Below are 144,179 nucleotides of genomic sequence, written 5' to 3' on the forward strand. Positions count from 1 at the left end.
AATCTAATCGCCTTTTATGATGAGATTACTGGTTCTGTGGATGAAGGGAAAGCAGTGGATGTATTGTTTCTTGACTTTAGCAAAGCTTTTGACACGGTCTCCCACAGTATTCTTGTCAGCAAGTTAAGGAAGTATGGGCTGGATGAATGCACTACAAGGTGGGTAGAAAGCTGGCTAGATTGTCGGGCTCAACGGGTAGTGATCAATGGCTCCATATCTAGTTGGCAGCCGGTATCAAGTGGAGTACCCCAAGGGTCGGTCCTGGGGCCGGTTTTGTTCAATATCTTCATAAATGATCTGGAGGATGGTGTGGATTGCACTCTCAACAAATTTGCGGATGATACTAAACTGGGAGGAGTGGTAGATACGCTGGAGGGGAGGGATAGGATACAGAAAGACCTAGACAAATTGGAGGATTGGGCCAAAAGAAATCTGATGAGGTTCAATAAGGATAAGTGCAGGGTCCTGCACTTAGGACGGAAGAACCCAATGCACAGCTACAGACTAGGGACTGAATGGCTAGGCAGCAGTTCTGTGGAAAAGGACCTAGGGGTGACAGTGGACGAGAAGCTGGATATGAGTCAGCAGTGTGCCCTTGTTGCCAAGAAGGCCAATGGCATTTTGGGATGTATAAGTAGGGGCATAGCGAGCAGATTGAGGGACGTGATCGTTCCCCTCTATTCGACATTGGTGAGGCCTCATCTGGAGTACTGTGTCCAGTTTTGGGCCCCACACTTCAAGAAGGATGTGGATAAATTGGAGAGAGTCCAGCGAAGGGCAACAAAAATGATTAGGGGACTGGAACACATGAGTTATGAGGAGAGGCTGAGGGAGCTGGGATTGTTTAGCCTGCAGAAGAGAAGAATGAGGGGGGATTTGATAGCTGCTTTCAACTACCTGAAAGGGGGTTCCAAAGAGGATGGCTCTAGACTGTTCTCAATGGTAGCAGATGACAGAACGAGGAGTAATGGTCTCAAGTTGCAGTGGGGGAGGTTTAGATTGGATATTAGGAAAAACTTTTTCACTAAGAGGGTGGTGAAACACTGGAATGCGTTACCTAGGGAGGTGGTAGAATCTCCTTCCTTAGAGGTTTTTAAGGTCAGGCTTGACAAAGCCCTGGCTGGGATGATTTAACTGGGAATTGGTCCTGCTTTGAGCAGGGGGTTGGACTAGATGACCTTCTGGGGTCCCTTCCAACCCTGATATTCTATGATTCTATGATTCTATGATCCAAGTGTGCAGGTGAAGGATAACGGACAGAGGCTACGACAGTCTGCTACCCACACAAAGTTCTCTGTTACTCGCATACTATAGGGGCACCCACCTTTACCTAGTTCCTAGGGCTCAGGCATAACCCTCCTAATTTAGGCACCCACCCTTGCCCTGTTCCTAGGGCTCAGACATAACCCTGTTAATTTAGGCACCCACCCTTACCCTTCCATGGGCTCAGGGTGTAACCTTGCACTCTGTGGGTTTGCGTGATCTTTTACAGTGAAAGAGCCTTACACAGTAATATCCTTATCCTCTATTTATTAACAATTACCAAGCAGAATACACATGCTAAGCATACAATGCTCTGCTCACCAATCCTGATCAGGCAGGTGGACTTTCCCTGTTGGCCAGGCAAGGTCAGTCTCAACTGGATTCTGGTTGTTGCATGTTGCGGTTGTGCAGAGGATTCGTAGGAGCTCTGATCTTAGGCTGTGTCTTAGAGGTTAGTTCTTCTTCTTCCAGGTCTTTCCTTCTTCTTATTCTCCTGTTCCTTCTGCTGGTCTTCTTCTTGGACCCCAGTTTATATAGTGAAACTTGAGTCCTGCTTAGCTGTACCTTAACCAATCATTTCACTAAAATATTACTAAACAATTCTCTAACCAATCCTAACATATTGTAAAACAATTCTTTAACCACTCATACCCCACCACCTCAATTGATTTACACCGAGCAAAATTAATTATGTAACAGGGAGAAACAATCAAAGAACCAGACAGAGATCATACAGACAAACAATAGAGAAGTGGGGAACATAAAGAGAAAACAATAAAGAAATGCGGATTTCACAACCAGAGCTATTGCTTACCACACAGAATTCTATCAAACTAAACTTTCTTTAAACATCTTAAGATCTGTTTCTTTATTTGGTGATGGTGGGTGCTATTAGGACAGGATCGCCTTCTTAACAGCCCGATATTACATTGTTTTAATGTAATTTAGATGGAATGTGAGGATGTGACTTTCTGCTTCTTGGCTAATGGCTGCTGCTCTCCTAACAAAGCCCTTAGGCCTTACAATATGGCTACAGGAAAAGGCCTTATCCTTATGAGACAATACCGAATGGGAGTCACTGGTGACTAATCTCTTTTGCACCCAGACCTCCCTTGTCCATTAACATCGCTAATTTGGTACAAAGGAAAATAGGGGAATTGGTGCCCATTGCCCAACTAATAGCCAAGCAACAGGCAATTGGAGATAATATTGTTTAGGGAATGGAGACACCCTCGTGGGCTGCACCAGAGGAGGTGAGCTTGCACACCCTGGTTCGTACTTTAAGCCTAATATTACAGCTTGAATATTATAGATTCAAATTATTACAACCACTGTGGTCTTGGGAATGTGCTGCTGGGTAATAAACTTGGCAGGGGGAAAGCACAGATAGACAGGAATATAATGCAAATGCAATGAATACTAATATAAAAAGAAAGAAGGAGAGGAATGTAGCTGTGGCCTGGTCTGCATGAGTAATTAACACATGGAGGGAGGCCTCATTTTTTGGAAGATAGGATTAGGGAAGGAAATAAATTATTAGGTTGAAAACAGAAAATTTGTGTTAAATAAAAATGTAAATAGGTCAGTAGGCTAAGAAGACAGAATGTCTGAGCCAACTCAGATAAGAGGGAGAACACCCAGGGAACTATTTGCTATAAACTCAATAACAAGGGACAAAGAATGAAGAGATGAGGTAAAGAGGAAGTCGAATCATGGTCAGTGTGTGGACAACGCATACTGCACAGGGATTGGTTCCTGCAAAGTAACCAAGCCAAAGCAAAAATGTGTGATGCAATGTATAGCAAATACAGTGAAAGGTGTAATGTATATAAAGGAAGAAGGTTTCTGTGTAACTTTAGAGCTGTGATGTACCCTGCATCCATCCATCCCGCATTTGAATTTGATCAACTCAGCATAGCACTGATGTATGTAACTAGCCATTTATATAGACAGATTTCCTGCTGGTACCACTCAAAATTTGGGGTCAGTGACACTGCATCCTAACTAAGACACATGTTATTCAAAACAATTTTGCTCAGTGTCAGGTTACCAATATTGAATCCTGACAGCAATATTTGACAAATTGGTTACTGTCCTTTCAGTAGGTCATCTGGAAAACAGCATCTACAAAAAACAAATTAATCTACTTCAACTACTGGTATATCACAGAGCAATGCGAACCTAAAGAGCACCACACCCAGCTTGTTATACCAGGAATGTTGTTATCATTGCAACTCCAGTGTGTGGCCACAATAATTGAGGCCAATCCAATGGAACAGAGAAGCTAGCTGCTCCTGTATCCTGCCCAGCAAACCTTCCAAGATGGTAACAACCAGCAGTAAGCGTAATCTGTAACATGGATGGACAGTACTGTGTAGTAACTAATTACAATACATTTATATATGAAGTCCTTTTTTTGATGTCACTATTCCCAATTCCTGTTTTACTTCTCATGTACATAGAACTGTGGAACATGTGTACTAGTGCCTAGCCCAGTTTTTCAAAATGAATTTAAGACTACCTCTCAACCAAAGTCCCGGACCTAACATTCCCAGGCCCACAATATGGGACTAAGATCAAATGACTGAAGGAATCAGTCTGTATGTCATATGAGGGAATGTGCAGACCACTGGACACATGGGGCATGAATGTATGGAGGGGTAAAGCAAAACGGACAAGAAACAGTGTTTAGCCCACTGGGTCATTTTCAGTTCATGCATTATGCTTTTCTGGGATGGAGGGTAAATATCCTGCCCATAAGAAAACAAAAAGCAGGGGAATGTAGTAGAGAGAGAGAGAGAGCCTGGAACAAAGGGCCTGATGCAAGCTTTGAGGCCTGAACCAAAGGCTGTGAACCAGAGTAGGCCTGGCCTTGGCTAAATAATAACACTTGCAAATTTTAAATACATTTCAGAAGGTTTCTGGTACAGATACACCCCAATCTAGTACAAGATAAGATGGTTTGATAGAACAATGTGTAGGGAGGTAGTCTCTGAGATATCAGGAACAATGGGAGGTAACAGATGTCCTGAAACATGTAAGGTGGTATGTAAGTTGTTTATCCCAGTTGTTTATCTCAGTCTATAAATGTTGGGGTACCTCGCCTTGATCCTTTGTGTGGCCTAGGGCAGAGTTTCCTAAACTTTTCTTATTGTGTACCCCCTTCCAGATCTACTAGCTGCCTGCATACTCTTACCCTTCTCATCACTGATACTTTGTGCATTCTTCTTAACGCTACCTGTCTTTAGCCATCTATCCCTATTTCACTGTAACATACAGATATAGTTATAGTGCGACATATACAACTGGAAAAGAAACAACTCTAAATTCTAAGCTTAGTAGACTTGACAGTTGCTGGGAAACTGAACCCACACTGTCCAGTGACTGGAGGTGAGGGCGCTGTACATCAGCATCTCTATGTATCCGTGTTCTCATCGGTACATCTTGAAGTAAATTAACTATCGTATTTTATATAATAAATTCCCACAGAGTTTTAAAGCTTTATCTCAGTAGCCTATTATGAAAATGCAATAAATAAAATAATAAATAAAAACCACCATTACACAATTTCTCCCGCATACCCCCCGAGCTGTCTTGCATATCCCAGAGGTACACATACCACAGTTTGGGAACCCCTAGCCTAGGGGACAGCAGAGACTCCGGCTGTTGACTGAGCCACTCCTTGCCACTGGACACTCATGGGCTAGTGTAGCTGTACCCATGGAGCCAGGGCACTAGGACTGTGCCTTGAAAGCAATAAACCTGGCCGAGTGCCTTTGTCACCGAACCGTGCCTGTGGTCTTTCTTTATGAGTAACATCGAGGTTTGCTGAATTAGCAGGCTGCATTATATTCTGTTAGGACAAAAGCGCTTAGCAGCCTGAACAGCGTTACCAAGGCAACGACATTCCAGCCTTCAGTAACATACCAATACTGGACCTTGCTCTAGGACTTAGGTGGGGGACAGACATCTGGATGTCTGGGGGGGGTGGCAGACATCGGGGGAGGTGGCAGTGCGCATGCTCAGAGGCTGAAATATAGATGCTTAAGGAACTTTTACTGCAAAAACTTGGGCTCTGAGGGACTTTAGGTGCCTACGAAGTTGAACGGCGGCTGAGCAGAAGTTTTGTGGATTGCAGTGATGCCTAAACAGGTGTTTGAAATAGTAGTGTTTTAGTGTAGTGGTTCTCAACCAGGTACATGTACCCCTGGGGGTACTCAGAGGTCTTCCAGGGTGTACATCAACTCATCCAGATATTTGCCTAGTTTAAAAACAGGCACATAGAAAGCACTAGCGAATTTCCTGCAGGCAATGACTTGTTTATATTGCTCTATGTACTTACAGTTCAGTGTATAGTACAATATTTATATTTCAATTGATTTATTTTATTATATGATACAAAATGAGAAAGTCAACAATTTTTCAGTAACAGTGTGCTGTGACACTTTTGTATTGTCTGATTTTCTAAGCAAGTCGTTTTTAAGTGAGGTGAAACTTGGGATACGCAGGACAAATCAGACTCCTGAAAGGGGTACAGTAGTCTGGAAAGGTTGAGAACCACTATGTTAATGCACACTCTGATGCTGGCAGATGAGGTACCAGCTCAAGCCAAGGCCTGAAGCCTCACTGAATACTTACAAATTACATGGCTGGAAACCAGTCTTGTTTACCTCTGGGTAGCATTATCAAAATAGATATTAGATGTTAAGTTGATAAGAATGTGTGTTTAGTGTTTAGATATTATAAAATGATTATAGGATGCTGCACGTTGCTGATCTCACTTATAATCTCAATAGGCCATGGTATAAAGTTATATTTGGTGTTTTCACTGTAAACCTCTGGAATTGTGTAACTCACCAAAAAGGAAAAGCAGCATTGATTAAGGTAAAGTGCTTGTCCTGCATGCAAGATGGACCATTGAAGGCAAAGGACATATTGTGTAGCATCAAAGGACAGAGGCTTTGTGGACTGAATTCCTAACTCCCTCCAGGAAGGAGAGACCTGCACATGAACTCATCCCATCAGCTTGGATTCTGGCGTGAGGGGGGGGGGGGGGGGGATAAATATCCCTGACAAAGAGAAACTGGATCTTTTATGTTGTCTGGAGTCAGTGGGGCAAAGATTTCTAAACATAAGCAAGAGATCCCCATGCTGCTTGGCATGAGTTAGCTCTAAAAGACATTCAGTGTTGACAGATTACAACAACTCTGTCACCATTTGGAACCATAGACTATATCTCATTTGTGTATATATATTTGTCTGCTTTAACCTGTAAATAACTCTCATTTCTTTTTTCCTATTTAATAACTCCTTCGTTAAGTTTACTATAGCACTGGCTACAAGCGTTGTCTCTGGTGTAAAATCTGAGGTACAAATTGACTGGGGACAAGTGACTTTACTTGTGACTGGAAGCAACCTGAATCTTTTGTGATGTTTGGTGTATGGCAACCAACTATCACTAAGTCTAGCTTGCCTGAGTGGCAAGATGGACCGGAGTGCGCAAGGGGACTGGCTGTGACTGTTGTAGTCTTTCAGGAGTTCAAATTTTTTACTGGAATGGTGAAATCTGTTATAGACCATGCCACCAGATTGAGGTGTTGAGACAGACTACACCCCTATATTCACAACCTACACACTATTGTCAACATTTTGTACAAATATGCCTTTTTAAGTATCATTTCAAAACCAGTAATTCACTGGCCAATAATATCATGGTAAAAAAGTATGTAACAACATTGTATGTAAAGTTATGAACATACACTGAACTCATGACTGAAGTGTGTTTACCAGACGGGTCTGGGGTGTGGGTAAACCTGTTTCTCAAAGGCAAAGGACAAGTTCACACCAGGCCAGGTGTCATCAAAGCTGTTGGGCCATCACCTATCACACAGCCATTCTTTGGCAAGGAAAGGGGACAGGAGCAGATCTGCATCTTAGCAAACCTCCCCTCCCAGACCACATGTCTCCTTGCTCTTAGCTGGAAAGAATTTTATCTTGGGATCACTCTCAGGAAGATGCATTTCAAAGGGTAAGGGAACTATAAAAGTGAAGGGCAAAAACACCCCAAGTTCTCTCTCCCTAGCCATCTCTCTCGAAAACAAAAGAATCGAGCTCTTTGACTTTGAGAGAGATCCTGGCCTGATGATCAGTCAGTAATGCTGTTAGAAGCACATCATAAGAATTTTACCTTGAACCAAACCTAGTTTGTAAAGTTTAAGTACTAGGAAGGGTTTCATCTTTATTTTTCTTGAAACCATTTCTGACTTTAATGCCGTTACTCATACTCACTTAAAACCTGTCTCTTTATGGTTAGATAAGCTTTTTGTTCTTTAGTCAAAATTAATCCAGTATTCTGAACTGTGTGAGTAACTCCATTTAAGATGGAAAATTGTATATTGTTCCCTTACAGGGTCAACATACCTTTGTTATCTGAACAGTCCAGAAGAGGGCTGGACAGTGCCTACAGAATACAATTTCTAGGGGGGAAATATGGGACTGGGAGTATGTTGGGGTCACCCTGCAAGTAATAACCAAGGCTGGTGGGAGCCAGAGTTTGGTTGGTGTCTTGCTGACAAGCATCTCTAGTCAGAGTTGCTGAACCAGAACTGTGGCCCTATATAAACACTCAGGGTGTGACCTGCATGTTGGCAGGCTGTTTATGAGTGACCCGCGAGGGAGCTTCAACAGCAAAGAATTGCGAGACATCCAAGCTCACAGGGCAAGGGTGACACAGCCCCTCACTGGTCTGGACTGCACCTCAAAAGGTTGGCACTCACGGTCATGAACCACTCCATACAGCATGACACACAGTAAGGAAATTTTGGGTACACCAGGAGGGTCTACATAGGCCAGTTAGTGTGCAGCACATTGGTGCGTTTTAGAAATCACCCCCCCCAGTGCATATAGCTGCACCGTATAGACAAGCTCTGAGTCAGTTACACCGACAACCTGATCCCTGTTCATTTTGTTAGCCACAGCCAACATGAATGGAATTTCCCAAAATACTATCCATGTACACAGTGAGTCTTTTAGTGATCTCACACAAACAGTCCAATGTTGCCGTGTTATTCTCACACCAACATTTAAAAGTTAGCAAAATGAAGGCTGAGAGGGGATATGACTGCTGTCTATAAATTAATTAGGGAGGTAAACACCAGCAAGGTAGATGAGCTATTTAGACAAAAGGACAATGTTGGCACAAAACCAAATGGGTATAAAAACTGGCCATGGACAAACTGAGGCTGGAAATTTGAAGAAAGTTTCTAACCATCGGAGGAGTTAGGTTCTGGAACAGCCTCCCAATAGGAGTTGTAGAGCAACCAACCAACCTAGTTTTAAGATGAAACTTGATACATTTATGAACAGGATTATATGATGGGGTTGCCTGCTGCAGGAGACTGGACTTGATTACCCAGGAGGTCACTTCCAGTCCTGTACTGGACAGAATAAATGGAATGATCACACAGTTTTCTCTCATGAAAGCTCAGAAGCCACCACGAGCTGAGAATTGCTGAGCCCACTACATAGCCTTCTTTGGCTCAGTGCTACAACCCCATTCATCGTAGCTGCAAGCAGAAAAGGGTGGTTTTTTTAAACTACTCTGGAAAGTAAACACAGGCACCTTCTTACTTAGCAGACTTTGTGTGGATCCAGTCAATTGCAACCCCTCACCCCCCCAAGATTTTACTGCTTTCTACTTCCATTAGTGCTGCACATACTGGATTCTGTCCGGCTACAAGTTTGTGTTGTTTTCCATTATGGAAGTTCTATCAATTTGCCATGTTTGTATCATTAACATTGAAGAGTCACAAAATCTAGGTAAGGAGGTGGGGGATCTAGAATACACTTGTTACTATGACGTGCGTCCATTAGCTGCAGAGACAGAGATATGCTTTTGTAAAGCGACAGTCTGCTGGGACAGTGAAAGGGGTGGCTTGTTTCTATGGCATCCAAGTGCCTCTATGACCCCATCTCCCCTCATTCTTGGGGAAAACCTTCCCTGAGCTGGTATGGAGATTTGACCCGCCAGCCAATTCAGAATTCCTCCATTTCTGGGGCAAACAAAAGTCCAAATAAAGAATCACAACTATCCCAAGTCAATCCTTGTCTTCTTGGGGCAGGAATGTCCTATCTCTACTCCCGGAGGGGCAGCAGACATTTGGGGGAAGCTGTGACCTCCCTGTGCCAGGGGCTGCAGCCCAGATACCCTAACTAATGAAGCAGCTGTTCCCCTCAGTCTCAAACACCTGAGTCAGGTCCCTAATGGCTCTAACTCCCTTCCAGCTGACAGCAGGCTGTCTCTGTAGCTGAGCTGACTCCCAGGCTGAGTAGCCAAAATGGCTCCTGGTCCCAAAGACAGAGAATTTAATAATGAGTGGGCTAAACACAGGATTAGGAGCCACAGGCTCCTGGGTTCAATCCCAGCTCTAATATCAACTCCCTTGGTGACTTTAGTTAAGTCAACACCACTGCCTCTAATGCACATGTGAGAAACCAGGACACAATTCCTCACATACCAGTCCTTGGAGGGGCGGGGTAACAAGCGGTTAATGTTTGTGAAGTAACTCTGTACAACTGCCTAACATTCACCAGAGTGCACACAAAACCCTCTGCTGACTGGAGGCTTACCTCACCAAGACCTCACCTATCCCCATCCTCCACCAACGTTTATTGAAAGTTGGTACCTTGGAAACTTTTCTAAATGTTGGAAGCAGATGGCATGAAGATCATTCCTTTTTACCTGGTAGTTCAGAGAGATTTGGGAGCACCCAAAGAACTGTCACACTGATCTCCTCCAAACCCTCACGTTGTCACTGGACAAGAGTAATTTACATTGGCAGGGGAAGGTGTAAACAGAGTTCCCCAAGCCCACTGTAAGCTCTCCCAGGTGGCTCTGCAATTCAGCCATAACTAAATATCCTGAAAGAACTGACAGAATGAACACTTCACAACACAACACATTGGATTTATTCATCCAATCATATTGGTATCAAAGTGAAAATAATCAGTTTAAGATCATCTCTTGGATAGGTGCCATCAAATAATTTACATCTAAAAATGAGGCCTTGCTTCATAAGGGATTTGCCATACAACATACATAGTATGCCATCTTTAACAATGCTTAAGAGAGATATAATCCTAAGCACTGAAGAGTTTTATAAAAGTTTACATTCTCATCCTATGGGATGTACAGAACTATGTAGTTTACACAGTTTTACTATCATCCAAAACATCACGTTTTAGATGTATTAGGCATAGCAAGAACAAGATACATTTTGTTTCCATAGGAACGTAAACACAGCTTGTCACTATTGACATGCTTTCCCATACATAGTTATTAAGTCAGTTCAACATGTACAGTTTTAAAGCATTCTGTTCAGGTTATTAGTGATTAATACAACAATCAGGAATTCTCTCAACATTACTGGCAGCAAACTCATCGCTGCCCTAGACATACTTGCATAGGCTTTAAAGTACATAACGTTCAGCATCACGTGCAGGTTCAGGGCCAGTATGCTTGACTTGTGAGGGGAGGTTGCACTGCTCTCATAGCACAAAGCGGGCCTAAAGCCAGTGGAGGATTCTCCCTTCTCAGAGAACCTCCATGTGCTGTGTGCAGCCACCACAGAAACTCCTTACATACCCCCCACTTTTTCCCTGGTGTGGGAAGAACAGACACAGTGACCAGTACACCCCCGTGCCCCAGTGATGCATAGCTCCAAGGCCCACAGGTGGCTGGCATGGTTCACATCAATCTAAAGGCTGCCCTAATCTGCCCTGAGAGACTGGCCGAAGGCTGAGCCAGCTGAAGATTGGGTAGGATTGCCAAAGATGGCCCAAAGTCTTCCCAGCCAAACTTAACAGTGCGTGCAGCTCAGTCGTACTGGAGGATCTGCCCCCAAATATTCAATTTTTTTCAATGAAAGAATTTTTCTACTTGTATAAAATTTAAATAGCCCACAGCATGTAAAGTGCATGTACAAAAAACACACAGTGCATGGAAAGTCTCCAGATAACAATATTCCCAACAAGGTGTTCTTTTCTCCTTCGTATTGTTGGTTTGCTATCAAGGAACAGGTTACTGCTTGGGATATATTTACCAGAGTCCACAAATCAGTTAGCTTAATCAGCTGTGCAGTTAAAAGCATTTCACATTTTACAGCTCAAAAAGGCACTATGTTATACACAAAATTAGCTTGAAGAGACAGATTTCCAACTCTGACCAGCAGACACAAGAAATCACTAGAGTCAGTCATATTCTAATGTTGGTGGTCCCCTAACAATGTTAAAGTAGCCAGCTAAAGCACCAAGGTCTATGTACAGTGACCTTTGCCTTTTTAACAACTCCGATTCCTCCGAACTCCCTGTACACGAAGATGAATCTGAAAAGGAAATAGGTGAAATGTATTAATGCCTTAGAATCCAAGAAAAAAACTCATTTAAAACACTGCCAACATTTTTTAATGGCCTAATTTTTATTTTCACTCTTTTTTGGACTTTTTAAAAAAAGCTTAAATTTTTAAACAAACTATTGTTAAGTCATCCGCATCTCCAGACAAATAAAAGGGCCAGATTCACTCAGAGTGGAGGTGGGTGGGCTGGAACTGGTTCCAGCTCCTAGGTTCCCAGAGCCCTGATGATAGAGCAGAATGAAAATTGTATCTGGTCTCTAAAAGCCCTTATACCAGATGGGAATTGCCAGAGGGAAGCAGAGCTCCATCATCCCCTGACATTCCCCGAAGCCAGGATTCCACAGGAGAGACTGGCGTAATAGAGGGAGCTCTGCTGGCATTATGCCAGTTGAGAACTACCCTCCACTGGCCAGATTACATCTCCATTTAGGCAGTGCAAAATGCAGAATTGGGGCTGGGCCTCTGCTTTACTTAGCACATAATTTCAGAAATTGCCATGGTTCTGAAGAAGCTGTTGCAACCTCAGAACTCCCTTGAGCACTTTTATGAGTGTCCTGGGCACTCACACACCAAACTCAAGAGTCCCAGATTAATGGCCAAATGTCCCTTGATCCTCAGTAGAGCACTGCCTCTGGAGTACTGTAGCGGCCAAAGGACTGTGCACCTAACAAAGCAAACAGCAGGACGGCGCCATTATAGAAACACAATTTTATTTTTATTACTTTAAATGCTGCTGGGGTTTTGTTGCACTGTATTACTGATTATGCACGTGCACAGGTGTATTTTTAAATTATTTAAATCAAAGTAAATAAAAGAAAGCATTTCATCAGGGTTGGGGCTTTTGTTTGGTTGTGTTTTGTTTTTCTAAGTGCCTATTGCCAGGATGCATCCAGCAAATTTTACAAGTATTTGTAGATTACAAATATTTTAAAAGAAAGGAAAAGAGACACACAGTCTTAACAGCTTGCTGGCGACAGATCTCCTTTCGGACCTGATATTATATTCTTGAACCCCGTAAGGTTTTAACTGATTCATGCCTCACCCTTCATAAGCATGTATCACACACAGTATGGTAGGTTGGTATGTGGGTAATCATTTGCTTTTTGTTTTTAAACAGCCCCTTTCAGAGGCCTTCTATGTCAGTGCTGTGACACTCCTCAACTTCATGGTCAAGGTATAAAAGAGTTTTTAAAATAAAACAAAGTCATATTAAAAAACTCCCAAACTAAAAGCTAATCATAAAATGGCCTTATTACTGGAGAGAGTTCAAACAATTCACAAAAGTAATATGTACTTTTAAAAAACTGTCCTGGAGGACTGCCAGGGTTTTCTGGCCAGCTGATTCTTCTGGAATTACAGAATTTAAGCCAAATTCTGGTCCTATTGAAGTGAATGGGAGTTTTGCCACATATTTCACTGAGACCTGCATTTGACCTCATCTTGTCAAGATTTTTACTGAGCTCTCATGTCAAGAGGCCCTGAAGCCCTTTAGCTTTGTTTGTTTCAGTGAATACAATGTAGATAGGGAACACAGTATAAAAGCACAAGAGTGGGAAGCTTGCTGTTGTACCCGCAATGTTTTCTGGCAACTCCAGCTCCTTCCTCGTCAGCAGCCTTTTCCTTTCAAACAGGGCTGAGTCCAGACTTTGGCACCGTGGCTGGTCCTCTGGTGGCGGATGCAAGGCCTCATGTTTTAGTAAGTCTGCAGCAGACAGTCTGTGATTAGGGTTCCTTTCCAGAGCAGCTTCCAGCAGCTCTCTCATGCTGGTGCTGCAATCCTCTGCAATGTCCTCTAACGGGGGCGCTTGCTTGTGTATCTAGCAAACAAGAAGGAAAGACTTCTCAGCATTAAGATGATAACTTCCTCATAGCCACTGGCAGTTTCGACAATCGGGAATTCCCCTCTCTCATAACTCACAAGTTATAAAAACTTGCCACTCTGGCACTGTGCTGAACAGTCACAATGGAATAGGTAATCATGCAAACCTCACCTGGTTTCAGGTTTAAATGTAACCTGAAGATTCAGACTGGTTCAGCCAAAGGCCTGTAAATCTTCTAAGCAAACTGGAGCCCATTTAAGGCATTGTGCATGAGAAATTCGCCAGGCTTCAGTGCAAAACTGGGTGAAATTTAGAGGTTTTTAGTTAATTTTGCTCTGGGTTTTTTAGGTTTCTTCAAACCCCATAATGACAACAAATGTGAACCCACGTGCACTTGAAATGACTGAGTTTCACACAACTCTAAGATCATCCTCACAGCACATCCAAGTGCCGTAGAATGGTAGCTGTTTAATCTTAATATTGGCTCTCTCTCAGTCTCTGTGTCTCCTCCTAAGTTATCACAACCTGCTTTTCTGCTCTGTAATATTTTTTTCAGAGCTGGGCCAATGGCATCATTTCTCTGGCAGCGAATACTTTCAGACTCCCCTGGAAGGTTGGGGATTTGCCAACAAGAACCCAGCGGTCTCTCTCCCTTTGGCTGGCTGATCTAAGCTGTTCTATGGATACTTACTATATAGAGGTATGATGGATATGAGGTGCGAGGGTATCGATTCACCCACGGTGGGCTGCCAGTCTGCATGTGAATGATAGTAGCCCCCATGCTGTAGATGTCCGCTTTTGTCGTGTGGCCTCTGCAGAGTATCACTTCGGGGCTCATGTAAATCTGGGAAGGGCATTCAAAGGAAGGTGAGCCTCTGCTTTTGCCTTCCCTCTAGGTTAGGCACCACAATTGGATAGTGATATCCCCCCCCCTCCCCATTTGTTCAAGTGTACACCCTGCATGTCCTCAAAATGCAGCCATCACACTTTCCAGTTCAGCCAGGAGAGAACTTCATTTGGAGCCAGTCAGCTCCATTCAGTAATCAGCTGGCCAGGCTGCCTGAGGCACTCCCTCTTGCTGGTGGATGAGGATGCTGTCTGCACAGCACTCCCACAGCTCATGGGCCTGGAGAGCTAAATTTCAATAGGCCATTGCACTGTCCACCCATTAGGTTTGCAGGCCAGTATATTTGCTTTAGTGTACATTTCACCCTCATCCAACACCCTCTAAAAAACTGGTAAAACAGCACTGGCATTATCCAAAATCATCCTGCAATAAGAACGGCAAAGAATCCTGTGGCACCTTATAGACTAACAGACGTATTGGAACATAAGCTTTCATGGGTGAATACCCACTTTGTCGGATGCATGTAGTGGAAATTTCCAGAGGCAGGTATAAATATGCAAGCAAGAATCAGGCTAGGGATAACGAGGTTAGTTCAGTCAGGGAGGATGAGGCCCTCTTCTAGCAGTTGAGGTGTGAACACCAAAGGAGGAGAAACTGCTTTTGTAGTTGGCGAGCCATTCACAGTCTTTGTTTAATGGCTCGCCAACTACAAAAGCAGTGAATGGCTCGCCAACTACAAAAGCAGTTTCTCCTCCCTTGGTGTTCACACCTCAACTGCTAGAAGAGGGCCTCAACCTCCATGACAGAACTAACCTCGTTATCCCTAGCCTGATTCTTGCTTGCATATTTATACCTGCCTCTGGAAATTTCCACTACATGCATCCGACGAAGCGGGTATTCCCCCACGAAAGCTTTTGCTCCAATACATCTGTTAGTCTATAAGGTGCCACAGGACTCTTTGCCACTTTTACTGATCCAGACTAACACGGCTACCCCTCTGATACCTGCAACAAGAACTTAACCTTGGCATGCTCTGTGTGGCAAGTCACACACAACATTACCAACAGTTACCACTCAGATAACAGAGCTGTGATTGCAGTATAAATACCTGCCGAGACAGAGAGAATAGCAGTAACCATCCCTCTAGGGCTTTCAGAGGGGACACAGGTGGGTCAGTGGCAGCTAAGCCATCCACTGATGGCACAGCAACCTTGCAAGCCAAGCAGGCAGTGCTGAGGGTGAGGTTGGAGGGAGATGAAGGCCAGCAGGAAGCACAGCATGTGTCTTTCCCTCTAGGCCCTAAAATTCATGGGGTAGCCTGTGCGCATTCCCACAAAGCTTTACCTAAAGTTTGAGTCTCCCCATCCCCATTCGCCACAATCCCACCTAGGTCTCTCACGAGGCTGCAGTGCACCAACAGCAGAGCAGCCACAGAGGACTATTGCCCCCCCGTGTCTTTTTTTTATTTTTTCCCTCCAAAGAAGGTGGAAGGTGTGTCTATGCACTAAGGGACTGGATGAATTTGCGTATGCCTTGTGAAGGTACAGGACTGTGAGCACCTAACTGGCTTCACACTACAGAGTCATTTAATCAATCCCACACAAATAAACAAGTGTGTTTTTCTCATTAAGCTGAACTTGGCTCATGCACTCTTGGTCTAATTCCAAGCAAGCCTAACTCCACCTTTCCATGTCACAAACCTAAATATTCCCCATTTACACACATCTTCTCCCTCCCTTGGAAAGTCCCCGTCAGGATTTCACCTCTTTCCTACCACACAGCTCCATAACCAGCATTGTCGTACAGAATGAAAAGGCATTTTGTCAGCTTAACGGCACAGAGCTAGTTATTTTTAGTAAGGTAAAAATGTCTCAGTTCTGAACTCTTCTGACTGGGAAGCCAGAAAAAATGTTCCAGCATCCTTCTCAAACAAAATGTTCTCTGAAATATCAGTTGCGTCTTTGAAACGTACTAGTCTGTGCTGCCCTAGCAAGTAGCACGTCACTCCTCTGGAGAGGGTTATGTAAACGTTTCCTTTAAACACATACTTATTCTTTGCTCGGAAAGGCTATCAAAATGACAAGAATCAGCATTCCAGCGGAAACATTTCCTGTAGCACAGCCTCTTTGGCAATACTAAGCAAGGCCATGCTTTTTTCGTCCATCCAAGCCAACTGCCGCTTCTCGGTCGCTAAGCAAGGCCCCAGTCTTGGAAAGACTTAAGCCTGTGAGGAGCCCCATTGGCTTATCCAAGAGCTTACATCTGTGTGTAATCGGGGCCTAAAATCTATTTTAGACACCTATATGGGGGAATGTCAGGTTTGAGGATCCTGCTGGGGCTTAAGCGAAAGCTAGGCACCAGGTATCAGGATGGAGGTGGATTTGCACGTGCTCACCAGCAGAAACTTAGGCACCTAGGGGATTTAGACGTCTACAGGGTTGGGTGCAGCTGAGCAGGGGGTTTGGGATCCAAATGTTGGATTTAGGCATATATCTCCTTTTGTGGAGCTATCCCTCGGAATAACACACCAGCCCTACTGAGGTCAATGGGAGTTTTACCATTGGCTTTAGTGGGACCAGAATTTCGCCCTTGGATCTGGATTTAACCATAGTTAGTAAATGGACAAGTTTGAGGATAATAAATCAAATTCACAAGATAGAACAGTCACACTTCCCCAGTCACTAATCTAAAAAGTCAACTGTAATTAAGACTATGTCACAAAATGAATTAAGTGTGAGAAAAACTGATTTTTAAAAAACGATAAAACATTAATTTCACTGAAGTCTTCTGGAAAGTCTATTGCATTGTAACGATTCTCAATGATGCAATCACAGGGCTTTTCCTTGTGCACACATTCCTACCTCTGTTCCTCGGAGGTCTTTGGGGTAGTAGGTGTCGTCAGTCATTTGAACACTTAGACCAAAATCCACCAAAACGGCCTTAGTTGACATGAAAACAATGTTGCTGGCTAAAGGTAAACAAACAAAAAAGACAGGGTTTTAGGTTCTAGCAAGCTGGTGCCATTTATTGTGCAACAAACATCGTGTGCAGAACTAGAATGGGAAAAGGGAAGACAGCCCAAGCTCTAGCTCTAAACATATATTTAGCCTATATGTCACTTCACAGATCAACACTATCACCGGCAGCAAGTTATTTAGCTCTAAGTATTACATGGATCTTATAGGTCAGACTATTTTCCAACAGTGAAAGCCAAAGGCATGGCACTGACAATTCCACAAGAGTCATCTCGAGGTGTTTGGGCGTCATGAAGCAGGTAAATGGTATAGCCTCCAACTCCTTAGGGGTCCTAGGATTCAGAGCGGAGAGGGATTTCACATGTAAGGGTTTTTCTCTCTGCAGAGCTCTGAGCCCTCAGCCTCACTGGCAGCTGTCATCATTCAGTTGACATGGTCCCACTGGCTTCCACCACCACCCCTGTGCCTTACTGCCCCTCCTGTACAACTCAGCAGTGCGGAATTGAATTGAATACTGTTCAGACCAATAACTTCTTGATGGTTTTCCTAGTAAAAATGATTGGGAAGGGAGAATGCACGGAGTGGCTATTCCCCTGGCTACAGGCCTGCTCTGAGTCTCTTTCAAGGTTTCCTACATCCAGGCAGGATTGTCTTTTAAATCAGAGTGCGGGTTACATGCTACAATAGTTATCCTAGAACTTGAATGCAAGTACCAAGTAATCTGCAGAATCACATATTTATTATGTAGTTGTACCTTTCAGGGTAGTGAACATCATAGTTTAAGTTGCAAGAAAAATCATTAGTGTTGTTTCCAATTGCTCTTAACTTAAAATAAATAAATAAATAAAACACCCAACTCTTTGGGGGATGAAACTTTCCATGTTTAAGAACAACTTATGGGTTGAGATTGATTGTTTGTGTCTGGAAAGTCTCAGCTAAATTCTTGCAAAGCTATTCTTCTTTTCAAATGAGTAGAGGAAGCTATTTGTATTTTAAAATGGGACTTTCTGCTTGCCCAAAACTCAAAAACCAAAACCGCATCCAACCTTGTGGTCCCTGAGAATCCACCTTTGTTCAAGTTGAAAAATGAAGCGGACTCGTCATTTTGCACCTTACTGGTTCTTTAAGTGAGCTTTTGGCTGTTTTTCTGGTTTTGAGTCTGCTCTCTGGTTTCACAGATTTATTAACATCTATCTGTTAGCACAGTTGTGAAGATACAGATTAATATGGTATGAAAATGAACAAGAGAGTGCAGAACATGACCCTGCTACAAACACAAGTAGTAACTGAGAGAGGTACCTGAAACTGCACTTATTGTTCCCTAGACTACAAAGTTTGAGATAAGTGCTTGAAATCTTATCTGGGTAAGCTCTAGCACAAGACTTCCAGTAACTCCTCATTTTGGCCGGGCTGCAAATACCAAGGGCCTGATCCTAAGCTCACTCAAGTGAATGGGAGGACTCCTATTAACTTTCATGGGCTTTGGATTGGGCCCCAAAAGAGCAGTTTCTTGATATCACAGCATTTTAGCCAGGGGTTAAAAATAAGGAGCTCAGAGAGGTGCAGCTGAAAGCCAAGGGGGAGTTTCTCCTCCTGTCCCTCGCCTGGGGGAGCTCTGCTCCCCTGAATTTCTCCTCCACTGGGGGATGGCGAAGGGAGGATTTGCTGATAGGGGAATCTGAAGTGGATCCTGGAGTTTGAGATTTCCCCAGCAACAGAATCTGGAGGGGAAAGAAATATTGTCCCAGCTGGGAGTCCTTTTTGACCTCTTCTCCCTTAAAGAAAGATTCATCCCTTCCACAAATGTCCCCTCCCTCCTACCTGGAAGGCAAGAGGGAGATACCCGCTGCAACCTGCCCCTCCTCCAAAAGGAGACAGAAGACTTCATTGCCAGCTCCAGAGATTTTACATAATTTCACTTCTGAAACTTCAACTTGTAGAATGGATGAAATATCTAAAAGCTCCAGGAAGCAGAGACAGTCTCCTCCTCCCCATCCATTTACAGTTAGTTTTCCACCAATACACATTCTCCACCATGGTCAAGCTCTTCATTCAGATAGAAACAGGAGGAGGGGAACACCACTGACACCCTCCTGCCCCGCTCAGCACACTGCACACACATGTGGTTTTGTCTGGCTAGCTCCAGGCTGCTTGGCTCCTTTCAGACATAATTCTTCTCTTATCCCCATTCTCCTGACAATGACGCATCTTGTCACCACAAGGTGATGCAATGCATCACCACCACACAGCATTCAAGCTTGTGGTGACAGCCATCGAAACGGGTGCTCTCAAGCCCACGTTTTGATCTACCTAACCAATGCTCCTAACCCAGCCAAAACAGGGAAGTGAAAAGGTGCTGGAAACTTAGGGGGAGTGGGGGAGGGGAAGGGAATTGAAACCTTTCAAACCTCAGATATGTATCATTCATTCATATATAGTGTTTAGAAAGACTTTTAAGTAATTCCATTCTTACGGTCAATGACTGAATTGCTCTGTAAGATATTTACTGGAAAAAAAAGACACACAAAATGCAACTAGGAAAAAAAATGATTTAACTTAATAGTTGTCACTGTTTCAAAGTTTACTTGTAAGATTTTTTTTTTTTTTAAATCATATGCACAGATTAAGCAGCTCTTGACAAACTACTGTGGCCACCATTTTGTGTATTGTTAATCTAACAGTGAGTTCTAATGTTTCAAAGCCTCACGTTTAGCAAGAATCAGCTGCAAAATAAATATTAGAGGCCAAATACTAATTAAGAACCATGCTTCCCTGAGAAAGACAAGCAGGATTTGACCTCTGGTGGTGTTGCTGGGCAGAAGTCATATTTATGGGCTCTAGCACTTACAGGCGCCTTGATAGAAGGTAAACTATAATCCCCAATAAAAAATTAATCATGTGCCTAGTTCAATTACAGAGTGGGAACAAAGTCTCAGAAACAGCAATGCAAAGCCACAACACAAAAACCAACACGGTAAAATGAAAACAGAAGGGCAAACTGTTCACCCTGGGTCAAAACAGACAGAGGGGCAAAGTTTTCGCCCAGTCGATCAGAGTGTATGTTTTAACTCTTCAGGTTCTTTTTTTCATTTTGAATTGGATTACTTAAGGGGCTCTAACATTCCCTCCCAGAACAAACAGTGATGTTTCAGTGCACCAGAATCATTAAAGAAAAGCAGTAAAAAGATATTTTTAAATAGCTTCTATTCTGAGGGCCTGATATTGTGAGATACTGAGTGTCAGTCAGCCAATTCCCCTCTAAGGCCAATAGGATTTGATGGTCCTCAGCACCTCAAAACTGTCCTCTACAGTAGAAGCATTAAAAAAAAAAAGTGTAAGTATTCTGTGTGTAACAAGGAAAAGAAATAGCCTTACAAAGAATGAAAGATACATACGTTTTATATCATGGTGGATGACTCCTTTTGAGTGAAGGAAATCAAGTCCTTTGAGGATATGCTTGGTCACCCAAATGATCTCAAATTCTCTCATAGGCCCACAGCTCTCCAACTTTTCCATGACAGATCCTCCCTCTCCTGCTTCCATAAAGAGATGGATAGTCTCATCCCACAGGATAGCACCATACAACTCAGCAATGTTCTCATGGCGGAAGCGAACCTGGATTTCAACATCTGATGGTTTGAACTGTTCCACTGGGACCTAGCAAGTTGAGACAAAACAGACAGACCAGCTCGAACAAAACTTATTCTGAAGTTAGCCGTTCTATGGCTAGGTTTTCTATATGTAAACTGGTTTCACAAAGGCAAATACAACTATTTAGTCATTAAAATAGGCTTATTTTTGTTCTCTTGAATTGTTCCTCCTTTTGGTTTCAGACACATCCTGTGTAAAACAGACGCAGCTTTTGGACTTATGCCCAAAGAGATTGTACTGTCCCAGACAAAGCGATTTAGCAACGTCCATTCCCATCAAACCCTAAAGGAGTATGCAAAATTCTGACCAGACTTCCTGGCTCAGAAAAAAGAAAAAAGAAAAGAAAAGCTCCATTTTCTGATTAGCCATCTGAAGTCTCATCTATACTCCGAGAATCACCTCCTGCTGCTAACATCTGTCTGAACAGGTGTGGCTGTCCCTACTTACACTTGCAACTAAACAAACAAGTTCAGCAACTTGAGAAACCTGGGTTAAATCCTGATCAAAATCACAAAGCTACCATAGGTACGATGGTAAAGAAAGTCACTGTGAAATGACCACTCGGATTTTGTTTATTCTTTAAGTGGCATTGATAGAAAATACAGAGCTGTGATCTGCAGCTACAAAGGTCAATGGCCATTCTTTTACTCCGCATTCACTGCCCCGAACCAGCTGTTTCAGAGGTTCATTTTTATTTCATTGAGAAGTACTGTTTGCATCGTGCACAGCTACACAATCCTAAGCCTGAGGTGTGTTGTGGTTAAGTGCCAAACTAAAGAAGTCCCAGTTTGGGTGCATGGAGTTGAAAAGGGCATGTGAGTCCCTCCTTCCAGCTCTTCTGCACAGGGGAAAGCCAGGTCCATGTTCCCTGAGCAAAGGCAAGGAGGGCACCCACTCTTGGCACTGTTACATGGCCCATAAGGGGGGATGGGAAGGCATGGAGCATGGCTCCACCTGAGCCTTAGTTTGGCCTGATGTGTTTATTACTAAAGACAATATAGTACTTTGAAGTTAAATGCGGAGTTGTTTCCATACAAGAGATGGGCCTGACACAAAACCCTAGGCTGTGGAAAATCATGGAATTTTTTTCTACTTATCCTTACAGTACACCCAAAGCAAATATGGAAATAGCACATATTTAGTCTCACTTAAGCAGATATAGGAAAGCATTTATACATGAGCTTAAGTCCCAGTGAAATCAATAGCACGTAAGTGTGTTGCTGAACTGGGGCCTTAATGCAAGCCTCTCTCATTCAAAAGAAAGAGTCATGATGAAATCCTGGCTCCTTTTGAGTCAGCCAATGAGAGTTTTGCCATTGACTTCAATGGGGCTAGGTTTTCATCTCCGATGTTGTGTTATACCGATGGCTGTAAGATTTAATGTAAATACTTCTAAAGAATACTAGTTAAGCAACAGGTCTGCTCAGCACTGCAGTTACACAAATCACTGTATGTTTTCAGAATGCTGAAGCTTTTACCTCTTACATCCCCCAAACGACGGTTTTCCTCTAAAGAAATGCACTTTCTTAAAAAATGCAGAATGCAACATTTCAACATTTTGGCTGACAGTGCAGCAGGAAAAAAAGCCATGCTTAGTAATTCAAACACTAAGCACTCTTCAAAAAAATGAATTAGTACAAACGTTAATTGTAGAACGTCTCCCGCTCCCCCCACTAATCCAATAAAACCAAAAGCGATACCCGCAACTAGCACTGAAATTAAATGCAGAAATATCCTCTTTTAACGCGTTAAATATATCACATTGCACAATATTTATTTGGGGAGAAAAGCACCATGCTAACATACCAGCTTGCATGCCATTCGCTTTTTTGTCTCTCTGTCTTGTGCCAAGTACACTTTCCCAAAAGCTCCTCGAGGAATAAAATCAGAGCCAATATTCCTGTAGGTCAGCTTCCATGGAAACAAAAGTACATCGGAGTCAATTTGATAGCGCCCATTTTTTGGAGTGATCTATAAAAGAAAAAAATAGCAAAGAAACAAATGTTATAAAGGTAGGTACTTCAACTTCAGAAAATTCTACACGTGCAGTGAAAGGGTCATCACTTGAGTCTACATAATTCAGCATTTCCTGATCAACACCTTTGCATACATGTGATTCCTATGATATAATTTAGTCATCTTTATTTAGAAACATAGAATGAGAATAGCATGAGGCCTACTCATTACTGGCAGATATATTTACATTTTTATCCAATGATTAATCTTCTATAAGTTGCAATTAATTGCCTGGCAACACCACCACATTTACTGAGACTAACCATGAGGGTTGTGTAAGTTTACCTGAAGGCTTGTTTGTTCTTTACTGGGTTCTGATAAACCTGTTATGCCACATAGCTATTACTCACAGACTATGTCACAGAAGATGAGTAAGACTTTCTGCATTTCCTAACATCACACAGTGCAGGGGAATAAGACTTACAAATCATCAAGAAATGAGATTTTCTGCAGCTTATTAAAAGGCACAAATATGGCTTAAACTTTGCCATGTGTCCTCACATTCTTTGAATTATACCATGAAACAAAGTTATACATGATTTTATAAATCTGTAATGATATATGTAGCACTTCAATCTTTGATGCTATTATACTTCCAGCGAATAAGTTTTCAATTAATTCAGTCTTATTTTACAATAAAGATATTATATTCCAGATATGGATAGTCTGTTTACTGGGATTTAACAAGGTTCTGAATTCACATAAAGAAACAAAAACAGACCAATGCAGTACATTAGTTTCACACCTGCGACACAAGGTGTCTCACATACTGTATTGCAAAGCACCTCAGTTGCACACTACACACAATAGCATGTTGTGGAGATTAATGTTTTTAAAGTGTCATTCATGTAAAAACAAATCTAATCTATCTATGTTTGAAATAACAGCAGATTTTTTCAATAACAAAACGATTTTCTTGATGGTCAAAACTGATAGTTATGTATTGCACCTACCTGCAAGAATAAGATGTTAAAATAATGAAAGCTTTGTTTATATTTTGATGATTATGAGCAGACACAAAAACAAGTTGTTATACTTCAAATTACACTACATACACATTGTGGACAGTGGAGCAAAAGCTGACGCAAAAGGAACATATATTTAATGTCCATCTCTCTGTTCATTCCATATATTACTAGCACAGAGGCTGAAAAATGTAATAAGTTTTCCAGTAGAACAACATTTCGTATTTCTTAGGAATTTTTTTCCATCTTTTAGGAAGTAGCAAATACATTTGTAAGAAACTATTATGGCCTCTGCCACAGATCAACCGTGAGTTTTCCCCTTATAAAATTTCTCATACTTTCCCAGACCACAAGATATCATCAGGAGGTTCTCTCTGCTTCCAAAATTCTGCCAGAGCAAACTTTGAGGACTCTGTGAGAAGGAGCAAAAGCAATTCTGTATTCTGGAAGACACAGGACTTTTTATCTTGGAGCCCTAAAAACATATGAATTGCTCCATGGGAAAACCAAGACCAACGGTGCAACTGGTAATTTCACTTTTGTTAAATCTAGCTATTGGGTTGTTTAGAAAATGGAGATGCTTTGAAGTAACCTTCAAGGTTCAATGGTAATTTTAAAAAACAAGATGAAAACTTTATTAAAACTAAACTAAGACTAGAGGCCTGAATCTGTCAAACAACCCAATTTCTGGTGTGCTATCCCAGCAAATTTTGAGAGGATAATTGATCTCTCACCTCAGTGGAATGAGCAACCGAACATGTAGCAAAATAAACAGTTCCCTACATTATGATCACTGTAGGATCATTTATTTATATCTAATTTAATTTAAAGTGGCTTGAAAAATACACAGGTAACTTGGTTACTAAAACACAGGGTATGGCAGTAACTAAAAAACAGACGCCCTGGAGCCTTTTCACTAAAAGAGCAATTCCTGCATCCCAGAATGAAGTCCTTGAGGCCAAGCTATGTAAGTGAGTGCAAAGGAATGGGATGGAGGGACATCTGTCCCACCAACACCTGCATGGTAGTGGAATCACTCTGCTTCCACTGCAGCAGACCAAAGATGACAATCATTCTGCACCTCCCCGCCACTCCTCCGCTTTTCAGTGGGCAGAGACTGGTGGATCCGCATAGAGGTGACCCGTTGGCAATACCCTGGACTCCACTCCTCAGTTGCCTAACTGGTTGCGTGCACCCACAAACTGCAGGTTCATGCATACACATCTATTATCTGCATAAATGATATGCACACAAAATAACCGTGTACCTAATTGAACGTCTATCCAGGTGCGTCACAAATATGCAGCACAATATTTTCAATAGTTTCTGTGCATAGGCTAAATAAGCAAAGCCACATTTCACAGTGTCATCTAGTTTAAAAAGTGAACATATGTTCACAAAAATACTGCACAGTTTGAAAAACTTATAAACATTTGAGACAATTGGGATTGATTGCGCCAATGCCTTGCCAACATAACGGAGAGAACACATGGAAAAGGACTGTTTTGGTGATGGGGGGGTCATGCTAATATTTAGATTAGGATAGAGAGGGAGAGAGAATTTTGAACTCAAGAAAAGAAATAGGTACAATATACAATAAACAGCGCATTTGAGAGTTTAGACTCAAATGTTTTTCATTCAGCTTTAGAACTAGTCTGTTCTTTATGTACGCTCAATCTTTAACCTGAAGGTCTCCTGACACTGTATTAGCAGATTTAAGGATGACAAGAGCTTTGAGTCAGCAGAAACAAGTTCTTCATACCCCATGACCTAAGGTCAAGAATTAGAGAAACCATCAGCCCTTACTTTTAGATTTCTACCAACTCCCAGTGAGCTTTTAATTTTGAATCTTAGAACGTGTAATAATAGGACTGCTCTGAAAGCCACCACTCATAGTTATCATTACTCACGGCTGTGTATAAAAGATGGGCTCAAGTCCAGAGTTTAAATGTTACCAAAGTTCAGATCCAGGGTTTTCATATATATATATATATATATATATATATATATATATACACACACACACACACACACACACACACACACATACATACATATATATGCCCATGCCCCCAGTCTGAAAACCCTGGATCTGAACTTTGGGAACATTTTAACTCTGGACATGGGCCCATCTTTTATATATATATATATATATATATATATATATATATATATATATGGGTAACAAACATACCTCTCTACCTACCAAGGGCCAAAATGTGGGATGCAAAGTGTGGCAAAGATCGAAAATGAGGGAGACAAAAAAAAAAAAAAATCCATCCTGGAAACTTTAAATGCTCTGGGATTCATTTGTTTTGTGCGTAACTCTTTCTACCACCTCTGTTCCATGACCGTTTATTTATGTATGTAAGTAGTTTTCAACAACAGACTTCTATGGAATGCAAATAACTTTGGGACCAAAATGAACACTTCAAAATGAGGGGCATTTGACAGTTATGGTAACAAAGCGTTTTGTAATTCTTAAACAATCACTGCGTTGCTAACCATTCCTTATTGTAATTTTCTACAGTCTGTAAATGGATTGTGTGTATGTCGATTATCACATTTTGTACCAGTTAGCACTAATAGGGAGAAGTAATTCTAATGAGATACACTGTTCCAATATTGACTTTTGGGGGAGGGAGGGATGCTTTTTGATTAAAATCAGGTGGAATAATCTTATTGATCACTCTTTTCCTTACAATTATGACATACCTCCTATTGTTATTGTTGGGTGTTACTATGTCAATGTATGTTTAAGAATTTGTAGGTTTGTTTTTAGTTTGCAGTAATTACATTCAAAATGTTCTATTCTCTTTTTCTTGCAAAATGACATACCATGTTTAATAGGATTCCAGATTCTTGTCGTCTCTGTCCATTAATTTGCTTTGCAGTGTTGGACACCTGATTTGCAAAAGCGAGCAAGTCTTCCTCAGTCCCGTACCTGACACATGACAGCAAAGACACCTCTCTTCCACGGAATAATAAGGATTCTGTACATCCCCCATTTTGATTAGTTTCTTGGCACATAGTAATCAGACTGTCTTCGTAAACTGCCAGCTCTCCATTTGGGTAAAAGTTCTCCATAATGTCTATCACATCAGACACATTTAAGTGCGTTAGCAACAAGTCAATCTCCTCTTTATTGTCGCTATCAGTGCTCATATACTCCATTACTATCTGGTTTTCTAAACTTCACCTGTAAAAGTCAAACAAAAATAAATGTTAGAAGCATTACTAGCATTTAAACAAATAGTTTTGGCTAAATAGACAAGAACAGGATGAGGAATGTGTATTTATTATACTGTTAGGTTTTAAATTGAAATCTTTTTCCCACATATAATTGGTAAATCTGCACATAATTAGCAGTACACTGAAGTAATGTTAGTGATATACCTTGTTTTTATATCAGAAGCGAACAACAGCTTTACAAAAAGGTGTCATTTCTCCTTCTCTGCTATGACTCCCAAAGAACACTAGATATCCCATAAAGCATTCAATGATCAAGGACACTGATCAGCAAACAATGCGAGAAGCAAAATGCAGGTTGTGTAATACCATGGTACAAATTAAATGGTGCATCACCACTAGTGTCTGCCACAGGATAATCTACACAGTAAAAAAATATGGGGTTTGACTTTAAGATGCAAGTATTGTGATACAGCATGGCCAGAGGACAGCAGGAGAGTGTATTTTTTGAAGCGGAAAGAATTTTATTTGTGTAACACTTACAAAGAATCACCAAAAAGGATAAAGCAAAACTATGCAACAAACCAAAGCAAACACAAGGTATAACACAGCAGCCTTCAGGAGGGAGACGTGTTCAGGCTAGCCTGGGCCCAGAGCCGGGGGGCTTCCTCGACACTCGTGGTCTTCCACCCTCCTGAGTTACCTGGTGGCCTAGAGCAGGGGGGGCTTCCTCGACACTCATGGTCTTCCACCCCCTCGAGTTACCTAGTGCCACGCCCAGTGTCACCGATTATTCCTCTCCTGAGAGTGCCCGACAAGATGGGCACGGCTGCGGGGTGGGCGGTTTGGGGGTGGGGGGGGACGTACACCACATGTGATAGGACCCCTCCTAGGTGACAGTGATGATGGTATCCACAGCGGCAACGGCTGGGGCTGGGGTCTCTCACTCTTCCCCTCAATCAAAGGGTCAGACGGAGGGAACCGGACGGGGTCACCAAGCAGAGAACCTCGGACAGCGCCCACCGCTCCTCGAAGGCGTCAAGGGAGTCGGTGGACGCCGCCCAGAGGAACTCCACCCGGATACGTGAATGTACTGAGGATCAGAAAACGGCCCTACAATCGCAGGACGCTTCATTAGCCAACCTCCCCTCTCTGGTTTTATAAATGGCTGTTTTAGCTAGGGCTAGGAGGAGGATAACCAGGAGATCTCGCAATTTTGTGGGGCCACGGATGGGGAGTGTGTAAATAAAAAGGAGAGGGGAAAAGTGTAGCCAAAAGCATAATAAAATATTCGTGAGGAGCCGGAAAAGGGGCTGCAGCCTGGCACACTCTAAATATACGTGCCCCAGGGTTTCCCTCACGTTGCAAAAAGGGCAAGTATCCAGGATGGGGGTGAACCGTGTCAAAAACACGCCCATGCTCACAGCTCCGTGAAGGAGCCGCCAACTAATGTCCCCGACGGGCCTCGGGACCAAGGTGGAATACAGGCTGGCCCACCGGGGTTGCTCACCCTCCAAAGGTGGCAGGAGGTCCCGCCACTTTGTATCGGGGCGGGACACCAGGGTGTGAAGCGTGAGTGTGTATAGATGTTTCCGTGGCGCGATTTGGAAGCTGACCGGCTGCAGTTCATGCTGCCGGCTCGCCGTGAAAGGGTGAGGGGTTTGTTGGGATCTACGGGGTAGGGGCTCAATTGAAAGGTCTGGCAGGCCTGGGGTAGAGGGTGGGTGGGGTGCGCCCTCGCTCAGGGCTCGGTTGAGATAAGCCCGAGCAGCGGGCGTCAAGGCGGCCTTCACCTCCTGAAGTACGCGCCGGGGGGTACGAGGTCTGGAGAGCCCCATGCGCCGAGCCAGCATCAGGGGATCCAGCCAGTCTCCCCGGTTGTAGTCCAGGAGGTCTCCGACTCTCGTGACTTCCGCCAGGACCAAACTCTGGCGCACCGAGTGGGACTCCGCCGCCTGCACACGGAGCTGGGGGTTGCGTAGCAGGGGCTCCGCGAGGAGGTCTGCTCCCACGGTGGCCGCCACAGACCTGGTCATTGAAAACAGTTTCCAGGTCCGGAGGAGGTCCTTGTAGAAGACCGGCAGCCCGGAGAGGTCTCGCGGAAAATCTCCCGGACAAAAATAAAAGAGCTGCCGGTCATATCGGAGCCCTTGGAAGCGACGCAGGAAGGCATGCGCCAATATGCTCCACGTTGAACTACCTGCACTATAAAGGAGCCTCTGCAGGGCCTGGAGGCAGAAGACACAGACCTGAGTGTGCAGACACTTCAGGCCCTGCCCTCCTTCCTTCAGGGGTAGATGAAGAACAGGGGCCCAGTGCATTCCTGACCAAAAGAACTCTAGAATCGATGTCCGGAGGTTGGTCAGGAAACCCGGGGCCGGGACCAGGGTGTTGAGCCGGTACCAGAGCATGGACAGGACTAGTTGGTTAAGCACCAGTGCTCTCCCTCAGAGGGAGAGACATCAGAGTAGTCTCGTCCATTTCCGGAGCCGCTCTATCACCCCGCCTTCTAAATTTTGCCAGTTCTCCGGCGGAGAAGGGTGCGTGGCAGAAAGGTAAACGCCTAGGTAGAGCAGTGGACCCGCGCTTCACCGGATGGTCTGAAGCGCGGGTGGGAGGGAGCTCACCTGCCACCAGTCCCCCACCGCCAAGCCAGAGCTCTTGACCCAGTTGACTCGGGTGGAGAAGGCTGCCGAATAGATGGCCTGGCAAGCCTCCACCCGCGCCAAGTCGCCCGGGTCCTGGACCACGAGCAGCACATCATCTGCGTACGCTGACAGGACCAGCCGCAGCTCCGACTCCCGCAGCACCAACCCCGTCAACCTCCTGCAGAGGAGACAGAGGAAGGGCTCGATCGCCAGCGCGTACAGCTGGCCCGAGAGGGGGCACCCCTGCCGTACTCCCTCGCCCGAAGCTGACCGGTTCGGTCAGGGTCCAGTTGAGCCTAACCAGACACTCCGCGGAAGCGTACAGCACCTGGAGAAAACTCACAAACTGAGGTCCAAATCCAAACGCCTGCAGAGTGCCCAGGAGGTACCCATGGTCCACTCTATCGAACGCCTTCTCTTGATTAAGAGACAGGACGGCGAATGACAGACCGTCTCTATGCCCGAGTTCCAAAAGATCTCGGACTAGAAATAGGTTGTCAAAAATGCTGCGACCCGGGACAGTATAGGTCTGGTCTGGGTGGATCACGTCCGCCATCATGGACCCTAGCCGCAGCGAGGTTGCTTTCGCTACGATTTTGTAGTCCGTGCTAAGGAGTGAGACGGGACGCCAGTTTTGTAAATCGCGGAGGTCCCCCTTCTTCTGCAACAAGGCGAGCACTGCTCGCCTGCACGAAAGAGGTAGGACCCCACCCTGCAAAGACTCAGCCCAGACAATGGCCAGGTCTGGGCAAAGGATGTCCCAGAACGCGCGGTAGAAGTCCACAGTCAGCCCGTCCATGCCCGTAGATTTATTGGTGGGCATGCAATGGAGGGCTTCCGAGAACTCGGCCAGGGTGAGAGGCAGCTCTAGTCGGTCTCGGTCGCCCACGCTGACCGTGGGGAGTTCCTCCCAGAGCACCCTGCAAGCGCCAGGATCGGTCGGATCCGGGGAGAAAAGGCTTGTGTAGAAGTCACGGGCCCTCCCACACATCTCCACCGGATCCGTGAGGGGGGCGCCGTCTTCTGCTAGAAGGCAGGTGACGTCTGAGGCAGCATGGGGTGGGGAGCGGTTCTCCTTGGGGCGGGCCCTCTCCTATGCCCGGTAATATCTTTGCTGCACCCTCCTCCATAGTCTCTGCTGGACTGTTAACAGCAAGGGCGGGGCTTCCTCGCTCGTCTGGGCGTTGTAGGGGAGGTGTCTCTTGGGCCTGGGCAGGAGCAGCGGTGGATCGAGCAGGAGAAGAGGTGGTTTCAGATGTCGGGCGGCCAGGGGCGTCGGCAATGACGGAGCCGATGTCCTGCCGGGTCTCGGGGGTCTCGGAACTAAAGCAGGGGCAAAAAGCAAGGAAAGCCCAGGCCAGAGGGCAGCAGGAGAGTGTAAGAAGGGAGCCTTCTTCCCTGTAGAGGGAAGAAAGTTTGCTATAGATTAATTAAAGCACCTGAAGCCAATTAGAGCACCTCATAAACCCCCCCCCTGCTTCAATCAGACAAGGAAAGGAGTTGAAGCAGAGTGGATTGGCCTTGGAGCAGAGAGCAGTTTGGAGGGAAGCAGAGGAGAATTTGGAAAAATGCTATGGTGGGCTAAGAAGACTAAGACCTGAGGTAAAGGGATACCTGGTTTGTGCAGAGGGAGGGCAGGAAGCCCCACAAGCTGAAGGGCAGGAGAGGGAAGTCACCTAGGGGAAGGAACTGCTAGTTCAAGTGGTTTACTGCTATCCCTAGGGCCCCTGGGCTAGGACCTAGAGTAGAGGGCGGGCCCGGGTCCCTCCCTTTCCACTCCCCTCCTCTAGGACACTAGTGGGGCAATTAAATACCCCAGTTCAGGGGTGAGAAACGGTGCCCTGAACGCTCCCCAAGAAGAGAAAGCATGAGACCCATTAAAGTAGTGCCAGCAATTTGCCACAGTGTATATATATGCTAGCAAATGCTCAGTATTCAAATCTGTAAGAGGATCCAGAGGAGCCAAGAAAATACTTTTTTTCAGATTGCTGAACTGTAGCATGTCTGTCCTTACCATCCTCATCTTTATTCCACGTTTATTTTTTTCTTCATTTGTTTTTCAGGTTATATAGAGCACTTTTCCACTAACAAAAATTTAATGCTATTTCAACCAAATTACTCCCCAACCCACAAACGCTAAGAATCTTCCTACTCAAACTGCATCCACACGCCAGCCCCCTTAAATGCAGGTTAAATAAGACTAAGGGGGCTCTTTCATATAGATTTCATTAGCCAACGAACTCTTACCTGAAATTAATTCTGGTTGCACTGCACAAAACCATAAAAAAAAAAACCTAATACAATGAGTTCAATCTGATTTTTCTGTATATTCAGTCCCGCTTCACAGTTGACTGCATAAAATTCTGCACCTTTGTTTGTTCTTTTCAAACCACTCTGCAAACCTGTCCAGAAATGACCAACCTCCTAAAACTGAATGACTGCCCCATGCTCATATGATCATCACTTCATTGGTCTCATGGAAAGAAAAGCAGAAGATCACAAGATTCAGATAAGGGGAATTTTTGAAGAGAAAAAGATGACAGTGCACACGAGAATCAAAAAGATCTAGATTTCCAAGTAGGGTAGGAAATCAGTTCCGCAGTGTCGGTTTCCACATTTTAATTTCTATGTTTGCCATTTGGATACACCAGGGAAAGAGGATCCTGCCTTTCCCCTAGAATGGAGTAAAGTGCAGCCCATTCACATATCTTCTGTTTGCTTTTTCCACAATCTAACATAACCACATACACCAGGGTAGCAGAGGAAAACCAGAAAGTGACACCTAAAAAAACCAGGTAAGTACAAGCTACTCATCTTGAGGACAGGTAGCAGACATAATCTGCTAAGGCTGTCAGGAAGTGCAGCATGCCTAGCTGTAGTTTCTGGTCAAGATGTTATCTTTGCTCCCCTCCCTGTGAGGTCATGGAACCCTTCTGGCAAATATGTCACACATAGAGAGCATTTACGTCAGAACCAGCATTGGAGAAAAGTAAAGCAAATGACGTGGTTGACATGGCTGATAACTTCAGACCACATGGTGCAGGTTTGAGTGTAGGTCAGGAAAACTCAGCAGATCTGGACCACGGAAAGGGAAGTGGTAGCTCTGCAACATGCTCCCCCACTTCTCTGCTGTCCCTTCAGGCTCCATGGCTAGAAAGAGAAGGGGGCAGAAAGCAAAAGCATCTCCCCACACCCACGTGCAGCATAAATTAATGTTGCTGCACTAACCTAGACCAATTCAGATCACCCTCTGCCAAGTGAATGCAAGCACATATCCCCTGTCCTTAAGAAGGGGGCTTTAGGGGAGCTGAGCAAAGCATGGCACTAGCAATAATTACTAGCATTATGAGGGTGGGAGGGCCACAAAAAAACAGCAATGAAAATGGCCAGAATATTGTCAATTGTCCTTATCTATGGCTTGGGGAAAATGCAGACTGCATCAGAGACTTGGGAGGTTACTGCAGGTGGGGAAAAGCAATGAACAACACTGTTTTCTTATTTGGAAGATGATTTTCATTACAATAAGATGTAGAAGGTTTTTCTTTTAATAAAAAATAGCTAAAATTCCACAGAAATTAACATCTTAAGCACCACGCAACAAGGATGGCTCCCACTTGCCCCTGGAGAATTTACTATTTCCCCCCAAGCCTACTTAGTACTGCATATATTTGAATATGCAAAATAGGGATCAAGTCACTCCCACTTTAGTTCACTGTCCAAATGTTTGTAGAAGTCAAGTCTGTAAATTGGTTTCACTCATGTTTAAATGGAATTCTGCTTTCACCTACAGAAGCCAAATAATAAAATAAAATGTATGCATTTATGTGAGCTGACTAAAGTTTAAGCATGAGACTTCCTTGATCCTCGGTCATCACTCCATCATCATCATCACATGAGTAATTAGCAAGTCAGACTATTTTTTCAAGAGCAGTTTTTAGCCACAAGCCTCCTCACAAAAAAAAGAAAAATCTGTTGCTTTAACAACTTCTGCATTTTCAGTCTTAAAAAGAAATCAAAAACCCTACACATAACTGGAGGTCTCAGTTCTCTGAGACCCCAGGGCACCTGCATCCATACAGGATTCCTTGCAGGATCAGAGCCTGAAAATGAAAACTAATTGACTCAATGAAAACACATCTCTACTTACCTTTTTCCTCATTAAAAAAAAAAAAAGCCATGGTCTTACTGTAGTGTGACCGGCCATCAGTAATACATAAAAGAGTGAATCCTGTATTTTTACTTTAAGTGCTTTCAAAGAAAGAGTGACATGGCTTGGAAAGTACACTCTCCCACCACCGAAGAAACTTTCCCTGCAGAAAAGCCTATGACATTTATTTCTACAAAATTTAGGCTCTCAACAGGGAAAAAAAACTTCTAGCCCTAATGATTGTAACTGATAACCTTCCAGATATAAACCAACACAACTATATCTCCTTTAGTCTGCAGACAGACAGTTCCCATAAAACTGGAGGAAAGACACCTGCAGCAGTGTAAAAAATATAAATGACCTTAAATTGTCTTTAGGGCTGCTCAGATTGGGGAGAGGAGCCAGGAAATGGACAAGAACCATGTCAATCTACAGTCTAAGGAACTCTAGAGGGGAATCTTCAAACTTGACAGACTGCTGCTAGACACAGGCTAATAAGTTAGACAGAACCCCTGAATATGGACAGTGCTTTGGTAGGAATCCCAGCACCTTCTAAGCAACATTCCTAGGCTTCTTATCACATACTAACAAAGTCCAGGAAGTATCAGGTCATTCCCCCATTTTTACATTTGCCACTAGCTACCGATAGTGGGCCAAATTCTGTGCTGAGTTCCATAGACAGACATTTGGTGTTACTTCATTAAACTCTCTGGAGTTACTAGACTTACATTTGTGTAATTCAAAGCAGAATTTGTCTCTGTGTCTTTATCTCATTAATTGAATATAGTCAGTGTGATGGAATATTTTCTGGACAGTAATCTTCACTAGGAGACAGGGGTCCCTTCAAAAGGGTTTTTAAATGAGAACATGGCTGCACCTCACGGTCACTTATACAATGCCATCAAACAATATGACCTGCTACAACTGTGGTACCTTGAACAGCCATTTGTTCTATCTATATTTAAAGTGGACCCTGTCTACAGTTTATGATGTAGCCTTTAAACAATAATGCTTAACATAGTGCTTAACTAATTCAATGGGAGGTGGAAAAGGTTACTGCCTACCAGGGCTTTATCAGCTAGTTAAAACACAACCCTGGCCAACTCAAGCTTCAAGTGTGTGAACCACAGATCCACTAGGAGCATCCACAGAATTACCTTGGTGCATTACATCAGCTATGTTCCTCTTTAGCACAGACATAACCTAATTTTGGAGAAATATGTTTTCTGACTACATCTTTCCCATACCTGATCTAATACAACTTGCCATAGTAAAATACATGACCAAAGCAGATAATTCATGGTGGGGGCCATGCAAGAACCTAGAACACATACTTCAATGTGGGTCAAAGGAATATCCCTGCTGGAACCCCAGGGAATAGGTTGGGTTACACTAAACATTTCACTTCAATAGAAAACAAAGTCTACACTGCTGCCTGCTACACTGTCTTACTCACCACTTCTTCTATCTTTACACGTGTGTGTCATTAAAACCCACCAAAAGTGTCACAGGGAAAAAGCTAATACTCTAACCACTCTCCTTCCTTAACTTCCCCTCCTCCCCAAAATTCATATGTATATATTTTTACACATTTCCAAGCAACATTTCTTTCTAACAGCAAGGAGCATCCCACTCCAATACAGCGGGCGGCTTGTGCCCAGCTCGTTTCCCCTCCAGTTTTGGCAACAGCTGCCAAAGCATTTTACAAACAATACCGCTTAACTGCAAATGGCGTTTGAGCAAATGAAATCCCACTGGCAGAGATGGCAGCTCCAGCAATTCGCAGAGCCCGGGAAACCCCCGTCTCCTCTCGAGAGCAGTTCCTGGAGCCGGTGTGTTTGGAGGGCGGTATACAGGCCCCCAGCCCAGGAGCAGTGACATCCCCTAACATGGGGGCAGATGCTCTCGCCATGTGGGTCGCGGCGGGGAAATCAGGGCGACCCCTGAAACAAGAGGCTCTACCCCCCCCCCCCAGCTGGGGATCTGCCCGCCCCCCCCCGGCACGCATCGCCCAGCCCCGCTCCCAGCCAGCGTTACCTGCCGCTATGCGCCCCCGCGGGAGGCAGGGCTCCAGTGAGCGGGGCGCCGGCCGGGCGCATCGGCAGCGCTGAGCTCCAGCTAGTAACTCCGTGAGAGGCGGAAGAGCAGGTAGCTCCGGGTGCCTGAGCAGCCGCCCCGGGGGTGGTGACGCACCCGCAGGGAGGGAGACGGGGCGGGCCTGACAGTTTCTATTTCACTTGCCGGAACCCGAAAGAGAAAAGCCAGCGCGTCTGGAAACCGGCGGAAAATCCGCCGCTGCAGCCGCCTCCCACCTGAGCTCTGCTGGGGAAGGGTCTTTCCTAGCCCCGAGGAGGGGTCCGCGGGGCCACAGCGCTACCTTTTCTGGGCAACGCATGGCAGGAGCAAAGTCTCCCGTCCCCTCCCGATGCGTAACGTGCAAGGGAGCTGCAGTGATGGTTTCTCTGTGCAGCCCTAAGAACATCGTCCCGACCCCCACCCCGGTGCAATGCAAGAAGGCTGATGGGAGAGGGAGTGTTCCTGACCCCGGGCCGGTGCAATGCAAGAGGGCTGATGGGGGCGGAAGTGTATTTTCCCGACCCCCACCCCGGTGCAATGCAAGAGGGCTGATGGGAGAGTGGAGGTGTATTTTCCCGACCCCCACCCCGGTGCAATGCAAGAGGGCTGATGGGGGCGGAAGTGTATTTTCCCGACCCCCACCCTGGTGCAATGCAAGAGGGCTGATGGGAGAGTGGAGGTGTATTTTCCCGATCCCCACCACGGTGCAATGCAGGGGAGAAGGAAGGAGGCTAGTCGTGGGATGTGAACGTGAGGCTAGCTACCTCCCCCCCGCCCCCCGCTTTCCACACTGGAAAGTGCAGATTGTTCTTGGCTTTTGCTGACCTAGTTACCAGAAGTCCCCGCCCAGCTGCCCGGCCGCCAGCCTGTTTCGCAATGCCCGTCCCCGTATGATACAAACGAGGAGGAGGCCTTTCGGGGATCCATCATATACCTGGCGACCAAATAGGCCAGGGCTCCAGCCTCGGGGAGCACCTAGGTCTGCAGAGCCTAAACAGCATAACCCGGCAGCTCCTCTCCAGCCCCCTTAGCTCACAGAACTCCACGCAGATTACGAATTAAGTCTCACAACCCCCTATGAGAGGCATCCAGTATGGCCAACCCTAAATGTTTAGGTTTCAGAGTAACAGCCGTGTTAGTCTGTATTTGCAAAAAGAAAAGGAGTACTTGTGGCACCTTAGAGACTAACCAATTTATTTGAGCATGAGCTTTCGTGAGCTACAGCTCACTTCAGATGCATATCGTGGAAACTGCAGCAGACTCTGATGAAGTGAGCTGTAGCTCACAAAAGCTTATGCTCAAATAAATTGGTTAGTCTCTAAGGTGCCACAAGTACTCCTTTTCTTTTTCCTAAATGTTTAAACATCATGAATCAGACACAGCAAAAATCATGAGATTGACTTTAAAACCAGGAGATTATGTAAAAATAATAGATTTGCTCTTGTTTTTATTTGCCTTCTGCTTATTGAGCCTTTAGGGTGCACTGGAGTCACATTTTCTCCACAGCCATGAGGGCTAGAAACTTAGTTTCTCTTTAAGAATGAAGGCTGAAATCATCACATATCCACTGGACTCCAGGAAGCTGGTTCTTTAAGGAAAACAATAATTATCATGAGAGTTGGCAACCATTTCGCTTACCACTGAAATGCAGTCACCTACTGGTGGACCAGAGGTGCCCTTTAATAGCAAGAGGCTGACACACTTAGAGCAGGATCTGACTACCCTCTTTAGCTGGAACTGCTGATTGAGGCAGGCACTGTAAAGAACTTAAAATCTGGTGGAGGCCCTGGGGTGAACAACCCTTACTCTTGGAAAGGGTCACGAGAGTTGGAATCACTACAAATGTTCAGGACTACAGTTTTACATCTCATCCAAACATAGGCAACGCGTAGAGGGGCCATGCAGCATCAAGTGCCCCCCCCCCCCCCAGATTTCTGCTCAGCCTGCAGGAGGAGGTGGGAAGGGCTCTATCCTTCTGCTGCACCCCCACAGGCTTGTTCAGCTCCTGTCCCTGGCAGCCGGGCCTGGGTGGGGAGCACGACCAGCCACTTCTCCGTCTGCCTAAGGGCGGCCGCTGCTTTCTGCAGCGTGGTGACTGCTTGCGAGAACCCAGCGGGGGAGGCGGCTTGGGCCTGGTTGCCGCAGACAGGGGACAAGTGAGCCAGAGCCCTCCTCTCCCCACACGTTTCCGACCTGCTCAGACCCTGTCTCTGGCAGCCGGGCCTGGGCAGTGAGCGAAGGGGGTGGGCCGCTGCCGCCTTCCTAGCCAGGCTCTCTCAGACAGCTGTCATGCTGCACAGGGTCAGCGACCAGGAGCGGCCATCTTCAGACAGCGTAAGAGGTGGCTCCCTCCTGTTCCCCACCCAGGCTCTGTTGCCAGCAAAAGTGGCCAAATATGCCGGAGGGGCAGAGGCACAACGGGAGAAGGACAGAGCCCTCCTTCACAGGTAACTCTGGTGGGGTGGGGAAAGTGCAGCAGGCCTGGGCTGGGCGCAGGGGTTGCTGGGGATGGTACCGGGAGCAGGTTCCTTGGCTTCTGCTCAGCCGGAGGTAAGGGCATTGCCCATGCCTCTCCCTCTGCTGAGGTGTCCAAGATCTCTAGGCAGACCCTGGTGCTGTGAGTCTCCCTGTGCCAGGGCTGGCCCCAGCCGGGTGCAAAGGCACATGCTTCCTGCTCCTGCAGCCCCAGCTCCCCAGGAGCTGGTGGAATTGGCAGCTCTGGCCCACGGAAGTGGGGCTGGAAGTTCCTCCCAGAGGTGACGTGGGGGGGTTACATGTTCCCCCCCTTTACATTGTGCCCCCCCCCAGTTACCAGGAGGCACCAGTTGTCTATGCATCCAAAAGGCAACAGCTCCAGCAGCATAGCTCCATCTAACACTCTGTTCCAGTAAATTAGCACTTGTTTAGTTAGAGGCAAGAGACATCCTCCAGAATTACAGACTGCCACCTAGTGAGCACCTAAATCACTTCCTGCAACACTCAGGTGACCTCTAAGACAGTGGTTCTCAATCATAGGTACATGTACCTCTGGGGCACACAGAGGTCTTCCAGGAGGTACATCAACTCATCTAGATATTGCCTAGTTTTACAAGCTACATAAAAAGCACTAGTGAAGTCAATACAAACTAAAATTTCATACAATAACATGTTTATGTAAGCAGAGTCAGGATGAGCTCCACCCTGACATCTGGTGGTGAGGTGTGGCAAGTTGTGGAAAAGAACTTCAGGGGCTGACCTCATTTGCATAGGCACACCCACCCCACCTAGAATGAAGCCATAGCTGCCTAAATGGTCACTTTGGCTGCTGTGGGATCCCCAGTGTCTCTGTTATTGGGGCAGGAAGAATAAATTGTTCTTACTCTGATTATGGGAATCAAGGACAGTGGAACTGTACTTGGCCTTTTGTTATGATGGAGGGACTCGCCATCAACTAAGTAGCACTCGCTAGGCAAGGGACATGGGTTCCAAAACTCTGTGAATTGAAAGAGGCTGGGAACAGGTATTAATGCTTGGTAGCATGGGCCCTCTAGTGAGGGCCTTATATGCTAATTGCACTGCCTCCTCTCTCCAGTGTGGAATATCAGAGCTAGTTTTGATTCTATTAGGAGTCTAGTTACAGGCTGCTGAGCTGAATTCACTTTGGGCTAATGGTGTACCAGCAGTGAGGCTCCCCTACTACAAACTGAAATCACAAAAGAGCTGAAATCACTGAGTGTTGTGTTAAGTAGTGGGGGAGCCTGAAGCTATACGGTAGAGCAGTTTGCGGGGCGGTGAGTGGAGCGGCTGGCAGAGTAGTTTGCAGGGCCGTGAGCAGAGTGGCTGGCGGAGTGGAGCCCCATGGAGAGGTGGGGCCATCAGTGTTGGACCAGGTAAGATGCCCCTTAACATACCCCACCCCACCCCGCAATCTCCACCCAGGTTGGGAGGTAAAACTCTGCAGATAAACTTTTGAACTCTGGGGCTGCCCTGACCAAGGACAGAGACTTTGGGTCATTGGACTTTTGGGACTTTGGGTGATTTTGGGTTGCTGGACTCAAGAACCAAAGGGAAAGGACGTGCCCCAAATTTGCTTGGAGTGGGTTTTGCTCATGGGTTGTGTTATGAATCCTGTTGCTGGTGTTTCCCCAACATAATGCCACATTGTTTCTCTCTGTTATTAAAAGGCTTTTTGCTACACTCAGACTATGTGCTTGCGAGAGGGGAAGTATTGCCTCTTGGAGGCGCCCAGCGGGGGTGGTATATATTTGTCCCAGGTCACTGGGTGGGGGCTCGAGCCGGTTTTGCATTGTGTTATTGGAATGGAACCCCTAGATGCTGAACCCGGCCCTTGTTGCTGCCAATTCTGATAGGCAGAAGGGTTACATTTATACTGCTCTACTATACACTGCAATGTAAGTACTGTACAATATTTATATTCCAGTTGATTTATTTTATAATTATATGGTTAAAAAAAAAAGAGAAAGTCAGCAATTTTTCAGTAATAGTGTACCATGCCACTTTTGTATTTTTATGTCTGATTTTGTAAGTAAAGAGTTTTTACGTGAGGTGAAAACAAATCAGACTCCTGAAAGGGGTACAGTAGTCTGGAAAAGTTGAAAACTACTGCTCTAAGAAGTGAGAGCTGGGGTATAGAAAAGGGTGGAGTTGCACAGAGGCTAGAAGTTGGGAGGATGAGTTTGAATAACACAGTTTTAGTGGTGGGTTCTGTACCAACTATCATGCAGCTGGACCTTAGCTATTATTCAGGAACCTGGTGTGGTTGTTAGTTTTCTTACACCCACAATTAATTTTAATTAGATCATTTTTCTTTTAGACCAGCCTCACAGGAAGAGAGGAAGAGTTCTGCTCTTAATCACCTCAGTGAATTAATGAGGAATGTGTCATAGTATTCCAGAGGAAAAACACACAGTTACTACGTATAGGTGGAGTAAACTGAAATGTTCCTGTCACATGTAAGGACAATTCTAGAAGTAATCTTTAAAATATCTTCTTTCTTCTGTCCCGTGTCATCCTAAAACCAAGGCTAAGATTACCAAGTAATTCTTTACACTGATATGAATGTTCATCCATAAATTTCAAGGTACTATACAAAACTAGATATCTCCATTTGACGGATGGGGTAACTGAAAATGAGACTGGTGTGACTTGCTCAAGGCCATACAGTCCTATCGCTTATCCCAAGTTTCTGATCCTACATCTACTCATATGCTTAATTGTATATACCTGTGCAGAGCCAAATGAGCCCTCCAAAGAGACCTCTACAAGATGTAACCAAGGGAAATGAATAGCTGTAACGTTTCACTATGGGTACATGTAATGGTACAGTTATACCACTGACAAAGGTAGGCGTGTTGTCATGTCTGTACTGTAATAAAAGTACAGAGTCTGTATATGGGCTTTACTGCAAAAAGAAAAGGAGTACTTGTGGCACTTTAGAGACTAACAAATTTATTTGAGCATAAGCTTTTGTGAGCTACAGCTCACTTCATCGGCTGCATTCAGTGGAAAATACAGTGGGGAGATTTATATACACAGAGAACATGAAATAATGGGTGTTACCATACACACTGTAATGAGAGCGATCAGGTAATGTGAACTATTACCAGCAGGAGAGTGGGGGGAAAAAAACCTTTTGTAGTGATAATCAAGGTGGGCCATTTCCAGCAGTTGACAAGAACATTTGAGGAACAGCGGGGGGGAATAAACATGGGGCACCGCATGGCCCCACAGTATGCCAACATTTTTATGGCTGACTTAGAACAACGCTTCCTCAGCTCTCGTCCCCTAATGCCCCTACTCTACTTGCGCTACATTGATGACATCTTCATCATTTTGGACTTACGGAAAAGAAGCCCTTGAGGAATTCCACCATGATTTCAACAATTTCCATCCCAACATCAACCTCAGCCTGGACCAGTCCACATAAGAGATCCACTTCCTGGACACTACGGTGCTAATAAATGATGGTCACATAAACACCACTCTATACCGGAAACCTACTGACCGCTATGCCTACCTACATGCCTCCAGCTTTCATCCAGACCACACCACACGATCCATTGTCTACAGCCAAGCTCTACGATACAACCGCATTTGCTCCAACCCCTCAGACAAACACCTACAATATCTCTATCAAGCGTTCTTACAACTACAATACCCACCTGCGGAAGTGAAGAAACACAACAGAACCACTAAGCCAGGAACCTATCCTTGCAACAAAGCCCGTTGCCAACTGTGTCCACAATATCTATACAGGGGACATCATCATAGGGCCTAATCACATTAGCCACACTATCAGAGGCTCGTTCACCTGCACATCTACCAATGTGATATATGCCATCACGTGCCAGCAATGCCCCTCTGCTATGTACATTGACCAAACTGGACAGTCTCTACGTAAAAAAATAAATGGACACAAATCAGACGTCAAGAATTGTAACATTCAAAAACCAGTCGGAGAACACTTCAGTCTCTCTGGTCACTCGATTACAGACCTAAAAGTGGCAATTCTTCAACAAAAAAACTTCAAAAACAGACTCCAAGGAGAGACTGCTGAATTGGAATTAATTTGCAAACTGGATACAATTAACTTAGGCTTGAATAAAGACTGGGAGTGGATGGGTCATTACACAAAGTAAAACTATTTCCCCATGTTTATTCCGCCCCACCCCGCTGTTCCTCAGACGTTCTTGTCAATTGCTGGAAATGGCCCATCTTGATTAGCACTACAAAAGGTCCCCCCCTCCTGCTGGTGATAGCTCACCTTACCTGATCACTCTCCTTACAGTGTTGTCGAGGATTTGAACCCCAGATGGCACGATTCGTCGTCTGACCGGAGAGAGACAGGCAACACTAGCAAGGTCCGAACTCAAAGCTCTTTATCGAAGAGTGCACACAACAATAGAGAGCAGCCCGTCTCCAAAGAGAACCAGCCAGCCTCTAAGTAAAACTCATTGGTTTTTAAAGACAGTCCTGTCACGTCACAGATTTATTCATAAAGCAGCCCCCCCCCATATTAGTTAAAATCCTCTTTCTCTATATGCATGCACATCTACCCCCCTTATTGTAGATAACTTTTAGGAAATCATAGTGCTTCACTATGGGTATCAACCAGGAGACGAGGAGTTAAAACAGACATAACACAAGAGCAGGGAGTGGAAAACAGGGCCTCTGTATCTCAAGGACTGTTCCTAGCACATCTGGTACAAAAATGCAGGAATGCAGGCCTCCCCTTTTTTCTCACTCTCTGTAACTTAAACACATATTCCTTCGTTCTACTTTCAGAGACTTTCCCAGCAGCCTCTCTTAGCCTGACTTTGGTTCAGTTGGCATAACTGCCTCCTGTTTAGCTTTTCTCACCGAACAGTGTGTATGGTAACACCCATTGTTTCATGTTCTCTGTGTATATAAATCTCCCCACTGTATTTTCCACTGAATGCATCCAATGAAGTGAGCTGTAGGTCATGAAAGCTTATGCTCAAATAAATTGGTTAGTCTCTAATGTGCCACAAGTACTCCTTTTCTTTTTGCGGATACAGACTAACAGGGCTGCTACTCTGTAACCTGACTTTACTGCAGTAGCTCATTGTGTGTGTTCACACCAATAACAAGAACAGGGAACATGCAGTATTTTATTTTGCCTTATCAAATAATCAGTTTACTTGCAACGGGGTCCTGACTGCGTCCCAAAACCCTTGCACGGCTCGTCCCTTTTCTCTTCCGTGTCTGTCTCACACCCGCCTTTGCTTTTATGTCCCGGGAAGGAGGAGCCCGTGGGCACGGTCGCACTAGGCAGTCACAGGCTGCCGTCGCCGCTGCCCACGGGAGGATATGCACGTGGGTTACTGTTTGCAGGACTGGGACCTTCGCTTGCGCCTCCGGCCGGGGGCTGCGCTGCAGCCAGGAGCCCCTTGGAGCGCCTCCTTCCGCCGAAACGCGTGTTTCCGAGCCCCGCTCACGCCAGGGCTCTCGCACAGCGGCGGCAACGCGCCGTGCATGAAAGGGAGGAGCGGCTCTTTGATATTAGGTGCGCGCTACGCCACTGAATGCGGAGCGAGCGCTGGACGCGCTCCGGGGCAGGCTGGCGGCGCCGGGGACCCCGCCTGGCGGATGCTGAGCGCCCCCGGGAGCAGGGGCTCGCAGCGCCCTCACCCCGCAGGATCAGGCCCGAGCCCGGTGAGGCGAACGGGTGACGGCTGGAGGATCGGATCCCGGTCCCACTGAGCCCGGGTGGAGGCTCCTAGTGGCTTCAGGGGGGGCTGGGCTCCGGGCGGCGGTAGCCAGGAAGCAGAACTAGGTGCGAGGTTTGACTCTCGTGCCGCTCCGTACGCCGCGCGAGTTCGCGCCTGCGCACGGCGGCTCACCCTGACCCGTGCCTCACGTTCCGGTAATGGCGTCCCGCATGGGGCGGCTGCTGCTGTGGTGGTGCCGGTTGCGCTTCCCAGTGCCGGGGACAGGCCAGACGCGCCGCGCTCCGGGGAGGCCGCGCCTCAGCCCGGTCCGGCTCAGCTCCACCGGCGCCGCCGCGCAGAGGGCCCCTGGCCGGGAGGAGGCAGGTGAGGCGGCTTCTGTGGCGGGACAGGGCCTGGCTGGGGGTGGCTGCACTGGGCAAGGGGGCAGCTCCCGGGTCCGGGGCTGGGGTGCTGCCGGACAATGGGGTGGGAGGCTGCTGGGCGCCGGGGTCTGTCTGGGGCTGCGCCTCCACTTTTCTGCGGGCCAGGAGGCTGATAGCAGCCCCGCAGCCGGGCGGGGCTGTCGCTGGAGCGCAGCGGGCTGTGACTCGGCTTTTCCGGGGAACGGTAAGTGCCCGCCCCGCCGCGGCTCGCCCTCCGCGCAAGAGCCGGCCCCGTGGGAATCACTTGCCAGCCCCCGTGGCTCGGGTTAGGGCTGGGGGGGGGGGGGCTAGACTCTGCCTGCTTGAGGGGCTGCGTTGGCAGCTTGTGTACAAACCGGGCGGGTTGCATGCAGCCTCGCTCCGAGCTGCCGTCAGGAGCAGGTGGCCTGCCGATGCTACAGGAACCAGTAGCCTTCCCTCAGGCTGAGGTGTGTAACAGCCCCGTAGGGGCTGCGCTGCTGTGTGAAATGAGACCACGTTGCAGAATTCATAGATTCCAAGGCCAGAGGGGACCCCTGTGCTCATTTAGGCTGCCCTGCTTAACACAAGCCAGATAACTCCCTCCAAATAATTCCTAGAGGATATAATTTGAAAAAAAAAATAATCTTAATTAAAAATGCCCAGTGATGCAGAATCCACCATGACATTTGGCAGATTGTTCCACTGGTTGATTATTCTCATTGTTAAAAGTTTTACATCTTATTTCCAGTCAGTGGGCTGCATGCTAGACACCACTATGTTAGAATGTGGCAGAGCTGTCATTGTCTGCCATATACCAGTTCCTGAATATGCATCACTAAGATCAAGGGAGAATAACCATCCTGTTTTTGTCAAAAGGCGGGTGGAGGGCTTGTGTGTCCAGGGAAGACGCGGTACTAAGCGTCTAGTTTTGAAGAGCATTGTCACATTCGTTACAGTACTTGTTGGTAATTCCAGTGTTCTATTTCAGGCTATGTCTAATTGGGACTTAAACTGTATCTGCTTATATTTTTATAGCTTTTGCCTTGCATACCATGCAAGTTAAAATATCTAAATTTAATCTCTGCAAACCAGAAACAACCCATTTGAATACATCCTATCTTGACTTTTCCTCCTGAATAGTCATGTTAAGAAACAAAAGTTTAAAAACTGAAATATATTATTTTCAGTGTCTAGTGGCTAGTTTTTTTCAAGATAGACCTTTTTTCTCATTAAGCATATCAGTTGAACTTGTGTAAAGGTGTTTTTTTTAAAGTTAAATACAAAAGACTGAAAAAGGGTCAATATGATTCTTCATAGAGTGCTGCCAGTTATTCCTAGAAAATTGTTCAGGAATTATTGAAAGTTGAGTTTACGGAATCTCTGGGATTCTCAAAAGAGATGATTCTTATGTTAAAAATAAACAAACAAAAGTCCCTGCTAGGAATAGCTTTAGCAAGCATCACATAGAATGGACAGTGATCATATTTGTCATGTGTTTGTACAACACATATTAATCATTACTGTTAAAGTTCAGTACCACTTTGCTACTGTGTAAACCTGATAATTTGTTCAGAAACCCAGCTTCAGTGCTGCAGATAGTGGCAGCAGCTCATCCTCTTTATTTCTGTGTTCTCCCACCAGCTCCTCTTCAGGTGACACTAAATAGCACTGTTGCCTGCCAGCTCTGTACAATAGACACAGGCAGCATGCAAGGAGCAGCATTCCCTAGAGCAGTGGTTCTCAACTTGCCGCCCGTGGGCAGCCCAGTCAGCACACAGATGCGGCCCATGTGTCATCCTCAGGGCCATACAGATAGTATATATATATTGTGTGGATGAGTCCCACATAACACACAGAAAGCTGCATATGCGTCCCACAATGGTGAATAGGTTGAGAACCACTGATCTAGTGTCAGCTACTGCGGTAGGGTGACAGAACCTGCAACAGATAAAAGGGTGGGAGAGAAAAATAAGCATAAAGTATTTGGGGAAAATAAGCAAAAAGTTGGGAAATGAGAGAGAGAAAATTGCGGGGGAAGGGGGAGAGAATAAAAAGCAGAAAGCAAAACAAAAAAAAGACAGAAAAGGGAAAAACAAAGAAGGGGGAAAAGAGAAATGTGACGACTACACTAAGACATAGTGCACAATATTAAGGGGGAGTTGGCATGAGTTTCCAGACCCTATTCTGTTGGGTATTCTGTATAAAGTTTTATGATCAAGGAAGGACGAGAGCCACTGGTCTGGGCTGAAGAATGTGTCACTATCTGATTGTTGTGCATTTGTATCACAACTGCTTTCAACTGTAATATGCTCTGTCTCAGTTTAAGTAGATATTTTACATAGAAAATAGTGAGCTAGTCGTTAATGTCAACATAACAGGTTCACTATAGAAATACATTTTCTGTGGGATGGGAATTCATTGTTTTTGGTTTTCCCCCTTATCTGACTTTAGTAAAATTATGGAAGAATTGCACTTCCATATAGCATTCCTGTGGTTTTGGTTGATTGGTTGGTTTTGGGGGGGGAGTGGGGGGTGTTCCTTTTTGTTCCCAGTTTCACGGTGGCACCTTTCAGTGCCAGTGGGGAAATACTGTGTGCTGAAAAAGAGCACCAGTGCAAACCTCTTGGGAATGCACACATGGGAAGAGAAGGGAAAACTAGAGGTGAACAAGTAAAACAGTAGGGAGGTGAAGAGAAATTGATGTGGGCAGAGAACCTCTCTTTTGGGGGATTGCCCATTATAAACTTTAAAATTGAGTTCTGTAGGTTCCTTAACATCAAGCTACCAAAATCTGTATAAAACCTACAATTTTTTTTCTACCCCTTCCCACAGATTCTAAAGTCAGTAGCTGGAAGAAGACATTTCCTGAGGTGCAAGCAGAAAGGCTAGAGCAAGCACAACGGACTGTTTTAATTAACTGCCCAGCCAAGATCAGTGAGAAAAAATTTCTCAAGTATTTGTCCCATCATGGAAAAATTAACAGTCACTACTTTTATGAAAGCTATGTACGTACTTGGAGTATTTTATATTAAAATCTTTTGTTAAGAGTTGAATTTGGGCAAAAGCAAGAAATTAGTTTTCATGTCTCCCTCAAAAGTTGGGCTTCTTTCTTTGACAAAAATAACGAGGAGTCCTTGTGGCACCTTAGAGACTAACAAATTTATTTGGGCATAAGCTTTTGTGGGTTAGAACCCACTTCATTGGATGCATGGAGTGAAAATACAGGAGCAGGTATAAATACATGAAGGGATGGGGGTTGCTTTACCAAGTGTGTGGTCCGTAGGGAGAAATTGACCCAACCAATACCATCAGATTAGCCCTGAATAGAGACTGGGAGTGGCTGGGTCATTACAAAACCTAAACTTAATTTCCCCAATACTAATTTCTCCCTACTGTTACTCACAGCTTCTTGTCAACTGTCTATAATGGGCCACTCTCTTACCACTTCAGAAGTTATTTTTCCTCCCTTGGTATCCTGCTGTTAATTGATTTATCTCGTTGGACTGACCTCACACTTGGTAAAGCAACCCCCATCCTTTCATGTATTTATACCTTCTCCTGTATTTTCACTCCATGCATCTGATGAAGTGGGTTCTAACCCACGAAAGCTTATGCCCAAATAAATTTGTTAGTCTCTAAGGTGCCACAAGGACTCCTTGTTGTTTTTGCTGATACAGACTAACACAGCTACCACTCTGAAACCTTTCTTTGACAAATGACTTGTGTGTTTCTTTTCATATTTGTTAAATTTTACAAGATGTTAAGTAAATCAAGAATTTTTATTTCTAAATTTTTCAGTCAAGATTTGTTTCTTTTAGTTGAATAGTGACACCCAAAATGAGTTGAAGATAGCACACGTTTTTGGACGGGGCTAAAGCTCTATCAGTAACTTTCATACCACTCAGTCTGCTTGCCTAACAGCAGAACATAGTCATTTGCACTACATTCAACTTCCTAAACCTAGCAGTAGTGGAAATAAATATTTTCATTAGTTTGATTACTTTCTAATGCAGAAATGTGTTCATTATGCCAAATGGTATACATCTTAAATTCTCTTTTTACAGCTTGTGAAAGAGTATAAAGGTGTTGAGGTGTGAATTAGTGTGAAATGCATAGGCTAAAAATCATATTGAATCTAGACAGCTGTGATTACTGTTGAAACAGTAATATCAATGTAATTGTTTATGCCTTGTAGCAGCTATTTTACCATGTCTCTTCACTTTTTAATGCTTTTAGGGTACCTACGCTGTGGTAGAATTTTCTGAAAAAGACAGCATAGCTTCACTACAGGATATTACCCGAACCCCAGGCATTGAAGAGGAATGTGCTGTTCCATTTAAATCTAGACTTTTTACTTTAACACTGAAAAACTCATCAATTCAAGCTGCTGATCAAGCACCAGTTCACTGTCATAAGCAATCCACCATTTTAGTCAATGATCTTGTTCAGAAGCTTTGTAGTGCTGACAGTGTAAGTCTATGGCTATAGCTCTCTTAAGGTTACTTTTTTTCTTTTTCTTTTTTTTTTTAATTTTGCGCATGGAAATGTGTAATTATCTAAAGATTCTTTTGGGATTTTACAGGTTAATTCCACTGGTCAGAAATATTTATCTGAGCTATTAGAGGATTGCCTTGGATAAGAGCATTTCATAAATTGAAATAAATACATCAAGTGGTTACTTTAGTTGCTATGACCATTAGTGTGTATGAAAGCAATCTCTGAATGAGATGGTCTACTTCTGTTCAGTCTTGCAAATCTTTTTTAACACCTGTTTGTATTAAACAGTTGACTCTTCAAGAAACTGATATTTATTTCCACTATTCCCATGCCTTCACTTGTGGTTTGAGATTTCTGAGCCCATATCTGAATCCATTAGTAAAAACAAGAAAGACTTGATATTTCTAAGCTTTAAAAATTAGAAGGAAAAAACGGTGAAAAGAGGTGGAAGGGAGAGGGAGGTGCATGTTTAAGTAAACTACTGTGAGAGTAGGGCTGATACCTTGAAGTATAATGTCTGAGTAATGTAACATATCAGGCTAAGACAGGAACATAGAGGACTTGTACAATTTCCCTACAATTTTTTTGGGGAAAATATTGTTTTCAGAAGTCTTACAATACATTAATATTTACCTTTTTTGAGTCTTCAGTCCAGAGCAAGGTTTTTTTGCTCTTTATTTATTACTCTAACTAAAGCTTCTTTTGAAGGTAATAGGAGTGAGGGCTCTTGGAGTATTACAATATGGGACCAGGTTCCCAGGCTATAAGTAAAATATACCTCTTATATCCACTTTTTTTTTTTTTAGACTGAAATACATATATGTACTGATCAAGCCAGAAGTGACTGGTGGACTTAGGTCTCCACAGAGAAAAATTGTTGAGAGGGGAAATGTTCCCTATCTAGTAGCAGCAGAATTCCTGATTAAGCATTCTGTAGTATCCCATCCCAGGAATGCAGGCAGGCCAGTGGAGTTGCTCAGGATTTATACTGCTGTAAGAGTGTAAATCCAGACTAACTCCATTGACTTGTGCTGAGTTACTTTGGATTTACAGTGCTGTAACTGGGACTGTAATCTTGCCCAAAGACTGCCCACTTTGGTTCATATATGGTGATTAGATTCTTCAACGGTAGTGAGCAAAGAGTATGCTCGGAGAGTCCCAGACAGGAAAGCCTTAGGCATAAGCTAAGTAGGACATTGCTTACAGTGTTAATGTCTGAGAGAATTATGGAATCCTACCAGTGTTGTTCTCCAGCTGAGGAATGTATCCCTCTACCTTTCTTCACTCTCCTCTTATTTACCTGTGAATTTCATATGTACTCCAGAACTCTGCACAGGCTGTCACAGCACCTTCTTTGATGCACTACTGCTATCAGTGCAAAGATATTTGGGATACCTTTCAGAGCTGAGTTAATGGCACCCACTGCAGATGACTGAACAGAAATGGGGGCACTCTTCCTGCAGTAGGAAATTGCACCAGTAATGGACTGGATGGCTTGATAGGATGAAGGGATCTGTAGAGGTGAGGGGCACATTCCATTACTACTTCAAAACAAAAATGCGTTTTTTTTGGTTTTTTTTTTTTTTGGAAAAACCATTACCAAATTGCAACCACACAGGCTAGAGCTAGATTAACCCCCAGTGGCGAGTTGAATAGCCTGGGAATTGGGGCATTCAGGATGCATTTGCATCATTTATGGTGAATACTTTGGTATCTGATAAGAGTCAAAATGCTGGGTATCATGGCCTACACTGTTCATGTTTTCATTTGGATCTATTATCTTCTTTTTCCTTTTGGTTTTACTTTGCTGCTCCATAAGGAAGAATCCTCAATAATATCTATAAATTTGTAGTGGTTTCTGAAATGAAGGAACTGGTGTCTAAAGCTCTAGAGGACATCTTAATTTGTAAATATTTTGTTTACTTCTATAGGAGTGACATACCATTGACATTCGTTTTAAGGAGTTGAAGAAATAGCCTCTGAGGGGAGTATTAAATTAGGGCAGAAAGACTGGATGCTAAGCAAACAAATAAGAAAATGGAACTAACATATATTTTGATGTTTGTTTTTTTTCTTTAGGTAAGTAATCAGTTGTACACACTAATGGATGAGTATCAGCTAACAGAGGAGAACACTAAGCTCCGGTTTCTAGCCTGTTCTCTGATTCAGGAAATTGCATGTGCATATTTTCCAGAGTGCACAGTGAAGCCATTTGGCTCCTCAGTGAATACCTTTGGCAAATTAGGATGTGATTTAGACATGTTTTTGGACCTGGATGAAATTGAGAGGAGCCCTACAAGAACGGTAAGGGTAAACTGCATGTCTCTAACTTGTAGGAATTCTTTGACAGATTTAACCACATAGTGATATAAGTAAAACAGTGGATACGCTATACTGAGGTTTTTTAAAGATTTCAGATAAAGTCTCTCACAAGAGTCCGTTAAGAGGATTTGGTGTTTTGGGGCGAGGTGTACAGAGATAGAGACCTTTAATGAATTAACAATTGTGATGTGGAAACAGAGTAAAAATAAACTGAGGTTTTTCTCATCATGGCAAGAAGTAAACTGTAGTGTTCACTCTACTATAGAGCAACTGCACTCCATAGTTAATGCTGACGCATTCAGATGCCACAGTGACAAGCACCAGGACAAAACCCTTAGGGCTTAGAATAGACGTCTATACTTTAAACCCCCAAACTGAATTTGCTGAGTGAAGTAACCAATTTGTTTCCAAGTTGGCTCATTTAAAATAAGACGCACAGAATTTTTTTCTGAGAATTTGGATCATGGAAGATTAAAAACTTAATATAAAATTGTTGAATTTTCCATGCATGTCCTAAGTTTCTAGGACACCATATTTTGTAAGACTAGGACTGTGTTTACACTTAAATTGCTACAGCAAGGCCACTGTACTGCTTCAGTACAGACACTCACTACAGTGAAGGGGGTTCTCCTGTTGCTATAGTTGATCTGCTTCCCTAAGAGGTGGTAGCTGGGTTGATGGAAGAATTCTTCTGTCAACCTAGAGCTGTCTACCCCGGGGTTTAGGTCAGCTTAACTATGTCACTTAGGAATGCATATTTTTCACATCCCTGAGTGACATAGCTGGATCAACCTAACTTTCGAGTGTCGATTTGGCCACAGTCTGTCTAATGACCCCTCACTTCAGCTCTTTAGTCTTTGTGACCCACCTCCGACGTATGCTACTGTATTTCACTGCCTCATGGAAGTATATGAATGAGTAATTTTTATTTTGCCCAATTATTGGCACTTACCCATGGCAGTTGGGCAAGTTTTTCTGGTACTGAGTTTGTATAATTTACTGCACCAACTAACTTCATTAATCAGAACAAATTGAGAAGACATCTGCCAATAAAAATGAATGCAGTGAATGTACTGGAATGTTGGCAATTTGCATTCATAGAACCTCTAAATATTTTGTTAGTCAGTTGAACTAAACTCAAGAACAGTGTTCCATAGGTGAACCTCCTTCTATTGAAATCTTTCTTGGCCATTACCCGGGATGTGAGCAGGTCTGAGATGTCTTGCTCTGGATTTTCTTTAGTAAATCTGTCCAGCTGGCATCTAGTACTTTAGTGTAATAGGGTGGATTGATTTAAATCAGCAAGCAGGAAATCTTGATTTAAATCATTTAAATCTGGTTTTGCGTTTGTACTTAGTTATTTTCCTAAAGAAAAGTTGATTCTTCATTAGTTGGTAACCATTAAAATGTTGATTTTTGCAACTAAACGTAGCCTTTACATTAAAATTGATACTACTTCTTGCTAACCGGGAGGATAGACTGTATCTACGCACATTTATTTAAACAGTTTAAGCTTAGCGTACATTTATTCATTCTTAATTTTTACATTTTGTATTATGTTAGAAAACTGTGAAGTATGCATTTCTTCTTTACTAGATTTAATGTTTTACTTGTGATTTGTGTCAAGCTCTATTTGGAAATTGGAATTAACTGCATAAAAACAGTGTTTTCAAATTAGTTTTATTTAACTGATAAAAACATATTAAATGTGCTGGATACATGAGGAAAAAAAGTAAGTTAAATGCAAAAAATATGTTGATAGAAACCTAACAGATTTATTAAACAAAAAAGTAATGTAGTTAGGGAATTGAACTGACTGTTTCTGTTTGCCATGTCCTTCAGGATTTCAGAACTGTAGATCTTGTCCGACAATTCGTTTCTCTTCATAGATTGGAAGAGGAAAATAAGCTTTCCTAATTCAGCTACCAGTTGGTTTCTTAAGTTTTAATGATCTAGTCATTGAACTGAACTAGTGCAGTAAACTGAAGTTAGGAAAATAGCTTTCTGTACCTGCAAGAAGGCTGTCAAAAGCTGGTTTACATGTGCTTAGCCGTTGACTTCCACCAGTTCAGTGGTTTGACTTTCTTTAAAACTTTGGCCACAAACATGTCCTGCCTAATATTTTTTCTAATTTAAATGATTTTTGTAGATTACATACATTATCAAAATGTACTTAATTTAAATAAGAGTTCCATTTTTAAATAGAAATCAGATTTTAAAAAAATAGTAATTCATTTTTGTCCACCCTGTATTGTAAAATTAAAGCTACAGGTTATCTTGCTTGTTTTCCCTAACCCCACTCTATTGTTTGCTGATGCCATTTAATGGAGCTCTGCTCAATCAAGATACTAAAGCCACTTCCTTTGGCAATGCTGTTGTTTTAGTTGGCGGTGTTGACACACATTCTCAGTGAGGCTACAAAAGCCATTTTGGGTTTTCTCATTGAGCTCATCCAGTTAGAATATTGTCAGATTAGTAGCAACAAGTGGACTTGAAGATATAAACAAATAGTGTCCATATGTAATGATGCTGTGTCAAAAGAAGGAAATAGAATGAAACTTTTTCTTCACTGCATGTAACCATGGGGTAAGTAATCATGTGCTTGTCAACCCATGGTAGCCTGCCCTGCTGCTGTGCAACCACATTGTTGATGATAGCACATTGCTGTCACACTCTTTTGCCGCACTGGCTATGACAAACAGTACAGCTATCTGAGCTTGTAAATTGAGATTCATGATGCCACAACTCACTGTCACACTGTGCTCAGATTCTCAGGGTGGTGTTGTGCAACTTGTTAGTTCACTGTTTGGATTGCTGGATGGAATGGTCTAGGCCCACGAAATTCATTTCCTGGCAGTAACCTAGTTGGTGTGGTGTTGTGTTGCTCTGTGCTGGCCAAAGGTATGGATCCTCCTATCCCTAATTACCAGGGTCTAAAAGTACTGCTTTTTATGGAGGCAGTGTTTCTTTTTCATGTGCCTGCACCATCTGCTACCAGAAGACATTGGCAGGGGTTTCAAAGATTATTTTGAGGCTAGAGAAGACAGAGGCAGCAAATTGCTGTTAGAAATAGCATAGCAACAGCAATTCCCCAGGACCCTCTGGACACGGAGGCCTGAACTGAGCGGGTACTGTTTGTAATGACAGATAATCCCTCCTCAGACCACTGCTTCTGGGACAGGAATACAAGCATTCACTGGTGAGACCTTTTTGTGATGGAAACATGAAATGACCAGCAGTGAGCCCAGAACTTTCACATGAAGACACATTCACACAGCTCCATGGGGACCTTGCCCTCGCAGAGAGCATGAGAGCTGGTAATGGTCCTGAATTGTGTTGCTCTTTGCCTTGTGAAAACTGACAACCTCAGACTGATACAGATCTGTTGGCAATCCATTTGGGTTTGGAAAATTTACAGGTAATTCAGTGGTCATTGAAGTTTGCAAGGTAATTAATGATGTGCTGTCCTCCAGGCTTGCCAAAATTGGAAATATTCCTGAAGTAATTGCAGGGCTTAAACAGATGGGCTTCCTGAACCGCACAGGTGTGATTGATTGGGACATATATACCCATCCACCATCTCAAGCAAGCAAGTATATTAATAGGAAATGATACTACATTATTATGAAGGCCCTTGTGTACCTCTAGGGCATATCCATGGATACCTACATCAGATACACTGGCTGGGTTCATGATGCCAGGGTGTTCTAGAGATCTGGCCTGTTTCAACTTGGGTAAGCTGACATGTTATCTTCCCCCCCCTGCCCAAAATCAGTGCAGTGTCCATGCCAGCTGTGACTTCTGACTTTAGGCAACTTAAGGTGTCTGCTGGCTCTGATGTGCATCAAGAGAATGAGGCAGTTTAAATACATGCTAGCAAATGCAGATTGGTAGTGGAATGTGCCTTTGGCCAGCTAAAGATAAGATGGCACTGCTTACTGACTTGTTTGGACTGTAGAGTTTTTAACACAGTATATGTGATTGGGGCGTATTGTGTGCTTCACAATATAAGTGAACTTAAATGAGAGTACTTTACTGGCTTGCCAACAATCCTGATTCAAGGCATACTTGCAGACCACCAAAAAATGAACCTTTTACTACCACAGAGTCTGCTACAGCAAAGACTGTAAGGGATGGCATTTGTACTTGCATAGTCAAGTTACATGGTGAGTACAATGGGGCTGAACAGTGGGGTTGCATGGTGCATTTGGGCTTTTGCGTTATATTCAAATGTAGTGTTGGTGCATGCACTAGAGAAAAATTCCTTTCTCTTCACCTTTATTGAAATTCATGGATGTTAAAAAAGTGAGCTTGTGCACCTCCATTATCAAGTCATCCCGACAACTCCATCACATCACTGATAGAGTGGTCTCTTGGTTGCCAGGCCCTTCCTTAATGAGTCTAATGCTGGTGCACTTGTTCTTGAAATACAGAGGGAAAATATTGCATGCCCTAGAATTCATGCAATTTTATCTTCGGTCTATGTAGCCACATGTAAAATAACAATTTTTATCTCAAAAGAATACTGTGCCCTTTGCACTTTCATTCTGCCATCAAATTTCTGCCTGGAATTATCCCAGGAGAATAAATGGCAAGTTAATTTTACCTTCCAACTATCCAAAACAGTTTTGGGGAGAAGGGAGAATGGGTGGGGAGCCTGTTACTGGAAGACATGGCAGCAGTGGTGAGTATATTGCACCCTCTTCATCCTTACAAGATGTGCTGCTTCAGATACCAGAATGGAAGACAGAACAGTTATTCCAGGTATCGGGGATGAGGCCCTGCTTTTATGCTAAAGAATCTGTCTTGCGACAGAAGGACTGATAAATGACTGGATAGTGATTTCGAGTTATGATAGTGGCAGAGGGAGGCTTACCAAGGGATATCAGAGATCACCTGAAACTTTTACTGAGTGACAGATTCTGTTTTATTTCTGTGACAGATATGGCAGTTTTGTGCAATATCTTTGGGGGATTTTACTATATTCAATTTATGTATAGTTGTGGGCCGGCTATTGTATGTAATTCCATGGGGGAGGGTGACCACAGCTCCTTTAAGAATTATGGACAGTGTGGGGTGATTAGGCAAATTCAGTCAGGTTGTAACACCTTCAGAGAGACTCGTATATACTAGTTCTAACTGAATTCTCCAGAGACCAACAGACAAAGAAAGGACTTTTGGCTAAAGTAGCCTGAGTTTAAACTGACTCACGGCCTTCTTGGTGATTCAGCAAACAGACAGAACCTTCTATTTAAAAGGGGGCCTCAATCCATAGGGGAAGCTGGAAGAGCTGACATCTGCCAGAGCCTGAGATTGGAGTTGGGGTGACCTCTGATAAGCTTCTTAGCTTGTAGGTTCTCTTTATTGTTTTTAATATGTGTTCCATGTAATGTTGTCATCTTAAGAATAAACATGCTTGCTTAGAAGGAGATGTCTGGTAATTACACTGTTTATAGCCTCTAAGGAGAAAGTGAAGCGCAGATGCTGGCCTTTCTAGGCTGTCTGGTTTCCTGGGAATAGCACAGTGTAGGCAGGGAATTGTGCAGCCTAAAAAAATGCCAGTCAGGAAGCAGAAAGATGCTGGTCTCCTCCCAAGAGAGGTGATGGCCGGGAGCAAAACCCTAAAACTGGGTGACTGCTGATGCATGGAAGCGGAATACAGGTGCAATTGTCCTGAGCTGAGTTACTCTCCAGGATTGGACCAAAATCATATCCATAATAAGCTGGCTGCACTGGTGGCATGGGGTCTGAACATGCAGGTGGGTTGGGATAGTGATGAGTGCCTTTGAGTACAATTTTATGGCAGTTTATATTTTGGCCAGGATATGTCCACAAACCTTTAAACTTTAGTATTAGACACTTTCATTTAAAAAATAAAAAAAAGCTGCTGCATTCTGCCACTGTGTGAAGTTCCAATTTGCATTCTTTTTCTTTGCCTATACCCCATTTTGACTAGCATGATTGGAAGAAAGGGATGAGGTGGAAGATATTCAAGCATAATGGTGTTGCATCCACCCTTAACTGAAATCCAAGTTAGGATTATAAGATAATGTATTTATTTTGTAATATTCTGCATAATAACAAAGGTGACAGCCTCCATCTTACTGGCCTGAGATTCTGAGTCCTTCATTGCTTCCTCTGCCTGGGAAGCCTCCACCACGTTGTGACTTTCTGGGCTGTATAAGGGAACAGCTCCTGTAAATCGGGGCAAAGGTCGTCTCCCAGGCTAAGGCCACCTTCCTCTTCCAATTCCTCTGCTCCATCTCCTTGCTGGCTATTCAGGAGGGGCTGGGTTGTATCTTCACAGACATGCAGGTTCCAGACTCCTTTCCACACTGGCTCTGAAGATGAGTCTGTGCTGAAATGGGCTTTTCTGCTTATGAGGGTTCTCAGCACACCATAAAATGGACAGGTTTTTGGGGCTCTCACCAAATTTCTTCTTTTTATTTCTGGCCTTCCAGTAGCTCATCTTGTATCCCATTTCTCTTCTCCGTGTCCTGTTGTCCCATCTGGTCAATCTCATGATCAATGTGATATTTTTCCTCTGGTGTTAAATGTGGATTTTGCTCACTTTAGTCCAAAGCTGCACCAAGATTCTGGTGTGTTCATATGTTCAGGTGGCTAATACACAGGCTTAGGGGCTGCTATTCTGTTGTTTCAAACAGAGGTGGGCAAGTATGGAGAAACTGCAGATAGGGTGGGACCATGGATGCTGAGCAAAGGGATATGAGGGTGGACCACTTCCAGTCATGGGTGAGAGCACCGGTAGATGGCAAAGTAATGCATAGGAGGGGTGCCCAGTGTGTTTATGGAAAGGTATTGGAGGACCATGATATCTTGATTTGTTGTGGGTGCCTCAGCTGTACGTATTCATTTCATTAAACCTCATAATAGCAACACTCATTAAAAGCTGCCTTATGGTGTGCCCTATAGCTTGGTGTGTTGTGGTGGCCTTGTGGCAAACGTGGATGTGTGAAGGCATATCATATTAAGGGGGGAAACAGGCTGAGCACAAGGTTAGCATGCAGTGAAGACAAGGTCTGAGAATTTTTTTTAAATTTGCTAGAACAGTTATTTCAAAAGTGCGAATAAAAATTTATTACTGCAGCCTAAACTAGACATGAATTAGCAGGTATAAGGACACATTATAGGAAAATGCACATTGGCATGGTTAGAATACTGCTATAGAGAATTGTTCTGACTCTATAAAATACATAGAACATTAGCTTTCTTTTCTGAGATAGTGAATTTAATAGTCTTCAAGAATCTGGGATGCATTATGAGGTAATAAACCAATGTGCTGAAACTCTGGGATTTTCCAAAAGCTAAAAGGAAATGTTCTTTAACAAAGAACCTCACAAATGTGGTTGGTACAAGCTAACAAACACCTTGCTCAAAAGAGAGGAAATAACATGTTCTGTGGCTTGGTTGTGCTTCTTGTTTCTAGTTTTTTATTAAATTAGGTCTCTAAAACAGTGTGCTTCATCTTGACCTCTCTGTTTTTACGTAACTGAAAAAAAATCTTGGAAACTACTGTACTACTTATTATATACAGTACTGAGATTACAGCATTCATATATTTATCTAAGCAATTGAATTCTTGATTTACCAGTTGTTAATCTGGAAAGAATGTAAGAGAGGCAAAGATAAAGTGGTATTTTAAAATGTTTTCTTCTATCGAGTCCTAAAAACTACTTGCAATGTGTGTTTTTTAAATCTTTAATCACGAACCATTCTTTGCAAGTGATTCCTGTTGTCTTTCAGAAGTGTCCCAGAATCTTACGTCATTTTCAGAACTGGTAATTTATCTTCATCTTTTTTGTGTTAGAAAACAGGTCCTTTTTATATGGAATATCAGATGAAGAGAGTACCTTCTCAGAGAATAGCATCACAGAGAATCCTCTCTGTGATTGGTGATTGCATTGACAACTTTGGCCCTGGCTGTGTGGGTGTGCAAAAGATACTCAATGCTCGCTGTCCATTGGTGAGATTTTCCCATCAACCAACGGGGTTCCAGTGTGACCTGACAACTAACAATAGGTAATGATATGGCAATAGCATTTTTAAAAATGTAAATAGAAGAATAATATGTATGTTGGAAAGCTATAATGTAAGTTACTTTTATAGGCTTCTGTATGTGTGTCTATATATTAAACAAATGATACATTTGATAACTTTTTTCCTTTTCTACATGAGTCTAAACTAGGAAATAAATTTGACAACTCTTAAAAAAAACCCCAACTTTTGAAGACTAATTTTGAGGACTGGTCTTTTTTAATTTAGCAGTAAAAATACAGATTATAAATACTTTCTAAAACTAGAGACATGAAAACTTGTCAATACAATAATACACGGATACAAAACAATATAATAAAATGGATATGAAATCAAGAATATATGGAGTTTTCATTAACTTTTTTGATTCTCTGTTGCTTTTAGAACTTGGCAATTGTATAATACCAATGTTAATTTATATTTCTTCAATTGCCTTTCAGTGATCAGATTCAGGTTATTTGAAGTTGTCTTTTTCTTGGCCTGAACACAGACAAACACGGAATTATTTTATATTAGCCTAGCATATTGCCACCTAAGTAGCAAACAGGCAATTCTTTTTTAAGAGAAAGGAATTGAGACTTGATGCCTTTCATGATGATGCCCAATAGGGGGAGTAGATTTCTTAAAAATAGCCCTTTGGCCTGCCACTTCTCTTCCTAGGTTTGCTTTCATTTTTTGATTACATGTACCAAATAGCCACATGAATGCCGTTTTGTTTTTATTGATCATGGGTTGGGAAAGATCTGGTGTGCTGTAGAAGATACTGGAACAAGCTCCTGAGTTATGCCTGTAATTAATTTTGGTATTCCTCCTCTTTACTTTTCTGCCTTTTTTCCTGAGACTGTTGCATCACCTGCAGTATTTACTTGTGGTATCTTGTACATTAGTGATAAAAGTGATTATACAAGAGAGGAAGAGGAGAATAGCAAAGCAAGGAACTACATTTAATCGCTGACTATGGGCCAAAATTTAACTATACTGTATGGGCAGTACTGTTGTAGAACCAGATGAGGTTGTCTTCTCTTGATAACTGCAAGACTTAAGTTTGTTTAATTGTAAATGATAGTATCATTAAAAATAAGTATGCTTACTATTATTTGTAATTCTGTAGTTAATAATTTCTTGGAAGCTTCCAACTGAAATGTTTCTTTACCATTTCCCTGTTGTCCATTGGACTCTTGTTTATTTGAGTTACATTTCTTGTGACTTGTGAGCTGCTGTTCTCTTTTATGCATATAAAGGTACAAGCCCAAACCCATAAAAACACAGGAATATGTCCAGTGACAATGGAACATTTGGAGAATTTAGCTGCCCAATTTTTGCAATTCTTTACTAAATGTACACAAACAGATTTTTCAGAAGTTTATAACTTTGGCCACATTTGGGTGATATTTCATGGGAACAGAAAAAGGCCCATCCTTGACACAATGCAAACCCCTTGCCAAATTTCAGGTCCCCACTCCAAAGCACAGAGGCATTAGAGCTGCTTAGTGGAATCTGAATTTTAACATAGGCAAAACATGGTGTTTTTCCCTAGTCCTGTTCTGGGAAATGGCTGAACCATTTTCGCTGAAACTTTCCAAAAAAATGTATCCTAAGACATATGCCTGACATGGAAAATTTCTCCCTGTTAGTTTGACTTATAAGCCACTGAAAAGAGGGTCTTAAATTGCCTACTTCTGTAGTTTGTATGCCACTTAATTCTTTCGTTGCATTATCATTTTTAAGTCGGATTTAAACATGTACCCTTCCCTGCTCCTCCGATTCTTAACAAATTCTACTTGTGGACAGCCATGTGAAAAAGGGAGAATGGGGTAACTGACATGTATGTGTAGACTGATCTGTTTTTTATAGCATGATCATAATCCTCCTTTTTTTAACTGCACATAAACTTTAGAGAAAAATTCCTTTGAACTTGTACTCGGATCAGTGAAATTTTTTTAAAGTTAACTGTGAGTACTGTGTGTGCCTTTATTGAAATTTTGACATGCTAAGACTATGTCTACACTGCATTTTAAACCTAGGTCTGTGGGACCTGGGCTAGTGGACTTTGTTTCCAAGCCGGCACTTGAGTGTCCACAGTGCATTGTAAATTTGGGGTTAGTACAGCTGGGAGCCAGGTCCAGTTATTGTAACACATCCATTCTGTGCTACACAGACCTTCTGTCTTGGGTCTGCAGCTTAAGCTGCAACCACCATGCAGAATGACAGGGTTTAGACCTTAGCCATGGTGGGACACACTGACCCACCCACTAGCAGGGTACTAGAACTCAGGTCCTAAGTGATTGCTGACCAAAGTCAGGCAGATTTGGGTGTGGATGGTAGGTGGGCTTGTGCTCAAATCTGAGTCAGAGCTTGGGTTTAGTGTGCAGCGTTGATATACGCAATGAGGCTGTGGTACAAACTAAGACTGCAAAATGTGGTTCAGTAGTTTGCATGTAGAAAGCTTTTTTTTTTTTCCTTTTTTGGTGCATATAAAGATGGAGGAGGAATTGTCTTCACTTTTGCTTGTTCTAAAACAGCATAGAACATTGGGGATGGTGTAAAGCACTTCAGCACAGTCTAAATTTTAAAAGAAAAGTACCTTTTCTACTCCCAAAATCTGACTTATACTTTAGGAAGTTTGTTTGTCCTTTTGAGGTGATGCCACATAACCTAGAGGAGTATGTGCAATGCTGGGAGCCAGTAACTCATGTATCCATACCTGCCTCTTGTGGTATTAATACTTTGCTTTTAAAAAAAACTTTACACTGGACTGTCACAAACTTGGGGATGTTTCACTTTAAACCTTCATCATTTGAAAACTGCTGAATTGACTTTCTTTAAATGTGGCTTCTTTTGTAGATCTCACTGAGACTTAGTAGATCTCATTGAGGTTAAGGCCTTTAGATTTTACTTGATTTTTGAATGCATTGTATTGTAACCCTTTGTAGCCAAAGTTATCTAAGAAATTCCAGATTATATTTGGTTTTGTATTAGACAATTTATCGTGTACTCAAAAGTATAAGAGTTTAAATTAATTCTGCATTTTCTAACTCTGGAATGCTTTATTTCTCCATTATAATGTTGCATTTATTTTTTTATGGACATTTTACACAATGCAAATTCCACTGCTAAAGTGTACTGATAGTATTTCTCTTCCTCTGTACTTAAGTCTCTAATTATAGGGCCACCCGGAACTTCATCCTAGACATTTTCAGATGTTCTCTCCTACTTTTATGTCATATGCAACAATTTGAACAAAAGATCCTCTTTCTTTATAATTGTTACGTCTTAGAGCAGCATGTGTTATGGTTACATTTGACAGTTGGCGGTTCTCTTTAATGTTTACAATTTGTTCCTTCGACTTGTGTCTCACAGAGTTGCCATGAGAAGTTCAGAACTCCTTTATATATATGGTAGCCTTGACTCACGTGTAAGAGCTCTTGTGTTCAGTGTACGGTGCTGGGCCCGTGCACATGGCATCACAAGTACCATTCCCGGTCCCTGGATTACAAACTTCTCTCTAACAATGATGGCCTTGTTTTTCCTTCAAAAGAGAACGCCACCTATCATTCCAACTCTAGACCAACTTAAAGATCTAGCAGGTAAGAACATTTCCATTTTGAAGTAGGACTGAACTAGCTCTCATGTGTTTTCTCTCCACTCTGGTTTCATTGAGTCTTGTGTGAATCTCGGTCACTTTTGATGGTCCAAAATAATCTTGCATGTTGCAAATGCCAAATATTTGAGAGACCATCCAAGTCGTTGAACATTGTTAGTGATTCATTGTTGCAAGATGAATATTTTGGAGAATCAGACACTTAGATTTATTTTGCTTTTTTAAATTTTTCAAGTCACAATATTAAATTCCATTGACAACATTAATTTGAGACTAAATTATTCATTTAATTCCAGTAGGAGAGCTGCAGTACTTACAGAAAAGCTTTATTTTAACTGGCTTAGAGAGTGGGCTTGTTCTGTGCATCTGACAATTAAAAATCAGTCTTTTCTTAAAAGTCCAGGTGGTTGTTTCTTCTGATTTGCTGATCTTCTGTTCCTCAATAAATTAAACCATAAACTACCATATAATATAATCTTTTCACTGTCATTTGGTATCATATATGTTTTTTATACTCATCAACTTTGACATCAATATCAAACTTTTAAAGAAATTAAAAGCAAAAGATATATTTGACTGACTTTTATCGAAGAGGGCTCAGTGACTTGTAAATAATTCTCAATGTACCTGTGAGGTAGCTGTTACTCATTTTATAAACGGGTAAATGGATTAGGTTTTGCCCAAGATCAAAGAAGGTATGCCAGCAAAAAAGTACAGAATAGAATTCAAGAATCCTGACTCATCAGTCATCTGTTCTAACCTTTAGACATGCTTCCTCCCAGGCTTTGAAATGGAGAATAAAGGCTAAGGTGCATGCTGAATTTTAGTGGTTTTGAAGTAAAAACTTTTAAAGCTTTCAAAATCAGTTACCGAAAAGTTATTTTTTAATTCCCTTTGAAATTTCAAATGGGGAATTACGACAGTCACAGTGGAATAGGTGTCTTGAAATGTTTCAAGAAAAATCCCAATGCACTGTGATAAGTATCTGAGAGGAAGGATACTGATCATGCAACCCTTACTTGTGTCTGTAAGCCCACTGATCTGTGATGGTACAGGCCATAAGGCCTCCTTGTGTAAAATGTCTTTGGGCTTGGCTACACTTGCCATTACAGCGCAATAAAGGAGCTCTGGGCGCACTAGCTCACTACTCGTCCACACTGACAAGGCAAGTAGAGTGCTCTGACTCCACGGCTACAGTGCTGCTGGTACTCCACCTCGGCGAGTGGAATAACGTTTGCTGCGCCCCCTGCTGGAGCGCCGCAGCGCCAGTGCGAACGGGGTGTTGCATTGCTGCGCTCTGATCAGCCTCCGGAAACGTCCCATAATCCCCTTAAGTCAAGTGACCACTCTTGTCATTGTTTTTGAATCGCTGCAGGAATGCGGATATGCCCTTTGAAAGCTCTGTTTCTGACAGCCGGCTGCTTATCTGCTCCGAGGCAAAACAAGCCATAAGTGTGGAATGCTGTGTGTGTGAGAGAGAGAGAGATGGGGGGTGGTGGTGGGGGTGTGTGTGCTGCTATCTGAATTTACAAGACAGCATGCTGACATGCTCTCAGCCCTCCAAAAACCCACTCTCTCTCCCCCACATACACACAACACACTCCCTGTCAGACTCCACCCCTCCTCCCCCATTTGAAAAGCATGTTGCAGTCACTTGCATGCTGGGATAGCTGCCCACAATGCCCAGTGCCGCTGCAAGTGCTGCAAATGTGGCCACACCAGTGCGCTTGAAGCTATCAGTGTGGACAGACTGCAGCGCTTTCCCTCCCGTGCTCTCCGAAGGCTGGTTTAACTCAAAGCACTCTACATCTGCAAGTGTAGCCATGCCCTTAGTGGCTGATTTTCAAAGGAACAAATAGGAGTCATGCACTTACCCAGTTTTGCTTTTGAAAAATCTCCTGTTTAGTCCTAAGCACTCTCCCTCCCCCATCCAAAAATTTAAAGCATTTAAATCTTTAATTAATTGTAAAAAGTAGTTTATCTTCTGTACCCACTTGCACTGATTTAAGGTACTGCTCTCTTTTTGAAGAGGATGTCTGAGTTATGCTTAATAAATATGGGGGACTTCTTTTTACTGTGTATCACATTTAAACACATTGTTCCCAACTTGTCATTTCAGATGCAGAAGATAAGCATATAGTCGAAGGTCATGACTGTACCTTTGCTAGCAATGTGAACAAAATTAAGCCTACAGAAAATACAGAAACATTGGGTAGGTGAATCTTCATTCAGTGTTTTTTTTTCCATTTCTGGGAGAACTATATCCCTTTCCTTATTTTCCCTTTTCCCTTTCAGATGTGCTGCTGAGTGACTTCTTTGAATATTTTGGGAATTTTGCTTTCAATAAGAACTCTATAAATATTCGAAAGGTAAATGCATTTTAATCTCTTCCCATTACTCTTTTACTGTCACCTTTCTCATTTATATGAAAGAGGTACAAATATTAAATACTGCATAAAGGGCCAAATTCTGCTGCCCTTATCCATTTATCCTGCTAAATGATACATGAGTATCTAATGTATATTCATAACCATAAAAGATTAATTTTCTTATCATAAGGAAATAGTATCATTCAGGAAACATTTTGTGTTTTGTAATTGTGTAGCACATTTTGCAGTTGCAGAAATTACACATAGAATAGCTGTAAACTGATTTTATCCATAAAACTAGTTTTAAAACTGGCAGTCAGATTCACAAAGAAAGTTAAATTCTGTAGAACAAAGCAAAACCATTGATCACCTACTTCCTGATTGTGCTGCAGCACTAATTATTTGTTGTATTATAAAGCACTCGCTATAAGTCAATAAAGCTTCTCAGCTGAATGCTCTATTACATGAGGTGTCATTGTTCAATAGTAGCTGCCTTCTTTGTCCCACTTTAGTGGTTAGAGAGTTGGGTTTTTTTAAACCTGGACTGTACAACACAATCCAACATTTTTTTTTGGTCTTGACACAAACAGTGTGTCCCTAAACACTTTGCAGTTTTAAATAACTGTGTTCTGGATTGGGAACCCAGAGTTTAGACCCCATCCATACTTCAGCTTCTAACTGAGTTTGAAACTATTTACTGGCATAGCTGTTCACCACGGTTGGTGTGCCTATTCATAATGGATAAAATCTGGTTAGTAACTCTGACAGTTACATGTTTTGTGTCTGCTTAGAGAGCTATTCTGGCACGTGCATTTCTGCATGTAATTCATTCAGCACAGTTGTTTGCAATGTTTACAGGACTCCCTAACGATGTTTTGTAACTGGCTTAACCAGTCCGTATTTTACTAGCCCTTTGTGAGATAGGAGATGCCAGAGTATGTTGTCCCATGTGCTGCTATGTGAGTATACCCTTTGGGCACTCAATTTCCTGCTCAGACACTAGGAGATACCTACCCAGATATTCACGGAAGACACTTACACAAACTCTGCTAGGTGTCGTAATATGTGGGGACTTATCAGTTGGTTGACATGGCAGAAAAGTTAATTTGCAGACACAGCCTGAACATTGTTAACTTGTGACTAATTAAGATAACCCTTTTTTAGAATTTGCAGAAATGTAAATAAATAAGGTGACCAAACTGCTTACGTAGGTCACATTTAAAAGTTGCTGTGTGGAGCGGGCCTTCAGCTCTTCTGTGTTGTTGCTTTCTGTTACCTGTATAAGGACTTCCTGGCCTCTTCCTTTCAAATAAGAGAGAATTTGTTGTTTGTGTTCCCTATTGCCTCTGGGTAATAGGGTAAAATAGACAGGTAAGGGTTAAGGGCTACCTTCCTGTCCCTGAACCAGTAAGAGATTTAAAGGAAGGGTGTGTTCTCCTTTCAGTTCTGAGAGAGCCAAGGGCGAAGCCGCCAAGGACTGCAGGGCATGATTGGCAGGAGAATTGCTTGCTTTTGGTGTTACTCATGAGTTTTCTGTTAACCAATAAGTTGTGCCCTAAGGCAAGGACCTGAAACAGCCTCTGGCATGGAATTGGTTCCTTCCTTAGTTTGTGAGAGAGCCCATGAGATTTACACCACGGGACGCAGCAGTTGGTGTTGCCTAAACAGCTCAAAAGAGTACTTTAGAATAGTGAAATGGCACTCAGCACTGTAGAAAACACAAGAAGGCAGATCACACTGTAAAAAGCTTCAAATCTGAGAGAGTGACGTGCAAAAGACAGGAGGCACTGGGGGAAATCCAGGGGAGGAAATAACTTACTGCTTTTAAAAAATCATTAACTCTTTACTGGGCATTGTGAAAGAATGGAGCATTTTGGAGGGATTTTTGTAGCCATGTTGGCTTAACAAATGGAGCTATAGAAATCATTCTGTGCATGAAGGACAACATGGGAGAAGGTATTCATTCCATGCATAAAGGGCAGGATGGAGACAATAGTGGAAGGCTGAAACTTATCTTGCTGGTGTAGAAGAGAGAATGGGAGAATTGCATCAAAGACAAAGTCTGAGATGTGCATTGCCTTGAAGGAGATGAGACATTTAAACGTGCTATGGTGAACAAGAAGTAGCCATTGAAAGGACGCAAAGAGTGGGAAATGACATGGTCAGATTGACAGGCTAATTAAGTTGATGAACATCTACTTTCCTTTTTATGAAAGAAATTCCTTGTTAGGTCAAAGGACCTTTGCAGTCAGGTGATAATATTTAAAATTGCTGTAATAACTTAGCTGAACTGTTCTGTTTGCTGTGTGTATAATACCCATGTGAAATATGTCTTTCCTATCTTTAAAATATCTGCAGGGAAAGGAGCAAAATAAGCCTGAGCCTTCTCCTCTCTACATCCAGAACCCCTTTGAACAGGCCCTCAATATCAGCAAGAATGTTAATCAAAGCCAGCTGGATAGATTTGTAGCTTTGGCTAGAGAGTGTGCCTGGATTTTACAGCAGGAAGATAAAGGTCATTCTTCATTGAGTAATAGCCAGCCTTGGGGACTGGCAGCCCTACTGCTACCATCTGTAGCAAGTAACTGTGTCAAGGGCAAGAAGAGAAGGAAGGGACCGACAAGTGAACGAATCAAAAGCCTGTTGGACTCTTTGAAAATAAATAATGCAAACAGTTTGGTAAACAATGGTGGGAAAAGGACCTTTAGCAATCAAACACGGTAGCTGCTACTCTGTTGCTTGTGGTAATAATTGGAAGAACATTACTTGAACTTAGTTTCTGCTTGAAATGAGATGGAGAAAATTACCTCCTGCTTCCACTGTTCTAAACCTTGTGCAGAGCTATTTAGTTCCTCTGGGCATTATCTCCTCTAAAGCCCTCCTCGCTCTTCCATCTGACCTATGGATGAAGACCATCCAGCCATCAGCTTTCATATATACCTTCTTAGAATCAGCCTTATGCTGGGTACAGTTCAAAAAGCAAAACAGATTGGGCCTGGGAGAAGGACTTCCGGAACCCTGTCAGCTACTGGACAAACAACGCTAAGCAAAGGAGGTGCCAGAAGCAACTTCTTTCCCATGAAACCATGGCTTAAAAGATGATGCAATGCTAGCACCCCCCCCACACCACATCAGTGCACTAGAAGCTATTTTAAATCAAAGTTCTTGTGTGCCTTTTGTAACAGTTTTCCACGCATGTAAATGATGCAAGATATAATAAAGCAACTGGAACTTGTTAGTACTGTATAGTTAACATGTAATTTCATAGAGCAATGCTCTCAAGGCATTTCTTAACCATTTTAAACTAAACAAACAAGGGTTTGCTGCAGTGCAGTGTTTGTCATGACCCAAAATTGGGTTGCCAGAATGGATCAAAAGATCACGGAGCTGCTCTTCATGATGACAGGAGAGCGACTGGGCCAAATTTGAGTGGTACTGCAATCCCATGTGCCAGATCACATGCCTCTCCTTCCACACTCCCCCCCGTCCTTCTCCCCCCCCCCCCCCATCCCAGTCAGGTGCTGTGACCCTGGAGGTAATGCTTGGAGCGGGGGGCCAAGCCCAGCTGACCCCACAGGACAGGAGCTGGGAAGGAGCGGTTGGTGTCATGTTTTCCAGTAAATACTGGCCCTCTGATGTATCCCTTCCTCCACAGCCGGGTGACTTCCCCTCTGCCCCACCCATCCTGGTCCCCAGCATCCCAAATCCCCCCCCAACCCTTTACCCTCTGTCCTTATGAGCTGTGTGGGGAGGAACTGTGGTTTTGGGGGAGTTATTGGCTTGCTGCCCCTCCCCCTGGACTCCTCTACCCAGAAGCCCCAAAACTTCTTCACTGTTTTTTTCAGGGTCGTCAATCTCCCCACTTCACCTCCAGGCCCCCAAATTTCCTCCACCCCTTACCTTCTGTCCCCAAGAGGGGGAGGGCTGTGTGATTTTGGGGGGCATCTTGGCTTTCTGTGCCTCCTTTCCAGTTGGTGGGAAGGTTCCCCAGCTGTTCTCATCTGGCTGGAGCATCTGGAATCCTAGCTCTGTCTGTCTCCTTCCCATAGACATCAGGAAGGGGAGGCATCAAGTCTGGGGGTGTTTTGGTGGTGTGACAGGGCAAGGCCAGATGGTTATAGAAAAGTAGTGGGAGATAGATATATTAGCTCCAGGCTAAACAAATCCCTGGTGCCAAGTTAAGTGAAATGGAAGCTGCTCCAGGTCAATTAAGACACCTGGGGCCAATTAAGAACTTTCCAGAAGGCAGGGAGGAATGCTAGGTTGATTGGGACACCTGAAGCCAATCAGGGGCTGGCTGAAACTAGTTAAAAGCCTCCCAGCCAGTCAGGTGGGTGTGCGTGTCAGGAGCTGTGGAAGGAAGTTGTGCTGTTGGAGAGATTGAGCAGTACACACCATATCAGGTACAAGGAAGGAGGCCCTGAGGTAAGGGTGAAGTGGAGCTTGAGGAAGTGAGAGCTGCTGTGGGGGAAGTAGCCCAGGGAATTGTACATGTCATGTTTCTAAAAGGTCAGCTACCATATCTGATACTATTTGGGTCCCTGGGCTGGAGCCTGGAGCAGAGGGTGGGCCCGGGCTCTTCCCCCCCCCCCCCCACCTTTGCCCCCTGATTAATCACTGAGACTGGGAGACAACAGAGACTGTGCAAGGAAGGATAACTTCTCCTCACCTCCCTTGCTGGCTTATGATAAAAATGGCTCAGTAGACTGTGACCCTTGTCTCTAGAGAAAGAAGGGTTACGTGGAGGGTCACTAGAAAGTAATATTGACACTTTGATACCTTCTTTGCACTCCAGAGAAATAGCCCTGATATTGAGATTTATATTTACCATTTATTTTTAATATATCAGACTTTTCAGAGTTGCAGTGGTATGACTTAGGCTTGATTTTCCTTTCTGGAATTGCAGTCTGATCTGGTATGGTAGTATTAACTGCAGAAAAATACACTTCCTCTTGCCTGAGGTGTGGTGGCTGAAAGCAGCGCTTTTCTGTAAAGTCATGTACATCCTGCACAGCAAGGAATATTATTTTTCAACAGACATCACTATAATCTGTTAGATTCTTCATGAGAGTTAAAAGTACTTTATTAGATAAATTTTATATTAATATAGTTTTTAAAATAGTAATATCCATCTGCACGTATGAATTTCTGATTCACAAATGCTTTGTCAAAGGAATGATTTTTCCTTTATTCATCATCTTAGCACTAGAAGTTAATTCCCATGTAAACAATTTTAAGCAGAATTGATAAGGATTTGATATGAACATTCAGAAGCTGTTAGTCTGTGGTTGTAGGCATGGAGTCCACTAAAATCATATTTTACCTGTGTAGTTGACACTGGAGCACATGGCCATGTTTAAAATGTCTTATTGCAAATGTGATTCTTTGTGCCTAGGCATGCAAACTACTTTATAGTTAGTCTGGTCCTTAAAAAGGTTTGCAGCCCTAGGCATGGTAAGTATGTAGCTATTAGGGCTGTCAAGTGCTTAAAAAAATTAATTGCGCGATTAAAAAAATCATCATTAATGGTGCAATTTAAAAAATGGCGATTAATCACGCTGTTAATAATAGAATACCATTTATTTAAGCAGTTTTGGATGTTTTCTACATTTTCAAATATATTGATTTCAATTACAACACAGAATACAAAGTATACAGTGCTCACATTTATTATTTGCACTATAAAAAAACAAAAGAAATAGTATTTTTCAATTCACCTCAGATAAGTACTGTAGTGCAATCTCTTTATCATGAAAGTTGACCTTACAAATGTAGAATTATGTGCAAAAAATAACCATTCAAAAATAGAACAATTTAAAACTTTAGAGCCTACAAGTCCACTCAGTCCTACTACTTGTTCTGCCAATCGCACAGACAAACAAGTTTGTTTACATTTGCAGGAGCTAATGCTGCCTGCTTCTTGTTTACAATATCAGCTGAAAGTGAGAACAGGAGTTCGCATGACATTGTTGTAGCTGGCGTCGTAAGATATTTACATGCCAGATGCGCTAAAGATTCATATGTCCCTTCATGCTTCAACCACCATTCCAGAGGACATGTGTCCATGCTGATAACAGGATCTGCTTGATAACCATCCAAAGCAGTGTGGACCGACACGTGTTCATTTTCATCATCTGAGTCAGATGCCACCAGCAGAAGGTTGATTTTCTTTTTTGGGGGTTCGGGTTCTGTAGTTTCCGCATTGGAGTGTTGCCCTTTCGAGATTTCTGAAAGCATGCTCTACACTTTGTCCCTCTCAGATTTTGGAAGGCACTTCAGATTCTTAAACCTGGGGTCGAATGATGTAGCTGTCTATAGAAAGTCACTGTGATGAGTTGCCCCCTCCTTTTGGGGAGCCACTTGATGTAGTGGGGTCCCACTGAGCCTGCCCACTCCACCAGTCTGGGCTCCCTCACCCTGTCCTGCTGGGCCCGGCCCTCAGGCCTTTTCTAGCACACACACAGGTAGGAACACACCCAGCTGTAGAATCACACAGTCTGCAATCAGCTCTGTGTGGGAAGTCTCAGCTCGGGGATTGTACAATCTATACAATTCGCTCCCTCCCACAATGTGAAGGAAGATATACACAGCTTTCTCCCCCTCTTCCCCCACAACAACCACCACTTATGAATTGCACAAACTGGGATTTAGAAAACAAAATAAGTTTATTCACTACAAAGGATAAATGTTAAGTGATTATAAGGGATAGCAAACAAAACACGCAAACTAAGCTTAATGCACTAAATTAACTGTTTAATAGTGGCAAATTCTCACCCTAAATGTTGTTTTATGCAGGTTGCAGAATTTCTTGAAGCTAAACTGCACTACTTGCAGTTTAAATCTCCAGGTATTCCTTTTACAGCCTAGACCTTTCTCGCCATGGCTCAGCACCCCTTCTCCCCCCCACTTAGTTTCTTTGTTTCTTCAGGTGTTTTCAGCAGTCTTCCTTCCTGGGTGGGGAGGAAGTGGAGAAGAACCAAGATTAATTCATTCCCTAGCCTTAAATAGGATTCCTGCCATATGTAAATCCTTTCTTTCCTAGTTTGATCCCTACCTCCTTCCAGTGGAGAAATACCAGTAGTTCAAGATGGTATCCTGTACCAGGTGCCATGATCATATGACCCTGCAGTGTCAAAGCAGCATCCCAGGAAGCTTCTCAGGAAGGTGGGAGCTTGAAGATACTAATGGTCCATCCATGGTGACTGCCTGCTGTCCGGTGGGCATTCCCCAGGTGCAAGCACTTTTGTAAATGATACATAGTCCATATTCCTAACTTCAGTTATAGAAATGATACATGCATACAAATAGGATAATCATATCCAATAAAACCTCAAGACCCATCTTGCATAAAACATATCTTAGTTATGCCATATTCATATCATCCTATTTCTATGAAGAATATGGGGTGTAATGTCACACTCACATTGGTACCTTTGTGTTTTCTCAAATCTGCAGTGAAAGTGTTCTTAAAATGAACAAAATATGCTGGGTCATCATCCGAGACTGCTATAACACGAAATACATGGCAGAATGTGGGTAAAACAGAGTAAGAGACGTACAATTCTCCTCCAAGGAATTTAGTCACAAATTTAATTAATGCATTATTTTTTTTTTAACAACCATCATCAGCATGGAAGCATGTCCTCTGGAATGGTGGCCGAAGCATGAAACTGCACACAAATGCTTAGCATAACTGGCACATAAATACCTTGCAATGCCAGCTACAAAAGTGCCATGGGAACACCTGTTCTCACTTTCCTTGTAACCTTGTAAATAAGAAGCAGGCAGCATTATCTCCCATAGAATCATAGAATATCAGGGTTGGAAGGGACCCCAGAAGGTCATCTAGTCCAACCCCCTGCTCAAAGCAGGACCAATTCCCAGTTAAATCATCCCAGCCAGGGCTTTGTCAAGCCTGACCTTAAAAACCTCTAAGGAAGGAGATTCTACCACCTCCCTAGGTAACGCATTCCAGTGTTTCACCACCCTCTTAGTGAAAAAGTTTTTCCTAATATCCAATCTAAACCTCCCCCACTGCAACTTGAGACCATTACTCCTCGTTCTGTCATCTGCTACCATTGAGAACAGTCTAGAGCCATCCTCTTTGGAACCCCCTTTCAGGTAGTTGAAAGCAGCTATCAAATCCCCCCTCATTCTTCTCTTCTGCAGGCTAAACAATCCCAGCTCCCTCAGCCTCTCCTCATAAGTCATGTGTTCCAGACCCCTAATCATTTTTGTTGCCCTTCGCTGGACTCTCTCCAATTTATCCACATCCTTCTTGTAGTGTGGGGCCCAAAACTGGACACAGTACTCCAGATGAGGCCTCACCAATGTCGAATAGAGGGGAACGATCACGTCCCTCGATCTGCTCGCTATGCCCCTACTTATACAATGTAAACAAACTTGTTTTTCTTAGCAATTGGCTGAACAAGAAGTAGGACTGAATGGACTAGTAGACTCTAAAGTTTTATATTGTTTTGTTTTTGAGTGCAGTTATGTAACAAAAAAAATCTACAATTGTAAGTTGCACTTACATGATAAAGAGATTGCAGTACTGTACAGTGTGAGGTGAATTGAAAAATACTGTTTCTTTTGCCATTTTTACAGGGCAGATATTTGTAATAAAAATAATATATTTTTAATAATAATATAGTCAGCACTGTCAACTTTGTATATTGTGTTGTAATTTAAATCAATATATTTGAAAATATAGAAAAACATCCAAAACTATTTAATACATTTCAGTTGGTATTCTATTAACAGTGCGCTTAAAACTGCGATTAATCGCGATTAATTTTTTTTTTAGTTAATCATGTGAGTTAACTGCGATTAACCATCAGCCCTAGTAGCTTTACAGTGTTGCAATACTGTTACCCTTGAAACCCTGTATATCTTCAGAGAATAGTCCCAAATGATTGTTCTGGCTAATGGTCACTTGCGATAAAGAAGATGGAAAAGGGTATCTTCCTACTATTTGCATGTGAACATAAAGAAGGCAGTAGTAGTTTGCTGTAAAGACAGGTGCACTTTGGTTTAGACATCTGATGATCCGAAAGCTGGTAGGCCATGTAGTGCTGGCTACTTCACCTTGCTTTCAGCTGCTACTACACAAACAAGCATGTAGCTTCCTTGCAAAGAGGAACCTAGATGCCTATAAAACATCCGTAAACAAGAAGTCAGCCTGTTTCCACAAAGGCAGCTGCTACAAGGAGGAAGAAAGGAAAGAGGAGCTGTCTTTAGGAACTGAAGCTACAAACAAGAGGAACTACATGCTAAAGGGATGAAAGCTACTTGTGAGAAGAGAAGTAGGCAGGGAAGAGGAGGGTGAAATATCAAGGGGAGTGTATGCCTGGGGAGAGAAGGGCAAAAGAAACGTGTAGCAGAGAGATGACATGATTACCTTTGCCCTTAAATGACACAAGGCTTAGCACATTAGAGCGTTAAAAATCACTAGATGTTTTCCTAAACATTGTTCTTTCCAGGGCAGCAACTGCTGATGTTTGTCCCAGGGTTGCTGTGCCCAGAAGGTGGTCTGCTAAGAAGCAGTTTGACAACTTCTGCTTTACATGTGACAGTTGTGTACAAACAATCCAACAAGAGGAAGGGAGTCTAAGTAGATCACTCCTCTGTTTTTTGTTGCTGATGTGCATTATTGGATTGCCTCCTAGGAGAGGGTCTGTGGGCAGAACTAAAGAGGTGTGTGATCTTAATTGCATTTCCATATTTTCTATGCCTGGAATTATTTTTAAGTGCAACCTCAACTGTAAAACCCCATGTTTTCTAATTATTAAATTATTTAAGGAAACCAGCAGCATTCTGTTAAGAGTGTCTTGCCATAAGGTGGTAAATATCATTTAACTGCAAGTTAACATAGCCTTGTGCTCCAGGATTTCCTTAGGTTTTGAAGTTGCTCAGTGACAGTGTCCCAAAGGAGTCTGCAGGTAGTGTTGATGGAGACTGCTGCCACTGACCCCTCCACCCTCTCCCTTTTTTCTCTACATCCTGTAGTTTCCTTTTGCTCCCCAGACTTGAGGTCTTCAGCTTTTCCCTCACTCCGTCAGACAAGAATCCACCTCCTATATGATTCTGTGCCCAAGTGTGACCACAGAGTTGAGAATTTCAGAGCTGATCATACACACTCTCTAGTCTGCCACTGACAGTAGCCTTGGTACCCTGGTTGTCTGTTTGTCCCTTACATTTGGTATGTCCTTCCTGGTCCTAGTCATTTTCCCTTGTCACCTTCAAATCCCTCTAAAAATTCATTTCTATGAAGCCTGGGGCGTGGGGGAGCCATGGAATGTAACACAACAGAAAAGCAACATAGCTCTCAAGATGCGTACATTCTTTAATGAGGAACCACATTCTTCTTGTCACTCTTAACATCCTGTCCTCTAGCACTCTCCTTCCCCATATTTCTCTTTCCTTAGTTCTGTCATATTGAACTTTGTTTGTATGCTCTATAGGGCAGGAACTGTGGTTTTTACTTGTGTAGTGAGACATCCAACACAAGTTTTGGGTACTTGGAAGAATAAAGATACATAAATCATTTTTACTTAAATTCTGCCAACAAACTAGTTGAAGATTCAAGCCAAGATCAACTAACACAAGCTTAGGATTTCTAGACTGAGCTGTTTTGGAGCTGTGATGAATCAACAGTTGGGAAATTGGTCAAAAATGAGATCATCCCATTTATTTTGAAACCTTGTGTCTCCCATATGCCTTGTTCAGTTTCTCAAAACTTTCAGTAAGATTCTACCCTTATATAAGATCTTACCATGACACTTTGAGTAGATTGGTTTAGGTTTGATGTTATGGACCAAGATTAAAAAACTGGATTTGAAAGACAACTTAATTTGAACTTTAGCTATGAAAAGGCTAAAATCTATCTTTAACATACTGCTACTAAAAACTCTTGTGTATCGGTAAATACACTTCTGCTGCATATTATTTTAAACAGAGATTCTCCAGTTCCTTGAGGATTTGTCTAGTGACCCACACCTTTTATAAGGGTAGATTTGTGTAGCTCCTTTGGATTCTGATCTTGCATTTGTATTTGTGCAGGCAGACCCTTGGGGACTTCAGAGTGACTCCACACAGGGAAGAGGATCTGCCATAATGGATTGGATTGCAGGACTGGGGCCTTGGTTTATAGAGCAGGAGCTGATGGACCTTTCAGTATCCTGCTTCATGAGTGGTCTTACTTGTCTATCACTCTCTGCCTGTCTGTCGTTCATTTTGGTAACCTATCTGTACTTACTCTAGTCAATCATCTGAGTTGGATGATATATCAGGTGATCCAGAATTCAGAATCTCCTTTGCCAGCCTGAAATAAATGGGTGGGTGATTAGCCCTCCAAATCTAGTAGGCAGGTAGTTTGACATGCGGCTTGAAAATCTTTAACTAAAACTGATTCTCAAAATCCTTTTTAATCCTTCTCTAAAACAGTATATCTATTTAACTGTAAAACTGTTCATTGTACTTGTTCTCTGAAGTAGGTCTTCAACAGCTGTGGTTGTGCATTCCTTATTTGACCTTTTATTTAAATCTCACCATTCGGTGCCATTGTGATGTCGATGAAAGATTCTTTCTCCAGTGTTACTGTTCTGTAAACATGCTGCTTTTGTCCTGCCTGGCTCATCTGGGTTTTATTTGCAAGCAATAACATTAAAGCCAGTTGATCTGGCCACAGCCATTGGCATCTTGCAGAGACTGTCATATCCAAGAAGTTGTGGTCATTTTTAAGTGGCTCTTCTCAATCACTGTGCATCTCACTTTCTTCTGCACTGCTTAACCTGTGTATCTCAAGTCTATGAGCACCACTGCCCATACCTATTTAATGGATTAGTATTATGGTGTAAATCTTTGTGGTCAAAGCTGGACGTTAAGGGTATGTCTACACTGCAATTAGACACCCGCGGCTGGCCCATGCCAGCTGGTTCAGGCTAAGAGTCTCTTTACTTTTAGTGTAGAAATTCGTGATCAGTCTGGAGCCCGAGCTATGGGACCCACCCACCATACAGGGTCCCAGAGCCCAGGCTCCAGCCTGAGCTCAAACGTCTACACTGCAATTAAACAGCCTTTAGCCTAAGCCCCGTGAGACCAAATCAGCTGGCCTGGGCTAGCTGTGGGTTTTGAATTGCAGTGTAGACACACCATAAGTGTCAGATGGCTTGTATATTCAGGATTTGCATGAAAATGTCTCTTCAGATAAGGAATTATTGTTTAACCCTGTCTGCAGTGTGGGAAGTTATAACTTCCATATAGAGTGCCTGAAACTTTTGTGACAGTTTTTCTTTTGCACTTTAAAAGTAGTTCCATTAAAGAAAAACGATGGGAAACTTATTTTCAATTTATTTTACAAAAAGGCCTCAGTTAAATTTTAGTTCTTGTGCTGAGCTCTCTCTTACTTATAGATACAAATTCATGTTAAACATAAACATTACAGCCTTGTTTTGGAATTTTAATGGAACTACTCCCAGAAAATGTCGATTCTACATATTATCTTTATAGTCTGATACAGGAAGTAAAACCACCATGAATTACTGAGACATATACTCCCATTCATTTTTCTAACATGATTCCTCAGGATATAACCACTGCCATAACTCTGTATGACTCTTTCCCATTTCAAGCACAGATAAAACTCCACTGTTCTCTTTCAAATAGAGGAATATGTACATCTTTTTGAATATTCCAAGCTGTTAACATCAGCTTCCTTTTTCTGTCCAGTATCAACTTATTCCTCCATCCCCTCATTTATTTGCGTCTAACATTGAGGGTGTTTTAAACCCTGCTTCTCTGTTCTCTTTTGGAGTTTTCCAAGGAGAGAGAAGCATTGTTTAGGATGATACATAAAGTTTTCAAACTACAAGTAATTGGATACAATTAAGGAAAGGTACAATTAGGCTGAATATCAGGAAAAACTTCCTAGCAGGAGCATCTCTCTATTACACAGGGAATAGTTTTTGTCACACAGAGTGGGGGAAGACCCATTGCTTTAGACAGATAACACTGTAATAGACAAAGAAGTAAAAATATACTGTAGTAAACAATCCGGCATTAGTAGGATAACCAATTTTCTAAGATTCTCTGAACATATATATATTTGTTAAATTACTCTATTGGCCTGTGATTGCCATTCCTTAATCCAACTAATTTTTATTTTGTATGCATGATTCTAGTTTGTTTCAGACAAGGATTTTTTCCTTAAGTGATTAAAATTTCATTTATATTCCACAGCTTTACATTGGCATAGCACACTGGTTCAGTATCTTTTAACTTTTGGATTTGTTACCCGTTATTAGGTAACTGTTTCATATTTGCATGGGGGTCACATTCTCTTTTCTTTTAATAACATATTACCCTTTCATCCTCCCAGTCTCATCTGGTTTGATGAGCAAGCAGTAGCGTTAGTGTGATCTGGTGACAGAAGGGAGATCTAAGCAGCCCTTGCATAATATGGTGAAGCTCTCTCTATAAATACATAAATTGGGGCCCTGAAAATATTAATATTTTTAGATAACCTTCTGTTTTGCTTTTATTTCCTAGCTAGTCCCTCTGAAACTAGTGTGCTGTCTGTGCAACTTCTCAATGGAAAATTCAGACCTTTGGAAGAATTTTGATCCATTGATGCTTTCTCTTTACCTTAATGGCTCCAACAAATTCTTCTTTTTCTTTTCCGTGTCCCCTTTGCTTTCCAGTTCATCAGGTAGTTTACTGTGTGGTTGCTTGTTTAAACTCCTCTGCTCCAGTTCATCTTTTAAAATTTTATTAGGATTTTCCAGTCTTTGTCTTTCACTTTCCATTTCCCTGTTAACAATACGTAAGCAGTGAGCAGCAGCTGACTAAATATGGCTCTGTTTACAGCATATGCTTTTTAATTAGACTAGATAAAATTCTAAAATTAATACACAGTAGAAGGCTTTTCCCTAGTTATTAAAATCTTGTTCTAACACAGTTTGGAAATAAACACGATATTACTTAAAACATAATGATATTACTTAAAAACCAGGCTGGTAACACATTGAAATTCTAGAAATACATCTCTTCCCTGACTCTCCAACCAAGTAACATTGGTTATACTTTTCCTGTTTTTACTGGCTTGTGAAGGACTTGCTGTTATGTTAAATAAATATATAATGCAGACCTTTGTATTGCTTACCTGAATACAGCAAAGCATTCATAGCATCATAGATTCCAAGGCGAAAAGGGACCATCGTGATAATCTAACCTGACCTCTTTAACATAGGCCATAGAACTTCTCCAAAGTAATTCCTAGAGCATAAGTTTTAGAAAAACATTCAATTTTGATTTAAAAATTGTCAGTGATGAAGAATCCACTGTGACCCTTGATAAATTGTTCCAATGGTTAATTACCCTCACTGTTAAAAAATTGCATCTTATTTCCAGTCTGAATTTTTCTAGCTTTAACTTCCACCCGTTGGATTATTATACCTTTCTCTGCTAGATTGAAAAACCCATTATTAAATATTTGTTCACCATGTAGAGACTTATAGTCTGTAATCAGGTCACCCCTTAACTTTCTTTTTGTTAAGCTAGATAGATTGAGCTAACCAAGACACGTTCTCATGCAAGCCATCTATTACCTTGTATGTCACCTGCTTTCTTGTCAGGTGACAGATCACACTAGGTGCCAAAACTACTTCTGAAATCTGCTTCCTCTGTGGAATAAGGAAACTCATCATGCATTCAGATATTTACTAAAGTTTTGCTAAGCCCTGGTTTACACTAAAAAGTTAGGTCCATGTAAGCTGCCTCCCAGTGACCTAGTTGTGCAGGGGTTTACGCTTAAATTTGTCTCTCACTGATGTAAGTGCGCTGTTTATGCCAACATAGTAACACCACCTACCTGAGTGGGGTTGAGCCATGGTTGATGTACAAGGCTGCTGCAGCGCAAGTGTAGACCCTGCATTACCTAAGTCAATCCTAAAATCCTCCAGCTGCTGTCCCACAATGCCCAACACTTATTGCACTGGTCATAATTTTACCACCCAGGGGTCACGTAGACCAAAAGTTCCCCCTTAATACTCTTGCGAATTTTGGAAATGCCTTTTCCTGGTTGTCCAGCTTGTTGAGCACACACCTATCTGCTCTTTGTTGTGCACAACTGCCCAGCTGACCATGCTGGCTACATGCTCCAGGCATGTTCCTGCCTAGCTTAGACAGGAGAGAATGGAATCTCTTTGGTCTGTGGGGAGAAGAGGCTATGCAAGCACAGCTCCCAACCAGCCACAGAAACATCGGCATCTATTAGCCGATTGCACAGGGGATGCAGAAGAAGGGGTACGATAGGGACCAGCAGCAGTGCTGCATGAAAGCAAAGGACCTGCAACAGGCATACTAGAAGCCCAGCAAGGCCAACAGTCAAACTGGTGCCAAGTCTCTGACCTGGCACTATTATAAAGAGCTGCATGCCATACTTGGTGGACACACCACCACCACCTTGCACACCACTGTGGATACCTCTGAAGAGCCCAAATCACAGGCCCCTGCAATGAACAGCAAGAACCGATGAGGAAGAGGAGTAGGAGTCTGGGGGATGGTCAACAAGGGGATCCAGCTGTGCCGTGAGCCAGGACCTGTCTTTAACTGCACCACAATCCAGTCAAGCACAGACTAGCCTGATGCCGGGAAAAGAACCTTGGGTAGGTGTGTAAATAAATTTTCCATAGCCGTGATAGCACCCCCAACTATCAATTTTCATTAATGCACTCGTACTACAAGAGGTAATGGTACAATAAAGAGAGGGAGAGGTGCTATCTCCTTTTCATTCCCCTATGAAGGTAGGCAGGGAAGGTGGCATGCTGATCACTTTGTTTCTGTACACAGAGATGTCCTTTGAATCCTCCTGAGAAATCTCAATGAAACTTCCAAGGAAGTTTACTGCAATTCTCTCCTGGAAGTTTCTAAGGATTGCAGCCTTATTTCTTCTTCCATGATAGGACACTTTCCCATGCCAGTCAGCAATAACTTCAGCAGACAACATTGCAGTAAACAGGCTAGCAGCATATGGACCCAGGCGGCTGTGAGACACCAGCAGCAGCTGTGCTCTCTGTGCTTTTGTTACCCACAGGAGTGATAGATCAACTAAAACCACCACCACTCGTGGAAAATGGTGCTAGTATTCAGTGCCACTGCCTTATACCCATAACTGCATTCAACTGAGCAATTCCCTTCTCATTCCCATGACCCCAGTGGGCTATGCTCAACATTGGTTTGAGCGGTGTGTGGCACCAGGAATCAAGAACTCCAAAGCAGAAGTGTCAATAAGCTTGTCTTGTTTAACATTTTAGGGGAACGAGGGAACAGGGGAGTTTTGAATCTTAAGTTTAGCTTTCTGTTCCTACTATGCTGACAATAGTACCTTCGGTGTGTTTTATCTGTAGCTGCAGCCATTGTGGCCTTGAGGTGTATGGACTGTGGAATGACTGTCCCAGATGAGGAGAAAAAAAGCGTACATGGGAGGACTTGTACTGCAAGATCCCACAAGCCATTGTTGCATCCAACCTTGGACAGAGGGCCTGGAGGGTGAATATTGCAGACTGTATGGAGAAGTAACGAGTGGAGAGGAGACAGGCCTGGGAAAAGACGAGGGAGATGCCCCAGAATGTAATGGGGCTTCTCGGTCAGCAAACTCAGATGCTGCAGACTCTTGCAGACCTCTAGGTTCACCAATTCTTGGCTCAACTCCCATTGCAGTCTGTGGAGAACTGCAGCATAGCAGCATTCCTCATGACTGTGGCTTGCTGTTTAAGTGCTCTTTCAAAGCTTCGCTAAGCCGTATAGCTCCTTGTTGAGCTTGTCTGATAGCCCTTGTGTCTGGCTGTTCAAACTCAGCAGACAGCCACTCCGCCTCTTTCCTCCACCCTGGAGTAAGTTTTCCCCCTTTGTTTCAGAGATGTTGTGCAGGACAGAGCAGGCAGCTATAACCATTGAGAGATTTTTCACTCTGAGATCCAGTCTGGTGAGTAAACAACACCACCGCCCTTCCAGTCTATCAAAAGCACCTATCATTCTGCACCTGCTGAGCCTGTGGTTGAATCTTTCCATGGTGCTATCAAGGTGGCCAGTGTATGACTTCATGAGCCATGAGAGTAAGGGGTTAGCTGGATCCCCCAGAATCACTATTGTCATTTCAACATCCCCAGAGTCCCACATTCTTAAAGATGCAAGTGTCATGCACCTACCCTGACCAGCCAACATCAATGTCAGTGAAGCATCCTTGGTGATCCACCAGTGCTTGCATAACCATGGAAAAGTAGCCCTTTCTGTGGCAAGGTGGTCTGGTACCAAAATAGGGATGTTTTTGCCATCTATTGCTCCACTGCAGTTTGGAAATCCCATAGCTGCAAAGCTCTCCTCTATGTTCTGCACATTGTCCAGAGTCACAGTCCTGCATGTGTGCAGGGCCATTATCATCTGCTGTGCATGACAACAGCCCCTGCAGTGGAGTTTCCGATTCCAAAATGATTTCCCACTGACCAGTAACAATCCACCGTTCCAAGTTTCCACAGGGTGATCACCACTCACTTCTCCACTGTCAGTACAGCTTTCAATTTGGTATCCTTGCATTGGATGGCTGGGGCAAGCCTGGCGCACAGATCCAGGAATGTGGCCTTGGACATCCAAAAGTTCTGCAGCCACTGCTCCTCAACTCAAACCTGTATTATATGTGATCCAACCAGTCAGTGCTCATTTCTCAGGCCCAGAAGCGGCGGTCCACCATTTGAAGTGGCTCTATGAATGCCACTGTGATACTGGTAAGCCAAGTGCCAGCTGTGGCCAAGGGTTAGGTGTCAGCTAAGAACTGACAAACTCACAGCTGGAAGTCAGATTAGCTCACTTGTGTGTTAGTATAGTTCAGAGTAGATGTTAAAATGTATAAGAATGTGTGTAGTGTTTAAACGTCACGAAAGACTGGTGGGAAGTTGCATGCATTGTTTTCACTTATCTGTAACCTCTTATAATGTAATAGCAAACAGTTTGCATTGTATATACCCCTGCAATTAAGTAACTCATCAAACAAGAAAGAAGCCTTGTGTAATACAAATGAATACCTTTAACAGGAAAGTGCTAATTCCTGCTCATGGAAAGCAAATGGTCATTGTGTGGGAAATAAAAGTGCATTCCTACTCCTCCCTCCATGAAGAAGGGATCTGCATGGGGATTGTTGCTGTGATCTTGGCTGTTGTGAGAAGAAGCTATAAATATAGACCAGAAACAAAGAATTTTTGCTTGTGTCCGTTTAGATTCTAACAGGGCAAAATAAACAAGAAGACAGAGATCCACAGAGTTACTGTGGGTAGCGCTAAAAGACTTGGGAAACTGGTAGATTATTACATCTCTGCTACCGGTTGAAATTATAAACTGTGACTCACCTGTACATATATTTTTTTACCTGCTTTAACTTATCAATAACTCTGATTTTTTTTTCTTAGCTAATAAGCCTTTAGTTAGTTTACTATAAAATTGGCTACCGGTGTTGTCTTTGGTGTGAGATCTAGGATGGAAATTGACCTGCATGAGTGACTGGTCTCTTGGGACTAGGTTTAACCTGCATATTTGTGATTTTTGATTTAAGCAAACATTTATCACATTTAGAAAAGGAGTACTTGTGGCACCTTAGAGACTAACAAATTTATTTGAGCATAAGCTTTCGTGAGCTACTGAATGCAGCCGATGAAGTGAGCTGTAGTTCACGAAAGCTTATGCTCAAATAAATTTGTTAGTCTCTAAGGTGCCACAAGTCCTCCTTTTCTTTTTGCAGATACAGACCAACACGGCTGCTACTCTGAAATTTATCACATTGTCCAGCTTGCCTGGGTGGTAAGATAGACGAGAGTGTCTAATGGGGCTGTCTGTTACTCTATTATAGGACTATTGTAGTACTTTGGGAGTTCATATTTTGGTTCTACGTTTGTGAAATTAAAGTGTAGAACATACCACCATCTTGGAGTGTCTGTCCTGCTTTTTGACAGTCTGCCCTGAGGTAGGCGCTCACGATCATGAGCCATTCCAGACAGTGCGACAGGGATTTTCCTTCCCCTAGAGATTGTGCCCAGCATGAGCCCGGACTCAGTATATTCATTAGCAATGTCTGCTGCCTTCAAAACTGTGGAAGGTTGTTCATCAGATATGGCCAATTTCACCTCAGCAGTAGCTGTCCATAACAATTGCTCTTGGGCCATCAGATCAGTTTTACCTTCAGCAACCACCTCTATTATCCATTTTCTTATAAAATTACACACCTTATGCACATATTCAACACGAGTGATATTGTCAAACAGCTTAAGAGTTCTATCCTTCAATCGATAGGACTCGGGTAATCTTAAACCTTTTAATATTTTCTTTACATTTCTTATACACCTTAGCATTACCCTCCTCCATATATTTAAAAACTTGTCTGGCTTTCCCCATTACCTGGGTCCAGAGGATAGGCATCCATTCATCCTCTGTGAATCACACAGTCTCTCAAAGGTGGACAGGAATTCCTCAATACAGCCAGTCTCTTGATAAATTGTGCAGGTTTTCTCCCACCCCCTGGTGCTCGGGGAGGGTGGTACTCACTCGCAGAGGCTGCTGCATTTGCCACTCCAGGACTTTGAGCTATAATGTGTCAGTTTTCTCCTCAGCTTCTAGTTGTTCCATGCATCTTTGGTGGTCTTTCTCCTCCATGTCAGCACTGGCTTTGACTGCTGCCAGATGTTCCGTGCATCTTTGGTGGGCTCTCTTCCTGCCTCCCAGTAGGAGATACATCCAGAGACCCTTTCAAGGACAATCTTTGAAACCGCGCTTCTTTCCCTTATGCCCCACCTCTGTGGGCAAATTGGAACCCATGGGCCCCCTACAGTGACCAGTTCTACTGGGTTGTAAGAGGACACCTGAGGAACAATAACTGGTGCTGTCGAGCCTTGCTTTTCAGGTACATCTCACTGAGAAGCAGGAACCAGCTGAGGAGGAAGAAACATTTCCCTCTTACAAGTCCTCTTCCTCACTAGATAAGACTGTCATGTCTCATCCACCATCTTACCCTGATGATTTCAAGGCCTTGCAAAATCTGATGAAACATATAATGGACAGTTTACAAATTCCATTGGAGGAGATACAGGAGACTCAATGCTCCCTGTTGGATATTCTTCATACATCTCACCAGGGCAAGATCTCCGTTCCCGTCAATGACTCTCTAGGCCCTAGTACTCACGGTGTGGCAAACTCCAGCTACCATCCCACCAAGTGCAAACAGGCTGACAAAAAAATTACATTCCACCTATGGTCTCCGTTTTTTTTTTTTCCTCTCACCCTACACCCAACTTCCTGGTGGTTGAGACCACTAAAAAGAGAAACAGACAACACCATTTCCAGTCAATGCCATCAGACTATGAGCTAAAGTGACTGGACCTCCTGGGTCGCAAGAGCTACTGCTTGGCCTTTCTGCAGTTCAGAGTAGCCAATGACCAAGCCCTGATGGTGAAGGACAACAAATTATTCTAAGTTCTCAGCCTTTATTGAACACCGGCCACAGGATCAGAGAGAACAATTTCAAGTCCTCATTACAGAAGGCCAGACAGTTGCCAAGATGTCTATCCAGGCCTCACTCGAGGCCACCAACATATCTGCATGTTCCATGGCTGTAGCAGTTGTCATACTGATCTTCCTGACTGCAAGCCATCTGGCCTCCCACAGGAGATGCAAAACACTGTTGAGGATTTTCCTTTTGAGGGCCCAAGTTGTTTAGTGATGCCACGGATAGGTCCTTTCACTCTCTCAAAAACTCCCAGGTGACACTATAATCTCTGGCCATTTCTACATCTGTGACAAGAAAAAGACAGCAGGTTGCAGAGGGATCATCAATCTCATCCAGTCTGACGACAGCTCACAGACTGGCTGAACTTCCCAGGAAGAAGCCCAGATTCCATAAGAATGGGCCCTCCTCTTCAGCAGCCTCTAAGCCGGTGATGTCCTCAAAACATCTGAATTGAGCCATTGGTCGAGGGTCATGAAATACTTCCCACTGTGGATCCCACACTGCACCTCTCTCCCCTTCACCCTTATGGGGATTATCTATCCCATTTTCTACCTTCCTGGGAGCTCATCACCTCAGACAGATGAATCCTGCAAATTATTTCTACAGGCTATTCCATTCAGTTCAGCTTCTTACCACCACCTCACTCTCCCTCTCTGTCCCTCTTCAGGGATCCACCTCATGCAAATCTCTTCAGACAGGAAGTATAATCCCTCTAACACTGGGGGTGATCGAACCTGTTCCACTGGACTTCATTGGAAAAGGGTTCTTTTCTCAGTACTTCCTGGTCCTGAAGAGATAGAGATACGAGGGATGGAAACTAATTCTGGACCTCAGGAATTTGAACACTTTCATCTGTGCTAAATGTTTAGAATGATAACCCTAGAAATGAAATCCATTCCTTTTCTGGATTCTGGAGATTGATTTGTTTCCTCAAACTTGAGGATGCTTATTTCCATATCGCCGTTCATCCCTCACACAAACAATAGTTACATTTTGAGGTAGGCAGGAACCATTACCTACCCTTTGGCCTTTCTGCCACCCTAAGGGTTTTTCCAAGGTCCTATCAATTGCTGCAGCCCAGATGGGAATAATTGTTTTTCCCTACCTGGGCAATTGGTTCCTGAAAGGTTGCTCACTTCTAGAGGCTCAAACAGCAACCAGCAAGGTTCTATCTCTGTTCCACTCACTAGGCCTCTGCCTCCATGAGAAAAAAATATACCAATACATGCATAGACTTTATGGGGGCCACTTTAGACTTCTGCACTGCCAGAGTATGTTTGCCCAAGGACAGATTTACCACAATGTCTAACCTTGTTTCAAACACACAACAAAGTTCGTAAATCACAGCACAGGCTTGTCTGAAGTTTCTGGACCATATTGCAGCCTATATGTTTGTGACACCTGTAGCAAGACTACATTCTTGGTGTCTTCAGGCCTGGCTGAAAACTGTCTGTCCTCCCAACAAGCACAGTCTATGCAAACAGATGTCTGTATCTCAGGGTGTCCTTTACTCTCTAAATTGGTGGAAGGATCCACAAAAAGTGTGCATGGAAGTTCTGTTCCTCCCATGAGAATCATCACCACAGACACCTCCCTGATGTTCTGGGAGTGTGCACCCCAGCCTCTCACAGTTCAAGGAAGATGAACCCCTCCTGTGGCTATCCTCCATAGCAACATATTACAGCTCAGAGCAGTTTGTTACACTTGCCAGCACTTCCTATTTCATATCGTGGGCCACCTGATCAGAATACATTGAAGCAAATTGAAACAAGAAAAATTAGTAGCCATCCTCATAGCACCATCTTGGCCAAGACAGGTGTGGCTCCCAGAACTGGTTCACATGTCTTTGTGGCCACCTCTCTGTCTTCCCTTGACGGTGAATCTCCTCACCCAAAAGTCAAGATCCATAACACACCCCAATCTTCCAGCACTTCACCTCAAGATGTGGCTATGAGAGGGCTCTCTGGTCTAGAACAAGATTACTTCCCAGATATACAAATGATTACTTTGGGGAGGATTCTGCGTGACTGCATGCCCGCCAGGGCTGGATTAAGACCTTTAGAGGCCTTAAGCACTAAAAAGATTGTGGTGCCCCCCCCCATACGTAATTCAAAATAAAAACAATACTATACCGTAAAATAACATTTTATTTTTCAAAATGACCCATGTATGCTGAAATTAAAATAGCTTCTTTCTAGATTTTCTGATTGTAAAATTCTGGATAAGTTCATTGAAGCTGACTCAACGAAGCATGTCCGCTTCCATACACAATAAGGAAAGTGAATCAAGTCTGTCCTGACACACTGTTGTTCTCTGAGAGTTTTTTATTCTTTTCAGCTGAAAAAAAGAGCATTCTGCAGAGCAGTTAGTAATCATCAATGTTAGAAAAATACGTAGTGCGATCTCTACATTTGGAAATACACATTGTATTCCATCTTTCAATATTGTGTCATGAAGATCAATGTGATTGAATTTCATTTTTCCTGTTTCATTAAACTTTGCGGGCATATAACAGTGGAACTGCCGTACTTCTCCACAGAGATTCATGTTCAAGTCAACAGGGTATGAGTCAACTAGCTTTTGGGAACCTTGTGAATATTGTTCGTCAGATAAGTCCATATCATTTAGAAAAGAAAATCTACTTGATACTTCTTTGTACACTTCACCTCTCCTTTTCATATGAGCTTCAAGTGTATCAATTGTAGTGTAGTAAGTAGATACGTGAAATTTGTCTCTAGGATTCAATGCTGTTTCTGTTGCATTGCTATCATTTGCTTGTTTTTTTCCTGATTCGCTTGCGGGACTGGGCTTCTTTGTAGTTAGTATCAGGCAAGATATCTTTTGGTATGTCTTCAAATCTTTCGAAATCATTCCTCAAAGTGTGTAAGTGGTCTGCTAATGATTGACAGAGGTCTGCACATGTTTTCAAATCCAATTCTTTTTCTTGGAGAGCTTGACTTGTGTGGTAAAAGTGTTGTAAAATTTCATTCCACATAGTCAACATGAATACAAACTCTAGTTCTTGCATCTTGTTTGCAATGTTTTCTGCCTCTCGTATAGTTTCTCCCTTTTGGGATTGATCTTCAGCTATACTTTCTAATGCATCCACAATCTTTGAGTAGGACTCCAGGATTGCACTTGTTGTCACTGCATGTGCCTCCCAGCAAGTATTAGAAAGAGATTTCAACACACAAACATTGCCCAAATATGTTTTAAGAACTGCCCATCGGTGTGTTGAGGCAGAGAAAAATATATACAGTAACTGGATTGTTGAGAAAAAGCTTACTGCCACTGGACAACAATCAACAGCACTGAGGCCAACAAGATTGAGAGAGTGTGCAGCACGTGGTATGAATATGGTACATTTGTTCTGTTCTAAAAGCTTCTTCTGCATGGTCCTTGATAACGCCCTTACATGTTGGCAGCATTGTCATAAGATTGACCTCTGCACTTTGAGAAATCTATTTTGCAAACTTGGCACAGATAATGCAGTACTTGATTTGCCATTTCTTCACCAGTGTGGCTTTTCAAATTGAGGAATGTTATAAATCATTCAACTGGGTTTCCATCTGTGGGAAACACATGTCTTAGTACAATACTCAGCTGATCAATTGTGAAAGATCAGGTGTAGAGTCGACAGATAAACTGAAGTACCCAGCAGTACTTATTTCATCCACAATAGCTGAATGAACTTTGTCACTCATTAGACCAATGAGTTCATCACATATTGTCTTGGATAAGGACGATGGGTTACCTTTGCCAGCATTCCCATATTTTGAGATATGGCCTGCTAAAAATGGGTCAAACTGAGCCACAAGCTCCAACAATCCCAAGAAATTTCCATTCTGCAATGATCCAAATGTGTCATTTGATCCCCGGAAAGGCAGACCACATTCAGCTAATGTTTGAATAACAGCTATAACACGCTGCAAGATATGTTGCCAATATTCCCACGCCCCTTTAATTTGTTGTTCCAATTTTTGTGTCAATCCACAGCCCTGTCTTCGATTTAAATATGTCAACATTGAATCTCTGTGAGTAGTGCTATTTTCATGTTGTTCAATTAAAACAGTATTCTGCCAGTCACTAAATCCATCTGCAAGAAGCCCAGATTCTATAAGAATGGATGTTAAACCAGGATGTTGAAGGTTTATATGCAAAAAGTTTGCAAACAAAACAGTACACAGATCCTGTTGATGGTGAATACAGTAGCCATTCTCAAGTGTATTTCTCACCATTTGCTTTCATACCGAAAAATATTTTTTGTAGGCAATATCTTGTTTGTTTGCCATTGGTAAAAGTCCAATGTGATTTCTCAAAAGGCCTTGTGTGGTGTTGACAGTCATTTGGTCCACAGTCTATCCAGTAAGCTACATCATCAATACTGAAATCAACCTACATACCAGGATCTTTTCTCCTATTATTTACAGCATGGGCAGGCTCAGTCTCTGACACATCCACACCTTCTAGAACAATGCCTGTTTTACCACCAGGAGTAGGATGATCAGTTACAGTCTCTGACACATCCACATGTTCTAGAATGGTGTTTGTTTCACCGATGGAAGAAGGATCAGTCTCTGAAACACCTACAGTTTTTGGAACGATGTCTGTGCTACTGAGAGAAGATGTTGCTTCTGATGGATTTGCTTTGAAAAATGTCAGCTTTGAAAGATTTTGGAAAATTTCACTAGTTTTTTGTTTCTTTTCTTTCTCCAGTTTACATTTCTGTGCTCCACTCAGTTGGTTATGTTTCATCCTGCCGCTTATCTCAGTTATCTGAACTTTAAAAAAAACCGAATTACACAACGTACACTATTTTTATGAAAATATATATGAAAGAAAAAAACAAATCAAGTATGTGTAACTCAGAATATATCAATAATAAAACAAATGTATTGCAATACATGACAGGGATCTGATTTCCTAACATTATTTTGTTCTACGTTAGTAGGACGCCCCCCTTGGTTTAGGAGGGGATAAGAAATAAAAAGAGAACAGAAAAATGGAAGAGCGTGTAGTGGAGAGTAAGGAAGTCTAACAAAGTTCTGATTTGTCCCATGATGACTACTTCGATGCTTTCTTTGAAATGTCAAATATCAATTTTTTTTTTAAAAAAATCTCATTTGTTTTGGTGCCCCCTGCTTTGCTGGTGTCCCAAGCACGTGCTTAGTCTGCCTACTGGGTAATCCAGCCCTGGTGCCCGCAGAAAATGCCATCCCCCCCCCCCACAGAATTCCTGTGCTTCCCTGAAGAAAAGGGCAGAGAAGCAAAGGGAAGCTGTGTGGGGAGGACCCTGTGTGCAGTTTTTTGATGGGATTGCCCCCCCCAACAGAGGTGGGGCGGGGGGGACACATGGGGTTATATGCCATTGCCCCCCCCATTTCTGCAAGCGCAGAGCTGCCCAGCTGAAGGATGCTGTCTCTCAGTTCCGTGCATAGGTGCCAACTTTCCCCAGCATCAGTGGTTACACGCGCCCCTCCGCCCCCAGGCCCGCCATGACTCCAACCCTTCCGTGCCCTCCCTGCCCCTATTGGACCCCTTCCCCAAATCCCCACCCCAGCCCCTCCTCTTCCCCGAGTGTGCCACATTCCCCCTCCTCTCCCCCTCCAGTGCTTGCCATGCGAAACAGTTGTTTTGTGGCACAATCTCTGCCCTCCTGTCTAGGAACCAACCCCACCATGGGACCTCAACTCTAGTCCTCAACATGCTGAGGAAACTCCCATTTGAACCTATGGTTAACTGCTCCAATGGATCGGCGTTCACAACACGTCCCCCATAAGTACCCAGTTGTACTTGTTTGCGGTCTGGAGAAATGGACAATCCAACTAGCAGATTGAATGAAAGGATTACTGCGAATCTCAGTCAACCAGGTTCTGGACGATCATTTTCTAGTCATAAGTTGGGTACTTAAGGTCCTCCAGCTTAATGTTGAAGGGTTGTCTGCTGCCAAGTGGGAACTAACTGGTGCTCTGGCAGAGGAAATTCTAGCTGCTGTCATTTGTCTACAAGAAATTCACATTGCACTGAATGAAGCACGTCAGTTTAAGGTCATTGATTTTGATCTGTTAAGTTATGATCTTCAGGTGAAATATGGCCAAGCCATGTACATCTATAGTGATATATTGGATGCTGTCCATATTGAATTTTCACCCTTTTGTGACATGATTAAAGTTGGTGGGTTTCAAATCACAAATGTATATAAGCCACCAAGTGAAAGATGGGGTCCACAAGTTCTCCCAAAGCTTAACCAACCACCAGTGTATACTGATGACTTTAATAGTCATCATAGCAAGTAGGGTAATGTGACTGCAGCCTCAAATGGTAAACAACTGTTGGAGTGGGCAACAAATAATGATCTTGCACTGGTCCATGACTCTAAGCAGTGTGGTACTGTCACAGAGCTGACTCACCAGGTAGCGCCTCCTGCTGACCGTCTTGTGGAATTAGTGTTCCAGCCTCTGGAGTGCCCTCTTCAGGCCAGTGTCTTGCCACCCCTGGCCCCTGTGTCCCCCCTGGACCCCAGTGCCCTTGTCTTGGGTGCTGCCCCCTGACAGTAACCCCCACAGTTCTGGGTCTCCCCCTCCCAGGGAAACTCCCACCAACTATCCCCACCTCACCTCAGTCTTAAGCTACTGCTAGTCACCAACTAGCTCCTGTTCCCTGGGGCAGATTGCAATATAATCCACTTATCACTTGGACCTGCTGCCTCTGCCTACCCGTGGCTGCCCCTGAAACCCCCATATCTAATAGGCCTGCAGCCTGGGGCTTTTCTAGGCCCGAGCTCCCTGGCTCCCTTGGCCTTCCCCAGCTCTGCTTCCAATCCAGGTACTTTCTCAGCCCTTGCAGCCAGGTCACTCTCTCTTCAAGATAGAGAGAGTCTCTACTGGAACTTCTGGCTCAAAGCCTTTATAGTGCCAGCTGGGCCCTGATTGGGGCATGGCCCCCAGCTGCTACCACTTCCCCCAGTCAGCCGGGGGGGTTTGCTCCCTGCCACAGCCCTCTGCAGGGCTTTTCCAACCCCTTCAGGGCTGGAGTGGGTGCTCACCCCGCAACAGGTACCTTCCATTCAGCATGCTGGAAAAGGGACTACTGCCCAGACCGGTGCTGCATCATGTCATTTGCCAGTCACCCACAGCCAGTGGTGTGTACTGTACTTAATGATTTTCCACATAGCCAAAATCATCCGTTGTTGATTCAGATGGGAATGCGCCTTCTGATTTTAAGGAATGTACTGAAGCCTAAATGCTTGAAGAGCTGATATGTCTTTCTGTAAAGCTGTTTTACCATCTGTACTGAATCCTCCTCTTTGGCATTACCTTCATGATGGGGGTACTGCTCGGTAGTCTCCTCAGATGGAGCACCTATAGGGACACTACTTGAAGAAGGAGAGGTTACATACCTTGTACAGCGACTAGAGTTCTTCGAGATGTGCGTCCCTATGGGTGCTCCACTACCCACCCTCCTTCACCTCTGCTTCAGAGTCTCTTGCTGGACTTTAATGGTTGAGAAGGAAGTGGCATGGCAGCGGGTCCACCCCCTCTATATACTCTCATGCTGGAGCACAAGGGCATTGAAAGAGCAGGCACAGACCAGTGGACACTGCTGCTGAAAATCTCCAGTCTAGAGTACACAGGTGCGTACATATGCTCACATGGAGCATATGTAGTGACACATGGCTCGAAGAATTCCAGTTGCTGTACAAGGTAAATAATTTCTCCTTTTCAATTTATTATAGGACTTTCCAAAGAAACATAATTTGTTATAAAAGGACATTATTTGAGATATCTAATTGAATGGAAAGGATGAATACTAAAATGTACTTGAAGAGTATTTAGCTCTGGTATCAGGTAAATAAAATTGAGCGTACAGTCTTCTGAACTCTATTTTAAAGGTGTCAGATGGACATAGATTCAGAAATCTTTAGTGACTGCAAATATTAGTATTAAAATGGTGAATCAGTATTAAAAATGGTATTAAAAATGGTCTTAATGTGGCTTATGCTTTTTTCTTTTCAAAATGCTGTTATTGTTAAGACATCTGTCAAAGGAGGATTTGATGTAATTGCCAAATATATAAACTTGTCAAGTAAGACTTATTTTAAAAAGAGCATGAAATTTTCAAACACTTTGTTTTGTACCACTAAATCCTACTTTATTACTAGCTGCAGGATAAAATACATATTTAACTTGCCCTTGCTAAATTACGGTTGGCTAGGAAATGTGGACTATTAAGATTTCCACTTATCTAGAGTTTGCAGACAGACTCCTACAGTGAAAAACCAACTTTTGCACTTTCCTGTGTAAGTTGTGTAAACTGAGGGGGCCCTCCTCCTCACACATTACAACCAATATACTTAGAAGAATAAAAACACTGTGCTAAGTGCTTTGCAACACACCTGTGGAATTCTTTGCCAGGGGATGTTCTGGGCCAAAAGTATAACAAGGTTAAAAAAAATAAGATAAATTCATGGAGGATAGGTCCATCAATGGCTATTAGCCAGGATGCTCAGGAATGCAACACTGTGCTGTGAGTGTCCATAGCCTCTGTTTGCCAGAAGCTGGGAGTGGACAACAAGGAATGGATCACTTGATGATTGCCTGTTCTGTTCATTCTCTCTGAAGCACCTGGCATTGGCCACTGTCAGAAGACAGGATACTGGGCTAGATGGACCATTGGTCTGACCCAGTATGGCTGTTCTTATGTTCTTAATCCTCCCATACCCTTACAAGGTAAGTAACAACATTATAAGATGTCTGTATTACATGTATTTCAGTATATTACTGTTCTGTCTTTCAAGAAAAAAGAGTAAAATGTGCAGTTCTTTCTTTCTCCAGATGTAGAGGAAATTAGTTTGCATGCTGAAATACATGTGCATACTATAAAGGCATGGTTATAAAATAATAGCCTCAGCGTAGAATTTCCTGCCTCCTGTCACTTTGTCACCACTTTATGATTAATATTTTGTCTGATTAAATGACAGTATACACAAGGTTTATATCTTCTTGCTTATGAAATATTAGTGATGGGATGGAAGGCTTCCTGAATCCTGAATTTCACTGAAGTGATTGGGAACATTGTTTTGCAGCACTGACAAATTCTTTAAAAAACAAACAAACAAACAACGAAACAAACAGAAACCCTTACTGGGCAGAACTGACGTTTTATTCTTATTTTAGCAGAATCTCTGAAGTTTTGAAGCCAGGGCAGTCAGAAAATGTAGACTTTGTCGCAGTAAATTACAGAGGGAGAATATGGACATCTCAGTTTGCTTTGCTTTAATTTTATCCCAAATGTACAGAGTTACATGTGGCAGTTAGGCATAAATGATATGATTTTATGCTCCAAATACTGGTAAGAGAGATGCTTCAGATCACATAGGTCAATGCTGACTTGATTCAAAGACACCTTGTCTCTGAGTTTCCTGAATCAGTTTAAACCTCTCCACCATTGCTGCAGAAGACCATAAATATTAACCAGCGCCAGCTGTTCACTGTACAGGTTTAATTTCACTGTCCTACACACTTGGAGTTGGTAACCTTTCTGACAATGGGGAACTTTTAATGTCAAGCTGATCATGGACTTCCCAGGTCATCTGTTTGTTTTTATCAGCCTCTCTTATGTCCCAGAGAATTGTTTGTTTCTTACACAAATTTTACATGGAGTGTTCACAGATTAGATTCCAAGGCCAGAAGGGACCATTGTGATCATCTAGTCTGACCTCTTATACAACACAGGCCACACAAATTCCCTTAAATAGGGTCTAGTTCAAACAGGAACTATCTTTTAGAAAAACATCTAATCTTGATCGTATTCCCACTGACTTAAATGACAGTAGATATCAAGTCTTAAAATTCTTAGTTTCTTAAAGGTAAAGTGGGTAGAAATGTTATACCAGGGGCTATTTGGAGAGAAAATATAACTGAGGAGTATCATTTTGAGATGATGGCCCATCTAAAGGGAAAGTAATTTGCTGTTTTCACTCTGCAGTGTTTCTATCACCTCTTAAAATGTTTGAAAATAATGTTCATTTTCCAAACATCTTTCTCCTTTTTTTATTTGACATACTGGAATTTTTTCCTGAGTTTAACGAGCCAAAGCCAATAGAGTTATGCTTTGTTTGCTCCCTTGTTTGTCCTGGCACAGCCATGGAAATATAATTTAAAATTGTGTTTTCTTTGGTGGGTGTTTTTTTCTCTCTTTGCTAGAAGAATACAAACTAGGTCCTTCACAGATAGTGGCTATTATTTGCTTGTTGGTGTCATGGTGGACTGCAAACAGTAGATTCAGAATCCAGATGACATTCTGCAACAGAACATTTTCAGTCCTGCCATGATGCCAGGGGACAAAGTAATGACCCAGTCCCAGTGTTTTTATGACACATTAATAATGCAGTCATACTTGTTGCAACACACAAAGCATAAAGGATTCTAACTGGCATCTTTGTTTGCAGTCTTAAAAAAGAGACAAAGGACTGAGTGGGCTTGGAGAAGGAATTAGTCCCTGGCCTCTTTTTGGTCCCTGCAGCAAAGGGGGTAGGTATAGGCAGCTTGGTGTAGAGCAACTCCTGTCACTGACATTGCTGTACATGTTCTGTAGATGAAGGAGGGGGTTAATTTTCCAGAGCTGTTAATGTAGCCATTTCATGTGTGCTAAATTCACATACAATTTTAAAGAATGGGAAAAATTGTCAGGTAACTTGTATTTCTCTTCTGTAATATGGTACCTTTTTAATGTTTGTAACAGTCTTTTCAAGCCGTTGTCCACCCGCCAGTTCTTTCTCTTCTCCATTTGGTAAACACAGGACACACACACATATACATTTTGGAGACAAAGTCAACGTGGGTATTCTTTTCTTTAATACAATGCTTATTTGGCATCCTTACTCCATCACCACAAAATGCCTTCTAATGAGTGTCAATTAACTTCAGCCCACTGTCTTTTCCTGAAACATCCTAAATTTTACTCTGGTCAGAGATAATTTGCCAAAGCATGCGTCCCTCAACTCAGTCGTGTGAGTGTATGAGTGAAGTGAACAGAAATAGGCCTGAGATCAGCACAGTTCTTTAGACTGTAAGTTTTCTGGTGTGTATGCGCACGTGTACAGTATTTAGCATAACAGGTGCATGGTCCGTGACTGGAGTGTCTAGGTGCCTCCACACTACAAATAATAAATAAGTTCTAAGACTAGTTATTTAGTTATGGCTATACAGCCAGAAAAGATGCACAGAAATCTAGAAGTACCTTAGTCTTCTGACAACAGGCAACTATCTTCTGTCCCAGCCCATCCTTCTCTTCGAGAATGGGTGTCTGTCTGTTCTCATATTCTTGGGGAAAATGTACAGTGGCATACAGAATTAGGTGAATATACATTATGGCAAAGATTGCAACAAAAGGATATTTTACGGGGCTTTGCATCATTTCCTTTCAAGGACAGATTTATTTTCTAGTCTCCTAACCTTTGGATTCAAATGTGTCTTTGAAGCAGTTGCAGGCAATGTTCCTAGATCAGATTACACACCACTTTATTTTTCTCTTGAAAAAAGTACATAAATCCTGGTGGTTGGACATGACATTGTCTAGTGATCCTACTTTTCTTGGCACATTCAAATGCACATTGTGGATTTTTATGAGACTGTTCCCTCTCTTTCTATCAATCCCAACCCTTTGTAGAAGGCAGAAAGACTTTTCTCTAGGGTGCAATTATTTCATAAACATCAGCCTCAATCATTTAAAAAAATCAAGTGAGGCGATAATAGATTTGAAGCAAAAATATGCTTATGCAAACAACTTAAATTAAAACTTGGGGTTCTGAAGAGAAGTGAATGGTCTAGGATCTCTTTAAAGTCAAAATCTCATCCAGAAGGCTAAAATTAATCTGTCTCTTGTTAAACTGAAGTTTTATCAGCAAAAAAGTAAGCCTCGGGAAATCCTAGCCTGTCTAATTAAAGGTCAGTCTTCCCCTACTACTATTTTACTAACTAAGCATTTTGGGATAGATCCTCAGTTGGTATAAATGGCTGTAGGTCCATGGATTTCTTGAGCTACAGCTACATGGATTTGTGCCAGCTGAGAATCTTGCACACTGTTGATGGAAAATGGTGCATAAGAAAAATAATAAAAGCTTTTCTTGGCTTTTATTATTGCACTCTTTTTTATGGGGAATATAGCAGTAGGACACCACATTAAAATATTTTGGATGATGTGGATAAGCATCTCTGTTTAAGTAATCAAGGTTGGGATTTTCAATTCTTAGGCACCTTTTGAAAACCCCAGACTACATCAATTGAATATATATTGCCGTATATATAGGGCATAGGGAAGGGGGCATGCCTTCTCCTAGAGCACCAGATATTGGCCACAGAGTACGAGATTTGTTGAACTGACAGTCTGGTCTGGCCTGGCAAATCTTCCATTTCTATAAACAAACTAACGTACATTTAGAAGGAATGAAAGTCATCTTGAACTCAAAAACTGATCCAGCAAATAGACTAGGTGATGCTAGGATAAAAGTGTGATTGACCTTCACACTGTTGAATGTGTTCAATCATTCAGTCAAAGATGATAATATAGTTGCAATTAACATGGCCACTACTTTTTACTGTTAAAACAAATATAGAAAGGCATGTGGGTCATATTGTAACACCTAATCTTCCTGTTTAATTTTTGAACCATCAATATGGTAGCCAAATAATGGAAAAATGTAGATAAGTCTTAACCACATAGCCTTTATCCAAGGCTCACATCTGGTGTTTCTAAGTCTGGTAAAGAGTAATGGAAGATGGAGAGAGGCATGCACAGATATTATATAATGTAGTATTTACATATATCCTAGATTATGGATATATAGAAATTATGCCTCTAATTTTTATGTACTTATTTTTAATAAAACTATTTTAAAATAACGTGTTTCTTGCTTTAGTCTAAGTCAATATATACAAAAATGGTCTTCGTAAGGCATTCTCCCTTTATGCTGAGAAGGCATTTGACAGTGTGGAGTGGAAGTGTTTACTTGAAATGCTTCTTAAAATTTTGACTTTGTGTAAATTAGAAGGATCCCTAGCGAGATTTGGGCATCACTTCTCTGATTTGTGTAGACATGCTTCTTCTTTAGCCCACCACACTAAAGTGTTTTTATGTCTATGTAGTAAATTAACCATAGGGTAGTCTATATAATAGTTTAGCAATCAGTTTTCAGAAATAAATTCATATTCATATAATTTAATGTGAGCAATCAATAAGAAAATTATAAACTGGTAAATCTACCTTTTAAGATTTTAGAACGAGACCAGCATTGCTGCTGTCTATGAGTTTCTTGGACATCTTCCTGTCAAAGTCACAAATCTGTCACAAATTTGTCAGACCACTCTGTTTATTAGCAAAGCGCTTTGCCAATGCACCCAGATATGTGTGAGACTCCTGCAAAAGCTCAAGCTAACTTATTTATACAGATAAGCCAAAGCCAATTTAACATGAGACAAAAGGAAGAGAAACTGACAAATATACATACATATCTTATTTGCATACTAACGTTTACCAATCTCCTAGCTCAGTAGGAGCTCTAAGTTAATTAGTTTGAGGACCCATTGTCTCATGTCCCTTAATGTTTCTCTTCCTGACAACTATATTTCAACAAACGTTTCAAGCAGCATTTCTTTAATGAATTATAATTTAAATATAATTCATTCTACTTTCACATTCCTATATGACAATAGTAACATGTCTGTATACACATTCAACACTGTTCCAAAACATGGAGACCTTTCCCCATGGCACCCATTACTCTGGCCCAGCAAGCTGCCACCATCTCTAGGAAACATGCTTTTCCCCTGAGGCTCACAATAAGCAAGTCATAGATATTCAATAATCTGTATCTTTTATCATTTTTATATATGTATGGAAGAAGTGGGCGAAAACAGCCATCAGGTTGTGCACATGGCTTAACCAAGTAACCACATGGTTGTATTGTTGTGACCCTTGGCCTTACCCACTTCAACTTCTGCCTACTGCTTTATCGTCTTCACTTGTGTGGTCATGTGTAAAACGTTGATCACAACTCTGGTTAGGTTTTGTTTGTGAAATCCTAGCTCCACTGAAGTCAATGACAAAATTTCCATTGACTTCAGTGGGGGCCAAGATTTCACTGTCTCTTGCGTGAAGCACATAGCATAATTCTGGGTGATATAAATTGTGTTACAGTCCTGTTAGGGGATTAGTCCAAAGCAGTTTCCCCTAGCACAACAGTTGTGGGGGTGAAACCCCTCTCTACACTGAAACTGTTTAAAACTGCTTATTCTGTTCCTTTTTTTCTTTTAAAGATAGTTTGCTCAGTTTGAATAGATGTATTTTGTTTTTCAGGCGATCAGGCAGTGGAACATGTTGCAAATTCAGACATAGAGTCAGTTCTAATGTCAATGTGTGAGAGAGTGTGGTGGGGTTTCTGAGGCTGTTCCTGTAGCCTCATCTGTAGTAGTACATCTGGATGTTTGAAAATGTACTGGCCCAATTTAAAAATGGGCTGGGTTAGGGAGGGATTCATCACAAAGCAACATTAGGATTTGCACCAGTGTCTTGATATTCAGCAGTGTGTTACTTTTCTCATTGTCTTATTTTTAAAAAACAAAACATAAACAGCCCAAACCTTTTTCATGATAAGAACAGCTGCATAGTAAATATGAATGGGTTTACAGGCAGAAAGGGAGCTGTATTGCTCTGGGATGATTCCAGGCAAAAAAGACCACTTGCCTTTTTATGATGGTCTCTCTTTAAAAAAGAGGATTTTATCTGGATCTAATAAGATCTGCAGGGAAATTGTGAGATCACAAACAGCCTTAATGCTACAAGAAATCAACCTCACACCAGATATACAGATTACAATTATACAAAGATATACAATTACTTTTTTATCACCAATCTGAAAAGCCAGGTCGGAGACACTAAAGCTAGTGAGTTACTCCCATGCCAGTCTCTCCTAATTGCTCCTTGCAGAAAACAGACTTCCCTTCATAGCCTTGTTTTGACTAGAATTTGTGGATGAATTATAGCTCAATTTTTCCTCAATTGTGAGTCTAACTCACCCTCCAGGCAGACTCACAAACCCTTCAGTCGTGTGGTGGTTGAGTTACAGATTATATAGGCAGGTCAGGTGGGCAGAGGTCAAGGTTTTATCTCTGTGCAAGGCTCAATTGTAAAGTGAAAGTTGAAAGTCAGATCAGTGCCAATATTACTGCGAGTCAGTTAAGACAGTGGTTCTCAACTGTTTTTCATTTGCGGATCCCTAAACATTTTTGAATGGATATATGGACCCGTTTGGAAATCTTAGACATACTCTGTGAGCATGGGCAGCGGATGAAGCTTCCTCTTGAGGAGGCTAGCTCCCTGCGCTGCCTCTTCTGCCCAAGGCCCTGCCCCCTCTTGCTCCTCTCTGCACCCTCACAGCCCCAGACAGGCTGGGAGAGGTGCTGAGAGTTTCATTGGGGCCATGGGGGGGGGCAGCTGAAAGCTCAGCCCTGGCCGGGACCACGGCAGAGCTCTCTGCCCTGGTGGACCTCCAAGCCTGGAGCCCCTTCGCTGTTCCAACTGTGGTTCCACCCATGGCCCCACCCCATTTCACCCTTTCCCCCGCAGCCCTGCCCCTGTTCTGCCCACGGCTCCATCCCTGTTCCACCCCTCTCCACCTCTTCCCCACAAGGCCCTGCTCCCAGCTCGCTCCTCTCCCCACCACCCCAACCCAATATCGGAAAAGCTCTGTGCCTCTGCTGTTCCTGCAGGGCAGCAGTGGGGAACAAGAGCTCTTTCAACCTCCCCTAGCCTCCATAACATGCTGACCATGTCCGTGGGTCCCCACGGACCACAGGCTGAAAACCACTGTTCTAGCGTAATGACAACCTTTCGCGGTCCCTTAGATGTAGGCTAAGAACCACTGAGTTAAGGGTTACAACAATTGATCAAAATCACTTCTCCAATGCTACCCCAAAATGTCTAGGAAAGTCTCCCTTCTGACTGTCTCCCCATGTACCCACTCTTAGCCCTTTGGATACATAAAGGAATGTGTGACTGCATATCGTTTTCAAAGTTAGTGTCTTAAAAGCAATTTAGAAACAAACAATTCCTACCTGCACTTATTTATGACCTGAAGCTCAGGTGCTAACTTAAAACTTTATTTTCCAGCGTGTAAGCCAACAACCCTGACTGAGAGAAGAAGTCCTCAAGGTTTGTTCATTTTCTATGTTACTGTTATATCTTCGCATCTTGTACTAAATGTTCACGTACTGGTGCTGTGTACTTTTAAACAGTTATCATGAGTTCATCCTAGAGAGAGCTATACTTCTGTGCCTGTGTATGTATGTATAGACATGCACACACTCTAATCTAAGCAAAGGACTGACTTTACGATCCTGACCATGTTGCACTTTGGTGGACACACTTCTATGCACTATCCTGCAGGCAGGTGCCTAAGATTCCAGTACTTGCATGTGTAAGTGTAACAGGGGCCCGTTCCACCCCCATCATCTTCCCTGCAGAACCCACACGGACTCCACCAGGTGTGCTCTTAGTGTAACTTTATTTCTGTTTCCCTTTACCAATGTCATCATGGTCTCCTGTGCTCTTGCCTATTAACAATATTTGCCGAGCTTTAGGATCTCTGAGCAAGACCTGAGGGGAACAGAGATCTCTGAGTCTCTGTATGCCTAGGCTCAGCTAGCCCTACTTGTTTGTTCCTTCCTTCCTCCCCACCCCACCCCGGCCGCACTTCCTTCCTGTGCCTTTTTTTTTATCAGCCCTGGGCTGATGGGGCCAGTTAAGTTCCTATCTCCACCAGACTGATTCAGATCATAGCCCGCAGTCAGCTTCTCCTGGGGCACTAATCAGCCTCTAGAGTGATCAGAGTGCAGGCTTACCTACACACTCCCTGCACTCTGTCACAGTAGACAATAGAATTCTCCAAGGCCAAACCCACTGGGACACATACGTTTTACTAGTGAAAACTGTACTACCCCCACCCCCCCCGGCCCCAAATGTTAGCGTCATTCAGCTACATGCACCAAAGTATGCTCATACGGACAGAGACCTTACTGACGCTTTAGCCCCAAATTAGTGACTAGCTGCTTTGGAATTGTCCTTGATCAGCCTTTTTTATAAATGTAGCTGTTTTGTGTTAAATAGATTTTGTCACAAATCCATGTATTTAGGCAGTTTATGTGTTTTGCTCTAGAACCCTAAAGTGACGGATTAGAGCAGAGTCTTCTGTTTTATTTCTGTTCGTATTCCATGCCCATCACGGTGACGTGAGTGCATTGCAGCGGTGCATTAAGCCATGTCTTGTGTGACTCCTCCTCTGTTTCTCTCCTTGGGAAACCTGTGCCTGCGTTCTTTTTGGTTTTGTTTTGCTTTTGTTAGTGAAATCGCGATAAAAGAAGAGCACATTCTGTGCTTCTATTTTGTCCTTTCCTTCCCCCCCTGCTCAGAACCACCTCCCCCTTCTTGTTCCTCTCCCTCCCATGTGCTGAAAGGGATGGTGGGTGGGTGGTTATCCATCCTCCTGCTCTTCAGTCTCTCTCTGCCATCTACCTACCAACTTATTCAGCATAGATCCGCTTTTGGGCTCAACGCTAGGAAGTCCCTTATCCTGGACACTTGTGGCTCTTGGAGCTGGCTGCCCTTTTCTGCATATCTCCAAGTCAGCCAGTGTGGGGGACAGGCACTGAAAGTAGGAGAGTGGCCAGGCAGAATGGAGGCAGGGGGGATTCCTGGCCTAAAGAGGCAGTGCTGGATGGGACTGCCTTTGCCCAGGATTCTCAACCTGGCCTCTCACCGAGCAGTCACAGCTACACCTGCCTTCCTATTACAATACTTTCTGCAACCCCAAGAAATAGGCTAGTTCTAATTTTGGTTTATCCTCAGCATTAATTGAAACGGTTTAAATTCACATTCATTTTTGGAGCAACTGATCTTTTCATGCAGCAAATGTAGTGGTGTGTAAAGTTTTTCTTTCCATTAGGCATGGGAGTGGCAAAGTACAGAATTGTCTTAGCAATGTAATACACGGAAAGATACACTGGGTTGTCTGCCCCTTGGATAGCAAATTGGTGGGTAAGGGAACTGCCACACATCATGATTTTGCATGACTTCAATGGTGCACAGAAGACTAAAATTTACACTGCTCTTCATTGTCAGAACATATTTGCTACTTAACTAAACTGAAGCATTCTCCCATTTTCCAGTACCTTAAGCATTGTAAGGCACAACGACAAAGTGTGGGTTACTTGGCTATGGGCACATATTTGAGTGTCTTAGTATATGTTCAAGTGCATTGGGAGGCAAAGCACCTTCAGCCACCCAAGGCGCACTGCAGTAGCCAAGTTACACATCCCAGTGTAGCTTATTGGAGTTTTTAGAAAGTCACAACAGATTGCTTGGAAACCTTTGAAAAACAAAGAGTGTTCCTGGCTCTGCCAGAAAAAATAGCTCCTAAGGAGGGAAAATAACTGAAAACTTTTATGAGGAGGGCCCACTTTTCAATAAATCATAGGACATCAAACTAGTGGTGGGGAGGTTAAAGGAGTCACTTAATAGCTATCATAGCAGCTTCGGTGGGTTTTCCAGTATGAGCCATATGTCTGTTCTGCCTCCCACTAGACTCACTGACCCAGCTCCCTTCCAGCCTACAAACCTTGGTTTTCTAATGTGGCTGTAACCGGGAGGGAGTTTTTGGAGTGTGTACTTTGAAATGTGAAATTGCTCCTGCAGGTGCCAGACGCATGTGTCAATGCACAAAAAGCTACAGCATTCGTAGAATCAAATACGTTTGACCTTTGATTGTGAGGTTGAAACATTAATTTATCAAAGGGGCCTAAAGGAGTTAGATGCCCACCTCCCTTAGCTTGTTCAAGAATTCCAGTTTTTCCAATCCCTTATGGGAAAGCCAATTAGAATTTAATGGAAAACAGCTTTTCTGTAGTGTGTTGGGGGGGTTTTTTGTGCTATCCTATAGAATTTATTAGAAAATGCCATTTTGTGGCTTTCTACTTTCTATTAGTGTTTTAGAGCAATTATTTAAAACCTTATTAAATTTCTATAGAAATGTATGGGTTTAATCCCTGTGAAATTTAATAGAACTGTTCCAGTAGGAATGAAAGTTGATAATTTCTAGATTATCAGATGCTTCTTATTAATGAAAAGGTCCATGTATTATTCCCTTTGATAAACAAGGAGCCAAATCACATGAAAAGGTGGAACTCAATAATCTGAGGCAAGCTTCTTCTAGGGCCATTGATTTTAGTGCCAGCCAGTACAGGCTCTGAATCTATTGAGGTAGACCCCAGGCGATTTTGCTTATGTATTTCAACTTGTATTTGTGGTCTGTAGCTTCTGCAGAATCAAATAGTGATGAAAACAGTAGGACTCTATACACATTTGGTAGATTTCTGTGGAAATTACTCTAAAAACCTATAGAATTTGATACAATACATTTCTATTGTTTTTTTTCTTTGAACCATCCTATAGAAATCAAGGATTAATTTGCCATTAAACTCTCTGAGATGGTTTAAAAACCCATAAACATTCATTTTTTGTAATAAATTCTATTGGACTTTTCCATAAAGGACAACTGTAAAAATGTCCCCACAGAAGAATAATCCACACATCAACATTTCATTCCTCAACCCACTTTCTTCCTGAATGTCGGAGAGAATTAATGGGTTTTGCAGCATGTCCAGAAGTCTAACACATCATGACTCTGGGAACTAAGATCATACACTAAATCAATTGCTGACAATGGTGTGTGCGTGTGTGTGTGTGAGAGAGAGAGAGAAAGAGAGAGAGAGCTACAGGGAAGGCTTTTTATTAACCTCATCCCACTGATCTTGCATACAACACAGCAATAACAATTGAGGTCTCTAGTGAAGGGCTATTGCCAACAAATATTCAGTATATAAGGAAAAAGAGATGTTCAAATATCTATATTGGCCTGAAGTCTAGTGTATGCATAAGAATTTTATGGGCTTTTCCTGAAAAGTTAATGATGATCAGACGTTCCAAAGGGAGAAATCAGCTGCATTTAGAAACATATTCTGATTCTGGCACTGTAAAAGCCAAATGCAGGCATGGAAGCAGTGCCTCTTTGCCCTACAAGGGAGACGTTCTGTCAATTTTAAAATACTGTTTAAGATCCCAGATCAATTGTGTCAAATGTGTGGATTTAAATTACACCAATATATTTACACTTTTAAAAAATAATCAAAATTCTACCAAGTACTGAGTACAGATTTGTATCTCCCCAACAAGCAGAGATGATCTCAAGCAGAGAATTGCTATGCTTTAAGATGCTGGCCCAATTCCCATTAAAATCTATACAAAGATTGTTTTTGATTTTAATGGGAGTAGGATCAGGCCCTAAGTGCTTATGTTACTGCATCAGGTATTGGAAGGGAGAAAAATAACCTTGAACAAACTTGAATTTCTTAGAACAAACTTGAATTTCAAATATTTTAGTTTTAAATTTAGTGTGTAAATGAGACGGGCATGAAAATTAAACCACATACCACTGTGGCAGAAATTCAGATCCATTTCTGAACTATCTGGCTCCTTAGACCATAGCTCTAGTTTTAAGTCTACATCTTGTTCCTAATTTGAGATCCTTAATAGTTTCAAAATGGGTCCAGTCTTTTCAGTGGACTTTTAAATATAATGCCATGGCCGAGGGAGTATCCCAGTATAACAAGAGAGGAGGAACAAGGGAAAACAAAGTGGCAAATCTGTGAACGTGAGCCTCAGAACCAGGGGTAAAAGTAAGTTAGAGGACTTACCAGTATGCCGGAGTCCTGAGCAGGGGACGTGGCCTTAACCGGAAGAGGCATGGCCTTAACCGGAAGAGGCAGGGCCTTAAATCCCCGGGCCTTTTAAATCTTGATTTAAAGGGCCAGGGCTCCAGCTGCAGTACTGGCGGCTGGGAACACAGGGGCCTTTAAATCACCCCCAAGCTACCAGCTGCACAGGCAGCTGGGAACCCCGTGGCTCGGGGGCGATTTAAAGGGCCCAGGGCTCCAGCTGCTGCTACTGCAGCGGTGCCCCGGGCCCTTTAAATCACTGAGGAGCCCTGTGGGCTCCCAGCTGCCACTGCTACCCCGGGGCTCTGGGCTCTGGCAGAGCTTTAAAGGGCCTGGGACTCCGCTGTGGTAGCGGCTGCCGGAGCCCCGAGGCCTTTAAATCCCCACCTGAACCCTGCTGCCCGAGCCCTGGGGTAGCGGCGGCCGGGCTCTGTCGGGGATTTAAAGGGCCTCGTGGCTCCAGCCGCCGCTACTGCGGGGCTTCGGCAGCAGGGCTCCGGAGGGGATTTAAAGGGCCGGGGCGGTAGTGGCGGCTGAAGCTCTGTGGCCCTTTAAATCTCTGCCAGAGCCCCGCTGCTGCTACCCCAGGACTGGGGCAGCAGGGCTCAGGTGGAGATTTAAAGGGTTTGGGGCTCTAGCAGCCGCTACCGCCCCGGCCCTTTAAATCCCCTCCGGAGCCCCGCCGCCGCTACCCCAGGGTTTCGGCAGCAGGGCTCAGGTGGAGAGTTAAAGGACCCGGGGGGGTTGTGGTGGCTGGAGCTCCGGGGCCCTTTAAATCCCTGCCTGAGCCCTGCTTCCTGAGCCCTGGGGTAGCAGCAGCGGGGATTTAAAGGGCCGGGGCAGTAGCAGGGGCTGGAGCTCCGGGGCCCTTTAAATCCCCACCAGAGCCCTGCCGCCACTACCCTAGGGCTTCGGCAGCAGGGCTCAGGTGGGGATTTAAAGGGCCAGGGCAGTAGCAGCAGCTGGAGCTCTGGGGGCCCTTTAAATTCCCACCGCAGCCCCGCCACCACTACACCCCAGGGCTTTAAACTGCTGTCTGGGAAAGCCGGTCCCGGTACGGCGCACCGGCTCTTACCAGTATGCCGTACCGGGGCTTACCGGCTTACTTTCACCTCTGCTCAGAACTATTCACCCCATCCCTTCTGAACTATTATTGTTGTCCATGCTGTATTGTAGCCTAGTGTGGCCAACAGAGGGCATCAAGGTCTGTGCTTTCCCCAGTGGCTGCACACACACTGAAAGCAACAGGAGAGGTAGGAACTACTCAAATAGTTACTGTGTTCAGGAAAGTATTGGTCAGCATGAGAGAATAGCATGAGTCTGCTTTCTGCTGCTAAGTTTCAGCGCATGGGTGATATTTGGGTTTCAGTGTGTTTTATCTTTTCTGTTCTGTGGGTAATCTGCTTCATTAACATTGATGAGGTGACTTGCAATTTACCTGTGCTTTGATCCTAAACACATTGAAATTAGCTGAAAGTCTTTGGATCAGGGTCCTGGCACCAAGGGTGATAATGCAGCCTAGTCTGACTGAACCCCTCTCTGTATCGAATACTAAATACAGAACAAATAGACACTTCCCCCCCCCCCAAGAGCTTACAATCAAAGTATAAGGCAAAAAACCCCAGCTGTCTACATCCAAATATCCTTAGGCCCTACCCTAATAAACATGGTAAATAATCAATACTTCTAGTAGGCAACACTCAAAAATACACCTGAAACTCAACAGATTACAAGTGTCAGGAGTATCTTCAAAAGTTTATTGGGTACAGGGCCTTGGCCCCAAAATTACCACTTTATTAGCTGAGTTGAACACTGTATTACACAGTCAATATGCTGAGTGCTGTATTCAGGGACAAAGTATTAGCATTGCCAGAAAATGCACTGTTTGTTTGGTTAGTTATGGTTTTTGTTTACATGGGGAGTCAAATAGATTTTCCAATGCATCCCTACTCCTCTCTGCGAGTGTAGGAAGCTCTGGAGGTGAGGGGGTGGGAAAAAGGGTCTAACTGCAGGCTAAAAGGGAGAATTTTGTGGAAGCCTCTTATTAAAATATCAGCAGCAATCCCTGGAAAGGTGTGAAAATGCAAGGCTGTAAATATCCCCAAAGCCACCTCATTGTCCTCTTTAAAACTCTCCTTTGCCATGATGCCTGCAGCAAGCGGACAAGTTAGACTGATGGTGTGCTGAGCTTACTGCCTGTCATGCTGACCCACATGGTCTCATTGTTTCCTTGTGCTCCCCACGTGGGAGCCCATTGTGCTAGGGGGCCGTACAAAGAGTAGCAGATAGTCCCTGCCCTGAAGAGCTTACAGTCTAAGTAGACTAGACAGACACTGGGTGGGGGAAGGGTGTAACTCAAGCAGAGTGCACTAAGTGATGGGAGCAAAGGTCATGTTAGTTCCGTAGGGTGGGGGTTGAGTTTAGCGAGGAGGGGATCAGCTAAATGAAAAGAAAAGGGAAGGAGTGGCCATGATGGGGACAGGGCAGGGGAGAAGAGGGTATGAGGGGCAGGTGTGGAATGAGGCTGAGGTGATGGTGAGAGAAGGAGAGGGTTGGTGCAAACAGCCAATCAGCACCGAGCAGAGAAAGTCCCAGTCATAACTGTAGAAAGTTCTCCGATTGCCTAGAAGACCAAAGGTTCCTGTTTTGGCTGCTTCTGCTCCTATTGGCTGGAGTCTCTGGCTGGCTCCTCTCTGCGCTTTTCTTCTTAGCCCGCCCCTTAGCCTATCTGGTATGTTGTTTCATGTCTTCCTGTCTCAAGCAGCAGGGTTCCAACAGAAGATGGTGCTCCCACATTCCCAGAAAGGTTTGCCCCCTACAGCATGCTTGGGATAAGTTGCTTTCTGTGGTAGACCTTGGTAACCAGCCTTTAACCAGTCATTTGGCAGGTGCCCCAACCCACAGCCCATACAAGGTTAAAATGATCAGCATCAAAACAGATGACAGACCAGGCTTAGGGTTACTGTAGAGCTTGGAAAATCCTGTCTGGTCAAGCGAGCAGCAGCATTTGAATTTTTTTTAACACTCACTTCAAACACATCAAGCTCACAAATGAGTCAAAGCCAAGCACAATTAAAGTTTCCAGCTACTACTTTTAAACGTGCCAATCCTCGCGCTTCAGCAGAGCAGGTATATTTTAAAATGACATTTTTTTTCTGAAAGATTCTTTCCCTTTTATGCATGTCTCTTCAAGCAGAAGAATGCTATCCTGATTTTAAAAATTCAAAATAGTTTATTAAATATTGATGTGTCCTTTGCCTGTTCAGAGTCCCAACCAGCTGATGTTTTAAAAATCCTCCTCTTTTCCCCTGACATGCCATTCACCTCCCCAGCAACTGAATCCCAGCCCAGCCCTATACTGATCCTTACTCACCATCCTCCATTCCAGCTGCACAATGCCACCTCTGTCTTCTGAGATGGTCACTGTTCTTCTGCTCCGTTAATACAACTGGATCCTACCATAGCTTTAACATCTGAGTGTTCTCTCTCTTGAGTTTGGACTCTACTGCTTTGAAAACTTGCCACGTAGCCTGTGAGACATACCACTGCCAAAGCCACACCCTGGAAAACAAAATCTTTCCTTGGGGAGAAAAAGTAGTGAAAAGTTCAGAAACCAACAGAAAAGTGCTCTCCTGGGAGACCCTATAACAACAACGCTTTCAGAGCGGTATTTCTCCGCAGCGATGGGCATATGTGCGCTTCCTTTGCCCCTCCCCAGAGCTCCATGTTTGTGAACCCACAGGGTATTGCATTTGGCAGGAATCCTGCTCCCCAGGGCAAAGCACAGGGTCAACACAATGTGCACATGTGCACCCACAAACCAAACCAAAAGTGGCTGTGTCTAATTTTCGGCCTACCAGGCCTCAGGATTTAAGATTTCTGTTAAAGTTGTCAATTAAATTACATGCTGGTTGAGTGTGTAATTTTAACTTTGAGATAGGAAAGCTCTTAGAGGGTTGAATACAAATAGAGAAGTTTGCCATAGGGCTTTTTTTAACCACCCTATTGAATTTAATTGAAAGTTAATTCCTTTGTTATCCTTCATTAAATTCTATAAAATTGTAGAGCAATTTCTGTAGAATCCTATTGGATTAATCATTATTAAAATCTATAGGACTTTTTCATAAAGGTTGAGTTAAATACTAAGGCTGGAGTATTAAAATACTTATTATGTTAAGATCAGACAGTTTAACCCAATTATAGGCCACCTCTCACAAGGCATCTATGTACTGTACAGTAAAAGTCCAAAACCACAAAGCACTGAAAATGATTGTTATATATCTTGACTTTAGCAAAGCTTTTGATACAGTATCCCACAGTATTCTTGCCAGCAAGTTAAAGAAGTATGGATTGGATGAGTGGACTATAAAGTGGATAGAAAGCTGGCTAGATTGTCGGGCTCAACAGGAAGTGATCAGTGGCTTGATGTCTAGTTGGCAGCTGGCATCAAGCGGAGTGCCCCAGGGGTCGGTCCTGGGGCTGGTTTTGTTCAACACCTTTATTAATGAGTTGGATGATGGGATGAATTGCACCCTCAGTGAGTTCGCAGATGACACTAAACTGGGGGGAGAGGTAGATACACTGGAGGGTAGGGATAGGTCCAGAGTGACCTAGACAAATTGGAGGATTGGGCCAAAAGAAATCTGATGAGGTTCAACAAGGACAAGTGCCGAGTCCTGCACTTAGGAAGGAAGAATCCCATGCACTGCTACAGGCTGGGGACCGACTGGCTAAGCAGCAGTTCTGCAGAAAAGGACCTGGGGATTACAGTGGATGAGAAGTTGGATATGAGTCAGCAGTGTGCCCTTGTTGCCAAGAAGGCCAATGGCATATTGGGCTGTATTAGTAGGAGCATGGCCAGCAGATCGAGGGAAGTGATTATTCCCCTCTGTTCAGCACTGGTGAGGCCACACCTGGAGTATTGTGTTCAGTTTTGGTCCCCCCACTACAGAAGAGATGTGAACAAATTGGAGAGGGTCCAGCAGAGGGCAATGAAAATGATTAGGGGGCTTGGGCACATGACTTACGAGGAGAGGCTGAAGGAACTGGGGTTATTTAGTCTGCAGAAGAGAAGAGTGAGGGGGATTTGATAGATGCCTTCAACTACCTGAAGAGGGATTCCAAAGAGGATGGAGCTAGGTTGTTCTCAGTGGTGGCAGATGACAGAACAAGAAGCAATGGTCTCAAGTTGCAGTGAGGGAGGTCTAGGTTGGATATTAGGAAACTATTTCACTAGGAGGGTGGTGAAACACTGGAATGGGTTACCTAGGGAAGTGGTAGAATCTCCATCCTTAGAGGTTTTTAAGGCCCCGCTTGACAAAGCCCTGGCTGGGATGATTTAGTTGGTGTTGGTCCTGCTTTGAGCAGGGGATTGAAGTAGATGACCTCCTGAGGTCTCTTCCAACCCTAATATTCTATGATTCTAAGAGACACTGAAAGATAATGACAGTTGTACCAGGGCTGTTCTTTTCAATAGGGGACACTGGAGAAGTTAAGAGTACACAAACATTAAGGTCAGTACCACTCTTTAAAATCCAGTCCTTGATGTAAGGCTTTTCATCTAGAACATTCACACTGATGTACAATAAGAACATAAGAACGGCCATATTGGGTCAGCCCAAAGGTCCATTTAACCCAGTATCCTGTCTTCCGACAGTGGCCAATGCCAGGTGCTTCAGAGGGAATAAACAAAACAGGTAATCATCAAGTGATCTGACCCCTCGCAGAGGCTAGGGACACTAGTGAAAATGGAAAAGTATGTTTTTCAAGTACCTTTGAAAGAGTCATGTTGACTTGCTTTAGGTGATCAAATAAATATCAGTATGTGACTACACCCAAAAAGAGCTTTTTGGCTAAGACTGAATTTGTTGTGTGATGTGTTCTTTCTTGGGAACTATGTCTTCCCTTGAAAGGAGTTGCAATATGGTAATCGTGGTTTTTCTCCAACTCTACCTACTCTCATCTTCTAACAGTTAAAGTCACTCTTTTAGTTTAAAACATATTGCACAGACTGCATTAGCCCTTGGTAATGTGATTAGACAGGACTATTCAGGAAATGGTTTTCCCAGTTTGCAAATAGTTATGAGAGTTTGAATGTTTTTAATGTCCTGAATTGGGATGAAGTGTCAAAATATCTAGAATGTTCATGAACCAAAAAACCAATTTCTGTTTCAGTTTGGGTCACTCCAGACATTTAATTTCAATTATTTCAAAATGCTTTGATTTGATTTTGACCATTTTAAAAACATTTTTCAGTCTAATTACCTTCAATTTCTAATTAAAAGTTATTTCACACTGGAAAACTGGAATTTTTGGTTCAAAAATGTTGAAACAAAATGTTGTGATGATTTTTGAAACTTTGTTTTTTAAAAATGTTGAGTTGGGAGATTCATCTAAATCAGCACTGTTTCATGAACAGTTTGTTTCAATGAATCAGCATTTTTTGCAGGGAAAGAGAAAAAGTTTAGTTCAAAAATTCCTGACCAGCTCTAGGCTAGACCAATGTAGAGCCTACAAAAGGGGGATGGATTGAAGAAACAATTTGAAATTAAATTAAAATGATGAAAAATCGTGATCAATATTGAAGTCAAAGTACCTCCAGCTGCCTGTGTTCTTTAGTCGGAGATCAACCTTATGTTTCAGTGCTAGTATAATTTTTTGTGTTTGCTGCTAAATAAGTGACTGAAAAACAACTGTGTGCTTCAGCACATTTCCATTAGAGAAATGAGGGAAAGATTCCATCCCATGTAGTTAGCTTAGTGATATTGGCACTGACCAAACAGCTGAAGAAGGAATCTAGACATCTTAGGATATGTCTACACTGCAATTAAAAACTGTGGCCAGCCATTGCCAGCTGACTTGGGCTAAGAGGCTGTTTAACTTCTGTGCAGACGTTCAGGCTCCAGCTGGAGCCCAGGCTCTAGTACCTGTGAGGGGGAGGGTCCGAGAGCTCAGGCTCCAGCCTAAGCCCGAATGTCTACCCAGGGGTTAAACAGCCCCTTAACCCAAGCCCAGCAAGGCCAAGTCAGCTGGCAAAGCCAGCCCTGGGAGCCTAATTGCAGTGTAGACATATCCTTAGTGTTTTGTTTTTAAAGCCCTCATCTCATCAGCCAGCAACAGAACCATTTTCTCCCTGTGAATGCTTGTATTCCACAATAACTTGTGGAAATGACCAAGGCGTATCAGTGAGGGAGTATGCTTGAAAAAAGTAGACTGGTTGAAGTGGAGAGCAGAATTGTCTTCATGGATGATTTCAAAGATCAGCGTACTGCAGATCAAAGGTGGACTGGCTGGGAAACAAGCTTGGATGCTATGCTACAAATACAGGACACAATGGGCATGGTCTGCTGCTAGTGCAGATACCTACTCAACTTTTTCTCATTGTCCTCTTCTCCTTGTAGTGCACATGCATTGTGCACCCGTGTTAAGTGCTGGTCGCAAGTGTTGAAGGGTGGTGCTGCTGGATGCATGTGGGTGGTAATCGTGCTTTTGGGTCATTGCAGATGGGTAGTCATGTTGGGATTTGGGGAGCTAATTTTTCTTTCTGATCATTAGTCTAGGACCAGTGAATAGAAAAGGAATAGTACTGGTTTTATACAAGACCCCCCCTGAGGGCAGAAAAAGCTCCAGTGCCATCTTCCTCTCTCTCAAGACTGAGGCCCATGGTAGCTCTCAATTTCCAGAAAGATCTTCTCCCTTCAGACTGACAGAAGTTTTTGCGTGCAAAAGAGAAGACCCCTCTGACATCTAACTTCAGTGTTATGAACACTGTGATTAAAAGATCAGAGCCAGATTGGGAAACTCAGAACTGGGAACAAGTACACTAGAAAAGCAATTGGAGATGACTATGTCCAAGGTAGTAAATTTTGTTTTGCTATTGTGGATAACAGATTGCAGGAAGAAAGCAGGTTTAATATTAAGCTTTACAGTACCAGTTTGGAGAGGGAGCTGGTCCTGGGAGTTTGGGTTATCTACATGTTTAAAGAACTAAATATGAAGAGAAAGGTCTATTATTAGTGGGCATTTCTCAGCTTTCCTTTAAGTTAAAACATGTTCCTGCTTACAGTTTGAGACTGTTGTGGGATGTATTCTCTTTAGCTTTGTTCTCATATTTCCCTGAGATGAGATGTATTGCTAACCTGAGATCCAAATTTGCTTCCACTCCATGCAGGCCCTTATCTTTTCACTGCTGATTTGTTTAAATTATAATTAATTTTAAACACCTTGAAAAAGAAGTGTAAAGCTCTTTATTTATTTAACCCTTCTTCCCTCCCCAGTTACTGAAATAGTTTCTCAAATATTTTTGTTCTCTCTCATTCTGGATCTTTGTCACACATTAAAATGTTAGAGGCACATGTTTTGGCCCTGGAGAGTTGAACTGTATTCCTAGATGCCAATGACCTCATAAAGGATAGGAGCAAAATATATATTCCTTTTAAAAGCAAGTTTTAAAGAATAAAGCACTGGGGCAGATCTTCCATATATCCTGCAAAACTCCTCTGGTTTGCATATTTTTGGATATGTTATCTGAGCAATTAACTTCAAATCCAGAAAGGGAGGATTAGGAGGACTCCATAAGGCAGAATGCAATAAAGGATTCTGGGCACAAATGAATGACCGTTTTTAAAGTTAAAGTTCTGCTTTGATGCACAGGATTAGTTAAAAATGATTATCCTAGATCTGTAAAGTCATGCTGTGGCAGTTGGGAAGTTGCAACGACTAACCTGTGCTTTAGCATTTTTGGGGTGGATGAATCTGTAGTGGGACCTGGGCTTTTTGTTCTGTGCACGTGGAACTAAATGGAATGTGCAGACACGACCACAGATTTGGAGGCAGAAACTTTCTTTGGATTCTAGAATGTTTGTTTGGACTTTGTGTTTAAACTACTATTTCTCCCAGGAGCTCAGTAGGAGAAGGACTGCTAGACTAATAGGCAGGCAGCCGCAAGCGTTTCCAGTCTCATTTGCACGTATTTAATTTAGAATTATAGAAATGTAGGGCTGGGAGGGACCTTGAAAGGTCATCTAGTCTGCTGAGGCAGGACCAAGTAAACCTAGACCATCCCTGACAGGTGTTTGTTAATCTGTTCTTAAAAACCTCCAGTGATGGGGATTCCACAACCTCCCTTGTTGACCTTTTCAACTATTTAGCTACCCTTAAGTTAGGAAGTTTTTTCCTAATGTCTAACCTAAATCTTTCTTGCTGCAGATTAAGCTGATTACTTCTTATCCTACCTTCAGTGGGCATGGAGAACAACTGATCACCATCATCTTTATAACATCCTTTAACATGTTGGAAAACTATTAACAGGCTCACCCTCTGCCAGTCTTCTTTTCTCAAGACTAATATCAGTTAAAGTTGAACAAATGGTTTCTTTTGCTTATTCATCTGATAAAAACAAACTAACTGTCTTGTTGACACTGAACTCAAATATAGGACTGTATCTGGCCAGCAGCTGTATATCTGTCTCACAGCTGTATAAACCACCTCCGGCTTTGATCTTTTCAGGTTGCATAGTCTAATCAGCGTGGGGACCTCTGGGAAGATCTCAGTACTGCAGCAGGTTGTGCTGATTCAGCAGATGGCACTCTTTCCTCTGAATTACTAATGAACCAGTCCCCCAGCATAAATGTTAGGGACTCAGCACTTCCTGCCATTCAGCTAGTAAGTGTGTGAGGCAAACGCTGCTGAGTCAGCATAGGAGGAACCTCCTGCAATAAGACTTGTGGAGGGAATCAGTAGTAACCTGGTAAAAATAGAGAATAAAGACAAGAAAATAGATACACAAGAGGAACAAGAGTAGAGTCCTCTTTTTTCCCATGGTCTCCTCATTTCTCCGCATGCTTCATTTAAGTTAAAACATGTTCCTGCTTACAGTTTGGGACTGTTGTGGGATGTATTCTCTTTAGCTTTGTTCTCATATTTCCCTGAAAGTAACACTTTCACGGCAGGGATTGTAATTATATCAACCGCTGTCTTTTTAATGCTCTCTGATTTTATATTTTCCCTTCTTTAATAAGCTTATCATCAAATATTGCCATTAACACATCACCAGTGGAATGTGTGGGAAAAAATACCAGTTTCCAGCAGCCGGAATAATAGTACATTTTTGGTAATAACAACAATGTGACCTTATTCTGATTGGGAAAGTTCTTTCTCTAATGAGGCCAAAAAATCTTGAATACTTCAAAGATAATTTATATTTCTAACACAAGTGCAGAATCTTAATATCTCTCCCACTGTTTTTTCCCCTCTGAGCTATTCCTGTTTGTGTCCCAAGTAAGAAATCGGGGTCAAAGGTGGGTGCCAGATGGAAGAAGGATCAGTTGTTCGTACTTCAACAGTTAGCAGGAGTAAGCGCTAATTGCTTTTTTTTTTTTTAATACATTGAATTTTTGAAACCTCTCCAAAGAGCCATCAGTGCTGCAAAGTATAAGAATTGCATAAACTGAAAAACCAAATCAAGTTAATATCCTAATCCTCTTTGAAGATGGTCTCTTACTTCTTGTTTTCAGTCCACTGCAGGAAAAAGCTGCCTTCAGCACTCCAGGCCCTTATGCTGAAAGGATTCACAAGAAACTTGCCACTGAGGCCGGTGTATCAGGGTGGTGATGTACAGTTAGAAACTGGGAAAGTCCATGCAGGAGCTTCTCTTCAGGAATTCCTGGTGGATCACCATTCCCGTCAAGCAGGGTAGTATACCCACATATTTTATCAATCCAGAGAACCTATCCTTGCATTTGCAGCCCCAGAGAACAACAAGCAACCACACTGTGGAAAAGTGACTGTAAACACCTCCAACAATCCTCAGAGACTGCCCAAAGGAAAAAGAACTCATGCAAGAAGAACAATCCCTATGTAGCATGAAACCTGAAGACATGCTGAGAAAATGACTTGTGCCAGTCCTGACCCAAAGAAAACACTTCACTGTTCCTAGGGCAGGCTGCATGGCAGAAAGTTCAATCACCTTCTCACTGCCACACGACCTGCCTTGGGAAAATGTTCTGTCCTGTGTTAAATCTGCCAAGGCCAATCAGTGTCTCCCTCACACCAAAAGGCTGGAGAAGAGAGAGAGAGAGCTAACAGTGCTCTGCATGTACTCTTTTATTCTACCAAGGAAGCGCCAAGTCTGCACACTGTAAAAACCAGGCAAGCCATGAGCCAAATGATATGCAGATTTACCCAGGAGAAGGAGAGAGTAAGGTAGCTTGGCAGATCAGTTGGTTGACATGTGGATGATGGGTTCATTCTTTTTCTACAGCAAGGGAGCTGGTGCAAAGTGCAACCACCTCCATAGAAAGAACAGGAGTACTTGTGGCACCCTAGAGACTAACAAATCTATTAGAGCATAAGCTTTCGTGGGCTACAGCCCACTTCATCAGATGCATAGAATGGAACATATAGTAAGAAGATGTGTATATATATACATACAGAGAAGGTGGAAGTTGCCATACAAACTGTAAGAGGCTAATTAATTAAGATGAGCTATTATCAGCAGAAGAAAAAAACTTTTGTAGTGATAATCAAGATGGCCCATTTAGACAGTTGACAAGGAGGTGTGAGGATAGTTAACATGGGGAAATAAACATTTAAAAACAGGCAAGAGGTAGAAATAAACATTATTTCCCCATATTAAGTATCAGAATTGATTTTTCCAGGGACTGAGGTGAGGTTGACTGGCCTGTAGTTCCCAGGATCCTCCTTCTTCCCTTTTTTAAAGATGGGCACTACATTAGCCTTTTTCCAGTCGTCTGGAACCTCCCCCAATCACCATGAGTTTTCAAAGATAATGGCCAATGGCTCTGCAATCACATCCGCCAACTCCTTTAGCACCCTCGGATGCAATGCATCCGGCCCCATGGACTTGTGCTCATCCAGCTTTTCTAAATAGTTCCGAACCACTTCTTTCTCCACAGAGGGCTGGTCACCTCCTCCCCATGCTGTGCTGCCCAGTGCAGTAGTCTGGGAACTGACCTTGTTCGTGAAGACAGAGGCAAAAAAAGCATTGAGTATGTTAGCTTTTTCCACATCCTCTGTCACTAGGTTGCCTCCCTCATTCAGTAAGGGGCCCACATTTTCCTTGACTTTCTTGTTGCTAACATACCTGAAGAAACCCTTCTTCTTACTCTTAACATCTCTTGCTAGCTGCACCTCCAGGTGTGATTTGGCCTTCCTGATTTCACTCCTGCATGCTCGAGCAATATTTTTATACTCTTCCCTGGTCATTTGTCCAATCTTCCACTTCTTGTAAACTTCTTTTTTGTGTTTAAGATCAGCAAGGATTTCACTGTGAAGCCAAGCTGGTCGTCTGCCATATTTACTGTTCTTTTTACACATCGGGATGGTTTGTCCCTGTAACTTCAATAAGGATTCTTTAAAATACAGCCAGCTGTCCTGGACTCCTTTCCCCCTCATGTTATTCTCCCAGGGGATCCTGCCCATCAGTTCCCTGAGGTTGTCAAAGTCTGCTTTTCTGAAGTCCAGAGTCCATATTCTGCTGCTCTCCTTTCTTCCTTGTGTCAGGATCCTGAACTCGACCATCTCATGGTCACTGCCTCCCAGGTTCCCATCCACTTTTGCTTCCCCTACTAATTCTTCCCTGTTTGTGAGCAGCAGGTCAAAAAGAGCTCTGCCCCTAGTTGGTTCCTCCAGTACTTGTACCAGGAAATTGTCCCCTACACTTTCCAAAAACTTCCTGGATTGCCTGTGCACCGCTGTATTGCTCTCCCAGCAGATATCAGGATGATTGAAGTCTCCCATGAGAATCAGGGCCTGCGATCGAGTAACTTCCATTAGTTGCCGGAAGAAAGCCTCATCCACCTCATTACCCGGTCATCTATAGCAGACTCCCACCACGACATCACCCTTGTTGCTCACATGTCTAAACTTAATCCAGAGACTCTCACGTTTTTCTGAAGTTTCATACTGGAGCTCTGAGCAGTCATATTGCTCTCTTACATACAATGCAACTCCCCCACCTTTTCTCTCCTGCCTGTCCTTCCTGAACTGTTTATATCCATCCATGACAGTACTCCAGTCATATGAGTTATCCCACCAAGTCTCTGTTATTCCAATCACATCATAATTCCTTGACTGTGCCAGGACTTCCAGTTCTCCCTGCTTGTTTCCCAGGCTTCTTGCATTTGTGTATAGGCACTTGAAATAATTTGCTGTTTGTCCTGCTTTCTTAGTATGAGGCAGGAGCCCTCCCCTCTCGCGCTCTTCTGCTCGTGCTTCCTCCCAGTATCCCATGTCCCCACTTACCTCAGGGCTTTGGTCTCTGCCTAGCACTCCTCCTTCTTGGAACGCCATCCCATGGTCAAAGAATCCAAAGCTTTCTCTCCGACACCACCTGCGTAGCCATTCGTTGACTTCCACAATTCGACCGTCTCTACCCAGGCCTTTTCCTTCCGCGGGGAGGATGGACGAGAACACCACTTGCGCCTCAAACTCCTTTATCCTTCTTCCCAGAGCCACGTAGTCTGCAGTGATCTGCTCAAGGTCATTCTTGGCAGTTTCATTGGTGCCCATGTGCAGAAGCAGGAAGGGGTAGCGATCCGAGGGCTTGCTGAGTCTCGGCAGTCTCTCCGTCACATCGTGAATCCTAGCTCCTGGCAAGCAGCAGACTTCTCAGTTTTCCCGGTCGGGGCGGCAGACAGATGACCCAGTCCCCCTGAGGAGAGAGTCTCCGACCACCACCACCCGCCTCCTTCTCTTGGGAGCGGTGGTTGTGGAACCCCCATCCCTAGGACACTGCATCTCATGCCTTCCAATCGGCGGAGTCTCCTTGTGCTCCCTTCCCTCAAATGTGTCATCTAGTTCACTCTCCACATTAGCACCTGTGGAGAGAACATGAAAACGGTTGCTTACCTGTATGTGTGTTGCTGGTACATGGACACTCCCCTTTCTTCTTCTGGAGGTCATATGCTGCCAAATTTCTTCACCGTCCTCCTGTCCCCGCTGCGCAGCCTGCTCTGAATCTTCAGAACACTGTGTCCATAGAAGCATATCCTGACGTCTGTCCAGGAAATCTTCAGTTTCTCTTATGCAACGCAGGGTCGATACTTGTTTCTACAGACCTTGAACCTTCTCTTCCAATATGGAGACCAGCTTGCACTTTGTACAGACAAAGTCACTTCTGTCCTGTGGAAGAAGGACAAACATGGCACATCCAGTGCAGGTCACAACAGCTGAACACTCCCCATCCATATTACCTTCCTTCTACGAGCTTCCTCAGGAGTTGTAGTGACTACTCAGAGAAGCCGGCAAGATGTAAGCCTCAGTGGGCTCTCCCCAGGCAAACTCCCTCTGTTAGCCTCTCTGCTGTTTGCCGCTCAGCTGGTTCACAGCTGACTGGTTTTTTATGACAGTCAGGCCTACTCAAGGCTCTCCTGGAACAAAGCACTCCCAATTCACACTTTTCAAACAACCAATCAAGCACACGGTCAAACTGTCAAACTGTCCCCAGAACAGACACTCAGATACTCACCAACACAGCCTCCCTAATGCAGCCCTTAGCGTACCTCCTCTCAGACAGATCCCAGGCAAACTCCCTCTGTTAGCCTCTCTGCTAAGTCACAGAAAGGTCACCAAATGTAGCTTTTTCTACATTAACATACACTATAGAATAGTGGGGATGCTGAAAGGTGAAGCTCAAGGGAGTCAGGGGGTTGGAGAGCAAGTCTGCCCTGCACTCATACTGCAGCGGCAGCTCCTGTCCCATGGAGCTCGGGCCAGCTCTCTGCTCTGAGCATTGGAACCTAGCACGTAGGCTTGTAAACCACTCACTTTGCCCCATCCATCCCTCTGCTTCCATCTCCAGAGGGGCAGATGGCCAACGTAAGTGGCACTGCAACTCTATGCACCGGGTTGCAATGCCACTTGCTTCTGTGGCCTAATCAAATGTTTTTACAGCCATTTCCAAAATTTCACAGACTTTATTCAAATTCACAATTTTCATAACCTCTGTGACAAAACTGTAGCCTTACGCATATGTCTTGGGGGTCAAAAACAGGCAAGAGGTAGAGAAAATGGAGAGGAAGCACAAGGGTGACAATTTGTGACAGAAGTGCTAACTTTTGGTTTTGCCAGTGGGTGCCCCGTTCTGGCTCCATCCCTCCACATAAGCCCAACCCCCACTCCCTACGTTCCATCCCCTGAGCTGAGAAGCTGTCTGCCCTCCTGCCTCTTCCCAGCCCTAGCCCCATGCAGCGAGCCAAGCTTGAAGAGCTATACTTTGTTTTGTTTGGGGTTTTATTTTTGTCTTTTAAGTATCCCCATGAGGGCCAAAACACAAAGTGTGATCCTACAACATGTTATTAATAGATGTTTGAATTTGTTTTATTGGTACATAATTCAATTACTTAGTATGGTATGAAATATTCTGAACACTAATAAATAAATACTAAAAAGCAGTGCTTTAATCAAAGATCACGCATTGTGACAGTTTGGGGAGCATGTTTGTGTCCAAATATGAATTCCTGTTTTATAGCATTTACTTGTAAACTTCAAAGTGGATTTAACTTCCATTTTTGTAGCAGAAAACAGGCTATTCTGGAAACTGAACCATGGTCATCAACAAGTCATCAACATTGATTAGCTCTACCCTGGAGTAAGACTTCTTGACTTCTAACAACTCTTTGTCAGCAATCCCATACAGGGTTGCAGGATGGAAATCCCAGCAGAAGTACAGGACCAAAGAAAAACGGTCACTGTTTCTAAAAATGACATGCTCTTTAAGCAAGGGGAGTCATGTCATTTCCAGAATCAGAAGTGTCAGCAGAAAGAATGGAGGCAGGAAGGACCTGGCTTCCCTTAAAGACTTGAACCAAACCCAGAGACTCAGAACAAGGGTGAAACCAGTCTAAGGGGGTTTTAGAAGCTTTGTTTTGCCTAGCTCTAGTGTTGTCTGGATAAAGTGCGTGTGTATGTGTGTTTGAGGCTTTGCAAAGGAACTTGTGTTCCTTGCTTTAATGTTATGTGGTCCCCAAAAAGTTAAACTATAACCCCAGAGTGCCTGTGGGGGTAGACTGTGGGAGAGTGCAAAAGCTATTGGGTTGGCTTGGGAGGTTCAGGGTGGTTCTCGGGTGGAGGGAAGTTGGGATTTTGAGGTCCTCATACCAAAGAGGGGTGCCAGACACTGCATCAGCTTAGCTGCCTGCCTGTTTCACCCCAGCCCGAGCCCCAGGCCCCTGCGGCCAGGCAAGAAGTTGCTGGCCTCCCCAGGCTGTCTCCCTGCAGCTCCCTGAGGCCAGCCCAGAAGCTGCCTGTGTCTCTCCTTGCCCCAGCCCAGCTCCCTCTGCCCTGGAAAAAGACTCACCTGCCTGCAGTCAGAGCCAGGCTGGGAACTGCAGCCACTGCACACGCTGGGAACCTGGCTTCAGGCCAAAACAGCTGAAGATAGCTTTTCGCACGAAGCCGCCTGATTGGCCGGATGGTGAGAGCTGATTGGCTGCAGTGGAGAAAACAGTTGAAGGGGGCTGCCCATGCACTAGCTGATTGGCTGCCAACAGCTGATCATCCAGTGGGTGCTAAGCACCCACTGTTTTTTTTCCATGGGTGCTTCAGCCCCAGAGTTGTGATTTGTGAGTTGTTTCCAAGCTCTCTTGATAATCTCAGCTGCAGCAATGTGGCACAAAGAGAGTGGTGATCTCAAATTGGTTAGTCCTTTATAAGTCAAAAACAACTCCTTCAGCTCCACCCAGAAGCCAACAATCGGCCAGTGGAGATCACGAAAGACAGGTGTCATGTGCTCACTGTATAAGTGAGCTGCCATGTTCTGCACTAGATTCAGCTCCTAAATGGCACAGTCATATTGCAGTAGAGTAGCCCATTCTAAAAGTGGCAATGGTATGGACCCTGGTAGCATGCCACAAACTACTTCTAAGCCTGGACAATGTTTTGTTCCACTCTTGAACAGTTTAGGAGATCTGCAGGAAGGGAAGAGATTGCTACCACTCAGTGCTCCTAACCTACACAAGAATGGAAATTATGGTATCAAGATTATGTCTATAAGAAATGATGCAGCATTTTAGATGCAAACTCTTCACGGCAAGGACCATCCATTGGTTATATGTTTTTATGGTGCCTAGCAAAGCAAGGCTGGGCCTTCATCAGTTACCACAATTCAAATAAACATGATCATCTTTAAAAGGGGGCAGAATTATGTGACAAATAGGAGTCATGTAATCATTTGTACAGCAATACCTGTTTATAAACAATGGTGTCTGGATTGTATCTAGGAAAGGTGAAATTGTAACGGATTTACGGCAGCTGACTGAGCTTTTGAAGAATACTGACTTATCCGTTTCAGGAAAAAGTTTGAAATGGAAAAAATTCTTTATCCTGAAAGGGCCGTGCCCCCTCCATGAAACTCCCCAAATCATTACATCAGACTTCACTGCATGGGGATTTTTCACACATTCTGCTGATTTTCTTCTTCATTTTTTTGTCTAAGCATTTGTGGTTTATAAACAAGTATAACCAGGTTGCTGAGGGATTAACAAGGATCAGAAAGACTTTTATAGCTGTTGCTGGTTTTGGCTGATATATTTATTCTGCATTTCCCAGTGCCATAGAAAGGTTGCAGTGTTACTGTAGATAGCATAATGGCTATTGTATAAACTTCAGACCTCTAAGTTGCACGGTGACTGTGAACAGGTCAGGGATGGAAAAAGTGTTTAGCTTGAGTGAAGGGCACCACCCTCAATTTTGGCAGCATGACTTTCAAATTCTTATTCCAATTTACTGTAGTTAACAGCAAAGGCCGTAGAGAGATTTTATAGCATGTGGTAGCATTTAACTATACGGAACTTTGAATCAAATTCAAGTACTGCCTGTAGGGAGATCAAAGCTATTAAACAATACATTTTATATAGGGGGGATAACTGTTGCGAAGAAACAAACTTATTTATTCTAGAGTCAAAGGAGAGAGCTCTGTTTTGATTCTTCTATAAAACAAAGGCAGAAACAGTTATGTTCTTTTGTTTGTTTTTATAAAAGTACTGTTTATTAGAGCTCCTATTTTAAAATAAACTCAGCTAACTCTCCTGTACTTTGTATAAACACAGTTGGGTTCTTTGAAGCTGAGGCTAATGAGTGTGATAACAGACGAATGTTTATGCTCCGCAGGCTTGTTGTTTTCTTAGCTGAACCCACAAGGCAGTAAAGCTCTTTCTCTCCTGAAAGTGAATTTCAGTATTAATCTGAGCTGTAGTGGAGGGGACAGGGGTTGGGTTTTACTTCAATGGCTGTGTGACTCTTCTCTTCATCCAAGCCACTTGGAAAACATTTTAATTTCAGTGTTGCTAGGCCAAGGATTAATTTGTCCCCAGTGTTTCAAAAGGACAGGAGATAGTGAAGAACCTGTATTTGAGTGAACCACTATCACGTCTAAACATTCGTTGAATGTTAAACAGAAATATGCTCTGTAATGGAAACAATGTCTAAGCCTGGAAGTTCAGTTCCAGTCTGTAAAGTGACTAGGTATTCCCTTTCTCACCCAACACGTCTGTTGAAATGTGTGAATTCGGTGTCACGGCTGCTGACTTCAGGGAAGAAAGTAGATTTTACAGCTGTTTACTCTTGTGTGTCTTGCAGAGTCAGCACAACTAAGAAAGACTGAGCACAAGTCTGTTCCACCTTGTGTGTCAAGAGATCTGTTGTCCAAAATCCAGCTGTACAAAGGGGGTTGCACGGGTATAACCAATGGTCTGAATTGGCCGGCAGAATCTTCCTGACTCGTGATAATGTATGAAATGGCAAGAGCCTAGTTTGATTGTGGTCTGTTTGCAGGACTGGCAGTTAGAGAAGCTGCCTTTTACCTTTGTAACCCAAGCACACTGAGAGATGAATGAAGCCTCACTGTCACTTTTCAGAGCAGATCTGCACTCCAAGCGCCACGTGATTGAACAGTCACAGAGAGCCAGAGCCTAGAGTGTGTTGACAGCCTGACATCATGGCACTCTGTTTGCATTTTGGGACAATGCAGCGGTGGGAGGGCAAACGTCTGTTTTTGTCTCTCCCACCCTCCACTCTGCCGGTGGGGAACCTGCTGGCCATGACTACTGGACCCTGTACTCCACGGGCTGGCATGCATGTCAGGCAGCATTGGGAACTGTTCCTACAACTGGCATGCTGATCACATCCCTGCAGTCTATGCAAGCCCCAGGAGATGCCCCTTCTGGAGCAGCACTGGCTGAATATCCCCGACCTGTGGCAATAACTTCACAGCTGAAGTGCCACTCATCTATATAGGAAGTGGGGGATACCTATCAGCCTTCATCTTGCAACCTCTGTTCACAGAAGTTTGACCTAAGTCTCTCCCTCTCACCTTTACAGTTTAGCTTTTGTGGATCAAAAAAATTTATTATTAAAAGTTATTTATTTTAAAAACAGCCTCTCCAGCACTGCCCGTCTGGCTGAGTTTAGTCATTTCCTCCAGCCAGTTCCTCCAATTGTTCGGCCAATTGCCTGATTCACTGAGCCACACTTCCTCCCAGGCTTGCTCGCAGCTGGGAAAATCTCCTCCTGCTCATTTTCCTTTGTTAACTGATGGTATCCTGAAGTAATTCAACCTCTGGCATCACAAAGGCCATGCTTAAGGTTTGCAGCCGCCAAGCCCTGCAGGTGACTGAATCTTTGAGCGGGCTGCAGTAGACAACAGAATGGGGCTGCTAAGTGACGAGGGTGACCGAGGAACAAGGAGGGCTGAACTGCACAGTAATTTTCTATTTGCAGTACAGTGGGGAATTGCTGTGTCTCTGGCTTTTAGTCTGAATTAAAGAGCCACATTTAAACTAGCAAGGGGCCTAAATCTACACCTTGGAGCCTGCGCTCTCTTGAACACAGGCAGATCGCCAGCATGTCAGGAACTACGTTCCACTCTGACATCTTCCTTCATTGCCTCTCCTCAGTGTGGGTCACCGTAGTGTAGTGCTCTGCCTCCAGCAGCAGCATTGTCAGAGGCAGCCACGCCCACCAGTGGCTCCCGCTGCTTCTTTCCTCCCTTTTTGCCGGTGCTGGCATGGACATGTGCCTCCTCAGCTGGAGCAGGAAGTGAAGTGAGAAAAATTGAATCAGTGTCACCACTTACCTCCATTTTATGCAACCTAAACAAATAGCTGGTTTGCTAGGGGGAGTGTCTGCATGCATACCATAGGCGTATTATCTGAACCCCCACTGCAGCCCCCCGACCTGTCCGCCCCCTGCCAATGCTACCTGGTTCCCTGTTAAGTACTATATAATCCTCTCCTGGTTTGGGGGCCAGCTGTTTGAGAGATTTCAGAGTAACAGCCGTGTTAGTCTGTATTCGCAAAAGGAAAAGGAGGACTTGTGGCACCTTAGAGACTAACCAATTTATTTGAGCATGAGCTTTTGTGAGCTACAGCTCACTTCATCGGATGCAGACTCTCTCTCTCTCTCTTTTTTCATGCATTCCCATGACAATTACTCTCGGGGGCACTTGAGCTAAGCACCCCCTTCATCTATACAAAACATGGGAGGGAGCTGATAGCAGGGTGTTTTCTGGAAGGGTCCTTGAGTCTGGGACTTCATTCCTTGGTCTGTGTGACGAGATGTGCATGGCCTACACTAGGACTGCAGGGGTTAATTCCTCTCTTTGGGCCGAGGAGGTCATGCCACCTCGACCCTGTTGGGCATGTTCCGGCTGGAGGCCAGGTACAGTAGGGAGCAGCCCATTTCATTTAGGGCTGACCGCCGGAGAGGAAGGAGGTGTGCTGCAGGCTTCTGCTGAAGGACTACCAGCACTTCACAACATGGAGGCCAGCCAGATGGCAGCAACCTACGACCCCCATGGCTCCGGGTGCCGCAGAGGGAGGAGAAACTGGGGGAAGCACGATGCCACAAGCTGCAGAGAAGTGGGTAGGAAGTAACCCAGGGAGTCTTTACGGGGAGGTGGTTGGAGAACTGAAGACTAGCTCGGCACAAGAAAACCTCCTATGAGCACAACAGTCCCAGGCACACCACTACAATCAAGGAGTGAGACTACGACGCACTTTCGAACCTGAAGGTAGTCTCCTGTTACTGCTACTCTCCACCAAGTCCAAACTGCTCACCAAATGACAAGGGCCATTTAAGGTGGTCAGACAAGTAGGGCCAATAGATTATGAGGTGCGTGTGTCGAGTAAATGAAAAGAAGTCCAGACTTATCACATAAACCTCCTAAAGGAGCGAAAGACCCAGGAGGACTTAACTGATCACTCTGTATCCCCCAAAATCTGAACTGGGCCCACTGGCCAGTGAACTCATAGACCCAACACCTGTCTCAGCTGGAGTAGAACTAGACCCAGAGCAACAAGAAGAGCTACAGCACCTAGTCTGGGCCTTTCCCACCATGCTGTCAACTTTTGTTCTGCATGGGGCTGCAGCCACATTCCAATGACTGATGGACAGGCTGCTGCAACTCCACCACCCATATGCAGCAGCCGACAGAGACAATATAGTGGTGTACAACCTCACATGGGAGGAACATCTCCAATTACGATGAGACTGGACCAGATCTGGCATCTATAGCTCTCCATAAAGTGACAGTGAAGCCAAGATTCTACAGTCACTATAGTTACTGTAGAATCTTGACACTTAACAAAAGAGGCTTTGTTATCCAATCAGACAAAGCATTAGCTACATTCAATGTTGTGCACCTTTTTTACGCTCATTCCAGTGGGGGGCGGGGGGGAAATGTACACAACATGGTGCTAAATTTGAAAAAAAGATTGTTCAACCCAGCTTGGGAAAGAGAATATTTTATGTTCGAAAGACCCAAAGGTTGTTCTATGGAATGTGCAAGATGTGACCAAGTAATAAAACAGCTCAACTCAACTGTAGTTTGTGACCATGCTGAGAAGTGGTGCAAAAAAATGTCCAAGACTTCAAATATGTCGAGTGTGGAGAAGGACAAATTCATCGAGGAGGCCAAAGCCAAAAGAGAAAGCCAGGTAAAGTCAATGATCGACTTTCTTAACCAGGATGTCAAAGATGCACAGAATGATCTTTGCCTTGCCTACAGTTTAGTAAAAGCCAAATTGCCATTTACAGCAGGTGTTAGCTTAAAAGAAATCACTGAAAAAATTGACCCAAAATCTGCTCCTTTTCATAGAGTGCACTGCAGTGCCAGAACTGTGGCAAGAAACTCTGAGGATTTAGGTGGCTACCTTTTACAGTGAAAATGTTAAAGCAGCAATAAATGCTCTGTTTGTTAACTTAATGCGTGACAAGAGTACTGACCACAGTGACAAGAGTCAGCTTATTATTTACCATAGCTTTGTGAATGTTGACACAAGTGAAATTCACTCCAAGTTTTTGAGCTTAATTGAAATAGCTGAACGCTGTAATGCTGAAAATCTGAATGCAGCCATCGTTGATTGTTTGGAAAATGACCAGAACAAGTATCCTGTGGAGAAAATTGTGGGATTTATATCGGATGGGGCATCTGTAATAGTAGCCACACATGAAAACATTTCAAAGCGACTGAAAGATAGCTATGATGATTTATTCATCCAGCACAGTATGACCCATTGCCAGGCCTTAATGGTTAGAGATGCTGAATCAGTCATACCTGACTTTGTGGAAGATACAATCAAAGCAACACTTAGACATTTCAGTGGGGCTTTGAGAAAAAAGGAGTTTGGACAGATCTGTGAGCTGAATGAAGAGGAATATTCAAATCTGGTTAAGTTTGGCTGCCTGTGTTGAGAGGTTCAAGCTACTGCAGGATTCTCTAGTGCAATACTGGAGAGAGAGTCATTTGGGAATGGGTTGCTGAATTATAGAACAGGTTGCCAGAATATCTATGACATGCTACAGTCTCCTAAATTAATTCTGTATCTCAGTTTCCTGAATCGGGTTTTGCCACTTCTTGCAGCAATGAATTTGGCATTGCAGGAAGAGATCTCTGATCTGTACAACACATACTGCTCTCTGGAGAAGTACTGCAAGGTCATTTTGAAGCCATTTAAACAGCCTTCAAATGGGGATTCTACGCTGGAATCTTTCATATCTCCAAGCAACCTGTCTGTTCCTTGTGCCAAGGTCAGAGAGATGCTCAGGGAGTGTGAGGAGCAGCGCTACTTGCCAGAAATGGAGATTCTTCAGGTAAAAGCAACACTCATCGAATGTGCAAAGAAACTTGAACAGGCATTCAAGGCCAGGTTTCCTGAAAAAGACCTGGTGAAAAGCATGCTTTACTTGGACCCCTGCAAGTCAACCAAAAGAAGCCACCACTCTCAGAAATTCAAAAACTTTCAGCAAAATTTACAAAGCACATTGACTCCAGCAAGGTTGAAATGCAGTATACATTGTACTGTGAGGATGACGCAGTCAAGACACTTTTCAACTCAGACTGCTGTGGCAGTAACATTATCAAATTATGGTGTCTTTTGTTTAAGTCAAGTGAGAGTGAATACAGTGACCTGGCAAGGCTTTCACTTCTTTTACTGACACTGAGCCCTGACACATGTTGCTGCGAATGAGGCTTCAGCCACATGAACTCAATCAAAGCATCCACAAGGAATTGCCTTGAGAACTATTGGGTTGATGCCTGTCTACATATTGCAACTTCAGCAATGAGCACAAAGGACGTCGATGTAGCTGCGGTGGCGATGTACGTTCAAAAACATTAAAGTGAGTTGAATTTATTACTATTATTATTTATTAGATAGCTAGGTTACTGGGGGGGGGGGTTTCAGTGTGGAAAATGTTGCACCATTTGATGGGTTGAATGACTGAATGACATAAGCCTACCTTCACCCCCCCATGTCCGTCACTAAGTATGATAATTTTGTCAAATGTCCGTCGTGCAACATGGTGGTGCCGACCGCTGTTTGCAATGCTCGCGGCACCCTTATCCGACCTAATGAAAAGCTTGCAGCCTTGCAAGATACAGTGGTCAACAGAGCACAGGAGAGCCTTCCAGGAATTGAAGGACCAATTAACTAGGGAGCCTGTCCTATTCCACCCAGACTTCAACAGACCCTTCATATTACAGACTGGTGCATCAGAAGTGGAGCTGGGAGCAGTGTTGTCCCAAGAGGTTGAGGGAGGGGAGCATCCAGTGCTCAGTTTGAGCAGGAAGTTGTTTTTCTGAGAGAATAAGTATTCAATGATAGAGAAGGAGGCCCTGATGGTGAAGTGGGTGATTGACACCCTTAGGTACTATATGCTGGGGAACCCCTTCCGGTCGGTCACTGTCCACATGCCACTTCAATGGTATAGTATGAAGGAATGCTCAGGTCATGAGGTGGTACCTTTCACTCCAGCTCTACAGTTTTCATTGTAGCAGGAGACAAATAGGCGGATGGAGTGGGTAATGTTGTTTGGAGTCAGCAAGAGGTTGTGGGAGGGCGTATCTTTCTAAGGGGTGAGAACTCAGAGCCCAGGGTGAGGGGAGGGAGCTGGCTTTAAGCCACCTTTGCATCTTCCCAATCATGGGCTGCTTTGGGGGCTGAGGAGCCCCCAGCATAATATAGACAGCAGTTTTGTTCCTGACATACCCCAGCAGCCCAACCCCATGCCAGTGCAGCGCTTAGGAGAGGTCCTTGAAAGGCAGCCAGAAGGCTGTCACCACAGTACCTGCATTTGGGGTAGCCTCTCCTGGCTGGAGCCAGGGGCCCTTTTACATTGCTCCAGCCCTTTTACATCATTTAAGGGAGGTAGCTTTTGGTGCGGTACCCTGTTCCGTTAGGCTTTTCCATTGCTTTCCTGTACACTTAGTAATGTGACTTGAGTTTGAGATAAATGCATTTTGGCAATTCAAGCAAATAACTCTTCTCAAGTAATTTCTGGGGGTTTTAATCTGCCTAGCAGTGGGGTTTGCTCTGCTGCCCTTGGGAGACTTCCACAATCCCTAGTATTCCCGTTAGAAAACTTTTCCTGATATTCATCCTGAATATTTCTTTGCTCAGTTTCATCCCATTAACCATGTTTATGCCACCTTCAATCTAGCCTTCCCTGCAGAAGGGAGTTATTTATACTCTTCAGGTACTTATAATTGATCTAAACAAAGGGTTGGGTTGGGATGTAAGGCTAAGTCAGGCCAGGTCTACACTAGAAAGTTTTGTCAGCATAGCGATGTCTGTCAAGGATGTGGAAAGAACTATACCCCTAGCTGACTTAGCTCTGCTGGCAAACCTCCAGTGCAGACACAGCTTTGCCAACAGAGGAATGCTTCTGTTGGCATTGCTAATGTCATTCAAGGAGTTAGATGCCAGCAGCAAAACTCCTGTTGGTGTACATTGCATCTACACTAAGGGGGCTCTGCTAATACAGCTATACCGGCAACTCATTTGTAATGTAGACAAGGCTTCAGTACCATGCATGTTGATACGAGCTGACAGAGTGTGGAGGAGACTGAATGGTGACATCCTAAATAAGTATCCTAAATTCTCAAACTGTTTTCAAATTAGGAAAATTAAGGACCTTTTCTTTGTGTTGGATGTCAGGGCACACACCTCATCCTTTTAGAGTAAGCAGATGTAAGTTCCAAGCAATAAAGTACACATGCATGCCACACACTGAAATGTGTGTTGCATCTGGGCAGCATATGTCACTTGGAAATGAATGTCCATGTCTGGCACGCATGATTCATACATGCTAGTGTTGCTCTGTTGCAAATGAGTTGTTACAGTATAAGCAATAAAAGTACCTAAAATACACACAGCATATGTATCTAAATATGTGAGATATGCAGGTCTGGAAGGGGCCACAGAGAAATTTTACAGATTTTATCCCTTTCATTACAGTTTTTTTCTTAAAACAAAAAGTACATTTTTTCTGAGCACAAAACTGATGTGTGACTAACACTGCTGCCTGCTCAATAGCAGTAAACAGCACCCCTTAGTCAAGCTTGAGTTATGTGAGCTGGCTTTATTTGCCATGTTAGCTAATCATATTTTTCATCTTCAAATTATATTGAAATCCTCTGTGAGGTAAGCATGATTAGCTCCGTTTTACAGATGAGGAAGTTGAGGCAGACAGGTTCAGTGACTTCAGTGCCACAGAGAGAGCTCGTATCAGGAAGGATTAACACTGAGGAGTTCCTAACTCGCTGGCCTGTGCTTAGATCCCTTGACTTTGCCTCTGTCTATCAAAGAGCCTGCCTCTACATTAGATTTGGCTAGTTTGCACAGGTGCTCTCTCTCTCTCTCTCGATATACAGAGGCGGATTAAGATTTATTGGAGCACGGGGGACAAAGAACATTTCGGCCTCCCAGGGGCACTGGAACCATGCCCGCCCACTTTTTATCATGGGTGTAGTAGCCTCAGGCAGGTGTGGAATGGTGGTGGCAGCAGGGATTGCACTTCGCAGCAGGGGAGCTGATAAGGTGATCAGCTCCCCTGCTGTAAAGTATAGCCCCTGCTAGCAGCGCCAGCCTCTTCTCAGGGCAGATGGAGGGTATGGGGCTCCCCACGGTGGCCCAGGTTCCCTGGGCAGGTCTTACCATGGTCCTGTTCTGGCTTCCAGCCTGGTCGTGGCCAGGGCCTTGAGGGGGGAGAAGAGGAAGGCAAGGGCCTGGGGGAAGAGGAGGAGCAGGGGGCAGGGCCACAGTTTTGGAGATGATGGCTCCCCCACTTCTATACAGGTTCTGGTGCTTCTACAAGGGCCCCCAAATTGGCCAGGACCCCTGGACACAGGCCTTGTGGGTCTGTACGTTAATCTGCCACTGTACATAGCTTCTTTATAGGGGGAAAATCTAACATTTCTCCTCCTTCATGTGCTAAGGGAACTGACTCAATGCCCATCATTCTGGAAGCTGCTGCTTGTTAGAATTCTTTCTCATTAAACAGTGAAATATTTTCCTCTGGAGAAGTTCCTAAAATTATCACCCAATTGCACAAAATAATTATCATTTCTGTCAAAATGACCCTGATGTTTCTTATTAGTATCAATGATATGCTAGCACTTCAGAGAAAGCAGATGCTAAAAGGGTCCCCTGAGAGTACTAGGAGAGAAAATCTGTTTTGATGCCTTTGCTAGAAGCATCTGACTTCTCTGTATCTTTATAGTACAGCTGGAGCTGGTGCTCGTGTAAAAACCTTTTGGTGTGTGGTGAAATCGGGGGGAAGGAAGAGAGCTAAAGAGGAAATTAAATGGTGAAAGCTGGGGAGAGAGAATCCCTAGCTTGCATAGCAGGTGAAAGATCCCCAGCTAAACAAAATTCTATGAATTCTATGTCGGTACCTATACAGCCTTATCACTGTAGTATCCAAGAGCTTTTCAGAAGAATCTTCCTTTGGTGTCACTAATAGGCCTTTTATATGCTGTAAGCTAGCCACTAGGGGGCAGTGGTGCACATGCACACTAGCTGGTGCTCTAAAATATTCACATCTCGGCCTCTCTTCGTGAGTATGGTTGATTGATTGACTGGAGACCTGTTAAATACTAGCCAAGACTAGGGTAGCCCTGGCTTCTGAGTGTCTGTTGGCAGCGAAGTCACAGGCCTGACTAGCGTCAGAGGAAATGAAAGCGACTGAGTGGTGAAATGTACTTCCCACCTCTGCGCACCTGCAGAGAGGAGGAAATCAAACATGAGCGTGTCGGAGCTGTGTGGGGGCTGCAGAGGCGCTGCATTCAGGCTGGGTTAAAGGAGAGCAGTGCTCCAAGGTAAAGCAGTCACATTGCTGCAGTTTTTTACCAGATAAAGCACAAAACCCCTGTCTGTGTGGTCAGGCTGCGTGGAGGGAAATGAGGTTAACTGGGTTCTCTGCTTTCCATTTGAATTTGAGGAGAGGAGAGGAAGTCGGCCCTTGAAATTTGCTTCTGTTGTTCCAGCTTGAGATGGGCCCCCAAGATGCTGTACAAATAGGATTTCCTTCTGCTGGCAGGTAGAGGAGGTGACAGACATGCCATTGTGATTTTAAGGCTTTTTTTAAAGCATGTCTGGCGAAGGAATTAGACCCAAGACACCTCACTCAGAAATGTCAAGCTGGCTCACTCAGATAAGTGAGGGCCTCCGCAGATTCCCCAGAACCCTCTCTCATGCCTCGGAGGGCAGAGGCAAATTCCCCACAACTCAAATTCATCGCCAAGTGGTCTTTCCCTGGCCCTGTTTAGTACCTATGTCTGATGGCCATGAAATTAGCTCAGATTGGGCCTCATTCAGCACCTCCTGTTAGTTTACTGAAGACAATGAGAGTTGAAGGCCCTCAGCACCTCACAGGGCTTCATATTTGAGAGTGGAATAGGAAAGACTCCCTGTTAATTTTGAAGCTCACCTCAGTACACATGAGAAGAGCCCAGGAACCTAATTTCCTCTCACCAATATCATAGCCCTACCCATAGAAAAACAGTAGCACACTGTAAAGAAAGAAAAACAGGCAGCACAGCAGAGCCATTAAACGATTGCTGTTCATGCTATGCAGCTGTTAAATCTGTCTCCACCAGACAGTCTTGGGGAAGCCGTTTTCTGCTAGGTACCCTGGACTCTCAGCTGATGATACAGTGTGGCATTGTGAGTTTTATATACACAGGACATTCCTTTCCCTACATAACATAAAAGTGTTCATTTCTCAAAGCACCTTGGATCTTATTCCCTCACAAAAACAATGTTTAGAGTCTAGCGCAAATACACCCAAATCAGGAAATTCAGGTTTCAGGGTGAAATACACTCCTCGGGGCTTCTTGCAGCTGTTAAAAGGGGTACTGTATCAGTGCGTGCCTAGGGGCTATTCTCGCTTTAGATTATTTTTGCTAAAATTCCTCAGGAAATTTTTGTTGATATAGGTTAGCGGAGCAAACTGCCTTGCTAAATGTAATGCCACGGTCTTGTTTTGCAGAGAGTCCTCTGCATGTCTCTTGGAACCCTGCTCCTCTCCATCAAGGATCCTCACTGTGGTCATAATTCTTGTAGATGAGGACGATTCCAGTGCCCTCTCCTCAGAAATCAAATGTTCAGTCTGGAATACTAGGCAAAAGCTGGGTTTTGTGGTTAGAGCACAGGATACAGAGGTGGGAGATCTGTTCCTAGCTCTGCTGCAGACTTTCTGTGTGACTGAGATAATTGACTTCTCCATGCCTCCATTTCTCTCTGTAAATTGGGTATAAAACAATGAGCGGCAGTCATTCTCTACTCCATGCTCTGTAGCGGGCCCAGTCCTTGTTGCAGCTAAGGAAGTGAGAGACCAGGGTCAGAATTCAAGCCTCCCATGAAGTAATGTAGAAAAGTATCCCTGTTTGGACAGCTCTACCAGGCAGTTTTTAAAGGTGAGCTTTCCCAGTGCAGATAGTAGTTCTAGTGTGAATTACAGACCAGTAGATGCCAGGATTTTAAAAGTGATGACAAATATCTTGGGCCTGATTCACCACTCTTAGTGCAGTTACACTGGCATATCTAGCTGCTTATATGGCTTCTATTATTGTAGTATCTGAGAACCTCACAATCTCTAATGTATTTATCATCATCACCCCTATGAGGTCGAGCAATGCTTTTATCCACATTTTACAGAGTGAGAACTGAGGCATAGAGATGTGCCTAAGATCACATGAGAAGTCTACGGCAGAGCAAGGTACTGAACCTAGGTTTGCTATGGTTCAGGGTAGGGCTGGAACCACTGGTCCATCCTTATTCACTGGTGCAAAACACTGGCCTGTCCTTATATGTGGGTGACAAACATACTGCATGTATTTTGTGTATGTGTATTTCTGTAAGGGAAGCCCTCTGCACCTTAGGATGTGCACTGGCAGGGCTGATGGACTAGCTGACCTAATTTAATAGCTCTTTGTCATCTCCAATATCTGTGACTCTTTGACTACAGTAATTGCAGGGTTTCTGGTTAGCAGTTATAAAGTGGTTTTATTCTCTTGTTCATTCAGCACAGACTCTACAGACAAAACCTTCCAAAAAGTCATTCTTCTGTGAATTTCTGGGCTGCGTTCCATGTTGGAGCAGACTTTTAGTGCAATCTATGTTTCCGTCAGAAAGATGTAGCCAAGAAAAAGCATATACTTTCTCTGACAGATATGTGCTTTCACTGTTCTTTCTACTGGTTCAGAATGTGGCACGTACATTTCTGAGATGGGTTGTGTGGGTCATACCTGCATTACATGGCTGAGTTGACTCCCTGAAAGTCAGTTAATTGGTTTAAAAATGTTGGGGCCTGATTCTCCAGTCACACTGATTTGATATCACGTAACTATTGACTTCAGTGGATTTAATCCTAATTTTTACTAGGTGAGTGAGATCAGACTCAGGCCCATGGTATTTACATATGAAGTCATCTCTGGGTGGACACCTTACTTTTTTTGTGAGCTGCTCACCCTCAGGACTGCTGTGTAAAGGCCAGTTCTTTAAGGTCCTCTAGCTCAGTGTTTCTCAACGTGGACTGGCGCCAGTCCCTGAGATATCCCTAACATGGTTTAGTAAGACAGCGAGTCGGTCCCTGGTATCAAAAAGGTTGAGAAACACTGCTCTAGCACATGTCTTCTAGCACATGTCTTCACATCAGTGGAGTGGTTTATGGTCTCGCAGAACAATTTACCATTGCAGTGCAGAGTAACATGACTAAAGTCAATGGAATCCCTCCAGATGTACAGTAGGGCAATGGAGAGCAGCATTTGGCTCTTGGTGTCTGAGGAAGGCCATTTGCCAATGACTGACTTAACAGACTGTTTTCAGCAGAAGATGAAAGAGAGGGTTGGGATCAGACTCACATTCTCCACAGACAATTGCTAGTGACCTCCTTGGAGGTAACAACCTATAGGCTGAGAACCACTGTTTCCAAAGCAGTCTATATTTGTATTTTTCATTTGAGATTATGGTTGGACTGTGTTGCTTTTCGTATATTGCTTTTTAAATTTTATTGGAGTTCCTTCCGATGTCCAATGTATGTAGACGGGTATCCCATTTTGAAAGGCATCCTGCTATGCCCGTACACTGCCAGGTCACTTGGTTAGCCTTCATCATTTTCAGAGGCCCTCATTAGTTATCACTTATTAATGCATTTAAGAGGTGAAGGTATGGATGACAAATAGCCATATTTCACAAACATTAAAGCTACTATGCAGGATATTTTCCATCCTTCATACAGAATAGTTCTTCCCTTTATTCATTTCCTTTTCAAAAGTGACTTGCAGTTCTTTAAGGAAACGAATTAGGCAACTATCAGTTTATGTGCCGGAATTCCTCACAGGTTCTTCATGGTCTTTTGTTGAAGATGAAGTGTAGTGTGACATTAAATATTTAATATGATCTCTATTGCAGGATTATAGACAGTATTTGTAGGCTTGGAAGGATTCGATTTGTATTAGGGCTGTCAATTAATCACAGTTAACTCATGCAATTAACTAAAAAAATTAACTGTGATTAAAAAATTAATCGTGATTAATCGCACTGTTAAACAATAGAATACCAATTGAAATATATTAAATATTTTGGATGTTTTTCTACATTTTCAAATATATCGATTTCTACTACAACGTAGAATACAAAGTGTACAGTGCTCACTTTATATTATTTTATTACAAATATTTGCACTGTAAAAATGATAAATAAAAGAAATAGTATTTTTAATGCACCTCATACAAGTACTGTAGTGAAAGTGTAACTTACAAATGTACATTTTTGTTGTTGTTACATAACTGCACTCAAAACCAAAACAATGTAAAACCATAAAGCCTAAGAGTCCTCTCAGTACTACTTCTTGTTCAGCCAATCACTAAGACAAACAAGTTTGTTTACATTTATGGGAGATACTGCTGACTGCTTTTTATTTATGATGTCACCTGAAAGTGAGAACAGGTGTTCACATGGCACTTTTGTAGCCAGTGTTGCAAGGTATTTACATACCAGATATGCTAAACATTCGTATGCCCCTTCATGCTTCAGCCACCATTCCGAAGGACATGCTTCCATGCTGATGATGATCATTAAAAAAATAGTGTGTTAATTAAATTGTGACTAAACTCCTTGGGGGTGAATTGTATGCCCCCTGCTCTGTTTTACTCACATTCTGCCATATATTTCATATTATAGAAGTCTTGGATGATGACCCAGCACATGTTGTTTGATTTACGAACACTGTCACTGCAGATTTGACAAAATGCAAAGAAGGTACCAATGTGAGATTCCTAAAAATAGCTACAGCACTCAACCCAAGGTTTAAGAATCTGAAATGTCATCCAAAATATGAGAGGGATGGGGTTGGAGCATGCTTTCAGAAGTCTTAAAAAAGCAACACTCAGAAGCGGAAACTACAGAACCCGAAGCACCAAAAAAGAAAAGCAACCTTCTGCTGGTGGCATCTGACTCAGATGATGAAAATGAACATGCGTCGATCCGCTCTATTTTGGATCAGTATCGAGTAGAACCCATCATCAGCATGGATGTATATCCTCTGGAATGGTGGTTGAAGCATGAAGGTACACATGAATCTTTAGCACATCTGGCACGTAAATATTTTGTGATGCTGGTTACAACAGTGCCATGCGAACACCTGTTCTCACTTTCAGGTGACATTGTAAACAAGAAACGGGCACCATTATCTCTTTCAAATGTAACCAAACTTGTTTGTCTGAGCGATTGGCTGAAGTAGGATTGAGTGGATTTGTAGGCTCTAAAGTTTTACATTGTTTTATTTTTGAATGCAGTTATTTTTTGTACATAATTCTACATTTGTAAGTTCAGCTTTCATGATAAAGAGATTGCACTACAGTACTTGTATAAGGTGAATTGAAAATACTATTTCTTTTGTTTCTTACAGTGCAAATATTTGCAATAAAAATAAAGTGAGCACTGTACACTTTGAATGCTGTGTTGTAATTGAAATCAATATATTTGAAAATGTAGAAAACATCCAAAACTATTTAAATAAATGGTATTCTATTATTGTTTAACAGCGCAATTAATCATGCGGTTAATCATGATTAATTTTTTTATCTTGCAATGAGTCGTGATTATTTTTTAATCGCTTGACAGCCCTGATTTTTATCAGTAAATGTTGGTAAATGTCAATTTCACGGTACAAATGCTGATGAGGATCATCAAAATTTATAGATGTCAAAGGAAGAAAAATGCTGCTTGAGAGTTTATAATTTGATTTAGGGACATTTACTTTGTATATTTTGACATGATGTTGATCATTGTGTCGTAATGGTTATAAAGATTTAACTTTTAAAATCTCAGTGTTGCTGTCATTAAATAATTATTGCCTGACCCTTCCCATAGTTTCCCACAACTGTGAAATTTAAATCAATAAAAAGTTTTATAAAGGCTTAAAAATAAACATTGATATTATCCCTTGAAATTATATTTAAAAAATTGAATTCTGCCGAGCCAAAGTATATGTAAGTGGAGATAGACTCAGTGATCAAATACGTCTTTTCAATATCCAACTTCTGTGATTTAAAATAATGAGGCAGATTTTTAAAATTAGGTATGTGGAAATTCAAGCAAACATTGGCATGTGCATAATTTATGTACATGAGGTATTTGCATGTGGCCAGTTAGACATGGTGGTTGTGACATCACTGACACAAGCATGTTTGCACATCTCATGGAACAGGAGTTGCAAGCTGTGACTTCAGGGCACTTGGAAAATAATAAGTTTATTATTATGATTTTATTATTTGCTGTAGTGCCCACTATGTACCAGGCACTTTTCAAACATTTAAGATGAGCAGTCCCTGCTCCAAGGAACTCACAGTTTATGGAGAAATAAATAGACAGAGGCCAGGGGAAGAAGAACAACAATAGGTTATGTAATATACACTTTATATACAGTCAGGTTTACTGCCAATAGGCAGCACAGCAAAACTAGGTCTCTTAAGAGGGACTTAGATGTGAAGAGTCTTGTGGATGAGCTAGGGGAGGTTGTATCATGCAGAGGGAGCCACACAAAAGAGACATAGAGGTGGTTATGAGAAGCTAGCAAATGCCGGGATAAGCATGGGCAGAGCAGCTAGCACAGAGTTGGGGGCCAGGTAACATTTAGCTTGACAATGGTGACTAAGCAGGGAGAGGCACTAGAATTTAGAATGTGGCAACCAAAAATTTCCCTTCCCCTTCCATTAGGGCATTTAGTGGATATTCCTATTTTATTTTATTTGTATTACCATAGAGTGTGGGAGCCCCCTGCATTGATCAGGACCCCACTGTGCTATGCTCTGTACAAACACAAAACAAAAAGATGGTCCCTGGTCCAAAGAGCTAACTTAGTTACCAGACTTATAAAAAAAAAAAAGGATCTGGGAACTACCTCTGGCAAACAAATCTGGTTTTGGAATGAGGTGGGGAAGGAAAAGGCGCAATAAAAATATTAGTAATGCTCAATTCCATTTTGTTAAAAATGATCATTAAAACAGAGTAACATGCCTGCTGCTTTGAACACCTATTTCTGCTTTTTAACAACAAAACTGTGAGATGAAGGAAAGCTCATGTGACAGACTGGAGTTGGTTCCTTTAAAGGCTTACTCTGTATTGCCAGGAAAGCAGAACAAATGTGACGTGGCAGCTTCACAAGGTACAGCGTAGGATCTTTGTGTTTCTAGACACTAACCAAATAAACAAGGTCAGATGTGGGAAGATGTATCTGCTACCTTGACTTATGAACGTTCTTTCATTTAAATGTTTTCTAAAGAATGCACATGCTGTATCCAACGTGAAAAACACTTGATTGACCCACTGTGAAGTTGGCTCCAGACTTTCTCCCATTCCAATTATTTGTCATTATTGTGTGTGAATAAGCGATAACTACTTTCATATGGAAACAAAGGTGGTAGATGAATCATGAAAACAAGTCCAGGCAACTTGGTTGGAGAAGCATTCCCCATAATTTCTGTAAAAATTCCAGTTTCAGTTGCATCCTATTTTGTTCTGTACGATGAAACCTTGAACATTTTAATCATTGCACTCTCAAAATGATCACTTTCTTGATGCAAGTATGAATAATCTCAGCAAATATATTTTTTCTACTAGCCCCAGAAAAAGGTTGAGGGATGAACTCTGAGAATGGGTTTACTGTATCTAGTTATGATTACTGAAATGTGGCAACTTGCCAAACTTGAGATTTTTTTAAAAGAATTTAGTATTGTGAAAAATGTCCCCAGTTTGCCTGTTAGATTAATAGGTTATAAGGCCAGAAGGGACTAATGTGATCATCTAGTCTGTCCTTGTGCATTACATAAGCCACAGAACTTCCCTGAATTAATTCCTGTCTGAACTAGTGCAGATCTTTGAGAAAAAACACCCAGTCTCAATTTTAAAATTTCCAATAATGGAGAATCCACAAGTCTTGGTAAATTATTCCAAAGTTTACTTACCCTAATTGTTAAAAATTGTTATGCCTTATGTCTAGTCTAAATTTGTTTAGCTTCAACTTCCAGCCATTATACCTCTGTGTGTGTATATATATATATCTATATATATCTTCCTACTGTATTTTCCACTGCATGCATCTGATGAAGTGGGCTTTAGCCCACGAAAGCTAATGCTCAAATAAATTTGTTAGTGTCTAAGGTGCCACAAGTACTCCTCGTTCTTTTTGCTGATACAGACTAACACAGCTACCACTCTGAAACCATTTGATCTTGGTATACCTTTGTCTGTTAGATTGAAGAGCCTTCCCAATCAATTTCTGTTCCCAGTGTAGGTACTTCTAGACTATGATCAACTCACCCGGAAACCTTCTGTTTGATAAACTAAATAGATTGAGCTCTTTGAGTCTCTCACTGTAAGACATGTTTTCCAATCCCTTAATCATTCACATGGCTGGCTCTTCTCTGAAACCTCTTCAGTTCTTCAACGTCCTCCTTGAATTGCTCCTATTGCGATTGACAGAATTCCACTAAAACTAACTGTAGTGCCCATTAGTTTTCAGAAACTGGGCCAAATTCTGTGCAAGCCCCTTGGATTCAGTGGTATTGAATAGCGGACAAGAGAGGACAGAACACGGGCAAAAGTTTGGTAGGTGTGAGTTGCTGGTTTTGGGTGGGTTTTGATATGAAGACAGAATGCTTGATGACAAAGGTGCTGGGAGTTCAAAACAGATATATTATCATGTTACTATTTGATCCATTAAAGGAAGGATAATAGCAATGGTGTGTAAGGCGTTGTCAACACTAGCCTCTCTTCCTTAAATTTTCCCAGTAGCTGCAGTGGTGGGAGTGGTATTGTAGACACTAATGTCCGTTGCTGAGGCCTACAGCAGCCATTTAGATTGGCCACTAAAGGGCTGTATGGGAGAAGTATAAAAGCGCTAGAGCAGTGGTTTTCAACCTTTTTTTCGTTTGTGGGCCCCTAAAAAATTTCAAATGGAGGTGCGGATCCTTTTGGAAATTGTGGACATAGTTTGGTGACCCGCAGGGGTCAGGGGACCACAGGTTGGAAACCACTGCTCTAGGGTAACAGGCAGTAAGTATCAATGCAGTTACCTTCATCCTGGTGCTCTGAGTCTGTGCATTTGACATAGACAAGGTGCTGATGGCCACTGGTGTCATCCAGATTTGCTCTGAGCCGAGCAATAGATAACACAATAGCTGAAATTCCAGCAGCTACCTGAGCCTTCTGCACTACCACTCCTGCCTTTGCTAACACAGACAGCAGTTCTAATGTAGTCTCAGTTTCTGACACAGTGAATATGCCACTTTGGGTTGCAGTAATTAAAAAAAATTATCACGTTACTGAACATTTTTTCTATAACGTTTTGTATTTACCTATAGAAAACTCTGACAACAATACCTTCCCCATTCTAATTGCTGGTTAAGACTATATGAAGCCAGTTTACTTTCTTAGAAACAATAATAAGTACACGATTCATGCAGAAGAAAAGGCTTCTGTCACTTTTATTCTTTCTGAGGGTTCATTTTAGTGTCTTCGTTGTTTATGTTGAAAGTTTCAGGGTCTGTTTGGCAGCTTCAAATTTGCAATAAGGCTACTATCTAAACAAACACTCCCTATCATCTGGCTTTAAGGACACAGCATGTTTAATTTGTCCATGGAAGTTGACAACACCATTTTGTGTGTTTATTCCAGGCATCATGTCCATGTTGTCCACATGATATTCTGAAGAAAAGAGACATTTGTCTCTCACGGAAGGTGACTCTTGCATGACAAACTTTCCAGTGAGGTGGGGTGAAACCTATGCAATAATTAAGCAGTGTCCCAGGGTACTGTAGTTTCCTACAGGAAAACTATGTCATCCTGCACTCCATGGGATTGTAACTACTTAAAAAATGGTGCTTATCTTGTTTCCTCTGGCGCGTTGCAAAGGGCATTGCTGAAGCTGCATTTATGTCCCTGCTATATTCGCTGTTGTATGCAGTGTTGTTGTAGCCATGTCAGCCCTAGGATATTAGAGAGACAAGGTGGGTGAGGTAATCTCTTTTGCTGGATCGAAGTTGGTCCAATAAAAGGTATTACCTCATCCACTTTTTCCC

At 43.2% G+C, this 144,179-nt stretch overlaps 2 protein-coding genes across 8 annotated transcripts; one reads left to right on the forward strand and one right to left on the reverse strand.

The window, feature by feature from the left end:
- Positions 1 to 8,944: 8,944 nt before the first annotated feature.
- MAP3K8 (mitogen-activated protein kinase kinase kinase 8) lies at positions 8,945 to 44,259 on the reverse strand. 4 transcript variants are annotated; one of them, XM_073334366.2, is made up of 8 exons: positions 43,671 to 44,259; positions 26,788 to 27,148; positions 22,775 to 22,939; positions 20,713 to 20,974; positions 17,204 to 17,310; positions 14,187 to 14,339; positions 13,246 to 13,492; positions 8,945 to 11,645 (listed from the first exon to the last, which is right to left on the reverse strand). In XM_073334366.2, the coding sequence occupies exons 2-8, from the start codon at positions 27,121 to 27,123 to the stop codon at positions 11,512 to 11,514; spliced, it is 1,404 nt and encodes a 467-aa protein (XP_073190467.1). In that variant the 5' UTR covers positions 27,124 to 27,148; positions 43,671 to 44,259; the 3' UTR covers positions 8,945 to 11,511. The 4 variants fall into 4 exon arrangements, with proteins under 4 accessions (XP_073190467.1, XP_073190469.1, XP_073190466.1 ...); XM_073334368.1 differs by lacking the exon at positions 43,671 to 44,259 and adding an exon at positions 36,311 to 36,410; XM_073334365.2 differs by lacking the exon at positions 43,671 to 44,259 and adding an exon at positions 35,971 to 36,291.
- Positions 43,793 to 68,669, forward strand: MTPAP (mitochondrial poly(A) polymerase). Of its 4 annotated transcripts, none has more exons than XM_078851843.1 (9): positions 43,797 to 44,035; positions 47,417 to 47,589; positions 48,821 to 49,054; positions 51,161 to 51,385; positions 59,232 to 59,443; positions 62,819 to 63,045; positions 65,179 to 65,271; positions 65,355 to 65,428; positions 67,787 to 68,669. In XM_078851843.1, exons 1-9 carry the CDS (start codon positions 43,840 to 43,842, stop codon positions 68,150 to 68,152), a joined length of 1,800 nt encoding a protein of 599 aa, XP_078707969.1. In that variant the 5' UTR covers positions 43,797 to 43,839; the 3' UTR covers positions 68,153 to 68,669. The 4 variants fall into 4 exon arrangements, with proteins under 4 accessions (XP_078707970.1, XP_078707969.1, XP_073190464.1 ...); XM_073334363.2 differs by lacking the exon at positions 43,797 to 44,035 and adding an exon at positions 44,042 to 44,184; XM_073334362.2 differs by lacking the exon at positions 43,797 to 44,035 and adding an exon at positions 44,191 to 44,564.
- Positions 68,670 to 144,179: the final 75,510 nt, after the last annotated feature.

The sequence above is a fragment of the Lepidochelys kempii genome, chromosome 2, assembly GCF_965140285.1.
Source record: "Lepidochelys kempii isolate rLepKem1 chromosome 2, rLepKem1.hap1, whole genome shotgun sequence".
Lineage (NCBI taxonomy): Eukaryota > Metazoa > Chordata > Testudines > Cheloniidae > Lepidochelys > Lepidochelys kempii.

Bases quoted from the DNA above. Each gene is read 5' to 3' on its own strand.
- MTPAP (XM_078851843.1), top strand. From the start codon at position 43,840: ATGCACGTGGGTTACTGTTTGCAGGACTGGGACCTTCGCTTGCGCCTC. The intron at 51,386-59,231 runs GTAAGGGTAAAC...TTTTTGTGTTAG, and splicing joins AGAGGAGCCCTACAAGAACG to AAAACAGGTCCTTTTTATAT. The intron at 65,429-67,786 runs GTAAATGCATTT...AAATATCTGCAG, and splicing joins ACTCTATAAATATTCGAAAG to GGAAAGGAGCAAAATAAGCC.
- MAP3K8 (XM_073334366.2), bottom strand. From the start codon at position 27,123: ATGGAGTATATGAGCACTGATAGCGACAATAAAGAGGAGATTGACTTG. The intron at 22,940-26,787 runs GTATGTCATTTT...TTTCTTTTATAG, and splicing joins CTGGAATCCTATTAAACATG to ATCACTCCAAAAAATGGGCG. The intron at 13,493-14,186 runs GTAAGTATCCAT...CTTGTTTGCTAG, and splicing joins ATCCATCATACCTCTATATA to ATACACAAGCAAGCGCCCCC.